At 43.8% G+C, this 144179-nt stretch overlaps 1 protein-coding gene across 2 annotated transcripts; it reads left to right on the forward strand.

Annotated features, from left to right (window-relative positions):
• Nucleotides 1-2782: 2782 nt before the first annotated feature.
• Nucleotides 2783-70597, forward strand: SV2B (synaptic vesicle glycoprotein 2B). Of its 2 annotated transcripts, none has more exons than XM_054837495.1 (13): nt 2783-2897; nt 37998-38912; nt 50280-50460; nt 51099-51250; nt 53081-53214; nt 53971-54060; nt 56235-56345; nt 57486-57574; nt 58216-58380; nt 60992-61125; nt 61794-61994; nt 64299-64458; nt 65369-70597. In XM_054837495.1, exons 2-13 carry the CDS (start codon nt 38396-38398, stop codon nt 65550-65552), a joined length of 2118 nt encoding a protein of 705 aa, XP_054693470.1. In that variant the 5' UTR covers nt 2783-2897; nt 37998-38395; the 3' UTR covers nt 65553-70597. The 2 variants fall into 2 exon arrangements, with proteins under 2 accessions (XP_054693470.1, XP_054693469.1); XM_054837494.1 differs by lacking the exon at nt 2783-2897 and adding an exon at nt 8465-8691.
• The last annotated feature ends 73582 nt before the right edge of the window (nt 70598-144179 follow it).

A 144179-nucleotide genomic window follows, 5' to 3' on the forward strand; every position in this document is an offset into this window, starting at 1 on the left:
CCCTTGTATACCCTCCCAACAGCATCTGAGCGCTGCAGAAGAAGGGTACCCCGGTTTGCCCAGCTCTGCACCACAGTGCAAGAGGCCCTGGTGTCTTGTTCATGCGAGGGGTCAGAAGAAAAACCCCTGATGCTGTAGGTGGGATAAAAGAGGAGAATGGTTTGATTATGGCTGCGGGGCTCCGCTCCATTCACACGGCTGGGCCAGATCTCCTATCCCACCCCCCTTCCCAGGAGGTCTGGGGCTGCCCAGTGTGCTATAGGGCTAGATCAAGCCCCCTTTGCCTGTATAACCATATTGATATGTATACCTGCATATGTATACCTCTACACAGACATCTATTTCCCTGTGATAGAAAACCTTATATCATTTTATCCATCTCCACACCAGATCCTTATTCATTGCAGCTCAGCTTTGTTTTCCATTGAATTCTTGCAGCTCTGAAACAGTTGGATTGCTGTGCATTTTATCAATGTGCTCTTTTAAATAAAAAGATGTTAGACCTCCCCATCCTGCTGCCTTCGATGCCAGGCAGCCCGTGAGGCTCAGGTTCCCCGCCGGCACCATATGGTGCTATGGAAAATGGTTCTTCTCTGTCTGAGATACCTGGATACGGCCAGCAGTGATTAACAGAGAGATTCACGGTTGTGCCTAGGGTGCAGAGGTAATTAGAAACACTGATAATCACAATGCAATGGTAAAGAACATCTCCCAGATTTATTGCCTCCCTCCCTGCTGATCCTACAGTGAGATTTAACACAAATTTACCCAAGCTAGATCAATCCTGCCTGGGAAACAGTAAGCAAAGTGGATACAGGGAGTTTTCTGGGAATTGAGAAAGTCCCTGCAGGGACATTGGGGTGCTCGTTTGGCCAGTCTGCCACATCTTCCCTCGTATGCAGTCCCACCTGTAAGTGGAAGGTGACATGGAGCAGAGCAGTCTTCTTCTGAGGGAAGCTGTGATGGAGCTTGGAGAGCATCTCCGGGGCTGCCCCAAAGCCCTCTCCAGGGAAACACAGGTATGAACGGTGCTGCGCTTTCTGAGCCTGACCCACGCAAGGTGCAGTGGATCTGGCGCATGCAAATAGTTACTGCGATTTGAAGAATTTGCAGTTTTAATGAGCTGGAGAACTCAGAGGAAGGGTGACAGGCAAGCAAAGTGGTACTCAGTGGCACTGTGAGAGACTGGCTTGCTTTTTAATTTTGCCAAGGCCTTGATACTTGGCCTGTAGCATACAGGAGTGCTGATAATAATTTGACTTCTGAAGTGCTCCCACATCAAAGCAATCAGTGCACTGTACCAAACACAAAATGTAATTAAACTAATGTATTGCGCTAGGGAGAATAAAGCTGAACTTCAGATTTGAGTTCCAATTTTTAAATGAGTGGGTGTGAAAAAAATCTAAATTAATCACCTACTGCATTTTCCATATGGCAGTGGTGCCACCGGTACAGTCACAGGAACTGTAACGCAAGCAATCAGATAAAGAAGAATTTTCAGGCCCCATTTGTAATGCTATCAACAATTACAAACACATCTGAGCTGGAGATGCAAATCAGGGGAGCTGAGGGGGGAGCGGGCTGTAAAATACAGGTCAGAGAGTGTGGAGTGTGTGTCTGGAGTGGCCCTGGAAAGAGCCGAAGGAGTGATATCTCCTAGTGCTTAAACAGCCTGGAGAGGCCAGTAGCGCCAGCATTGTCTTACAAGTGGGGAAACTGAGGCACAGAGTGGGAAATCAGCTTTCTATATGTCACCTGCTGACAGAGCCAGGCTGAGTGGCTGGAATTTCCATTCCACTTCTTTGTTCTGTCCCTTTGGCAAGTAGAAGGAATTCATGCTGCCCTGCAAATCCATGCCTGTTTTCTTTCTGAGAAGCCTGTGGTCCCATGTTCCTCTTCAGTTTTAGGTTACCAGAAGCAGCAATGGAAATCTGCCAGTGAAAATTTTTATTACTCCCATTATCCAGACTAATTTGGGCATCTCTGCCTGGAGAGATGTTGTAGGGTGTGGACATTTCCCCCTCATGCACTGACAATGCTTTCTTAGTAGTTGGGAGCTGCGTCCTTTGTTCCTCAGTAAGACACCTCCTCATGTTACTTGGTTATCTCTTTTAATAATACAAAATATTTGTGGATGGATTTCCGTGGCAGACTACATTCCTCACTGTTGCGGCCACATGGTCTCTTGTAAGCACAAAATTGCATGGACAGTAGGAATTTTCCTGCTGCTGCTCTTCTGGCAGTGAACTCCCAAATAATAGACACAAAGGGATTTTAAACAGAACAGGCTGATCCCGCAGTAGGATTATCCCTGAAACATGGCACCTTCCCAGCCTCACCCTCTAGCCATCCCAGGGAGAGAGGTCTCAAATGTAGCAATGGTCTAGTATATAAAGCGGAGAGATGAAGGATGCCTGCATAATACCCAGTCATGCTGGGATTCCCTTCTACTTACAGCTAGAAACATTCCTGTATGACAGAAATTTAAAAAAAAAAGAAAAATCCCCCATGTAATGAAGAACTCTGCTAGAGAGCTGCAATGCTTAGGCACTGGGTTGGATTTTATTACCGTGATGAAATTACACAAGCTTCACCTCTCTCTCTCTTTGCCTGCCGTGCAGCTTCTCGCTCTCTCCCCTTGTCTTTGGCTGCCTCCGCACACTCCGTCCCCGCTGGCTTTGCAGCTGGGGTGGGGGAGGCAGGGACACAGGCAGGACAGGCAGCCCTGGGCTCCCTCCCAACCCTCGGCTGGGATCCCCTGGGCTGCATCATTGGGATGCGGCGCTCGGCAGGACTGCATCACTGCTAGAGGAGATGCCAGCGCAGAGCCTCACTGCGCCGCACGCCACGCTGCACCGCGCAGACAGCAGCACCACCAACAACTTGGGGTGCCCAAGGTAAGAGCGAGTCACTCCCTCTGCTTCACTGAAAAGGGGTGAGAGGCAGCTGCCGGAGAGCTGGCAGCTCGTGGGGTCTCGGTGCTGAGCGCTGGGCAGCCGGGGAGGCAGCTCAAAGGGCAGGGAAAAGCTCTCTGCAAAAAACTGAAACAAAAGATGCCACTGAAAATGAGGATGCTCAAGGGTGCGGAGTCGGTATCTGAGTTGGGATGAATCGGTGGGAACTGTCAGGGACTGTGTTAGCTTAATGAGATTGGAGGGGTCAGAGCAGTTGTGAGCGAAGCAGCAATTTAAAGTCACCCCGTTCTGCTGCCTAGCTGCTCCTGCTCTCCGGGGGGAGCGGAGGGGCTGCTGCGCTTTGGACTTTTAACTCGGGCTGAAGCAGTTTTTAAAGGAGTGCTCCCAGTGCGTGTCCGGGTCGCGGGGGGTTGGGGGCAGAAAGAGAAGGTGTTTGCATGGGGGAAGGGGCTGTCGTGTCCGCGTGGGAGCTGTGTGTGACTGCGTGGGTGGTGGCACCCAGCCCAGTGTGGGGGTGTGCCGGTACCCACGCACGCACCAGCCCCATTCACCCCGCTGGTTACCGCACTGCCAGCACCCGTTTTAATTGTCCTCCCCTCGTTAGCCTCCCCAGTCTCCAGGAAAGCTTAAATGCAGCTAAAACTACAAACTGCAGGTAGTCGCCTCTGTAAGTGAAGGCACAGAGAGAAAGCAATGATTGTGGGAGCTGGCGGGGCTGCCTCTCTGAACTGCGACTGTTGTGGGATGCAGGTTCTCTGGTGAGAAGTTCCTGTGGGCGTGTGCATGCCTATAGCACATCCTATAACGCATCCAGACGTACATCTCTGCAGGGGCTATTTTTCTTTTAGAGGACAAGTGTTGTTCAAGGGAGATTTTCGTTGCACCTGTCAAACTGCAGTAATATGGTCCATAATGCCAAGATCTCATTAAAAATCATGGATAGGAACTGGCTCCACAAGGATGTTACTTGCCATAGATGACCTCTTCTCAGGAGAAAAAGAGTAGCAACCTGATGATTATAATGTGTAGGTGAGGAGCAGTGCGGTGCTGTGTGCGTGCTGAGGGGAACCTTTGCTGTGTGTAGGTCGGATGCTTGTAAGCACATACTTATTGGTGTCTTGCCATGGGGAGTCATGGCAGAAATTACAGGTAGGACGAGAGTAACTCGTGTGTCTGACATGGCAGCTTGAAAATTGCTGTTTCATGACTCCTCTGGATCCCTAGTATTATCATCTGGGGAAGAGAGATGAAAAGGGTTAATCCTCTGGCGTACTTAGCCAGTTATTGAATAAATAATAATGCTGCACTGATCATCCCAGGGTGAAAGCACTGAGCCGTATGTCTGCTGCTCTTTGGTAATACACCTTAGTGCCTCTGCTCTAAACAACATGTGGCCCTATCACTTCCTGCAGTGGGATGCCCATGGTCAGACTGGCCTGTCCTACAGGACAACCTGGAGGAAGGAGTGGGAGCAGAGGCAGCATCCAGGGCTTTGTCCAGTTCTTCTTCCTGATGGAAAAGCCCTCTTCCACCCTGCAGCAGAAAACGGAGGGGAACACCTCCCGCCCCTGCAGGAGATCTACCACGGGCAGCAGTCACCTACACGGGGACCATGGGTCTCAAGAACCTCACAAGGTCCTAGTTAGGTCCTGATGTCTCCCCTCTTCAGGACCTTGTTGTGAAAGGCATGCCCACTAGTATTAGATGAACTCAGCTGGAGACCAGATCTGCAATGGCACTTTTGGTTTTCTTGACACAATTTTGCAAACACATAGTGTGAGTGCTGGGGGAACCCTCCCAGAGCATCAAAGCCAGACCCAGAAAGCAGCCGACAGGAGACAGCCTTCCTGTTCAGCTTGCCCACTTGAGAGGGGACTGTCCCATCACTATGCTATTTACACCCATTTATGTTCTGGGACATCCCTGAATGAAAGTCACTGGTACCTGACAACTATTGATTAAGGGAGCTGAGCTGGAGGTGGAAGCCCAGCTTTCGTGCCTCCTTGTGCCAGGCTGTGATGCAGCCCCCCAACCTGCAAGCACACAACTGGGTGCTCCCCAAAAGGCAGCCTTGTGCAGGCAGCTGATCTCTGCAAATCCAGCTGCTTGTCTGCAGGCAGAGTGTGGGCACCAACTTCTGAAAGCGCAGTCAAGGTGAATGTGAAAAATCCCTTGATGAAAGTAAGAGTATGTGACCTGGTATTTGGTAGAGAGGGTATGTGAGTTTAGTTTCAAAACAGGAATTGATCCAGCCTGTACCTGCAGGGAAAAGGCAGGATACTGAAGACACATCCCTTTCTTGCTCCTAATAACCTCTGAGCTAGGAGCATTGCTTTTTGGTGAAATGATGTAGGAGAGATGAAGAAGGCAGGAAAATGCCCCATGATCCGTGGTGGTGCTGTCCCACCTGTACAGCACGCTGCTGGACAAAACTTGGCAAGGCAGGTCTGGTTTTTGAGGCACAGCTTGCACTTGATGCAGCATGAGCCCGGCTCCCTTCCTCGCCTGCGTTGAGTGCCAGTGCTCGAGTCCTCCTCTGCTCAGAGCAGTTCTGGGTGGCCTTTTCCTGGCCTGGCCACAAAGTCCCAGAGTTGCTAACAGTCCTGCTGGGGAAGCCTTGAAAATCCTCTTCCTGCACCGTCAAGTCAGCAAATTGATTTTCCGGATCATAAGCTGAACTTCCGATATTGTTCTCTTCTGAAAAGATTATGGAATTACTCCTGTGCTAATGAATGCTTTAATGTTACAGTGACTAAAAGTCCCATAAGGGCATTAACAGCCAAAAAAAAGATGCTGTAGGAAAAGGCAGCCTGGGTTGGCTGTGTCAGACCTTACTTCATCATCTGGGGCAGAGGGGAGGAGGAAGATGACTGAAGTTGGAAAATGAGAGAAGGATGAGGAGAGACGTGTGGTCTGCTGGTAACCTGCCGAATCCATCAGGGATACCTTCCGCAGTTCCCAACTTTATCCCTCTTTCTGCAAGGGCAAGCAGGGAAGGCAACACGTTACCTATTGCTTTTCCTTTTCAGCAGCTCTCTGGCAAATACGCGTCCTCTCGGCAGCGGGGACGACTCAGCTCCTGGTGACCCGCCGGGAGAGCCCCGAGGGTGGGTGGCAGAGTCAGGTCGCCATCCCCAGCTCCCCGGGTCGGGCTGCTGCAACCTGCCGTGGGATTATCCGAGTTTAGCACTTACCCTTCTACCCTCCCAATGCGTTGCTGTCAGACTCTGTAGTTCTGGACCGTGACACTGATTTCCAAATAAACACGAGGACAGTATATGCTCTGACCCCACCAAAGGAGTTTGGCATTTATTAGGGAGAAAATATGCTTCTGGGGATGAGTCTGCCGTGATCCTGCTGGCTTTCACAGAGCTACAGCCTTGCCTCTGCTTTACTAACCCTGGTTTCATTGCACCGTAACTCCACGGGGTACAACTGGGTTGTGCTGGATTTGAGCGAGAGCAGAGTTACCCCCCTAAGACGGGATGGAGAAGCAGTGCAGGGAAATCATCTCCGTGCCACAGGAGCTGCAACGCACAGGGAAGGCTGGTCTATATTTAGGTAAGGGCTCTGCACAGAATGGGTAATCCTCTTTCTGTGAATTATCCAGCCTGGGGATTAGACTGCTTTAAACTACCCCTGGCCTCCCCTGCTGCAGCCGGGCTGGGAGGGAGCCGGAGGGGGGGTAATGGCTGGAGGGAGGGAGGGAGGGAGGGAGAGAGGTGCGGGCAGGTTGCTGATGACTCATTTGGCTGCTGCCAGCCTTGCCAAGAGCTCCGAGAGGTCGCCGCGGGCCCAGACGCAGAGTGACACACGAGTGACGTGCAAGGCGAAAGGGAACATTATGGCATCCCAATTAGGAAAGAACACGGAGCTTTATAAATAATTGCGGAGATGAGGGAGTGCGGCAGCAGGTAGGAGGAGGGACAAGAGACCCAAAGCAGCAGTTTTCCAAAGTGCAATATCCTCGCTAGACTTTTTCGAGCTGTTTCTCTTACCAGAAAAAGGGATGCTTTTTGAACTGCAGCCGATACCTCTGAGAAGATGCTCCCAACCCACCTGCTTGGGCTGACTCTGCCAATGTGATTCGGGGGATGCACGTCGGGTTCATCTATTTGGAGTGTGACTGGCTCACTGTCAATACTCCATTAAAATGTTGAAGGGAGGCCAATAACACAGCTCAGGGACAGTGAGGGTGTGGGGGCAAATGGGATGTGAGGAGGGAGGCAGGCTGGATTGCACCAAAACCTGAATATTTCACTCACAGTTGTGGGGCGAGTGCCCTGTGTCTAGAGAAGACGGATTTCTGTCCTTTACCTAGTGCACACCTTCTAGAAAAGAGTCGTGTCACTAATCTCACCCTGGGGACTTGTACATGCCATAGAGGAGACGTTCTTGTCACCCTTACATGTGGGGCTTGGGACAAAGCTTTGGTGGGGAGAAGAGCAAGAAAGGTTTGGCTGTGCCGTGCCGGGCTGTGGCTGACACCCAGCTCTGCAGGGATGGCAAGGGGGCTCTTCCTCCTGGTGCCGAAGGCAGCGGAAAAAGGGAGGGATCTGCTTGTGAAGCAGGAACAGAGTCCTTGTCCGGGAGACAGCTGGCACCGCTCATTGTCTGTACCTGGGTTTGTGGTGGGGCCACTCTTTTTCCTCTCCTAATCTCTAGAAGCTGGGATCTATCTCAAAACTAGTATGGTTTGTCTTCCTTCACTCAGCTTTCCAGAGTGAACTAAGAAATCAGTGCAGGGTTTTGATTTCTCCAATTCCCTTTGAATTTTACTGCTGCCTGCAGGTCTTGTCACCTTGTCCCGGAGTTACATCCCTCTGGATGCTAACCCTGGGGACCCCCACAGTACGGCTGCCATCCCCCAGACTCAACCTGGCCACCCTCCTCTGGACTGCTGAAAAGTTGGGCTTATTTGCGCGGAAGTCAAGTGCGCCAAGGCACTTTAATTTTCCTGCATTTAAATCAATTTATTCTACTCTGCTGCTTATCCTTCATAACCTAAATCAGGATTTCGACCCTATTGTATTTTCCCCTGCCCAGAACTGGGACAAATTGAAAGCCTCGTCCTGCTGTCCAGCATTCCCGCTTTTACCCACATTATCTAGAGGATGCCATTTAAATAAATTCAGGGCAGTTTGAGTTGAAGAGGGGTAAAACACTGCTCTCCCAACTCACTGCTAGGATGGGGAATACCTTGGCTGGCCCTGCACCTCCCGCCTTGCCCAGACACACAGGCAGAGTCAGAGCAAACCCTGGCTTATTTCTGCCTGCGAGGTTAGAGCTCGAAATCGCTGGAGAAAGCCTGGATGAAAGAGGGAGAGCAAAGAAAGGAAAGACCGGGGAAAGTCTGCCTTTAACATGAGCTAGTGTCTTTCCTCCCTGTGTCGCACATCCTCAATTTCCTGTTTAACTTAAAATCAACACATCTGTCACGTTAGCATCTCCCACTGCCTGGTTCCCCCAAGCCACCCCCCTCCCATCTGCTCTCTCTCCTGCCTCCAGCCTCCCTCCGCTCCTATCGCTTTCTGGCTGGGGGGGGAGTGCCTGCGCCTGTGTTTTCTGCTGGCCGATGGACTTTTCCATTGCTTGTGCTTCAGTACCTGGATGCGGTCGCAGCAGGATGATTGGCTTGGCTTGCAGAGCATTTGTTTCTAATCTCCGGCTTGTGACACCCTAGCAAAAAGGGGAGACCCTTTCAGGAGCAGCTCCACAGGCTAGAAAGAGGGGAAATGGCTGGTGAACGGCTGTGATGAAATATTTCCTAGTTTTGGTAAGTGATGCTTTTTTCTCTTTGGTCCCTTTCTGGACAATCGGTCTGGATGCAAAAGTAATAAGGCTTAACGGAGTAAAAAAGCATAGGGAGGGGAGCTGAAAAAGAGACAGAAGCAACCAACGAAACCTGTTCAGTTTGTACTAAAGCTTTTCCAGGGGCCAGTGCTCATCAAAGCAATTTAATTACTATTAGCGAGAGGCTGGGAGCTGAGCAGATCAGGCAATGTGTGTGCCTAGGCAGTCGGAGCAGCTTTCACTCGGATGCAGTTTCATCGCCCACTCTGTATCATTTTTCCTATGTGATTTCCGGCTTGATCTGGGGCATATTCAGAACTCACGGCTAAGCACCAGTGATGGTCTCCATGGGGTAGTCCTAGGTGAGCTGCTACCTGAATGCTGCTTTTTCTGCCCTATGCTCTTTACTGCAGGAGTTTTGGAAGGTCATTCATGAATTCTTGCCCCTCAGTGGATACATAAAGCCCCTCAACTTTTTTAGCTGATAAACATCGTGAAGTCTAACTGCATTTTTTTCCCTGAAACCAGTCCCCTAGGTTCTGTGAATAGCAGATATTTAGAGACATGCAGATAAAAACGTTTGGAAGGAAGAGGGTCTTGCTGGACTACATGCTGCTGGGACTGTGAGCTATCTGATGTCCTGGACATTGGCTTAATTTAAATGAGATGTTTGTGAGTCAGTTTATCTCTCAGAACTCTCTAAATGGGTGTCCTGCTTCTAAGTCGAGTGACAGCAGAGCTCTTTCACTAGGGATGAATTTAGGACCCTTCTTTAAAGAGGATCAGGGAATAATAAACCTAAGAGCAGCCTTTGCAATCTGGCTGTATTGAATCTGCAAAGGTCTGTACATAACATACCGCTGTTGACAAAAAACAATGGAAAAATACAGTGGTGAAGCTTTGGCAGTTCTTCTGACAGGTACAAAGCTCTGACCTTCTTGACAGACCTGTGTTCCACCCAAAAACTGGTGCAAAGTTTGGCTTGGAATACCAAAACAAATTCTTTCTGGATTTACTTATGAAAGGCAGACTTAAAAACTACTCCTGAAGAACATTGCAGACATTATTTGTTTATAAAAATATTCATCTCATGATGTATTCATACAGCAACATCCACTTGCTAAAAACTCACACATTTCCTACTCTTTGATGTTAGATACCATGACACTGAGTGGGGCACTCTGGTTATTGTGCTTACTCTAGAGCAGCCTTGGAATTTCAAGCACCAGTTACATTAAATGTAAAGAAAAGCATCCTTCTCTCCTAGGCAGCATGTTTTGGCTTGGATTTTTGTTTCATACATGTTTCAGAGTGATGATCTTTTGTACCAAATCTTTGTCTCGCAAACTGTAGGTGAAGTGAAGACAGGAAAATGGAAGGGGCTTTGCATGACTTTGAATCCCAGCACTGTGCAATAAGGAGAGAGTGCAGGAATTCCCAAATTTGCTGTCTGGGGGGTGGGTAGTTGATGATTGTATCTGTGAGGAAATCTTAGAGAGGACAGTTTTTCTTCCTCTAACTGAAACACTATGGTTTGTTTCAAAAGGTTGAAAATCTTTCATTCCATGTTTCCTGGAAAAAAACCACTTCCAAGCACCAGAAATTTCTAGCAATTGGGGTTTTTTTTTTGGTTGAATTATCTTCTAAAAACTGCAGGAATGCTGATATCAGAGTATCTTTGCTGTCAGTTTTGTGACTGTGTGCACTTGACTTTTCTCCCACGTTCTGTCTGAGATGTTGGCCAGTGGTGACTGTGCTTTCCTGGTCCCTGCTGCAGTGTTGTCTGGAAGGGTTAATTTCCCCTCTGTAATTAATGTCTCTGTAATATTTATAAAGAGAAAATCCTCATATCCATCTGTGGTAATTTTGGTATGTCTGCCAAGACGAAATTCTAGGGCCAAATGAATATTACAATATGCTAGATTTACAGATTTTTATAGCATCCCAAAGATCTTTCCTGAGAGATGCTGATTTGAGGTTGGGGAAGTGAAGGACAGATCCTAAAGTCTTTGTCTCCGGATGGAAAGAGAATTGAATGTACTACAGAATTAATGAATGTTATGACTTCTAATTGAATTTTAGTCTTTTATCATGGATATTTGGGCTAAAAAAGTTGGATTTCCCTTGTGAAAAAATCGATTTGGTAAGGCCAGGGAGTCATATGAGATCCTAAATGAAGAAGACTCCAGATCATTTATGTGAAGACAGTTTCATCAGTGTCATTATCTTCCCAAGACAAGGTAATCAAGGAGATGGAAGATGAAACCTTTCCTTACCAGGGAAACTTCCACATTATTTGATTGAAATTGGAATCCAGTAACCTCCTGCTTGTCTCTCCAGATTTTTCTTACCACATCTGCTAAATTACCACCAGCTATTTGCGTTTTAAATGAGGGCTTCCTCCCGCACAACCCATCTGCTCAGCCTGTTTGTTCTTCCCATGCAGTCACGACTTTGTGATCACATTTGTGTCAGTAGAAACACACTGGTGTTGGGGGGAGAAGGAAGAGGGGAACAAGGTGGCCTTGGAAATTCCCTTGGCTGGGTTGAATTTGAAAGAGGGATTGGGTTAAAACAGGGGGAAGAACCTCTTACGAAAGAGAATTAAGCCAGGGCAAGGGAGCCAGGAAGTTCAGGACACTCTGAAGACAAATCTTCTCTTTTTCTAGTACTATCCTAACAGATTCTTCCAATTAGACATCATAGGATGTCCCATGTCTAAGGTGATGTAGCTCAGCTGGGCATGTTCTGGGTTGCCTTAATACCAGGAAGAAAGAAGAAATCCAGGCTTTTCTTGCTTGTGGGTGGCTGAAATGTGAGAGAACTTCACAGTATTTATAGCTGCGTCATTAAAGTGGAGAGTCTACAGGTTTTCACAGATGTTTTCTACTCACCTTGGTGTGACAAATCTGGCAATATGATTACAGATATAGAGGGATATGACAGAGATCTACAAAGTTGTGAGTGACATGGAGACAGTGAGTAGGGCTGTTGACTATCTCTTCCCATCCATCCAAGACCGAGATAAGATCAGAACGAGCTAATAGAAGCCAGGTACAGTTCCAGGATGCCTCTGCCTGCCCATTCAAATGTGAGGCAATCCTAGTCCATAATCTAAATAGCCATCTCCAAATAATAAGCACTGCTATGGTCAACATGGCTTCCAGACCAGAACTGCCCTATGTCCAACCAGCTTGAATCTATCTGTACCCCTTATATAGATCAGATACAGATACTGCTGTTGTTTTGCAAGATGGTCCAGAAAAAAAGAAAAGCTGGATGTGCTGAGATGTACTCAGCTGTGTTTTCTTCTCCCAACTCTTACAGGAGGTCAGGAGCAGGATAGCTCCCATCCCCCACAGCCACGAGGGTCCTGTAGACTGTGTGCCAGAGATTTGGGGTGTCATGACCTGGCTTAGCTCAGCTTATATGGGAGTCACCCATGCCTGGTGTGCATTTTCTATAATGAGAAGGATCTATAATGAGGGGGATAGCCCATGCATGGCTGAAAGCAGCTGTATCTTAGGTGGAGCAGGGCAGCCAGGAGAGCAGAATATATTCTATTCAACAATGGAGGTGCTGGGAAAGAATGGAGCCCTAAAGCAGTACTTTTGACTGAAGAAATTGCTCATGATGGTCCATGCATGGACAGAGCCATCTGAGAGATGCCCTCTCTCTTCTCCTGCTTCGCGGTTGCCATTGTCCTGCCTAGGAGAGGGACGCAGCGCTTTCACGTGAGGACTGCGGCAGGCCTGATGCTGGCCAGGCTCTTACAGGAGATGCTGCAGGACTGTGTGGCAGCTGGTTCTTGATGATTCAGTGTTTCCAGTTAAAGTTGATGTTTAGCTGTGATTCACAGCAGCTCTTGTGGGAGGTGGGTTTGGAGGAAGCTGGAATTCATCCACTCCCGACTAGGTGATGGATGGATTTGTTCAAGCTCTGGTACCAACTGTGCTGCCAGCACAGCAGCTGCCTCCCTGGCCTCCCATCCTCCCAAACTGACAGCGAGTGAGAAGAGTGGTGTCCCCCGGACAAGGCAGCCCTGGTATTTCTACCCAGCAGGGCCCTGGGCACCATTGCAACCAGAGAGTTTCCCAGTCCTGGCCTGAAGATGATCCTTGTGAGGTGTTTTGTAAAATGTGAGAGGCTGAGTAAAATCCCTGCAGGAGATTTTTACCACGGAGAAAGAGCCAATCTGCTCCTGCACATGGTATGTGTTTTGCACCCCTCCTACTCTCAGGGGCTGAGCTCTGGTACTGCAGTGGTGAGCTGAAGGCAGGTCCTCCGCCAAGACAGGAGTGGTCACAGCCAGGTCTCGGGGACCACATCCTTCCAGGCAGCAGGGAAAAACCTGCCTCCTCCATAGGACATTTCTCTTGCCCTTATGGCAGGTGGTCAGGCTGCTGCAGATTTGCCAGCTTTAACTACTCTAATTTTTGCAGCTTACAGGTTCCTGACCTCCTGAGCTCATATCCATGCCCTTCTTGGGCATGCGCAATGCTCCTGGTGTCTCCCCTCTGCCTTGGCACTCAGAGGAAACCTCTGTAGAGGTGGTGGTGGTGGCGGCTTCTTTGAGGAACCTCATTTATGTAGCAGTCCTACGAGTAATGATGGTCCTCAAACAAGCTCAGTGACATCTAGTTTTGCAGCTACCATCCTCCTCTGAGGCATGTTCCCAGGGGGATTAGCACAGCCAGAATATGAAGTTAGAGTCAAATTGAATTGGATGCCTCCATGATGATGATTGAGGGATTGGTGAGGTTTGGGGGACAAGAATGGAAGTACACAAAAATACTTCTCTGGCTGTGTTTGACATAGGGAATCGATTGCACTGGACACTTATACTGATGGATAAAAGCTCCTTTAGATTTATAAGCTATCCCTGGGTGGGTGGATCCTGGTTTCAGGGCTGTAAATCCAGTAAAATGAGCAAAATTCTTCTGGACTTATACCAGAATAAGAGATACATAGGCTGCTGTGAGGGATATGGCACCTCATAACGTAATAAACACAAAAAGTGATCATTCTGCTCTCTGGCCGAGGGCACTGTCTGCCCTGATAGACGGGAGGGAGTGAAGAAGAGGGGGTGATTTGGGCTCATGGCTGCTTGGGGCCACAAGAGGTGTGGGCTTTTCCCAAAGCCCTGCAACTGGAAACTGGTTCTCAAATGCTTTCACACTGCAAGGGGGGAAATCTGACCCTAATTCCTCTCACCTCCTTCCACTGAAGCTCAGAATGGGCACCAGCAAGATCAGGTGCTTCTTGGGGGGGTACTTTGTCCTTCTGCATCCCCACGCCACATGCACTCACAGCCCAAATTCACAGATATTTTAGCAGGGCTGTCTCATTGCAGGGATCTAGTGTGCATTAATTATCAGCATGTGTAGATGAGGTGTTAAATGATTTATAGACAGACCCAGATTGAGAAAGCCCAGTGGTTTCTTCTGATGTGTAGCTGCTGTTGGCAATTAGTCAAGCTTTCCTGGCATTCAGGAGAAGCTGAGGAGCCTTTTTGCTTGCGATACAGACCCAAAGTTGCTTGGTGGAGGCTGGATGTCCTCGGTGAGCCAAGGCGAGTTGCAACCAGCATGAAAGGAGCGTGGAGCCCATTTCCAGTGGGGTGGGTGCATGCATGACGAACCCTGCCGTCACTGCTGCCATTTATTACCCCTTCTGGGGACTGTGGCGATGCTCTGACATCAAACCACCCTTGGGAACACGAGGAATGCCTTTTGCATTCTCAGAGTCAGAGAATGGCAAATCAAAGCAGAGTAATTTTAATTAATCCTGTATTTATTATTTATCACTAATTGAATGTGCTTTCAGTGCTTTTTTCCCTTCTTTTAGATAAGGGTGTATAGTGTTGGTAATTAGTATCTATTTTTTTGATGCTAGCAAAATAGGATCCTTTGTTTTAGGAGCTCAGATACCGCAAATCATCAGAGATGCTGCCTTTGCTGCGGCCGTGCCTGGCGTGGCGCCCATGGGTGCCAGGCAGCATGGGGACCTCCAGCCCAGGGTGTCCAGCAACAGGGAAGGAGAAGCCAGAGCGTCGCTGAGCTGCCGGGGGAGCTGCAAGGGGCTGGGGAGGGTGCAGGACTCAGGGGCCCGGGTAGGAAACGCTCATAGACCATTTCTGACCAGAGGGCATTTGGCATTTTGACACTTATGTTTTTCAAACGCCAGGCATGACCACTGAGTAAAGCAGGATGCTTCAGGAGCTCCTTCTTACAGCTTTGGTTTAAAGCAACCTTGCTTAAGCATGGGAGTTAAAAACAGAATCTGCACTGAATGCTGCAGAGCCAACCCAATGAAGGATGATGTCCTTTCAGTGCCTCTAATCCCCCTGAAACACACACAACAGGCACTAAGGGAATGGGGAAAGATTAGAAAAAGCCTAAATTTGCTCCCCTACACACTGCAAGTTCTGCAAAGCCTTGTCTGTAGCTGCAATTTATACCTTGCCTGCTTTAAAACCAAAAAGAAGCGGGAGAGAGCTCAAGTCCTGCTGACTTACAATTACAGGGTGCTGAGCACAGCAATTTCCCAGCCGTCAGTGGGAAAGAAAGTAAGATTTACACCTGGACGGCAGCTGAGAAGTTGGAAGAGAGGAATGAAAAATAAGGTGCTTCAAAGCCATGCCATTTGAAAGCTGCTGGGGCTGCAGCAGCAGCCTGGAGCGGGGCTCCCGTTTGGCTTTCTACAGCAACGAGCGTGCAAAGGACACACGAGTGCTCAGGCTGGAGAGAGGCTCGGTGAGGACAGGAGCACCCACTCCCCCTCGCCTGCTCTGCACCAGGCAGCTGATGCCCGTCCCCGCTGTTTGAGGCCACGCAGCTGATTAAATATTGAAAGGGTTTCGTTGCTGTTGCTTGAAAGCTTCTGTCTGGATGAAAATGAAGTTATGTGAGGACAAGTTTGTGCTGGTGCAACCAGTCTCTGTTTAAATACAGCTGACCATAAACAGACCAAAAATAGCTTTGTGGGTTTAAACGTAAAGGCACCATTAGGATGTGGGTTTGGGTTAGTTCTTTTTGTAGCCAAAGTGTGGGAGAGCTCAGGGAGGGAGCTATTGCAGATGGGGGTCAGGTTGATTTATCAGAGAGACCCTGTGGCATTCAGAGGGCGTTACGGGTGCTCAAAGGCTGGTTGTGATGAGAGATAATGCCGGAGGTTTGCGTGTTCACACAGCAGCCTTGCTCCAGGCTCACCTCCCACACACTCCTGGCACCCCAGCAGAGATGGTGATGGATGGAGATGCAGGCAGAGAGCGGGGAGGGAGCAGGGATTTGTGGTGGGTTATAGGATTAGGCAGAGGCAGGAGAGTGGGGATTATGGGTAGGGGCCAAAAGTGGATGGAGGGAGAGATGAAAAGGGTTGATGTTTCTGGGAGGCTGCTTATAAGCAATGAGAGAGCTCCATGGAGAGCTGGGCACCTTGAGGTAACTAAGGAGTGCAAAAAGGAAGCCAAGGGTGGAGGAAGAAGGTCCTTTACTGACTAGTAGCACAGCAAATCTCAAATATAGACAGGAATAGTTGCTTTCAGCTGGAAGTAGAAAAACTGACCATTTCTCTGCTCTCCAGCCAGGTCCACTGTTGCACTCTCATATTCTGAGAGGCTGTGGAGGGCATTTTCCAGCCTGTTACCTGTGTGCAGTTAGGAGCTTCCTTTACGGCTTGGTGCCTTTCTGAAAGAGCAGCAAAGGGACAAGCCTTCATGTTCCCCATCAGTGGGTACTAGAGATCTCCCACCACCCCTCTGTGCTTTTGGATAACCTGGCTGCTGGAGTCACCCACAGAGGTCCCAAAATCACTAGTAACACCCACCTGTACTTCCATGAGTTTGTACAAAATTGCTTCCTTCGTGTGTCCAGCCCCAGCGAGGATGCAGCGATTTCGGTCTGTCAGTGGGACGTGTTCTGCAGGGAACACCACAGCAGGGGCAGCAGCAGGGCTTTGAGCAGTCAGAGAAGACACATTTGAGCTGGAAAAGAAAGTTCCCTTCATTGTCTGAGTGTCCAAAACAGATGTTTGAGTCTTCTGTCCTGTGACCAAGGGAAAACTTGGGGAAAATCTCTCTGATCTGGCTAAGCACCAATATATCCAGAGAATAGTTATTCACCTGATTTTAATGTTGGTGCACTCTGCACAGATGCTGGATAGTCTGACCTCAAAGTGCCAGGCCACCCAGCAGGCAGACAGGCCATCTAGCCTGGGGGGAAAGGACGAGCTGGGTAAAAAGCTGGACAGTGTTTGCTAAACCCAACAAGAATTTAGCAGCTGCATTTTTTCAGTGGTCAGGACAAAGGGATGATATGTATCTCTCTTGTTCAAACTAAGATGGTGTGTCTGCAGCAGTTTGCTGTTCACATTTTCATTATTCTTTAGAGCTAATTGAAACTTGATTTAAAAAATTACGTTAATCAGTTCAGCTTATAGTAGCCATTGATCAGAGTTTTTTAATGGTGTTATGTGAAGATTGTTAATTGTACTTGATTAGAAAAACATAATCACAACAGGGCTGATGGATGGATTCTCAGCTGATCAAATCTGTATTAATCTACAGCCCTGAGGTTCTGATCCATAACATATTTGAAATCAAATTAAAAATCCAGACTGGTGTTATTAGAATGGGATGTGTGTTCATGGGGAAAGTAATTTGATATAAAGCTGGCATCTTTTTTTGTCCTTTCAGAGTCTAGTGTAGCTGTTCAGTTTCAATTATTTTTTCCTAATTGTTATAAAAAAGTTGTTATCGCACTGGGAAGTATTCCATCTGGAACACTTCCAAGACATTTCCTTTGGCATTTAAAAATTTAAATTCTGAAATAGATTTTTATTCCTATGAGTTTTAGATAAGCCATGTGATTAAAAACCATCCAGAATTTCCATTTCCAAACAGTGAACAGTAAAATGCAGGACCTGACAGTAATTATTTAATTAACCATTGTTGGTTGGGGTTTTTTTCCTCATACCTGCTATGAAATAATACTATGATTTTGGCAGGCTTACAACACCTGAAACCATGTGGCTGAGCAGAAGTGTGTGACATGTAAGAAAGAGAATGCAGTCTATTATATCTGTGCTACACAGGTTTTCCCTCAAGTGGGAGATAGCACAGGGTCTGCCAACCCCAAACAGTTGCAAAAAAGCTCCCCAGGTAAACAGTTCAGTTCAGAACAGACGTTCCCCCAGGGGTTTTGATCTCCTGTGCATCTTCCTTTCCCAGCGCTAACTGAATGGGAGGATTTTCCCCTTTTGATGCTTTGTGAAGGCAGAACCCCAGGGGCTGTGGGACGGGGGCTCAGGGCAGAAGCTGAGCCCTGCTCTGCACAACTACTGCTCTCACTGAAAGGAGCTCTTTAACTCCCACGGGGGCTGTGGCACCTGAATTATAAGAGACAACCTTTGTCTTCTTTCAATTAGTAAGTCTCACTGTTATTGAGCTTCTTGCTTGCTTTCATTCCTCCTTTCTTCCAGTGCGTGTGAGGGATCAGCCGTGGAGGGATCTCCCCTGGGTGGGAAAGGCTATCATGGAGGGATGGCTGTGGGAGTGATGGTGCAGGGCTCGGGGCCATCCACCTCCTTGCCGGGGAGCCAGCGGGTGCTTCAACGGCATCAAAACGAGCAGCTCCGTGCCCTGCCTTTACAGCGGGCTGGGCAGTGGCAGCTGGGGAACCCTACCCCGTGGGGTACAGGGAATAATGAGCAGCTTCCCTGATTAACTCTGGTAGCGGCTGCTGAGTTAATTAGTGGTTGAATCTAGGATGCTAGCAAAACGGTATTGCTAATTTGTCCACAAATGCAGCTTGGAGGGTTTGGGGTGAATTTCATCCCCACCGTTAGCAAAAGTAATTTTCAAGATCTGTTTCAAAACGAGTGTTTGAGCAGGAGATGCTATGGCTGTTTCCACTGTGAGATCCCATAATGAGATTTAATCTACGTGAGATTTCAGTGCAGAGTCTTCCTACATGGCTTCATTTTGCATCCATCTGGTCCTGTTTGCTCATGTCTGGACTGCCTTGCCCTTGCCAGGGGTGGTCATTCCGGTTTCATCTTCCCACAGAGGGGGAATCTTGCTTGCTCCAAGCAAGGGAGATCAGGTTAAGCATGAGAGGCTCCTGAGAGGTGTCTAGAAATAATTCATTTACTGTGGTTGCAGAAGCAGAGGCTTGCTCTGACCAGCCATGCATGGTTAAGGCACATAAAGGCAGAGATCTCTCAGGATCCAGCTCATGTGCAAAGGGCAGACGGGATCCACGAAGCCTTTACTAATTTCACAGGGAGCAACCATTCAGGTTTGCACGCACTCACAGCATCCCAGTGAGCATGCCTGTGTCCTTGCAGCTGGATAAAAGCCGTTAACAAATGTTCATTACAATAGTAACCATTTGGCCATTGGCTTGCCTCCATGCTAAGACTGGTGCATCAGCGACTCTGTTTGCTGCCAGTTCCAGGTATACAGATGTTTGCTTCAGGGGTTTTATGGAGACTGTAAACTGTTTGGATCGGGATATTGCATCTGCGCTTTGTCTACTTTCATCAGATGCTCTTTCTAAAGGGCATTGGAGATAACAGTCTTCTGAGCGGGTGATGGAAAAAAGGTGGAGTGAAAAGGGAGAAAGGGTGTAAAATGGAGTTGCTTGTTCAGTTACTGCTCAGTTACTGAGCACGGAGGTGGGTTTTTCTTTCTTTCTTTTTTCCCAGCAATTGCTGATCAAATGTGCATATCAAAGTTTACTGAACAAGCCCTTTCTGCATCCTTATGCAAAACAGTTCTTGCTTGAAGACAGAGCCAATTACCGTGCATGTATTTACCTAGCTCTAGGAGCCTGCCTAGCTCCTATCTATATTTCATGAGTCTCGACGCTCCCCGAGGCTTGCCGCACTCTGCTCTGCCTGCAGTGAAGGGCTCCTCAACTGCAAAAGCAACAACGACTCCAGAAAAAAACGCACGGGCAGATGAAGCTCCCTGGATTACCTCCCCTGGCAGCCTTGGCCTTATCCCCATAATGCTGGGTGGCATTTGGATGCTCTGTCAGAGCCTGCCAGCAGTCAGGCACGTGCGGTAGCCACCGGCTGGTGCTCAGTCTACCTGCCATCAGGCTGATGTGGAAAACAAACTGCTCCTCACACCCTGTGCAAGTTGGTAGCCAGTAACAGTACTAACCCCCTCCTGCCATGCTCTGGTGTCTTTTCCATCTTGAATTCATAGAAGGGTGAAGGCAAGGTCTGTTACATCTTCTGGCTCAGCTGTACAGTCAGCACGGGGCTCACACAGGATACTTCCCCAGCAGTTTATCTTTGATTTTCAGCAACCCTGGTGATGAGGTTTCTGTGTTTCCCCTTGAGATCCTGTCCTTCAGCCCCAGAAATATTGCTGTCGGGAAGCTTTGGCTAAACTTCAGCCTCAGTTTGAATTTCAGGCTTTCACATCTGCTGCAAATGCCCCAGCACCTGGCCAAGCTGATCTCTCGTTTGGTGTGACCGGGAATGGATCAGCAGGAGCGCAGCACTCCAGCTCACTCCCCTGCATACTTCCCGTGCAAACGTAGCTGGCTCTGAGAAGTAGACAGACTAAGGGGTTTTTTGACTCATTCATTGCTTAGAAATATTCTTTCTGTTCCCAACTGAAATGTCTTTCTGGCCAGATCATGCTCTCCTTGTTCTTGCATTCACATTAGATTAGGAGTATTTTTTTCCTTCATTTTCCTTTCCACTGCTCTCAGCACAGCTGGGTCCGGCTGGACAGTAAGGACACTCCATTTCCACTATGCAATGAAGCCAATGGGTCGACGTAAAAGAGAAGCTCCCCACGTCTTTTTGGAGAACATGCTCCTTCCCTCTGGTCAAAGAATGTTCATCCAAACATTTTCTTCTCAAAAGAAAAATGATCTATGCTGGACAAATTAGAAATGTTTTAGAAGCAAATGTTTCCTTTTGTCCTTTTTCACTGAAATGGACTGAACCCACTGCAGAATTCTGAATCCTTGGGGAAAACCTGCCAAATTTTGAATAAAGATCTTGGCTGATATGAAGAAAAAGTTTATCAGCATCTGGTTTTTCATAGAAAACTGGACTATTTTTGATCCTTTCTCCCTGCCTGAATGAAACAGACAAGCAAGGAGCAGAAAACACTTCAGTCTCATTTTTTAATATTCAAGGTTATTCCACTGGTTTCTAGCAGAGTCTACATTTGCTGGGCTCTCTTAGTCAGAATCATGTGGAAGAATCAATGTCTGTTCTTTTCAGCAGAGCTGTATTTTTAGAAGGAATGCAGAAAATAAGGATATGGTTGTATTTCTTTAACTAATATGTGGGCTTTCCAACGGTGCTCTATTTTTATTATTTTGAATTAACTTTAGGATTGAAATACGGTGGGTCTTGGCTGGTATTTGAACCCAACTGTGCCTATGTGATTTCTTTACATTGCTTTTATTGTGGAAAGAACAAATGACACATCAGAGTTAAATCTTCAGTCGTTCATAGTGCCGCTTGCTATTCTTCCAGTTGGGATGAAGCCAAAGGAATAATCATGTTTATCTATGCAATGCATATCTGTGAAATCTGCAGTTCCCATTGCTCTGGGATCCAAACCCAGGTGATTTTATGACAGCTAATAACTGCTGTAATTAGGAACCTAATTAAATATCCTCTGATCTTACCCTTCTCAGAGTCAATCAGCTCAGGGGGCTGGTTTAGATTCTCCCTCTCTCTTCACACAGTCTCGTACAGCAAGTAAAGCATGGATGATTTTTAGCATCTTTTGAAGTATTAGATACTGCTCATCAGCTTCCCAGAACTCAGGGATGAATAGACCAGCAGCATGAGCTGATGTGGCTAGTAAGTTCCTACAAAGTATATTGAATATATAAAATAATAAATCATACAGAATGACTGAGTTAGAAAGGAGCCAGGAAGGGCAGGAAAGCTTTGCCACCTTCCAGCAGAGAAAGTCAGCGTTGCCTCGACCATCTGTAGCAGCGCAGCAGGGGATTTGTCAGGTTAGCGTTAAAACAGCTCTGAGAAGGGTCTAATCTGTGGCTGGGGGCAGGTGCTGAGGGTGCTGTACAGAAGGATCAGCAGTTTTGTCTTCACTTGGCAGCCAAGGTTACTCTACCAGAAGAAATCAGCGCTGTCCATGAGCCAAGGGAGCTCTCTGCATGATGTCATGCTGCAGGGGAACCCCTTGCTCCAGAGACCTTCGGGCAGTGCTTTCCTTCTGCAAAGCACAGGAGATGGGAGAAGCAGAAAGAAAAGCCAGCAAAATTTCCTTGCCTGTGCTGGGGGCTGCATGACCTCGAACTGGCTCTCAGGGAGCTGTGGGTACCTCGAATAAGCTGGGCAGAAGTGGCTGTTGAACTGGAGGAACAGCACTGAGGCACCCTCAGGGTTATAGCAGGCAAATATCAGGGATGAATTTGGGTTCATGAAGCCCTGCAATGTTTTGCAATCCAGTGTACACTTGTGCTAGCCACCCATGTGCTAGCCACCCACAGGGGAGTTCCCCCAGACTTTGTAGCAGTCAGACACATAGCAGCAGGTTGGGGACCCTCAGAGAGAAACATTTTCTCAGTTTCCAACAAGTGAGGAGACTAATTTCTAAGAGGTCGGGTGGAGTATTTCCCAGAGAAAATCCTGCGCATCTCACAGTAAAATTTCAAGGTATGTTGCTTGCAAACAGGAAATATCTGCAATCTTCTCAACCCTGCATCAAACTCTAGAGGGTAGACACTGCTTTTAGCCACCAACTTTTACAAGAGGTATGGCTTTACTAAAACCCAGAAAAGCTATGATGGGCCAAATGCCTCCCCTGGAGGATGTTGTATCTGGCTTGGGTTAGTTTGGAGGTGTAGCATGGGCTGGCCTGTTTTTGCTTTCTAGCCCTGCAGAAAAGTTATTGTATCCGGATCCTACGTGGCGGTGAACAGACTTGCACAGCAGTGCATGGCAATAGAAAGCAGGGAGCCGTGAATATCCATGTGTCGTGTTGGGGCAGCTGTGGCATGTGGCCATAAGTGCTCCTGCTAAGGGCCACGGACCAGCCCCAGAGGAAAGTCTGGGCACCAGCACTGCAAAGCGTGGAGGTCTGGGCAGGACCCAGCCCCACTCGTGGCTTAAAGGTAGCTATGGAAGCCTCCACTATCCAAGGCATGTCTGACCCTCCGCTTCTCCACAGGAAAGCGAGAAATGTGTTTTATTTGGAAATAAAAAATCCTACCACAGACCAGTTTTAAAACACATCCCATCCCAGTCACAGCAGCAAACCCATTTACTGTTGAATAGAGGCAGGCGGCACTTGGCCCTCTTCCAGCACTGAGCTTAAAACACAGCAGACACGTCAATGCCTTTTGCTCACAGCTCTGTGCCCATCACTAGATCCATTTGTGGTTCTCATGCACGCAGGAACTGCAGAGACTCAGCGCTGTCCTCATTCCATATTCATTACCTGGATTCCTCATATCTGCGCTTTGCAGAAGAAATCTAACAAGTGACTTCAGTGTTCAGGCAAAGCACCAACTTTACAGCCCTGAAAACCAGCCTCTTCTACAGCACAAGCATACCATTTTCCCAAGCTGAGATACATTGTCTGCCTCTGTTCCCAAGCATCTCACAGCATATTTGGGAGGTAGAAAGCACTCAATTCCATTTCCAAAATGGGAAATAGAGGCAAAGACAGCAGTCACACAACAAAAAATTCTGTTGCAGAGAAAGAACTTCCTATATAAAATGTCCAAAATAGATATGTTAGTCATAGGTCCACATTCCTCTTCCTACAACCACTTCCCTCCAGGGATCTCAGGCAAGAGGGGAAGCGGTCAGCTCTTGCTCCTTCTGCTTAAGCTTGCAGTGATGGGATCTGTTACTACAGGCTTGGCACTGTGGGCTTCAGTGCTCTGGCTGCTTATTCCTGGGTAACCAGAAAGATTTTGCAACCACCAGCAGATTTTGCCTTCATCACTAAAGCACCGTCAGAAAGCAGCCTTTTTCCCTAGCCAGTCTGGGTTAGATGGAAGGCTTGATATCCACCCACCGTCTGCAGGCCATTCCCTGGCTCCCCGTCAAGTAAGTCTGATGTTACACTTTGATAAATAACTTTTGATCATCATCTCCTTCTTGCCACTTTCTTCACCTGGGATATTGTCTCTGTTTCCCCTGAAGAGGCACTAGCATCATCTGCCTTGAAGTATTTGCTATCCCCTTGAAATTTGCCAGCTAATCCCCCCAGGCTTGTCATCTGGAGGACACCTGCTCTCACACTCCATTTCTTGCCCGCCTCCTCCCGTATATCATCCAGGTTTCCTGCTTCTAGCAAAAGTCTTGAATTTATTTTATCTTAGGTTTACTCAGAGTGTGATAGACTGTACTTCTCTCTCCCCCCTCAGGAGCAGAAGCCACTTGCTGTGATAGCACTATCTTCTGGTGTCATTTCTGTGTCAGTAGTCCCAATGTAGCTGGTCAAGGGAAAGCAATTTTACAGCCTTTCTGTTACTGCTGGCCAGGATTGACCACCCAGGGAACCCTCTAGCCTAGGATCCCCTCTCTGACAGTGGCACCAGCAAATACATCCAAGAAACTCTTTGGTGAACAGTTACAGAATAACCTACAGCAGAGTGAAGTCCTCTTGATGTTCAACTGATGTCTTGAAGAAGGACAACTTATTTCTCCCAGTAGAAAAAAAGGCTATAGATACTCAAATGAAACTTGTGTTCTCCTTTCCCTTAAATACATCCAGTCCCCGCTTTCAATGCTGGCAAGGCCTTGCCTGTTATTCCCAAGAGCACCACAGGTTAGTGTGTAGGTAAGGATTTCCTTGTGCAGGATTTCACTCTCTTGCCTTTCAAATTCCCTGAATGTCCCTTTGTCTCCTGTTATGAGACTCAAGTAAGTTCATCTCTTTTACATTTTTAGGACAAGGAGAGTGATTTTTTTTTTCCCTTTTGTTCCCTATTGCAAGAAATAGTTTTCATGTCCCAGAGCATGCTTGGAAACAGAGTCCACACAAGGGGTGAGTAAGATACTACATGGAGACAAGCCTGCTGCCTTGTCACATTTTCCCTTCCATCTGACATGGGGCTTGGGTGCGTGTTGATCTGGCAGCCACTTGGCCGCCAGTGCCATCTGCCAGCGGGTGACTTCACCCAGTCCCAAGAAGGCGTCTTGCAGAAGTGTTGCCAACTGACTTGGGATTGAAGGGAGGAATGAAAATAGAGCTCTATGCGGTGGTACAGGACGTGATCTCTAAAGCTAGGTGGGGATGGATAGTATCAATAGTAGGAGTAAGTGTGATCAACACATTTCAGGCTGCACTGGGCTGCACACTCTGCCAAATTCAGGAGTTCCCCTGTGAGTACTGGGGAAGGCAGGAGCTAGAGGAAAGCCTGCGCTCTCTGATCCCACTCATCTGCTCATCAGAAGCTGGGTGGAGGGACGCTGCTGCCGGGAGGGTTGGCAATAGGTGCGCCCGAAGCCCACATCCTGGCAAGCAGTCCCTAGCATGCTTTCCATGCTCTTTAAGATCTGTTGTGCCTGGCTCTGCAGCAGTCAGAGCATGGCCAGCTCTCCTACATCCCAAGACTATCAAAATGACAGTCAAAAGGATGGGCAGTCAGAATGGCCCTGAGGATCCTGCTGAGGTTTGATCCAGTGCGTCAGGCTGCAGACTGGAAGCTGGATAATGACATGCTGACAGATGAAATCCTCAGAAGGGGCCAAACACACCTGCCCACCACAATACGCCTGCTGACAAGAAGAACCATGCTCTAGCTGAGGTTTAGAGAGGCGCGAAGGGGAGAAGGTGTCCCGGTGCCAAATAACGTTTTTGCAAGCAGGCTAAGAAGAAGTGGAGGCCAGCCAGCTGTGTGGGAGCAGACAGCCACTGGAGAGGCACAGCCTTGAGTCCTCTCTGTTGGTGACATGCACCAGGGCACATGGTGACAGCAGTGGTGGGATACACTATGTCCCTGACTCCCAGCAGAGAGGAAGATGCTGAGTTCCTCAATGCTTAAATCTTGCTAAAAGCCATATTTCTCCATTAAAGTCACTTCCAGGGAGATTGCAGCTGGAATTCCTGCTGTACAGCCCCTTGATCTGGGGTTTGGGAGGGGTGTAGAGGAATTCCCCCTTCATTTCAGCATCTGCATGAAGGAACACATTCAGACTAGGGACAATGAGGACCAGTCCCCAGGTCACAGGTTCCCTGTCTTTCCCATCTGCCAGAGAGGCTCCTTTGCGTGGAGACTCCAGAATTTCAGGTTCTCTCTCCATTGCCTTTCCATTTTTAAGGAATCTGATGATCACTAGTGTGTTTAGCATGTGCTCTTTGGGTAGAGTTGAAATAAGAAGAACGGAAGAACAGCTACGAAACAGGCTGGAAGTACTATTGATTCTGGTTAGAAACAGCACATTGGAGGTCATTCACAGGAGATACTCTCCTTGCAAGGATAATTTCAAGATCACAGTGGTTTCGGGAAGGACAATCTGAAGTCCAGGAAGTTGAACTTTTGAGCTCTCCATTGGTGGTTACGAGATTCACTTTTCAGTTATGCATGTATTTTCCTACACAATCTCTGACAGGTAGAGAAAGAAAGTTATTATAGCTATTTTCCAGACAAGGAACTAAGCCTAAGAGGAACTAAATGTCTTCTCTAAGGTTAATTGAGCCATTTGTGGCATTACACAAAACTGTACAGAGTTCTTGATGCTGTTCAAGTCATCAAGCCATCTTTCCTCTAACCAAACCTGTCTGAGTCCTGACAAATGGCTGCACAGGCATGTGTTTTTCAAACTGTTTTCTTACCCTTTTCATATTTTGCAGAAGAATTACAGGTAAAACATAAGCAGAAGTAGCCTGAATTCAACTCTCCTGACATAAATTACAGTGACGGCAATTTGACTTTAACTCCCATCTGTACTGGCGCACCCCTACCCACAAGCATGAGTCACACTAAGCAATAAATAATAGCTAAATCCTTCTTCTGCCTCGACAGGTGATTTTGAGGATTTTCTCTCTGCGTACACATGAGCTATGGTGCTATAGCCTGATGATGTATTGTAGCTATTAATTTTGGGAGATGAAGCTTTTTCATCATTAACGTCCAACCCGAACACAGGAATTTATTAGGCTGTTTGGGAGGCAAATGCACAGCCTTATAACCACTATGAAGCGGTATGCCTAATTGCTTTTTTTCTTCCCTTTTACTGGCTCAAGGCAACATTAGTTTCCAAGACTGGGTACTCCAGCTACTGTTATGCTGTCTCCTCTCCCTTCCTTTCTGACCTTCACCCTCCCACTCCCTTTGTCCTACCTCCTTTGCTATAGCTCGTGCTCTGCTGTTGCTTTCCCTCGCTCTTTGGCTCCTGCAGTATCTGCTCCTTGTTTCAGTGGTTTCCTCCTGTCCTCCTCTCCTGCGGGAACAAGAAAAGAATATGGGATGCTTGGGAAAAAACACTGCCAAGCAATCCACCTTTCCATAACGTTTGGGGGCCCACTACGTGTGCTCAAATTAGCTGTACTCCTCTTCTGCTGTATAGCACACAAAAAAGTGCGGGGGGGCTCTTTTGACTTGAAAGCCTCCATATGGGTATAAAATATGATTATAAATGTAGTGTTGCTATATGTGAGGTCTTAAGTCAGTGCCAACATATTCCAGTCCCTATGGCAATTCTAGTTCGTGCATCTAGTCAATGAAAAAAAAAAATCTATTTTTGTAATTTTCTGCAAGATGCTTGTTTCAAAAGCAGGTTCTTCAAAAATCTGGGAATCTATGATATTCAAGATGCAGTCTCCCACCTAAGGCAGGCTTTGCAAATTGCTTTCTTATAAAAAGACAACATCACTTTGTGAGTATGTTTTGTTTGTGCTGCAGTGATATACACGATGCACATCATGAATTTGATAACCAGATAATGAAATCTGTTGAATGATCCTGGATGCTACAAAGTTCAGGTCTCCTCAGTAGTGTTTCATAACCGAGAAATGGTCAAACTAATCAAAATGCTATGAAAATGGATGGAGCAAAAGCAATTGCTCCAGAATTCTCCCTTGAAAGGAGTCTCAGAGTGAACATCTCTTTAAATCTGCTGCTGCTTGCACTTCTATTACTCCACAGGCAAGGTGCATAATGAATAGTGCATTTGCAATTTTGAAAACTCTTGTGGCCACAAAACAATTGTATTGGAGGGCTTACACAAAAAAAAAAGAGGCTGAATTTAGTTTGAGAACCACTGCTCTTATTTGATGTCAATCTTAGCATCTCAATAACTGTGCTCCTCAGACACGATCGTTCAGCAGCCCCAAAGGGAAGCATAAGTATCAAATTTATTAAAGAGCATGATGGAAGCATAAGGTCGGCTGCAACTGTGACAGGCTGCAGCACAGGGGATTTCTTGGAATGAGGGTGAATTCTGGCATGGCCGGTGCCTTGGTACACTTCACTGGAGCTGGCAAGCAACTGCCTCTAGAGACCGATGCCTGAGCATCCTAGGCTGGAAAAGAGCTGTTCCTGATAGCAGGAACGGTTCCCTGCAGGGAGATCTCTCAGCCTGTGGAAATGTCTTTGCTAGAGCCCTTTCTCAACACACTCCAATACCATGGTGGAAAACAGGAGGCAACAACCCTGCAAGGGCTGCTGTGAGATGCATTGAATGATTTGTCCGTCTCCAGTTCGTGGGGAGGTTTGTTGGTCCTCCAGCAATGGGAAGGTGATCACGGACAATAACTGACGATGCTTTTCAGTACCTGAAACGCTGCAGTCATTTCCCATTTGAAATAAGAGATGAGGAGACACTGCATCCTGGCCACAGCAGTGTGGGAACTCTGGGCAAAGAGTGATTTTGTGGCACCACACCTTGAGGACACGTTGACTGCATGGAGCCAAAGCAGAGGGGAGCTTTGGGTTTCAGCCAGGCAGAAGGGAAGGAAGGACAAGAGCAGGGAGTGCTGGGTAGGGGGGCACAGACACAGCAGACCTCAGTGCCGCTCTGTTAGCTAGAAGCAGGAGAAAGAATGAGGTATTTAATCAAAATACTTGCTCAAACAAAATCCCTTCTGAAAGAACGCAGCATTTAGAAGTCACTCAGGGTTGCGTCTGCTTTCATGACTCTGTCACTGGAGCAAATCTATTCATCACAGCCATGTATTAATGAATTAGTTAATTAAGTGGCTCGTTATTTAATAACACAGATTGCAAGTGTGATGAAATAAAAGTACCCTTTGTAGCTAGAGGCACATCTTTGCCAATAAGCTAAGCAGTTCATAGTTAGTCAGGCATGTTTGCTGTCTGACACAGGCAGAATTTGCTGAATTGCAGGCAGTTTATTTCCAAGGTTATTGCTTACACTCATCTCTGGGAGCTTGTCAAGGCTTCCAAGCCCACTAAGGTTAGACCTAATAAGCTGTCCAAGGGCAAACACACATAGAGATGCTCAAACTCATTAAAGGGCACCATTGTTTCTGAATTAACACTGTATTACCTATTGGTTTATGCTGTCAGGTGCAATGCTGATAGAGAAGTTGATTTATTAATAAGCAGTAAAGCCTTGGAGACTCTAGCTCTCTCTGATATTTAACAAGACAACAAGATAACAGAAACATGGGATGGATATTTGGCACTGATATGGCTTCCCCAGCTGGTCTTGCAAAAGCTTTTTGATTTACATCTACATTGGGACATCTGGGAGTATTTTTCGGTACCCAGATCAGGGTTTGTGCCTCAGCTCTATGTTAGGAAAAGGTTTGTGGAGCAGCAATGCTCACCTTTTTCTTGGTCAGCATGCCAAAGAAAGCTGGGTGTGAAGGCTGGAAGGAGGCCTTAGCTTCTGGTCTACGGGGGCCCCGGGAGCACAGGACACAGCGCACAGCATTTCTGTTTCAACGTCCAGATGAAGCTTTACTCTCTCTGCCTCGGGTCATGATGTGCAAAATAAACCTAACAACTTTTCTCTGCCTTGCAGGGGAGCTGTGAGCACTGTAAGCTGCTTAGGTACTACAACAATGGGAGAGAAGAGGTAGTAGATATCTAGGAAAGGTTTAGAAACCATCAATATTTTCTCAGCTAAAAGATTGTTAATCTCAATAAGATGGCCAAATTCCAGTTCAGACATATGCATTTCTAAGTTTTCTCTGGGTAAATTATCATCCCCACAAAACTGTCACTTGCAACCAGACACTCCTCTCCCACTAGTCCTCCTGCTGTGATTCTCCCCCATCCTCCATGGTTTTGTTCTTTTCCCCTTCACCACCTCCCTTCTGACTAAGCTCTTGGCTGTGATTTCTCCCTGCTTTTGCTCCTTGAAGCAAGTGTTCATTATTTATTAGCTACCATACTCTTATACCATCTGTCTCAACTCATTATCCATATTCAGCTTGTCAAATTGACCTTTTATGGCCTTTCTCTGGAATCCTAATGTGTAGTCTGTCCCTCCTTATATAGCTTTGTGCTGCTAAGCCATTGCTTTCCAACTCCTACTGTTAAACATTCCTCTCTATATCTCACGGACACCCAACTTGCTAGTCTGTGTCCTTAACTTCAGAAAAGCTGTTTATTCTACTTGACTGATGCTTGTTCTTTGTTTCATCTGCTACACATTCACTGTGCCAGCTTGCTGCAGCACATGCTGTCTTAGATATGACCTTTAAAGCATCTGCACCAGAATATCAAGCTTTGAGATGTAATCTCCCCTTAACAATCTGGGAGACTTTCTGTCCCTTAGTTCATAACATAACATGGTGGATTACAAGTGAAGTTCAGCCCACAGCCACTTTGCTGTGAAAGTCACCACCACATAAGGCAATGGCATTTTAGTGCCCAATGTGCTGGAAACTAAAGATCTCCCCCAGTGAGATCGGGACGGGTTAGTATGAAACAGTGTAATGGCATTAGAGCAGTACAGCCAGATTCTTACTTAAGATAAATCAGGATAGTTCCATCAAACACAATTGAAACATTTGTGTTCATACCACATGCATCTCTGCCCCCAAATTCATGAGCTATTGTAAATGCCTCGTCTTCAAACATTATAGCTTTTCTTCCCAGAAAATGTGTTGCTGTAGCAAAGTAATGCAGGACTCCAGGACCACGTTACTCAGTAGGTATTTTGTCGTGGTGGAACAAAACATACACTTTTCTGTGTAGGTGCATGCTGTGTAAAAACCACCACAGATCAATACAGATTATCTAGAAACTGTAAGACAACTTAAGTTCAATAGACTCTGTAGCAGAGAATTTTGAACTAAAATGCTTTCTCTGTTAAATAATTAATCTGATCTGCTGGCAGCACACTAAATTGCTTCAGCTCTGTTTTCCCTGCATTTCTCAATCTACCAGGGCTGCATTGGCACCGATCTTCCAATCCACAGCGTGGGCAAAGTGAATAAACGAGTCCTCTCCTAGAGATCCCAGCTACATCTTAGACCAAACCAATGATTTTTACACCGAGCACAGGACTTTTACCCTTTTACCCTACATGTCCTACCTGTGCTGCAGGGGAGCAATCATTGGTGCCATCTGTACTGCTGAAAGCCAGTGCTTTGAACCAGATGATTTCAAGTCAATGACTTTCAAATATCTTGCTCTTCTTTTCACTCACGGCTACTAATACAGAATCTGTGGCACAGACAGCTTGCTTAAGCTCCATGGAGAGTTTTTGAACCTGTGTTACACATCTATCAAATAATTTCTTAATAATAAAAAAAGTCTCAAGAGAAACTTGATTTTATCCTTAGTTTTCACTTAATGCAGCGCTCTTCTCTGAAGCCAGAACAAAAGACACCTCTTCATCCAGAGTTCAAAGCAAATTCTTTTTAAAGGTAGGCCCTGTTACAAACTTTGATTTTTTAAATCTCTTGTTCTCCAGACCTAGTTAGCCTCCTGTAAGTATTTGCAGCCACAGCTGATTGTTGTAGCCATTAACACATAACTTTGCACCTGAAAACCATATTTGGCATGCCCACACACGTTAATTGTGGTGTCTTTGGTGGCAAAGTAGCTCCTTTTTGCTTCCAGCTACCAGGTCACTGATTAAGAAAATTAGAAAACTCACATACCCACCTCGATTTTTCTGAACAAGAACAGAAAAGACATAAGAAGTTACATCTGGAGCTGACATTTTTCCAGATTCAAGGGGTTTCCAACCTGGGGCAGCAATATGGTCCCCTCTCAAGAATGCCTGATAGCCACGATTCCTTTTGCATATTAATTGCAAGGACAAATTTTACTTTCAGTCATGTGAGACTGGAGAGGGAATGGGAGGAAACAGAAGGAATTTTTTTTTCCTAGTGGAGTACATAGTGCTCCCTTACCTGTCTACAATCATAGATAAACTTGCATCCCAAGTGCTGATCTGTATTTCCAGAAAAGAGACCAGGTCATCAGCTGATTAAATCTCGCTGATTCACTTGCCAGTGTTCAGATTTGAGAGCATCCTACTGGAAATTCCCCAGGGACTCATTTCTCATCACCATCATCTGATTAGGGTATTTGATGGAAAGGCAAGGTAAGGAAAGTGACTGCTAAGACCTGCAAGAGATGTGACCTATTTTGATACAATCATCCCCTTAAATAGAAGTCAATAATTTTTATTTTTTCCTGAGTGACATTCCCCACAGCCAACTTCTTCCGCAAGTGTTTCATAGTCCTGTGCTCTGAGACTTTTCTCCATGTCTGTTTATTATTTTGACAGTGACATAGAGCTGCAAAAAGTCAAGCAAGAATTAGTAAGGATTAGGGCTGAGCTTGAACAGAGATGGCCTGAGATGGGTTTATAATCCTTAGCTATGAAGGCGAGAGCTGCTGTTATTACTAAGCAGTAGGTGTCATTTTTTTTCCACAGTTTGTGGATCAATAATGTGTCAGGGCTTCCATCCTCCCCCGGCCATCCCCCCCTTTATTCTGAGCACAGTTTTGACCATTAATCCACATCCTTGCTCCTTGACTTCTGATGTCATTTGGTTTTTACCTCTCTGCATTAGAAGCCACCTCGTTTCCTTTTCCTAACTTCACATATACATTCTCTCCAGATCTTGCCGCTTTTCCCTCTGCAGGATCTTTGCCAAGAACCCAGCCTTGCCATCTGTCCAGGAAAACGATGATACTGCTCAGCTTTCTTCTGGATGTTGAATTGCGTGGCTGCAGCAGCAATGTTAATGTTAGCAAAAAAAAGAATAATCAGAGCCCTGTGGAAGAAAAGCCCTTTTCTGCCTCACAGCACAGAGGTCAGATACTTCTAGTCATACGCATATAACCTGAAGGATTACTTTTCCAATATTATATTTCTTTATATTGCCTTCTTAAAGATACATCTGAGAGAATATTATCATATTATGTCCATGAGAGTAAATTAGAGAGTTTCTGATGTAATTTTTGTTGACAAGAAAATGCCAGTTTTTCAAAACCTGAATTTTTCAGGGGGAAAAAAAAATCAGTTTCAACAACTGTTTCTAATAAAAAGTGGATCAAGCAGCTGACACACTGGTATTTCTTAAATTAAATGTTTGTTTTTCAGTTTGAAAAAACTCTCCATGCACCTGCGTTTTTTGTGCCAATGGAAAGGGCAACCTTTTACAGTATAAGATGAAACATTTTTCATGGAACTGATCTGAAAGTATTATTCTTGTGAATTATGGGGTTGCAGACTAATTTTTTAGGTTTACTTTTTTTGTTTATACTGGTTGGAAAGTTTCAAAATTCTCCTGAGGGAAAACAGCACTTTTTTTGGTTAATAAAAAAGGCTAGACTGCAAGAGTTTAGTGAAAACCTGACAAGGGCTCTGGGCAAAGCATTTACTTTTCCTGGACCTCAGCTGTGAAGCAGGGAGCACAGGGACCTCTTTTCCCCAATTTTAGGCTTTAGGGGGCACAAGTTCCTGTCCAGCCATATAGCCACAGCTGCAAGGGGGTTTGAGCGACCGATCTGCAATTCACAGCAGAGGAGGGCTGTGCTGTTCCCCTGGGCGTTTGAGAGGGACGCAAAAATGCCAAGAAGCCAAGGGACAGACCCAAGGGTGCTCGGTCTGCAGCACAGAGCTTTTCCCGGACACTGCAACACGGTGATCAGACCTTGCTACAGTACTCAGCCTGTCTAATACTATTTCTGTAATCACTGGCTGGCTGCCTGAATTCCAGGATACTGCTCTCCTAGGAGCTGTGAGTTAAGCATCTCAAAAATCTGGTCCTTCGTGTGTACAAATGGATCCATTTATTGCATCCTCATTAAGAGTCTGAGATTGGAATTTCACAAAAACCGATCTGCACTATTTCCTTTCTCCTTTCACCAACAAAAATCTCCTCTGAGGATTTCTTTAGTCAGCTTTCTGACTGCAGCGTGCCCTTATGGTCACTGTAGGATCTGGGCATCTTCCCGTTGCTGCCAGCAGAAAGCAGCTCTGAGGGTGAGGATGTTTTGCTAGTGGAGTTGTCCTTCAGGCAGAATATTAAACTACTCTGCCATCTGTTTTACAGGGATTATTCTGGTGAATGCTAAAGATCCCTTGAAAGCATTTTTATAGTGTCCGTGTACTGCTCCTTATCCTTAGTATTCATATAACCTCACCCTTCAGCTGTTGACTTTGAGAGCTTTTCCTTTCTGAGCATGCAGAGGCAAAGAGAAGGATTTGGATGTCAGCGCCCAGCCTTGGCTCTCTCCCCACCGCATACATACGTGCACCCACAGCTCCCTTCAGCTCCGGCTCCCACAAAGTAACAACTTTACTTTCTTTACTTTTCCAGAAACTCCATCATGTCCCAAGGTTCGATATATCTCATAAGAAATCACCTCTCCATAACTGCCCTGCTCGCTAGTTTGCTATGAAGTCTGTTGTCTGCTAGAGCTCAGCTCTCTATCAAGCCCCAGTCTCTTCATTTAGTGCCAGGTACAAGCAACTCACCCTTCTCTGCATCCCCTCCAAGTTCTGCTGCCCTCCAGCCCACAGTTTATCGCCTGAGCATGCCAAGTGCCTCCTTTATATGCTCTTTCACAGGGGCAAACTCAGGTGTTAAGCTGCTCTTCTTAAAGGTCCCTTTCCCTAGAGTAGATACCATTTCTATTATGAGTATATCCAAGACTTCAGGTTACTATTTTAAGTTGCAGAGCTCAAATGACTGAATTCCTGGCTGATTATGCAGCATCTGAGCTGACTAAAGAGCTAAGGAGTGCAAGAAAACTGCAAGGTGAATAGTGTGTATTAAAGAGTTGCTGTTAAATGAATTAGAGTGTGCAAGATACAAGGCTAAAAGTGAAGGATGCTTGGTAGCATCAGGATAACTGATGGGATAGACTGTTTGGTGAGGAAATAAGTTTAAGGTAAATATGAAGCAGAATACAGAGGAAAAGCTATAGTGCAAAAATTACTTAGAGGGGAAGAAAAAGCAAGAAAGGTAGCTGTCAGTTTAAAAGAGCCCAAGGTTGTAACAGGCTCGATGTGATGCGTGTATTTGTCTCAAACTCTCATACATCACTGTGAAGGGTAATTATAGCAATCCAAGCCTGCAATCTTTATGAGAAGTCATGATTTCCCATCTAAATGCTAAATGGGGCTGCTAATATGAGTAAGTGTAGCTCAGCTTGAGTGAAAGGGTGTTAAAGAATCAGGTCTGGAGTGAATCAGCCTGTGCATATGTGGCAACAAACGGAAACAAGTAGTGTGAACTATCAAAGTAAGGCATTGAAGAGACCTAAGTTACAACCTGCCTCTGGGCACTGCCCCTTCTCCTAGGGTGACCCCAGAAAATATTCATCCCAAGGAATGGGAATCCAGTGACTATTATTGACCACGACCTGTTTTCTGAATTACACATTCTTCCTGATGCAAGCGGCTGTCACTGGTCTATGAGACTCATCAGCTCATGCCGTTATTTCCTATGCTGCCCAAGATGTAAATGATCCCATAAGGTAAATAACAATCTTTGTGTGTCAGTGAAAGAGCATGGATGCTTCATTAGGTCTTCTCTAAGTTTATGATCTTCCTTGCTCCTGTTATTGTGGGAGGAAAAGAGCCCAGCTTCCAGTCTTGACAGTTTTTTAATAGAGAACGAAAAGATTTCCAGTGCTGGGTCTTCCAGAACATACTTTTACCTTTTGAAAAGGTAGGTGTAAGGCTAGGGGTAGGGTCTGTGGAGACCCAGAATCTGATCACTTCTCTTATTGATCATTAGTGTTATTATTCATTTTCAAACCACTTCTGTAGCAACCAGAAAGGGACCAATATGATGAGGTCACAGCACTTACTGCTCTGATGTTTGAGGTCACTTTGAAACATAACCTGCCAACACATGATATTTAAAGACTTCCAAAGCAAGGCCTAATGTTCCTTAGCACTTATTGTTCTTTTTCTTTTTCTTTTTTTTTTTTTTTTAAAGACTCTTTCCCCTGCTGTTCAAAGGAAAATATGTCTCTGAGGAACTACGTTTTTACTGCCTTGGAGAACATGATGTTCAGTCATGATACAAATCTTTGTGTAATCAAGAAAGTTAGTTCAAGACTGGGAGGTTCTGAGACTCAAAAGTACTCTTGGATTTTTTAACCATTAGTGGTGACACTCCAGCATTGAAACAAGAGCTGTAAAACTCACTTAAGTGCCTCTGATGGCTGTCAGATATATTAACTCCCCTGCACATTAACACCTCCATTGCGGAGGCAAATACTTCTCTTTACTGCTATCTGCACTGTAGTCTCCTGATCATTCTAACCGGATCAGAATGCCTCTGGGATTTTATTTTTTTTTTTTTTTTTTACTTTATTGATTGCTCTTTTTCAGCCCTGGAAGAATGCCCTGCTGCCTTTTTAACTTCATGCAAAATATATTGTGTGATTCAGCATAAAGAGAGGGAAGAGGAAAGACATTGAATGCAGTGACAAATGGCAGAGGAGTCAGGGGAAAGGAAGATGCTCTGGCAGGACTTGCAGAGGCTGTGTCATGATTATATGCCATAAATATATAGGTAGATAAACAGAAATGCAGAGGAAGCTTTTATGAAGCTTCTTGGAGCAGCTCCCATGAACAGCATCAGCAAAGCATGGCCATGACTCCATGCAGAGGAGAAGCCAAGCCTCTGCTCTTCCTTTTATCCTGAACATTTGGGCTGCCAAAAATTGACGGCATTTGCAGAAGGAGCGATGCCCTTCTGAGGATTTTGTGAGAGTGCTTCTACTGAATTTCTCTTCTGAAGTCATTTTAGCTGCGTGTCGTTTAAACCCATACCGTCTGCCAAATAAGATCCGGAAGTGCAGAGGTAGCACTGTTGTTTACAGTGTGTGCATCTGAGTACACTTCTATAGGTCAGCTGACTGGGTAGGCAACAACACCCACATATATACAGACATGTGCCTGCCCGTGTCATTTCATAGCTCATTTACACTTTATTTACCTCAAAGCTCAAAGTGAAGCCCACACTTTGCGCATGCCTACGCTGCGCTGGTTCCTCTAGCGTGACTCTACTCAGTTTCCCACGTGAGTCTCCTTTCAAACTCCTTGTCTACAGCTGTGTGCGGCAACAAATGCAGGAGAACACTGGAGAGCCAGCTGGCTGAAAACCATTGAAAAATAATGGAAATCAGGTGTCCAAAATGAGAATGTGTTTAGATGTGACTTGGCTTCCCTTGGTTTTCCCTGCAGAGAGCAGTGATTCTATATTAGCTTTGTTTTTCGCTCTATGTGAAAAACATTCTCCGTTGATGGTTAGATATAGGAAGAACAGAGCCTGGTGTGACTTTTGGTGACTTTATCTTGGCAGACACTGCATTTTAGTTGCACATCTGTCATACAGACGGAGAGACACTAGGGAAAAAAAGAAGCCGTTAAATAAAATTAAGTTTGGGATCTGGATGAAAAAGAAAACCAAGCTCATATTTTGTGTCATTATGATGTTAGCCAGTTGTAGGTACCAGGGATGAGCGTGCTCTGGGTAGATGGATAGAAACATATTTAGCAACCTGAGAGCTCTGTTCCAGCAACCCAGCCCAGTACTGGTCTGTAGAAACTGGTTTCTGTAGAAACCAGGGCCACATGTGGGAGGCAGGACTTCTGGGAACAACAGAAATTGGGACCACACATTACTTTACATTCTGCTTTAGGTTCCCACTTAATTTGGTAATTTTTAATGCTCTCTTTTGTTCTGAGGCTTTGGGTTTTGACGATGCAAAAACATTCCTCAAACACTCTGTTGCCTTTTTTTTTTTTTTTTTTTTTTTGCAATGGAAAAGCATGTGTATTCAAAATGTTGGGCATTAAACTCAATGCATATGTGCTTGCAAGTTTACTGCTGTCTCATAGCTATTGTTTCCTCTTTCTCAGGACATGACCTTCACCACCACAATGAATCAGGAAAAACCTGTCAAATCCTCCTAGCTCCCTGGCTGTGCAATTTGCTGTTCCCTTGCTGCTCACCAGACAGCAGATCTTCCCACCCAAAACACAGAAGAAGGCAGCAAGTCACAAATGACAGCTGAAAAGTGAAGCATTATCAAAACTTGTGTGAGACTCTGTCAAAGAGAAAAATTATTAGAAAACATTATAGAAACATTAAATTATATAGTAATTCTCCTGAGCCTGGGAAGCTGTGTATCCCATCGGTTCCAAAGAACAGAGAGAAGATATGTTCAAGTAACCAATACCAGAAATTGAACAAATCAATACATATAGTAGAGTATCTACACACAGTGATCTACAGCATTTAGAAATCTCCATTCAGAATGGATGATGGGTATAGAAACACAAACCTCTACCAAGGAGGCAGAGAGGCAAACCAAGTCTCAGATGACTACAGGTACCAGGATGGTAACTATGAAGGGTACGCACCCAATGACGGCTACTATCACGGTGGGGATGAGCCCGCTCATGAAGAAGATGCCCAGAGTGATGTTACAGAAGGCCATGATGAAGATGATGAGGTCTATGAGGGGGAGTACCAAGGGATCCCGCATCCAGATGACATTAAAGAAAAGCAGAAGAAGCGAGCTCCTGCTGTGGCTGATGAGTACAGAGACCGTGCTGACCTTATGGCAGAGAGGATGGAGGACGAGGAGCAACTTGCACACCAGTATGAGAACATCATTGAGGAGTGTGGCCATGGACGCTTCCAGTGGACCCTCTTCTTTGTTTTAGGATTAGCACTGATGGCAGATGGGGTGGAGGTGTTTGTGGTTGGATTTGTTCTTCCCAGTGCTGAGAAGGATATGTGCTTATCCAGTTCGAACAAAGGGATGCTAGGTAAGTGCCACTTGCAAATGGCTCTTCTAATGCAGTAGGCAGTAGATAGAACATCTTTTTCTACTGACCAGCCGATTTCAGTATTTTTTGATGAATCTCCTCTTGTCTTGTATGTCATACACAGTCATGGCTGAGTGGATGTGACTCAAAAGGGGTTTGCATGGTGCTGAGAAGGCAGCTGTTCAACAGCAGCGGAATTGTGCCACATCTAAGCCCACGTTATGAATGTGCTGTGGCCCCAGTATTGGTCACTGCAGGCTGGATCTGAACAAGGCAACTCCCAGTCAGCAGATCTGCAGGGCAAAATTCATAGGGGTGTTCGGGGACAAATAAATTAAAGGTTAAAGGTGGCTTTTCCTATGTGAGGACCTAGTGACTCAGATTTCAATGCTTTTAGAAACTAAATTGTAATGAGAAGCCCACAAAGCAGTACCATCCAAATATGATAGATATAAAAGACAGGGATCTGTTTGCTCTGGATCACTTTGCTGTTACCGTGTGGCTCCTGATGCTGCCTTGGTCTCCAAAGTTTTCCATTTTGCCCATGTTCCCCTTTTCTTTAGCACCAAGCCCCAACTGACAGATAGCTGTGCAGGCAGTTCCTTCTGCACACCAACTTCCTGGTCAGAACAGTTTGCTAATACGTACTGGGTCAGAAGTAGCTGATGGAGGTTTCTTCGTAGGTCTGTGGAATGCCGTTAATGTGCTGCCTGGGGATTAAAGGCTGAGGCTACTGGCAACATCCCTTTTGCATCACCATTGACACCTCCCTGTGGTCAAAATACAGAGGCTTAGTTATTGTGAGTGAGACTGAGTGGACAGGTTTGGATGAACAACTTTTTCCTTTGCACATTATAAGCCAAGGACGGCAAAGTGTCCCAGATCTCCAAGAACCAGGAAAGCATCCAGCATGGCCCATAGTGAGAGCCAGCCGTGCAATAGTACAGCGCATCTGGAAGGAAAATAAAGTAATTCTTGGAAGAACTCCTTTAGGAGGGGGATAGAGTGTCTGGATGGACATGTACCGAGGTTATAGGGGAATCATCAGGGCCTGTAGTTCATACATTCTGGCCCAGAAGACTTGCCTGATGGAAGGTAAATGCAAATTTTGGATTAGATCCCAGCAATTGACTCCATCTATTTGTATTATTTTCATGTGACAAAGGCGATAGATAATTATCCTTACATAGACCTCTTATCTTGCTGTACCGAGGTCCTAGACACCTTTCTCTTCTGTTTCTTCTTTTTTCTTTGAACTTGAGGATCAGGTTTATTTCTATAATTAGCTAGGTTTATACTTAGGTTTGTGCCTTAAAGAGTTTGCTAACTCTTTTTGCTTCACATACCACTTAAAAATTCTAGCTCGAAATATCTCAGGTCAAATATCTAAAAGCAAATCACTCACAATTGAATCTTGATTTCAAAGGGACTTCCGAATTCACCAGCTCCTTATGGGACACCAGGCTGGGTGCCTTTTCAGTGATGAGACCTTTTTTTTGAAAAGCAGGTACTTTATTTTGGTGACTGTATGAAAGCTGAGATCTTCTGAAACTCTGACCCCATAAATATCTATCTCCATAGAGCTCAAGCTCTGGAAGGCACCCAAGTCAGAAAACTTCAAATGTCACAAGAAAATCTGTCTTTGAAGTATTTCTGGCCCAACCACAGGTAAAAATGAAAAAGAAATCTCCCCAGAGAGCTCGTTCTGCTTTTTCCAGCTCAATATTTGCAAGGCTGAAAGTTCAGGGTGTTCTGATAAGCTCTGAATAAGCAAGGAGACATTTGGGTCCATATCCAATCCCAGCTCCAGCCTCCCGCGCATTAACCAAGCTAATCTGGAACTGCTAATTAGGGGAAGAGCACTCTTTTTGCTGCCTTTTCTGCCCACTTTTAAAGACAACTTTTGAGAACTTGGTTTTGCAAAACAATTTCTTCTGTCCTTAGCTTGTTTGTGTGGGGGATCTGCTGTCAAAGCTTGTATTCACACTATTTTGTGGCTTAAAGATGAGAGAAAAATAAGAATTTTCCTAAAACCAAGAAAAGTTCATTCATCTTAGTCTGAAGCAGAGAGGAAAGTGGGTATTTATGGTAGCACTCAGTTGTTACTGATTGGTGTTGTACATGAGGCAGGTCTCCAATTCGGCCCGTCTTGTTTGTTAAACATACTTTCTTGTCTGCCAGATATTTCTCTGCTGCAGGTTTCGTCTCGGATCTGAGGTTTGTGAGATGATCCTTTGTGAAAACGAATTAAGCGTGGCTTAGAAAGCCTTAGATTGCAGAGCGGTGCACTGATACGAGTAAAGAATACCCCAGGGCTTCTAGAAGTGAGGGTGTGAGGAGGCTGGAGCGGGTACGGGGCTGCTGGAAGGCGTAAGAGGGGAAGAGTGCAGTCTCTGGGTCTGGAGAGGAGGAGGAGGAGAGCTTTCTGCCAACCTAAGAGCAGCAGCAGGAAGCGGAGTGTGTTGGAGGTTCGGCAGGCAGCAGAGCAGTGCAGGGACATGAGGTTTGGGTGCAGACCCGCCTCCAGCGCAGCCTGGTGTCCCAAGTACTGCCCCTGCAAGAGGGCTTCATCCCTTTTCTGAGCACCTGTGCGTACACGGCATGATAAGGACAGACAGATACCAGCTCCTGAAGGGAAAGACTGGGGAAGTGCTACTGATGGAGACAAGAACATAATCTTCCTCAAAACCTTTCCTGAATTAGCTTCAGCACCCATCCACCTGCAACTAGAAAAAAAGATCCCTCCTAACAAAGCTCAGAGTCTCCAACACATACTAATTTCCCTCAGTATTTCCATTCCCTCAACGGTCTATGGGTTGTGCTATTACAAATTGATCCTGCTAATACTCAGGGTTCAATGACACTTATAGGTTGACTTGGTGGCAATCGAAGAGCTCTTCCCCTCAATTTCTGCCTAATGTGCAGTGACAATCTGGCAAGTGTGTGTCTGCACAGAATGAACGGAGGGCTGATTAAAGAAGGTACAGCTTTCCCTCAAATTATCATGAGGTTTTAGGGAAGCAGGGTTATTATCCACACATGAGTTACTGCCCCTTACCTTATCCCCATGTACCAATAGATCTCTACGGATAGGCTCGTGTTTATTCCCAAGCGACCGTTCATCTCAACACATCTTTGTTAAGGAAACATAATCAAGTTATCCCAGGTGGAGTTAAGGTTGCTTCCAGGCAGCTGCTAATATTTAAACACACAAGAAGGTCTCAGCCATAACAAGAGAGGCCAGAAGGGAAAAAATGGGAAATAAATCAGTTAAGTAATCAAACTCTCACAGAAATAGGAAGGGACAAATACAAGAGCTAAAGTAGATGCCCCCTAAAGACCAATTTAGTGAAGTTCAGCTTCTGCTAAAAGGACATTAAATACTGTGTATATTGCGTATTTTTCCTCCCTCGGAAAGCAAGCGTGGAAAAATATCAAGCAAATTATGGCCAAATTATGCAAAAATTACAAATAAACACATGCCCACAGTGTTTCATGAAATGTGCGAAATGAATATGACACATCTTAGAAAACGTTTACATTTTGTGCTGAAAATAAACATCTCACCATCAGATGCAAATTAACAGCTATTTTAGCCCTAAATATCCCTAGTGGGACAAAAAACATATTTGGAGTTTTTCTGTTATGCGAAATGCTATTTTGAAGATGATTGCGGGGGTATTACAAAAAAAAAAAGCATAAAAAGAAAGAAACAACAACTATATATATTCTAGCAGTTTGACTTCAATTTTTAACACTAGTTGTTAAGAACAAGTTTGGTAACTTGTAACAACATATTTTTTATGTATTCATTTGATAAATCTGCTTTGCTGAGCTTTCACCACCAGCAGTTATAATAATAATTAATTTTTTAATTTACTGAAACAGAATATTCCTTTTCAGTGTAACACATCCTGTCAGAAACAGCAATTTTTTTACTTGCTAAGGATAATCATATGAAGAGTCATAAAATTTGTATTTACTTATTTGCTGAAAGGCACACAATATCCTTATTTGGAGAAATATCATGTAAATTTATATCTTCAAGTGCTTTTAGTGACCTCTCCTAGGACTAAATATTATATTTGCAAGTGTAGAGCAGTAAATGCACAGCAAATATAAAAGATAGTGTCATAGTAATGTTTTAAAATTTTTCACATCCTGCACATTAAAACCACAAGGCACAGTTAAAGCATCAGACTCCCCAGATCCCCAGAGCTGCAGTTGCGTTATCATCATCATTTCACAGTTTAGTAAACCGAGACGAGAAAATTTTGAAGGGCTTTGCCCGTAACTGCAGAACAGCCACACCAATGCTGAGAATAAAATCAGTCTTTCAGGCACACAGCTCCCTTTTTCTTTTCATGATTTAATAATAATAATATTTGAAGGAGGATAACATCTTATAAACTCTCAGCCTCACAGTGTCAGAGTCGCAAAAGAAAAAAAGATCCTATTAGTAATTATGCAGTTATGTAGCAGTTCAAGCTTGGCTGTGTGAGTCAGGTTAAATAGGATGTGTAACAATATCCCTGCTTTTAATTGTGTGAAGAGGATGTTTTATTATCAACTGAGATAAAATCTGGCCTCAGCTTCTCATTGACCTGAATTCACCTGATATGACAGTAAATCCTAATCCCCTCGGCAGAGCTCAGTGGCTTTTCTCTACTTTTTTTTTTCCTGGATAAGTGCAGATGAGCCCAGTCGTGTCTCCTTTGCTCTGCCGTGGCTCGTGGCTGCCTCTTTTTGCACCTCCACGGCCATGAACCCCCAGCACGGCAGCCAGCTAAACCCTGGTGAGACCTGTCCATGTCCATGTCCACGTCCACATCCACGTCCACGTCCATGTCCCAAGCATTGGGCACAAATTCCTGGCTGCAAATTTGCTCTTGGGTGAAAACACTCCTTGCAGCCCAAGGAGCATCATCACTGTGAGCAGTAGGTATATGCTAGGGGAAAAAAAGGTTCTTTTGTGATTTGGGAACACCCTGAATCTTGTGCAGGTTCAATATGGGGATGGCTGCGTCCCCTTTTATAAACACTGCAGGAATTTCATCTGATGAGAGCCAGCACGAACAGGTTTTCGTTTAACAGCAAAGGATTTGTTTGGCTTCCTCTGTTGAAAACTTTGCTTTAGCAGAGGGGTTGGGTGGGGGGAACCAGATGGTCTCATGAATATTGTAGCGATGGACAAGTCCCGTGGGGGGACTGTGAAGCCGTCTGAGTGTAAACAGCCACCCACACCGTGCTGGCAGCGCTTGCTGAAGTGTTCTGTGTGCATCGCCTCGCGGGTGCTGCGTCAAAGTGCTCGTGGATTCACGCATCCACCTTTGGCTTTAATGTGCAGAATCCCCTCGATCTCAGCAGCCAGATTCACCCGATATCCACCCCCAGGTCTTTGAAAACAAAAAGCCGCTTTTCACACGGGCGATCCGTTTCTCGGTGGCAGAGCCATTAGCTGTAGATGAAGTCTCTCTGCTTGTACTTAATCAACAAGGCAAGTGCAACGAGACTACCCTTTCATTTGATTTCCATTTACAAGGTCAAGAAGATTCATGGGGAAAGCACTAAAAAGCCTACAAGGAAAAGCAGATTAGAAATTTCAGGAAGAAAGGGAAAAAAGGCCACTCAGCTCTCAGCTCATCCTCTGCCGAGACTGTCTCCTGCTCTGGGACGCGCTGGCCATCACCAGAGCGTAAGACAGTCAGGACTATCATTGGTTTGTTCGTCTTTTTAAATTACTTACGGTCGGATCTGTGCCTTGCCTCATCCATCTCTTAAATTGTCCAGACCCGACTCACAAAATTTTGTTTGTGTCCATAAAGTGCACCCATGTATAACAGATGCTACACTGCTAAGAGTGTTTGTGTTTCATTTTTGTTACAGTTTGAATTGCTATCTTGCAATTACATAGAAGGTCCTAATCCTTTTCTGTTGTCCAAATGCTTTCCCTCTTCAAAAGCTTTCTTTTTTTACTGTAGGGCTGTACCAGTAGTGGCCTGGGCTTTGAAGGCAGGTAGGAGCTTCCACGTTCCTGTGGTTACTGGCTCCCTGCAGACCTGTTAGCAGAGGTGAGACAACCCTGCACCTGGACCCAGGCAGCCTCCTCACCTTCCTGACAGCCCCAAGGACTCTGGGACTAATTCTTCCCACTGAGCTGGGGTTTTTCTGCTCAAATTTTCCATTTATTCCGTGAGTCCTTGTCCTGACTTGAAAGGGATTATTTTCAGATGAGTCTCATTTTTAAGAACTTTAATCCCATTAACTGTCAATGAAAGGAATTCATGCCTGTGATGGAGATTTAGGTAAACCTTGAATTTTTTGTTTTCTTTCTAAAACCTTTATGAGTCTACTTTTAATTATATTGAAACAGTAAAAGTACAGTTTAGTGCATACATAGCTGTATACTGTATCCACTTTTCCTTGTTCTTAGAACTTCAGCTTTTACATCCACAATTCCTGTCTAACATGGAGCACACAACTTCAATAAAGGCTAATAAATTTCTTAGTGTGAGAATGCCCTATATGTTACTGCTTTTCTAGTGGGAATAAATCCAGTCAGTGGTCGCATATTTTCCTTATAACTTCAGCATTGGATGAGTCATAACCTAAAATTTATTCTTAGAATTTCTGCTCTTTGGTTTTCCACTGATTTTATGGGAGGCTATTGCAGACTTTCCCACAGGCATTCATTATACTCCATTACTCGTGGAATAGTCTGCAAATAATGGCTTATTCAGAGTTGCCCTTAACATTTCACCTAACCACTGCACGTGTTAATTTGGAAGCTGACACCTCCTAACACAGTCTAGGTCTGCGTGGTTTGAAGCCGAGGTTTGAAGTCAAGTTTCTGGTACAGACCATTATAATGTTCCGTAGAAAATTTGGAGGACAGAAGTAGCACAGCAAAAGAGATACCATTTAATGATAACTTTTATTGGTCTAATTCTCCTTAAAAATTGAGTTTCCTTGATATGACCTGGATCCCTTTCAGAGGTAGCACCATCACTGTGTTCTCCAGAAGACTGTCTCTCCTGCACGGAGACTGTATGAGCAACTTTTCCACTCCTCCCTGGGTCCCCGCCACCTTCATGTTAATCCAGCACACAGCAATCTGCAAAGCCTGACGTTGTTCCGCACCTTGGGTCCCAAGATCCATCAGCTGACATAGTGTTTTATAGCAGCTGCCCCAAAAGTTTTAATTATATTAGCCAGAACACGCAGTCTTCCCAAAAAGAGACCTCTCCATCATAATAAAGTGTCCTGCTGATTTTTTCTCAGCCCTAAGACACACATTTCTATAACCAGGATCAGAAACTGGCCAAGTGGACAGTCTCTGATCATCCCTGAGGTTTCCTTTACTACAGATTTTATTTTTTTTAAATTTCTAGGGGACAATGCATCCATTGGTTTATCACATACAATAACCAATTGAAGCCACATCCTCTAAGTGACTTGGTGACATTAACAGCTCTGCTGTGTTTTATATTGCTCACTGATGGGTGCTGTGTTGCAGAGATACAATCTTCCTTTCCATCACAAGTTTGGGCTCCTCAGTCAGAATCTGCAGGGATCTGCCCACAAAAGCAGCTCCACTCCACTTCTTGATGCCCGGTTTCGAACACTGCCACATCCCATGCTAAACCCACTCTTCCACTGGCCAGAGCTGGATGCCCTGCCACCAGCCAGGGTACTCAGCTGCAGTAAATCACAGCCAGAAGACAGTAACAACCTCCTCCACCTCCTCCTGACCTGGGGCTTTCCTGTTACTAAGAGGATTTGGATGAACATCTGCCATCCAGGGATTTTCTCCAGAAAAAACCAAAAACCAAAAACCAAACCAAAACAAAAAAACCACCAAAAAAATCCCCCAAAGAACTCTGGCAGATCATTTTTTCTTCCTCATCCAGGTGTGGCAGTGTGGGCTGAGCTGTGCTGCGAGTCACTCGCACGGTGCTGTCAGGGCTCACTCTCAGATGGGTGGCTGCAGTGCACCACTGAGTAGATACAGGGCGCATCATCACTTCCGTCTGCTAGCTGCGATCAGAGCTGCTCCATTAAATGTAGCTCAGAAGCCAGGGTAAAAGCATTAAGCCTCACAGTACTGCATTAAGATTCTTCCTTCAAAAAGATTTTGGACTGAAACAGTTTTTTGCCTCGGCTCTTCCTTGTAATTTCCACTTCAGCAAAGAAACTGGAGGCCAAAGTTAGTAGAGAATGAGATCCCAGATTCCCAGCTGTGTCCATATCTTCTCTGACTGCTGCGGATCAGTATCGGAAACCTTTATGCACCTTCAGATCACCTCACCAGGAGAGCTCAGGTCAGGAGAGCAGAGCAGGGAGTGTGGGTATTGATTGTACAGAGCCACATGCTTATGGTGGAGGTACAATTGTGCTGGCAAAATCCTGTGCCACAGTTCTGGTACGGAGGCTGTTAAGAGGCAAGAACAGAGGTTTTGCCTTTGACGCACAACCCCCTGATTGCCCATTAGGCATTGTGTGGATACAAAAGAAAGCAGAACTGTTCACAGAGAGGTGACCCCACTGCCCTGCACAGAGCAGGGAGATCTCAGAGGTCTGAACTTTTCCACTTCTGATTAACGTGAGACAAATATCCTTCAAATGCTGCAGTGGGTCTCTGCTGCATAGCTTTTAATTTAGTAATGCATTTCAAATCAAGTGCAGGCATTCGCAATTGAAAGAAAGACAGAAGCAGCTGCCAAACAACTCTCTGCATTAGTCCTTAGCCAGCTTTGCTGGATGGCACAGAACAGCCTTCAGCCATCAGACTGATCATCTTGTTTCAACATTAACAAATTGCAAAAACATTCATCGTCACCTTGTTTCCCAAGTGATGTGTTTGACAGAACAGGTCCTGGGGAAGATGTTGACTCTCAAGAGAAGTCAACACTTGGTTCAAGGTGAGGATCGACCCTCCAAAGGGACGTTCTTCAACCATGCCTGAAAAATGTTTGTTTTAGCTGCATTTCTTCATTCAGCAAAGAGGAATATTTCCCTTTAAGGAGGAGTATTTACTTGCTCAGCATCATTTACCTTCGCTGGGGGCCAGGGGTTCAGGGAACACTGCTGCTTTTCTTGAGTTATGGTGTTTCCTTCAAACTCCTGCTCAGCTGGGTCTTGAACCTGACATGCCCCCCCTGTCTCCAAGCACCTCCAAGCACCCCCAAGCAGCATTTTCTTCCATCAAGAACCCCCTGCACTGCAAGTGCTGCTTTTTGCCAGCAGATATTCCTCTATTCTGACCTAGTTCAGCTCCTGTGGATCTTATCTATCCATGATCAGGCCTCCTCAGGATCTCCACAGCAGGACTGTGCAGCCTATAGGCATAGACTATAATCCTGCCTATGGTGTCTGAGATGATATAGGAGGTGTTCTGGGAACAGCCTCTTGCACCTCTGTGCTTCCCAGGAAACACAGCGGTTGCCACCACTTTCTTCTGAAATGTGGTGATGGTGACACTGGTCCTACTCTGTGGACCACTAGCTTGCAGTAGACAGCTCCGAGACGTATGTGGCTTAGAAGCCAAGGAGCTGCCAATGCAGTAACAGTGTGCTTGGATGTGCTGCCCCAAACCCTTCCATTTCAGCAGCTGGCAGAGCCATGCGGTAAAGTCACCTGGTCACCAAGTGTTTTGGTCCTGCAGTGCTAAGGCAGAGGCAGCTGCAGCCTCACACGGCAAGAGGACAAAGCATGAAGGGCTTTGTCTCTTGCGCTGTGAAACTCAGAATAACTTCAATAGCATAGATCCACCTGCTGATAATCTGTCTCCTTGTGGTCTTGCCTCATCTGGGCTTTTTCAGAGGACCCTTGGAGACATATGCTGCTGCCTCATCCCTTCCATCCTTACATCTTTCCTGACTCAAAGGAACGAACAGAGATTTGTTCACAGACAAGCCTAAAACAAAAATCTGAAGGCCAAAGGCCAATATAGCCTTTAAAGACCTGATCCATGTGCTGCCAGCTGATGGACTGGTCAACTCCCAGATGGTATTCCTTAACAGCAGTGCAAATCATTTCACTCTAGTTGACCAATTTTTCCAACCCTCCAGCACTGATTGCTCTTAGATTTTAAATGCTTGATATCTGAGCCTGCCGTCCTCTCATATCAGAACTCCTGCAGACTTCAACAGGAATTTTGCCAGCAAAAGGACCATAGCTTGTGGTTCTTCCTGGGAATATTCTTGCTCAATGAAGTCTCTACATCTGGAAAGTAGATTAAATAAATGTAAAAAAAAAATCATGGACCTGTGAGCATTATTAATCAGTGCTATTTACTGCTCTCAGATAAAGGAAAAGGCAATATAATAGGTGGCCCTTCTGGTGTCAGTGTCAATAGAAGAGTCAAGGACAACTGCCATGTTTTCTAGGCCTGAATGGCAAGCACATAGTGAACTGGGTACAGGGAGCCTATTTGGAGAAGAAAATCATTCTCTCCTATTCAGCCTGGCACTAAACATAGTCAATGTAACTGTCTGTTGAGGAGCCCAGGGTAGAAGATCTAATGAAGTCAAGTTAAAAAGAAGATCCCATTCTTCTTAACAATGTCAGAGTGATAACTCCATAGACGAAACCATGAAGACAAGCAGTAGGTTCTCTCTTCTCCTGAAATTGTCAGATCAAGACTGTACTCTTTTCTGTAAGTTGTTCTTTAGTTAGATACAAGATCTTGGCTCTGTAATGAAGGAAGTAGCTGTGCTACACACAGGGAGTCTCTGACAGAGATACAGACTGATCCTTTCAGATAAAACTAGGAAAAGCAGCGAGTGAAAGCGATGATATACTGCAAAGGAAGCATGGGTAGGATAGTTAACCTGCAAAGAGATTTAGCCGTGCTTTACCAGTCTCTCTGCTCTCACAGCTTTCTGCGTATAAACAGCAGCAGAGAGACCTTCCTCCCTACACATCCTCAGTCGCATTGCGCTCAGGGGGGTTAGCGGAGTTAAGACATCAGACTTCTGTTGTATCATTGGTGGCACATAGCTGGGACACGTGTATCATAAGCTGCTTATGTCTGGCCATTGCTTACGTGCAGGGGATATGTGAGCAGCGAGGTTGGGAAAGAACGATGTGGGTCTGGTCAAATGAGGGTATGTCTACATTGCATGATGCAGTGCAGTAGGGAGCAATGAAGCTCGTGGGCAGAAGATGGGGAAATTAGGTTTCACCAATGGATAGAGTTTCTGAGATAGCTAATCTGGGGGCGGGGGGAATGGGGGTATCTCCACTTTATTGCGTAGTATACCCAGTCAACATCAGCTGCCATACGGGCACTTTAAAATCTGCTTCTACATTGCATACTATTTCTACCCAGTTACCAAACTCATTGGATCTCTGTCTCTTTTCCAGGCTTGATAGTCTACTTAGGAATGATGGTGGGGGCTGTCATGCTGGGCGGCCTCGCTGATAAACTGGGAAGAAAGAAATGCCTCATCATATCACTCACAATCAATGCTGCCTTCGCATTCCTCTCCTCCTTCGTCCAGGGATATGGATTCTTCCTCTTCTGCCGCCTTATCTCAGGCCTCGGGTGGGTAACTGGTGAATCTGTCCCATGTCCTGGAGGAATCCCATCACAGCTCAGCAGTTTGGGTGTGCGGGGTGGGAGAAGGAAGGCTGCTCCAGAGATGCATCTCTGGTACCGAGCCGGGACAGCACTGCTGGTTGGCACATGTGGTTGTTACCTCGCTCTTGACCCTGAAAGTGTTAGCAGTAACAATGTTTAGTCATTGACGTTCTCCTGGTACTACCCAAATTGTGCAGAAAGGTGAGTGAGACTGGCAAATGCCAACCTCGGTTTACAATCCTGACTTCCGGGGCCTCCAATGAGACCCTCAGCAGTTCCCATCGCCTGCCTGTATTTTGCCTCCCTAAAATGAGCGATCACAAAATAACAACAGAGAGGATGTCTAGGTGAAGAGCAGGGCATTACACTGGATTTATATAAACTGTACAGGAAATTCAGCTTTCAGAGCGTGAGAAGGATCTTGTTTACCTTTGATGCCTAAAACCAGTCCAGCCAAAGAGAGATTTGCATTTTTCCTACAAGTCTCACTTTTATGCAGCACGTCTGTGAGTGTGACCTTCCCTCTTCATATATGCAATCCTAACTACAAAGACATTTAAGACAACTGTTAATCTTCCCTTGTGCTGTTTTTTTCTCCTCAGTATTGGGGGATCCCTCCCCATTGTGTTTGCCTATTTCTCCGAATTCCTATCTCGTGAGAAGAGGGGGGAACACCTGAGCTGGCTTTGCATGTTCTGGATGATTGGTGGCATTTTTGCTTCAGCAATGGCATGGAGCATCATCCCACATTACGGTAACTGTTTTGTGCTATTGACTTTCAACAACACCACATTCCTGCATCACTGCACTACCCCAAAAGCCTGCACAGGTAACATAAGCCAGTCCTTACACATCCCAGCATAAACACTGAAAATAATAGATAACTGAAGTGCACACAAAAGGTCTGATAAATTGACTACATGATTGATTAACTGATACTAAGGCTGTAAATAGGACTGATGAGGGCTGCTTTGCATCAAAAGCTTCAAATACACCCCTTGAATTATACTGCCAGAGCCTAAATGTCAGTGCGTTCAGGGAAAACTGGACTGAGATTATATTGCAAAAATAAGTAACTTTAATCAGGGAATTACTGGGCGCTATGAATGATAGGAATGAGGACAGCACAAGCTCTTTTCCTTAGCCAAGTCAACACTCCTGGGGCTGTGTATCTGATGATACGTCTCTCCAGCATGCGATGGGCTGGAGTCACATCTGACTTCACCTAACTGGGTTGAGGAGTGGAATGGGTTCCCTGCCCAGAGCTGGAAGTGAGAGAGGAAAAGTAGGGTGGACTCTGAGACATATTCGTGCTCTGAGGAGCAAAACTCTGCACGTCACATGGTATTCCTCGTAACTCGTGTGTATATCCTAGGAAAACATCAGAAGCAAATATCTACTGGGAAAGATTAATTCCCCCAGTATTCAGTGACACCAGCTGTTTGCAAAATCCTGTTTGAGGAAAGTAGGACAGGCCACAAAGACCATGAAGAAAAACACTAACGTTTACCTATCTATCAATCCATTTTGACCATGTTTAGAGTACACTCAGTATAAAGACATGTTCATGCCTTTGATTGCTATGATAGAGACTATTGGAACAAATAGGCAAACTTACTGCATAGTGGTATCAGGTTGAAATAATTCTATTATCTGCAGCTACATTTGCTTTTAAAAGCCCTTATGTATTTACATTACATTTATTTTTCAGATGACTTTTTGATGTTGTGTTTTTATAGCTTCTCTTTTTTGATTTCCCATGTTCTACCTGCTATTTTGGAACTTTGTGAAATGAGTAGAACACCATGACTGACTCAGATGAAACCTCTGCAAAAGCCATTGCTTGATGATTTCCTTATTATGTGAATAAATATGTTTATAGAAAAAAATGGAATTAAACATTCCTTCTGAGATTTGAGCCTAGGGAAAGTTAATGGAGCAGTGTAAGAATGACGCTGTATTTTCTAGTCCTTGGCAGGGGAATACTGGACCTGGTCAGACATCAGGAAAAAAGCAGGAGACGGGGGATCCCAAATGCAGGCTTAGGATCTTGATTCTTCTAAATTTTAATCCCAGCTCAGATTTTTATGTCTGGAAAAGAAATAAACTTGCTTTCTTAGCTCACTTCCATAAAAGTGAAATACATGCACGAGGGATGAGATGAAAAGCAGCCATCTCTAACATGCCTCTCAGGTCAGAGAAGATTTAACTCTTGTAAACTTTTTGTAACATCACTGAGCAACAATGAATTATGGCCCTGATTCCTCTGCCGTTTCCCAACCTTACTTGCCTACAGCCGCATGGAGCTATTCTTATCACTAGACAATTTCTAAACGCAAATATAAAAGAAGGTTTTTAAAAGGCAGAGCCTGAGCAAGTATGTTCCATTTTCTGTAACGAACATGAACTCACTGTTATCTACTGAGCATGCTATCGAGCCTCTAAGAGCAGTCATTACTAAGAATAGCAAACTTTCAACCTGTCCCCATGTCACACAGAGCTGTAAAGTTCAGAGCTGCTTTAGGAAAGAAAAACTCAGAATGCCTGGTCAGTATTTTTACTTTTTGGCTCTTGCTGTTTCCAGGCTGGGGGTTCAGTATGGGAACCAAGTACCACTTCCACAGCTGGAGAGTCTTTGTACTCGTCTGCTCTCTGCCCTGTATCGCCTCCCTGGTGGCACTGAAATTCATGCCTGAAAGCCCGCGTTTTTTGCTGGAGGTAAGGTGATTCATCTGAACGTTGCAATCTGATATTAGCAGAGGATAGCTTGTCCCTCATGTGTCACCGTCTGTCTTTCTTTGTCCCATCAAACACACGTAGCACAAGCTCAGAGGCAAAACCACTCCTACACGTCTACACTAGCCCCACAGATTGCTTAACCCCAAAGACTACAGACTGCAGGGTCAATCAATGACGGTTAGTATTTCACTGCCAAACGTGGTACAGAAAGAAGGTGGTGAGTGCTGGGAATTTTTTAAGTCCAACAAAGGCATTTTGAAAACATCTCACAGAGTTTGGGCATGTAACTACTGAACGCTGGTGGAAGAGCAAAGGACAGAGTACATTTTACTGAGTAAAATACATAAACCTCAGAACTCTTAAGTAAGTATTCTTTATTCCCATTTCAGATGTGAAATATGGCAATACCTAGCTCAAGTTAACCCTGCAAGTCTTTAGCAGAGGTGGGATTAGAGCCCAGGTCTCCTCATCCATCTCCTCTTTTTCATCTGGTTTTAAAGCTCTGGTCCTGACTCCTGCCTCAGACAGTTTTAGGGTAACTCCTTTCTTCAGCACAGAGATGCTGCACTCTGTGAACACAAACCATGCTTTCAGCTATGTGCGTTTAATGCGGCCAGTGTTGTATGTGTGCTTCTCCACTATATTGGACTTCCCAAACTGGTTTCTCACTATGCTTTAGTAAATTGCAGAGATGGTGACTGCAGCATTTATTTTCCTTTTCTTTGGTGTTTTCAGATAGGTAAACATGATGAAGCCTGGATGATCCTCAAGCATGTTCATGACACCAACATGCGGGCCAAGGGCGAGCCAGAGAGGGTGTTTACGGTGAGTTTAATAAATCCATCAGCATTTAAAAAGCTAGACATACCTTCCTTGGTGCAGCACAGTGCCAGTTTATTCCTCCTTTAGTCTCTTTCAACATGACCTCCACCAGCAATCAGAAAAAGGACTCTGAGATACATTTTGTGCTATTAAAGTTAGATGCCAGTCTGTTTTTTTCAAGATTTAGTTAATCCTGTGAATTGCATTGAGTACTCCTCATTCTTGGTATTACTCTACAGCATATAGATGAGTGATTTTCTAATTACACACATGCCTAATTGGTCTACTCTAAGAGACTAAAACCAAATAAGAGAGGTATTAGTCATATGGGAGATCTGAGTCACTCCTTTCTCCATCCTGGCTTCTAATCAAACTCTGATTAAACTTCCGTACCTTCTAATGAGCTTCCCAAACTCCACCTGCCTCATGCCCAATCTTTAATGTCTCCAAGGGAAAGGGGGATGAGTGGCTATTACTCATTAATCTGCTGCTTGTTGTGAAAAAGGTCATACCAGTGGACTTCGTTAATAGTAAAATCAGGTAAAAGGTGTGTGCTGGGGTTAGTGGCAAATTACTATAATTCAGTTATAAGCTTCTAGTGAGCCAGCCAGGGAATAGCTTTTGATTTATGCTTTTAAAGATGAGACGACATGCACTTTTAAAGGATGGAGAAAAGGAGATGGTGGTTGTGTGTGAAACATATCCTTTTGAAGAAAAAGGAGAGCAAGGTTCCATGTTCAGAGGGGTTGTCACAAAACAGGGCCCCTTGGGAGTGATCCCTCAAGAAAATTGGAGGTTAATATCAGTGCATGAAAATTGTGTGCAGGTTCAGGTAGGAACTTAATGAGTGTGTGTTATTTTTAGGTTACCGACCATTTGATTAACGTGAACCTTGATAGCAAAGGTGAGAGGGGCTGTCTCTCTAAATCCCTTCCTGCTTTGCTGAAATGTCAAGCTGGGCTGGCCAGTCCTGCTGTGTGGCGGGAGGAAAAGAGGACTGGAACTCAATAATATATACATATATATAAGTAGGGCACTATGAGAGTGAGTAGGAGAATGAAGGAGCAGCTGTGCAGCATTAGTGCTCATTACTCTATCCAACAGTGTCATGTCTGCTACGGCACGAGCTGGTCTCAGTATCGCACCTCGAGGTATGGCGTGCCAGCTAAATCAAGATTTACTGACATCCATTGGCATGGGTGGATGATCAGTGTGGCTGGTGTAGCACAAACTGTCAGATTTTGTGTTTTTCTGATAGGCCAGAAGTTGCCGGTTTGTGGTGAGTCAGCTGTAACCAGGACAGTTCCCAGATCTGACATTTAAACGGTGCCAGCAAGAGGAACACGGAGACTCCACAGCTGAGCCAAGGCGCTCATTCATACTCAGATATTTATTCAGTAAATTTTCACCTCCTTCTCATGTTTACAAACAGATCTAGATTCCTTGAATATGTCCTTTATTTAAAGTTACTGAGCGAATATTTTCTGGTACTCATTTTTAAGGTTTCTTGAGCAGTCCGGTTCAGGTGTTCAGTGTTGAAAATTCAGACTGTTTTGGTGGAGCGAATTGATTGCATGGTGTGGGCTCACTTGATGACAGGATTGATTTTTGGATGCAAAGATTCCCATCCACACATTTGTTTGTCACAGAAGCTCTGCCAGTGGTACTGAAAAGGTGCTGAATGAGAAATGTTCCTGCCAGTTGTCTTTGAAGAAAGAGATCCTGAGGGCACAGTTGGATGTGGATACAAGTGGCTGATCATGGAGATACTTTTTACTATAATTGCCTAGTCCTAATTTCTAGTAGGAATCTAAGGGATAAAGAAATAAGGTAGTACACAGGTATGTTAGCCAATAAATTAAAGATTGAAGTGGATGTGATGCACTTAAAATATTTCATGGAAGGAGAGAGAGAAAGGATGGAGGATAGGAAGGAGGACAGGCTTCTTTCTGTAATAAAATCTCTTGCTGTAATTAAATCAATTAGCTCAGTTTTTAGTGATAACATTAAAGGAAGAGATAGTAAGGGATATCAGGTGGAAACATTGCCCAGAAGACAGTGGAATTTAAAATCCACCCAATCAATTCTGGAAATGTCAGTCCATTTTTTTTTCTCTCTTTTTTATTTTGGGTTTTTGGTCTGGTTTTGGGTTTTTGATTTTGTTTTGGTTTTTTTAGGTTTCCTATATCAAGACTCCGAAGCAAGTAGATGAATTTATTGAAATCCAGAGCTCAACAGGTACCTGGTACCAGCGGTGGCTGGTCAGAATTACGACCACTTTCAAACAGGTAAGGAGAAGAAAACCCATCCCTCAGGGGCTTTGAAGCTTTGGGCTCCAGTGCCTCATTGCTTCAAGTCATTGCATCCTGAAACCCTGATTCTCACTCAAAAAAAATCTGCTGGTGTTTGCAAAGGGTTGTAATCTGGTCGTACTTTCTGTGCAGATTTGTGCATCAGCAAACTGCCACACTGCCAGCCAGGCCCCGAAATGCCCCTGTGAGCATTACGGTAGTCCAGCTGGGCTAATGGCAGAGCTCCTGGGACGAGCCACAGCCCCAAGTGCTTGACTCTTCTGAGCAGATAAATATTGATTCCCTCTCCCCCAAGCCTAAGTGAGTTTACCACCCGCAGTGGATTCAGAAGAGTGTTTGCTCCTTGTTCCTGCTGAGACTGAGTTTCTAACAATGTTTTATTGTCTCTTCAGCTAATTTAACCTTTCACACATGCTATGCTGCTTACCTATGTCCATGCAGAACTCTGTGGAAAGTCTTGATACATCTTCTAGTCTAGGAGGGTGAGCTTAGAGTCTTTCTTAATTAATAGCAGTGCAGGTGCTATATTATTGCTACATTTACGTGGCAAGTTAAGAGTGTGAGGAGTTACATGCCCTCATGTTCCTGGCAATATTTTCTGCAACAGGTCAAGAGGAGCAGATCTTGGTCTGCCTCCTGCTGTGCTTGGCTTCATCCCTATCTGAGTTCATCTTCCCTCTCCTGAAGTGCCAGCTGTGTTTGGGGTTTTGCTCTTCAGTAAGCTTTGGAGCTCGGTTTGAAAGCACCCCTGAGACTATACATATATTTGAAAAGTCAGAATTGTCAGAGGGTCTGAGAAGAGGCTCATATCCACTTTTACAGATACAGCCTGAGAGAGACACTGCATCATCCCAGCCCAGTCCTAGTCATGCACTTCAGCTCATTACAGAAGGTTCAGATCAAGTACCCTGGCACATAGCTGAATAAGTGATTTTTTTGTAAACCATTTATCTTGATAAATATAATTTTGAACAAATACTGAATATAAGCCACACATCTGACCTTCCACCAATGAGCCCTTTTTTCTGACGTTAGATTTATGATGCACTCAGAAATTAATCTGTCAAGTATCTGCAAGGGTGTCCTTGCAGCTAATTCCTTCTTGTGGATTTGTAGGTCTGGGACAACGTGCTATATTGTTTAACAGCCCAGTACAGGATGAACACACTGATGCTGGCTGTGGTTTGGTTTACAATGGCCTTAAGGTAAGGTGGTACTTTGACTTTTTCATGAAACTAGAGGGACCTCAGCATATGAATAATTATTTACACATTTAAATAAACTGTTATGAAATGACTCCTGGTCTTATTTTAAAGAGTCTTTGTGTACTAAGTCTTGCTCTTCTATGAACTATTGATCAATCTGATTGCTTATATGAGAGTATGAGGTGCTTTGAACAAATCAGGACTTGAGAAGTGGTCAGCAGGGCAGTAATATATTCACTTTCTCACCTCTAGATCTTTCCTTTGATCTTGTCCACACAAAAAACCCCACAACCCTACCTGATTCTCAGCTGTTCCTTAGTCTAGATAAAAACTATTCAGGTGAGCCTAAATCTAAACTACAGGTAAATTTTATCTAACTCTCACTTAAACCCCACATTTGTAGAAATCTGCCTTCTGGGGGAGCTTCCAAATTTCTTACTGCTCTGCTGGTCTCTTGGGCAGCAAGGATAGCACAGTGCTGTATTTCCTAGCCAAGGAGTCAATGTCACTAAATTTTAAATGAGTTGTCCTGCTTTAGGTGAACAAGTTTACAAATTATGAAGTAGATCACTGGAAAAACACTGCCATATTTGACTGCCAGTACCTTATACCCCTAATGTGTTTCTCCCACCCTGCTATAGTTATTATGGCCTTATTGTCTGGTTCCCTGACATGATCCGGTATCTCCAAGAAGAGGCATATGAATCCCGAGTGAAGATCTTTGATGAGGAAGAAGTGTCACACTTCACATTTAATTTCACCTTGGAAAACCAAATCCATAGAAATGGGGAATACAGAAATGACAAGTAAGTGAACAGACTTTGGTTCGATGCATGTGAACTGAAATACATTTCTAGAAAGCTCTCTTCCCCCCCGCCACTCCCCCCAACTTGAAAATCTCTGCTCTTTTGGACACACAGCCTGTATCTCTCAAATCCCAAAGGCAGTTTTCCACAGACCAAATATCCCTTTTATCCTGCTTTTCGCACACTCTGCCTCAGCCGCTCGTATCTCCAGACCCAAGGGGATGCATGCGAGGAATCCTGCTTTCAACAGCCCCTTGCTGGGAGCAGGGCAGTGGGCGCCCACCCCGCTGTTGTGGGCAACTCTGAACGCAGAGGTGACTTCTCTTTCCTTAGCACACACTGACATCTACTGGTCTTGGGCAGCAGAGACCATCACTTGTAATTTAAACCACTCTGCTGCTGTATTTCCAAAATGAAAAGCTATTTTTCCCTTGAAGTCCTCGATATGACTTACCCCAGCCTCCATCCTGCAGCCCATTAGTGCAAGCTGTGTCATGGCCAGTTGGACTGGTGTGCTTCTCCCACACTGCCCAGCATCTCCCCACAAAATGAGTGTGTCACCTTCTCTTTCAGGGCTTTGAAGTCAGTGAAATTACTTTAGCAGAACATCATTGTTTTTGTCCCTTTCTTCTCCTATTTGGACTAGACCTGGTGGTTTTTCTTCTGCATCCAGCCTGGACCCCAATCACTCTATGTTTCACAGCAACATAAATCCTAGTGATATGTAGCAGGCCATTATTAAGTTTCTAAATCCCAATAAAATGGGTGGAAAAATACCCCTATGTAAATTCTGTGGACATCCCATTGCACCAGATAATGCAAGGCAGCTGGAGCAACACCCTGTCTAGTCTATGTGGGGAGGTCCCACTGGATGTTCACTGTTACACAAAACACTCATGTTTTAATCTTGACGGGTGAAACCATACCTCACTGCCCAGCCAGGTTGTTCCTCTCTCCTCAGAAACTGTTTGTCTCCATTTCCTTGGCATATATCTGATAGACATTCGTAAACGACCCCAGCATGTGTCCCCATGTCCTTCTGGAAACCTTCCCTGCAGCAAGGAGCTGTGGTCGATGGTGCAAACCTCACCCTATAATTCCTATTCCCCTGACTATCGAGCAGCCAAACAAAGTCTGGTGAGAAGAGGATGGTGGTCAAATTTAGGGATTGGGGACCTTTATCTTATGGCCAGAGGAGATGCTCAGTTTTCACTAACTTCATTGAGAACTGAGGATGCTCAGCACCTTGCAGGATGAAGACATAAAACTGTGATGCACATCACCATTCTCTTGCCTTGGCCCTCTCCTCTTCAAAACTTCAAGACCTGATCAAGCTACAGTCCAGGAACGCCCTGAGCTTATCTCAATATAATTTATAGCTGTGTTTTCCCTCTAGCCCTTGGCTGTGAGTTAAAACTCCATTGAACACCAGTCCATTGCTCTATGACTCTTTTAAAGATGGATGTTAAGTAAGCAAACTGCAGGAAAAGGGCTTCTAACAGCCTTCGGGAGTAAATACATCACAGGCGATTACTGAGCAAATGCAGAACAGCTTAAGTTTTCCTGTAACCTATGAGACCTTCTACATGGAGCAAAAGACTTGAATTGTCTTCTTGTGGTATTTTGTGCATTAATAATATCTGTTAGTAGCTTCAGTTAAGAAGCCCTGCAGTGCTCATTTAACAGTGTAAACAGCCATCACGCACGGCTGTGTTGTAAGTGCCCAATTCAATTAGGTTTCTGGGTATATTTTAGAAGGCTTTTTATTTGGCGACAGTTGTGGCCTCCTTAACTAGAGCAATAATGCTTGCTCTTAATAGCTCCTTACATCTTCCAAACATGCCTGTGCATTAACTAACACATCTTCCCGGTGTCCCTGCAAAATTTCACAGGTAAATCAATATTGAGTCATCCTTCAGGCAGGCAGGTCAGACATGTCAAGCTTCCCATCAGAGGAGAAATCAATCACCTGACACAGTTGATTATTTTTAGTGTAATCTGTTTTCATTACATGATAAGCAATAGTCCTTGAACAGAGTTGGCTACAAGCAGAACTCAGATAATCTCCCCACTCTCTCTAGGAACTCTACTGCATTTTTGCTTTAAAAAAAAAAATCACTTTGTGTTTAAATAACTGCCAGAAGCCTTTCACTAAATGGCTCACTGGGCTCCTGATAATGTCCATTTTTATTTATGCTGGAGGAAGGGGCAGAATAAGGGAGGCAGCCAGGTCAGTTCACAAAGAAAATGCCACGCGCTGAGTGAAATTATGTCTTCTTCAGATGGACTAGTACTGAGCGTGAGAGGATTTGTGTCCACTCAGCCTTAGAAGCACATTTTCTTAGGTGTGACTATTTTGAGGAATAGCAAAACTGCCAGAAATCCTAAAAGGCCATCTCTCTCTTTAAAAAAAAAACAAACCCTCTTCAAGCCCTTCTCTTCAACTAAAATATGTAAGCACGGAGTTGGAAGGGCAGTTATGCAACACCTTTTCTGTAAGTGACCCTAGAAATCGCCATTAGTGCTCTGTCTCCTGCAACAGCCATTACACACTATACAGTGTAGAAGATACCTTAAAGCACAGAGTGAAGTTCTGTTTCCTGCCCCACAGATTTATTGGCATGAAATTCAAGGAAGTGAGATTTGAGGATTCACTCTTTGAGGAATGCTACTTTGAAGATGTGACATCCAGCGAGACCTTCTTCGAAAACTGCACCATCATCTCTACTGTCTTTTATAACACTGGTAATGGGATTCCTGCTATGGCCTCCTCTCTGTAATTAGGAACTGTTTTATCAGATTCTGGGAGAAAGGATGATAGGGATCTGTATGTTTATGTGTGTGCTGGGTAATGAGAGTGATGATGGCAAATGCATTCCAAAGGAGGCTTCAGGTTGCTCCATCAGTGTTTCTAACCCCGTGGCTTCTGGTGCCATTGGCTGCTGCATGGGAAATACAAAAGTCTGCTCAGACTTTGGCGGGTTAAAGTAATGGCAAAATGCCTAGCAGTTTAACAGCTCAAATCAGCAAATTTGGCTTAAAATATTATTTTAACCAAGCTGTGGTTGATGATCATAAGCAGTAAAATATTCATTAATTTATCCTGAAAAAGCTTTCATTTCTACTCTAATAGAGCACAAATCATAATGCCATGGAAGCAAGAGCCTGCATTGCCCCGTCCTTGTGGCATGGGGATACTGGTCCAGGTGACTCCATAAATATAGAGAGTGCATGAGCTTACACCGACCAGCATGCAGCTAGATTTTGCCGCTAAAATAAAACTCCCTGGCCATTTCCATTTGATGTGGAGCTCCTCTCACATCTTTGATTTGGCTTTGATCTTGACTCCTGTTGCTGCTGTATGAAGGGAGATCAGTCAAGCAGGATCAAGACTTTGCCGCTTTTCCTCGCAGATCTCTACGAACACAAATTCATCAACTGCAGGCTGATAAACAGCACATTTCTGAAGGAGAAGGAAGGCTGTCACCTGGACTTTGAGGAGGACAATGATTTCCTGATCTACCTGGTCAGCTTCCTGGGCAGCCTGTCTGTGCTGCCAGGGAACATCATCTCTGCATTACTCATGGACAAAATAGGGAGGATAAAGATGATCGGTGAGTGGGGATGATGGGTGCATGGAACAGGTCATGGGTGGGAGCACAACTCTGCAAGAGCCAAGGTCAGTGTGAAGGTTTTGCTGCACTCGCACGCATCAATGCAAGTTGAGATGGCTCAGGTGGGAATGAGTCATTCCCATATCAAATGCAGCAGAAGGGTGAAAGGGCTCGAGGGTGAGGCAAGTGATATACTCTGTGGCAGTGGGCAAGTTACCTGCTCCCCGCCTACCCACCCTGCTGTTCCGTTTATCTGTGACATCCTCCTTTTTTATTTTGACTTTTATGTCAAAGCCTGTATGTTTATCCAGCTCTCAGCACAACAGGGTCAGAGCTGAAGCAGGACCTCTTGGTGCTGTTGAGTTGATGCTGATGTCCACAGCACTCTGTATAAATAAACAAACACTTTGCTTGTAGCAATGAATATTCACTAAGATTATTTGATGTGGCTGCTTGACAGCCCAGAGTTCCCTCTTTCGGTTTTCTGATTTTCAAATGATTTTACAAACAGCTTCAGAGAGCATATGGTAGATTAACTGACTATGTCACAGCCAAGCAAGATGCCACCCTTTAGCGTTGTGGGAATAAGTTATCACCTTATCAGCTTCATGATTACTTTGGGAATTTCTAGTGTTGCTTCCTCCAGGATTCAGACCTTGCTCTCCAAGTACTATGAGAATCATGCCTTGAGGGACAGCCAAGTGAGTTTAATAGAATCAGGGATGTGGCTCAGGGGTAAGGGATGATTCACTCTCTTGAGCTTAGCTACCTCTATTCTGAGAACAGAGAGAAGTTTAGTTAGTTTAGCCTCACCATCAGACAGGTTAAGGTAAGAAAGATGACCCCACCAGTGTGTCAAGAATGTATGCTGGGGTGGGGGGGGAATAAGTGTTCATGCAGTGAATTTGGAAAAGACCCAAAAAAACCAGAGGGTCTGTGGGAAATAAATAAAGCTGAATAAGAATCAGATTCTCCACCCTGCAAACATGTCAGTGTTTCAACATTTTCATCTGGAATTGAGATGACAGCTGGAATCCTAAATGCTTATTTCTTCTGCAGAATGAAAGGTACGGGACAAAAATTAGTAACGACACACTGAAATGTTTCACTATGGAATTTTCAATTGAAACAGCCTTCTGGCATCCCACCCGTATCACTCCGTTGAACATATTATTTCTGGTCAGCTTAACATGAAAAATGAAATTTGCTTTTGTGTTATATGCCTCACGGGACTTCAGTTGCATCATGTTCTGCTAAACCCTCTCCTGTGTCAAATGTCAGATCTCTTGGTGCACACACAGCGACCCTGATGCTGCACTGTACCTCTTCAGAAGAGGGAATGTCCACACTGCACAGTGGGGGGTGTGGTTTGTCCAGGTACCATGGAAAAGACGTGGATATGGAGTCCTGCACCGCAGCTTTTCATAGGCAGGGCACCACAGTGGCAAAATGCAGCAAAATGTCCAACATGAAGCATTTTAGTTCCGGTTCAGCATCCAAATTATTTTGAATGGTGTCAAATTGATTCAAAAAACCCCAAGCAAACAAAAAAACCCAACATTGTTTGGTTTCTGGTAGTAAATGGAGACATTTCAGCAGCAACAGAACTTTCTAGTGAAAGATACTTCGATTTTGCAAAAATTGCATCTTTCAGGTGAAAATTCCCAATGGGGTAGAAGGCAGTGATGTAGCCATTAGTATTTCTGAATCTGAACTGTGCCTAACTGAGCATGAATGCTCTCACTTTCTCCCTCGGTGGTGTTCATAAAATTATGGCTCCTGTGCAAATGTGCCATGAAATCTAATGATGTTCTTATAATTAAAAGAGACCTCAAGTGCTTCATACAATTGACTGTAAATTATCCTAATTGAAACTATAAATGTGTCAAGTGATTTCAATACGATATGAAATGCACCAGCTCTTCGCTCAAAACTCAAGTTGGAAAACCTTCACAACGATTCTTCCTCCTCATTGACTTTCATGTTTACTTGCCTCTGCTGTTTCTGGGTCCATCTGGATGTCTGAGATGCTGGAAACCTGCCTGGAAAAGCCTGTCTTCAGAGTCTCCGCAGAGCAGGACTATCAGCAAGATCAGATGGTCATTGCGAACAGTTTCAGGATGGTTTCCAGCATCAGAGAATGACAGATAGGCAGCATAAAGGTATTTTTGGATTCTTGCAGATTTAAATTGTTTTGGGGTGAAACACCATCACTTGAAAACCATCTTTATGAACAAATGTGTTTGCTCAACTGTGGAGAGGGGGAACCGGTGCCAACATTTTTCTCTTGGTTTCCCCCTGTAGGTGGCTCAATGTTGATCTCGGCAGTGTGCTGCTTCTTTCTCTTCTTTGGCAACAGCGAGTCGGCAATGATCGGCTGGCAGTGCCTCTTCTGCGGGGCCAGCATTGCTGCCTGGAATGCCCTAGACGTGATCACTGTGGAGCTCTACCCCACTGACAAAAGGTGCTCAGACTATTTCTCCTTTTAATCTCCACCATCTGACTTTGTCCTCTCGGTTCCTGATGGAAAAAGTTACTCTAGATACATGTAGATGGGGGAGGTGTATTTTTTTTTTTTTTCCACCAGTCCTGCAGCTATACGGGATCAGCACAGACATATGCAAGCATAATTCTGCATGCATGGTGGCTTGTATGCAAGGAGTTGCGTGGGTGTATGGAAACTATAGGCAGATAATATCATTTCCATGGATGTGCCTGGAGGCCTGGCCTTTCAGACTGTATCCCTCAGCCTCTTGTCATAGCTCATCACTGTGACAGCCTTTCCCTCCACAATCTGGAGACACCCATGTGCACAGAATGGTTTGGGAGATGAGGCAGCACAGGAAACTTCGGGAGAATATGCTGCAGATGAAATCTTTCCTCGTGACATCATCATAAGCCTTTTTTACCTTTTTCAGGCTGTTGGGGGAAACCAGAAGGGAAGGAGAAGAACTGTGCTTTGAAGGCAGTGTGCTTTTAGCTGCTGGGTGCAGCAGGTTTTGAAGGAGAGCCCTGGTTGTTTCTCTGGTGACAACCCACTCCAGCCAGTGCTTGGAAGGGCTTTGACAAGTTCTAGAGCAAGTCATGTCCTGCTGTCTTTGGGGAGGGCAAAGGCTGCCATAGCGGGCCACTCTAGGGCTAGGGAGAAGCTGAGATGAAAAGGAGAAACAAGTACACACAGACATTCTCCTCATTCACACAGACATGCAAAACACTGACATCTATTTATCTATGTATTTAGTGTGCCTGGCTTTACTTGCTGGAAGCGTAGCCTAGGCAACATAAAAGCATTCACAAAATTACCATCCTGACCTTCTGTAGTTATGCCAAGAACCTGGCTCCTAACCACTGCTTTCTGCTTTTCTTTCCCACAGGGCAACGGCCTTTGGCATCCTCAATGGGCTTTGCAAGTTTGGGGCCATCCTGGGGAATTCAATCTTTGCCTCCTTCGTAGGGATAACCAAGGTGGTTCCCATCCTTCTGGCTTCCTCTGCTCTGGTTGGAGGTGGCTTGCTCGCTTTGCGCCTGCCAGAGACTCGAGAACAGGTCCTGATGTGAGCACCTGAGGCCGGGGGGTTGGGAGGCGGATGTAGAAGAACAACAAAAAAGAGCCATGTTCGGAAAAATCAAAATATCCATTTCTATACTGTTCTGTCGATACCTCAAAGAGAGAGGGCAGAGGGAAAGAAAAGCCCAAAGGGATAAAAATGAAACCCCTAGTTTCTGACCCTTTTACAACCACAACTGGTGCATGCAGCTACTATACACCCCTTGCAGAGCTCGGGTTTAACCTTGCCAACGCTGGGAGTCTACCCTTTCCCTCTCCATCCCAGTGTAACGACACAGCACGCGAACGGTGGCTTTGTGCATGTGTGCGCCTGCGTGGGTGTGAGCATGTCTGACGGGAGAACAGATCCTGACCCCCTCATGCCTTTGCCGAGCTGCCAGATACTGCCTGCCTTGCCCAGCACTCCTTGGCAATTCATATCAGCTGTGCTCAGACTCAAGGGGCATCCGAAGGGGAGGCAGGTGACAAACCCACTGTAGGTGAGCTCCAGCAGTAGGGACAACAGCTACAAATGTGACTAGTGACCCTAGCTGTCTTGGTTTCGGGGCTACCACCTGAACTACCTGAAAAAGTGAGAGAGTCCTGATTTCTGGAGGATATGAGGGCGAGTGCTCGGCTCCCTCAGAAGAAACAGGGTTTCAAAACCCTTTACTGTCTTCACATGGGCATAGAGAATCACTAGGCACCTTCTTGGTCTGGGAAAGAAATATATACAGAATTTTATATATATATATATATATGTATGTATGTATTTACACATACTTGCAAACGTACATACACACATTGAAGTGATCAGCTATTGAAAGTTACAATTTTTTAATTTCTGCACCCTTAAGAAGATCTTAAGAGAAACACTAAAAACTAACCCCACTACTTCAAGATTATCTGCAGTCATGACCAACTTAGTGACACTTCATTCTTTATATCCAGACACCAAATATTTAAATGCATTGATGGCTGGGAATATATATTTCTATGATGATTAAGAGGTTTTTTCCTACAACTTTCACAGAGGACAAATTGATATGATGTTGGAGCATTCCACAAACCAAATGTGTACATATTATCCAGTGTAAATAGAGGATTTTTTGTCTAATACCTAGAGTATGGTAACTGTGAATTTACCAGCATTTTAGCCATATTATTTAAAGAATATGATGCTTGATTTTCTTATATACTTGGGTCTCATTGAAGCACTGTAAGCACAGTTACTTAAAGCCATTTAACTTGTTACACAGGGAATGCACACAGCGAGCTTTCACTGTACAGAACATTAAATTCTCCATTAAGTGGCACAGTTAAGTTTGATATCCTGTAAAGACCATTTTTGAAATTCATGCGCCCTTTTTATCATATGAGTTAAATTCTGTTGCATCTAGAAGCAAAGCAAGTTGTGTATTTTTGGATGTACTTTCTTGGGAAGCACGAATGAAATGCGTACTGTTAAATAACACACCAATGCTCACAATTGACTAGATAGCACTAATTATACCCTTGCAACAAGCTCAGCAATAGACCAGAATTGATTGAAAACTTGTCACATAGTGCAGGGAATTTGTCTCACCAGGATATTTTCTGACATAAAAATTTCTTTTGTACTTTTGCTAATGATCTTCCTACTTACCTTTCTTTGGATCCGCCCCCCCTTTTTTTTCCTTCCTTTTTTTTCTTTCTTTTTTTTTTCCTTCTTTTTTCCTTCTTTTTTTTTTTTTTTTTTTTTTTTTTTTTTAAGAAAAACACGCAGGGCTAGGCTGAAATCCAGCAGGATTGAAGTCTAACACCTCTACCTTCAGCTGCACAGAGACAGTCAGATACACTAAGAGCTGACACCAGGGCCAGCCCCACACAACTGTGGGAGTCAGTGTCGGTGCTGCTGCAGAGGACAGCTGAAGGACACAGAGCGTGGTTAGATTACAAGAAGCAAATCCTTGCCAATGAGGCAAAACCCCATAATGAGCATCACTTTTTTCATTGTGTCAATCAGGGATAAATGCTTATGGAGCAGCTAGGCTACAATGGGCTACTTGGGATTTTTGAGATTTATTCTGAGGTTTATGAAATTGATAAAATCACAAGCTGCTGTAATAACCAAGCTTATTATGCCTCATTTCTTCATTTTATGGGTAGCTTAGGGCCTTTTTTTGATTTGTCTTCAAAACAGCAAGGTTCCTTCTCTAAGGTAGGAGTGAATGTAATTATGTCCTTTGGCAGTGGTTCACAGCTTCTGTTGAGAATTACAGCCCAGAATGTGGCAGGTTTTTTTCCTTGTAGAATGTCTGGTCCTTTTGCATGGTGAGAAGCAGTTAAATATGTATTTCAACACAAAAGATCACCATAGTCTTTACGCTTCATCCATTTTGTTGGGCCGTGCATGCCAGTTATATTGCATTTGGGGAAAAAAAGTTTGTTTCATTTTCTGGACTATTCTGTTGTGTTGCTCTGTGGAGCGAGGATTTATTTTATGAAGCACTCTTAGTTCCATATCTATCCAGTACTCTGACAGCAAACCTGACTATTCGTGTTCACTGACGTTGTACAGTGACACTAATGACAGCATTTATTTTTCAAAATTTCTTTGTTAATTTTCGGAGAAGGAAGAAATCGAGGTCTTGAGGAGATAGAAATGATAAGGTAATATCAGGAAGTGTTATCCAATCTTAGAAACCTTTCTTCATTACAGAATGGCTCTTTCACAGGCTGCTAAACCTCACCTTTGAGAGATTAGCTGGGACCAGGTAAAGAGCAATAGGATCTTGTTTTCAATGTCACCCAGGCTACCCACATGGCTGTAGAAACTCTGCACCCCTAAAATGCATGAGTGAGTCACCGGTGGGCTAGCGGACAATGCACATGTGTCATGACCAGGCTCCTATTCCTGACACCTCACCAGGGAGTTCATGACCTAACACAAAAGTGCAAACACACGCTGCAGCTGGTACCCAAGGGCCTGGGAAAGGACAAAAATGAACAGAGAAGGAAGAAAGGAAATGCAAAGGGGAAACCGTATCGCCTAGCCTTAGACACCTACGAGTTAGATGTCTGGATAGGAACTCATCACCCCGGGTTCCCGTTATTCTCAGTTGAAAGGCATAGGCAATATACGTGACCACTCTTAGGCACCATGCTGAGAAGAAGATGGATTGTCCTGGATGGCCCTGCTCCTCTCCTTCCGTAACAGAGAAATCCAGGGCAACGGCTCCAGCTCAGGCATTTGCCTTTGTGACACCTGGGCTGATGGCTCCCATCCAAATTCGGTGTGCACAAGGCTTAGTCAATACTCCTGATGTGTTTGTTTTTTGTCCTTGTCACGGTCTATGTCAGTGTAGGCTTCACACTGCTGTTCTCCAGAGCAAAATGGTTGATGGGTGCAGTCCCCTCAGCACTGGCTCTGTTTTGGTTTGGGTCTCGGCTTCAAGCCGTGGGCTACCTGCTAGGCTGAGCCTGAGCCACAGAGCCCTGGAGCACAGTGCAGGGGGAGATTTCTCATCAGGCACCTCCTCTGATGGCTCAGCTTTATTTCTACTGTAAAATCAGCATTACACCTGCAGTGCAAGGGACAGCATGCCTCCTCCATTGGTTCCCACTGCCTGTGTTTGCCACAGTGAACAGTCTCCTTGCCTTGGATATGCTGGACCATCTACAGAGAAAACTGCTGACCGCGTGTCCACTGATGATCTCTGCAGAGCACTATTTCCTCGGATTCATGAACTTCATTGCAATGGGGCACAGAGGACCAAGACAGGGGACTTGCCTTAAATCCCAAAGACCTCGTCTAGAGGACAGCTGGACTGCTTCATGCATATGTGGCACACCAGTACAGCCACTTAGCCAGGGACTTTATGGCGTGGGAAAGGTGGGTCTGGGGAACCCAAACTGGCCTGCTGTGACTTAATGTCTTTCACTGTACAGCAGTGTAATGGGGGTCACAGGGGGAATGCATTACTGAGTTTCTGAGCATGCAGAAACAGACATTCAGAGGAGCACAAAGCACTGTTGATATTATTATGAAAGACTAGTGGTATTACGGTAAGAGTTCTGCCTCCTTATATTCCCTGTCGATTTTACTCGTTGTTGTATACCTACTCCTTTACTTCAGATGTGCAGGACAGCTCCTGCCACTGCCTTTGGCTCTGCTGCATCCTACTGGTGGTGGCTGCAGCTTGGGCTGGGTGGGGTGATCCCCTCCTTGCCCATATGATCCTCATCCCCGTGAAATGCTATGTGACTTATAAACAGTGGTGTGCAGATCTTTTGGACTAAGAAAAGGGTCACTCTTGGAAAACCCATATCCAGAGCCAGATGTTCTGCACACTGGGGAGTGGTCAGGCAGCCCGATGTCCTTAGGTGATACTGGAGAGGTGCACGGAGGGATATTCTCTGAGCCTGGGAGCGGTCCAGCCCCAAGGCTGGGTTCACACAGGGGCACAGAGCAAGGCTGCACAGAGCTGAGCTTTCTGCAGATGCGCAGGTCTCTTCGAGGTCCTGCTTTGAGACCTCCAACAACAGACTATACTCTGATACTGTTAAGGAGGCCCTAGGTGCATTTATGTTCCCTGCTTATGTCCTTCGACTTTCCAAAGGACACACAAAACCTGAGAGTATATTTTTAGGTTTATGTCGATTGGAGCCCTATACATTATATTTCCATCAAGTTTCTCCCTCAGTTTCTCACCCTCGTATTAGCAAATGCTGCTTTTAGGAAGAATCAAGCCTGGGAACTGCAAAAGAAATAAAATGAAAGAAATTTCTTTGTTGTATGTGATTCTAGTGCTGTATAAACTTACACCCACTGCAAGTTCCACTGTAAATAACACTCAGTGTTGTGCATTTAATGAAACGGTTCATTTAGATGTTCTGTTGGTTTTGTGTGTAAAATAGCCAATTCCAGTCCCTCGGTTCCTTTTTTCATTTGAAACCTTTCTTCTTTTATTTTTTTTTTTTATTTGATCTGTGTCTGGTTGTCACTTGAAATTGCAGCTGTTCCAATGGACTTTGTTTTTGTTCTCTCCATCACATTAAAAATCTGGAAGAAAAAGAATGACTCTTGTAGTGTTTGTGTCTAATGTGCACTTTGAGTCCTTTTACAAGGGCTGTCGCAGGTGACTTTGTACTCCAACAATGTGGGGAACTTCCTCTGATGTTTGCAACGTGTACGTCCTTGTTCTCTCAAACAATTCCACCTCAGTTAAATCTCCCTTCTATCACCATTTTTCACACTGTGTAATTCCTAACACACTACATGAAAAATCTTTATCCTGAAAAGTTTTCTGGTGGAAGACGCATTAAATATTTTTAAGTGCCATGTAAAACTGGAAAGCTAAATTCTGCTTTGTCACACGAATATGTCCAAAAAAAAAGCGCTGCTTCTTGTAGCTTGGCACACCATTTGACCATAGCATAGACTCTTCTGGATGTATTTCTAAGGATGTGTGCTCTTTTTTTTTTTTTTTTATTTGCAGCTCTTTGTATAAATCTAACTGTCCACTCCATGCTTTCAGAGCAGGATGGTAGAGACCTGCACATCAGCTGAGTGGGAAAAGAGCTCATGGTATAAGCAGTGAAGGCTGGTTGGCTGACTATGGGGCTTATGCATGTGTTTCAGCTTTATGTATTCCATAAAACGCAGCGATGCCTCTTCCCCCAGACCCACTCAATCATAGAATGGTTTGAGTTGGAAAGGACTTTAAAGACCATCTAGTTCCCACCCCCCAGCCATGGGCAGGGACACCTTCCACTAGACCAGGTTGCCCAAAGCCCCATCCACGGGAAAGGTCAGCAGGGTTTTATTCGGGGTGATTTTGGCTTGTTGATAAGACATTCAGGTGCTGAAAGGTTGTCAGGTCAATCGGTGTTTAGTCCTGCCTTCATGTACATTGCATAAGCAACAAACTAAAGCTAATATTCAAGTGAGAGATAAAGAGCTGGAAGATATTGAAAACGTAATAAAAGAATCATGAAGGTACCACTACCATCAGGAGACTAAATCTGGCACTTTTCCTCAGCTTGGGTTTAGCTGGGTCCCATAGGACCCATCTGAGCTGGGGTCCCACTGGGTGGACCAAAGCTAGCAGCAGTCTGGGGGAGCTGGTGAGGACTGGTCTCAGGTGGGAGCTGCCAGCCATGAATTCTGCAGTGCTCTTGTCCAGCTGTGGAGTACAGAGCTATGGAGTTAACGGTCCACAGCTCCTTGTGTGTGTTCTGTCTTTATGTAGAAAACCGTGCATTAGCAAACACTGTCGAAAAGCATTTTCTAAGAAGAAGTGGGCTTTAAAATAAAGGTCAGAGATTTGCACTGAAAGCCTTAGGGGTGTTTTCAAGTGGTCCTTACTCCAGGCTAGTTGATATTCTGTGTAAGGCTGAAATCTCAGTAAGCAGGAAAAATCCTATATTTGAATGTGCAGACAAGGTTGCTGATAAAACCTGTGCATAAAAAACCCCCTGACTAATTTTAAAGTAGGGCACAGGGAATTTAAGAGCAGGATTATGTGACACGGCTGCCTAAGATAGCATAGGATGGACTGGATGATAAGAAAACATTTGCAAATCTCTGTTCCTTTTTTTTCATACTGATGATTCTACCTTGACCATCTCATATTTCTCACTATGTGGAGTTTCTGGCACAGATTCTTGTAGCTACCAATAAATGACCCAGATTCCCTGGATGTGTAGGTTCACCCAAGCTGTCACAGGAGGTTACCCAATGGAGGAAGAAGGCTGGAAATGACAGCAATTCCAGCAGCCACTAAATCCAGCAATTGGTCTGAGTTATGCTTCTGAATTGTGAAGTGACTTGATATTGGGAATATGATTTGAGTTAGATTATGGTAAGATGACCCATCATTTTATCAGTGCTCCTATATCTCAGATCCTAGTTTTGGGACTCTTAAAGTAGAGATCAGACTTGGCAATTTGAGTTCATATTCATTCAAAAGTCAAGGGAAGAGCAACAGTTTAGAGAGGCACTTGGTGCTGGGAGATGGAGCTCTGTTTCTCCAGTTTGTGACAGAAAATGCTGGAGACTGACCACCGTGCCAATGCACAAACACTGATACAACTTTGTGGCTTATATTAAGCGAGGCTGTGTTTCTCAGGCCAGTTTCTTGTAAGCAGATGTGTATAACACAAAAAGAACTAGCCAAAGAGGTTGCCACAGATATTTTTTACCATTCTCAGTGGGCAAGAAGAATTAACTGAAGGACTTGGGGCCACCTTGGCCCATGATAATGAAAACAGGGCTGGTATATAATTTTTGACATTTAAAATGTAATACAGTTATTACTGCACTAACCCTCAAAGGTACTATTTGAAAAAATTACAAGTGAGATATAAATTCATTTTTCAGTACTTTTTTCACCTATAAAAATATATGTATCTCTACACATATAAATGCACGCATATGCATTTATATATAAAATCAAATTATCACGAGTGACCTTACTGGTTCTGCCTGGTGCTCGGGACCCCCCCCAGTTAGTCTCAGTAAGACCAGGAGATGGCAGCAGTTGCCCACAGCAGAGACTGCCAGTGCCCGCTCACCAGGACCTGCAGCGCTGTCTGCAGGAGGCTGCACCCAGGACCAGGAGTCCTGGCCAGGACCCACATCGTGCACGCACAGGGTGCTGTGGCAGTGCCATCGGGTGCAGGTCACAGGGGTCTGACCCCCAGGGAAGTCAGGCAAAAGGAGATAAAACCAGCAATGATTAGAAAGTTTAGAGAAGAGCGAGCCCTGTCTAGCACCAAAGCTTTTGAGAAAGGGGGGCTGTGCAAACCTGAAGCAAAGTGAATGTAAATATAGGGCAGAAAATATGAGAGTTTCAGCTTCAGTAGACTAGTGCAATGGTTTTCAAGCTTTTGGCCTGCAGCTCCTAAGTGGTTTTTGGTGGAGATGCAAATACCTTGTCAAAATGTGGTGAGTTGGAGAAGAGCTCTGGGCTGTCCGGTGCCTTACCCCCTGACCTAGGAACAGGTCAGCACCAGCAGTGACCCCTGGGGCACCTGCTGAGATGCTGCAGTGAATGGGTTTTGTAGACAAGGTCTCCAGCCCAGCTAACCATGGCCAGATGTCACCAGCATTGCCTCACTGGTTCCTCCTTCTCCAACCTCAAGCACAGACAGAACTCTCTGCAGTTAAAATCTGAGCTCTTAAAATGAGAAGTCTCTTCCCAGAGTGATCTCATGAACCCCTCCTGCTTCCCTGTTTCATGAATGTAAGAGAAGGGACATCACACATATTTCTAAGTGCTTTGTTTATCATCTCAAAAGAACCTGTGGCCACAAATCCTCAATGCTTTCCCTATATGGGTGGTGATTCAGATCAGAGGACTGAGCCTGCTGAAAAGTAACCAAACACCACCAACAAACATTGCAGTTGCCCTTCTTACAGCTTGTAGAAACCATGGAACCCATCTTGAGACTTGTGATCTAGTTAAGCAAGGCTTTAGGCTTTACCCTAGCCTTGTAAGCTTGCTCCCACCACAGCTGGATGCAGCTGCTGTCTACCATGGGTTTTACATTGATAATTTCCCTCTGAGAACCAAGAGGTTGGGTTTCCCTGAGGAGTTTTTGATTCAGCATAGAAAACAAAACAAAGAGCTATCCAGTAAATATAAACAGACCTAATTGCAAGGAGACCAAAGCCAGATCTCAAGTGGCTTAATTCCTTTCTTTTGTAACCCTACCAAAGTAAAGACACTGACCCCAGGGATGACATATCTTCCCATCTCGGTGGTTGAGTGCCTCAGGTAGGACAGCAGCTGGAGCAGGATCCGTGCCAGCTGTGGGGTTTCAGAAGGAGCTGGTAATATTTCTCCAGAGGGAGCCCTTTCTTTGCCTTGAAATCTTCTGCTTCAGACTGAGAAGAGAATATTGTACTCACTCTCTCGAAACACATCTTTGAATGATAAATTCAGCACTTTTATCCTTTCTTATTCAGGATAAGGATAAGACCTTTGAAAACTTCCCAGCAGCCCTGTTCTTTCCCTTAGACCCCTGAACAACAAACTGCCCTGCAGAAACCAGCCACGTACTGAGCCCTTAGGCCTATATATATATTTCAGAACTATTTTGCAGCTCTTGTTTGACCTTATCCAAAGAGATCATAAAGAGTTCGCAGCCTTGGCTCGGCCCAGCTGTAGGACCCTGCTAAGTCACTTTGTCCCCTTTCACATCCCACCTGGAAGAGGACAGGAACAGTGTCACCTTTGTGTTGGTTCCTGGGGCAGATCTCTTGCTCTCTGTGTGATCACCCCTGAGTCAGGGGCCCAAGAGACCTTCTCTGGCAGATTTTCAGAGCTTTTTGGTTTGGGGATGGCAATTACTATTCAATGTCCTGAAGCTCTGTTACTTTGCTGGCATTTATCTCTGGTATTGCAGCATGTCCCTCCTCCAGGTTGATTAAAACAGCTTTTTAAGTGGTGTAAATTTAACCCCAAGAAATCAGTTTCCCTATCTCCTTAGGTCAAGGTTCAGTATAAAACTTGGGGTGAGCCACACTCACCACAGAGGAGTTCAAGGCTGAAGTATCTCCAAATCATGACCATGGTTATTGCAACCTTCCGATGTCCGCTGGGGATGAAAAATTGCCTTAGATGGTCTTTAGAGGTAGGATTTCACAAAGAAGAGGAAATCCAAATGGGAAAATGTTGCAGGGAAATGTTAAAAACCAACCAACCAAAAACCCCAAATTCAAACCCAAAGCCTTTTCTGATCATTATCTGGTCTTAAAAACAGAGTTTTAGTAATTGCAGCTTTTTCTGATCACTCCACTTTTAGTCCTGGGAGAAACTCTTGTCTGGAGATTTTGACATCCCAGTCAGCTCCTTGGCAATGCACAGCCTAAACAGCCTAATGGTCCTTGTCTCGGACTGCTCAATCAACAGCAGTGAGAAGATAAACCTCTTACACCCTCTGAGAGAGATGGGCCCAAAGTTTATATCCACTGTCACAGGAGTAAATGGTGTCACAGACAAGTTAAAAGACTTTCCCAGATCACACCCTGCGCTTGTAGGGGAGAATATGTGGCCATTTGCTGGAAATCTTGTTCACTTGGGGATGGTGTTTTGAGGAAATTCATTGAGAAGAGGAGTAGCTTTTAGATTGGCTCCACTCAAGCCCAAGTGGAAGGGAAACTCAGAGTGTAAGCTACTCGTGATGTGTCAGCAACCTTCAGTTTATTACCTATTCTATCAGATGAACAGAACATTTTATTCACCAGGGTTGCTTTCTCATAGCATTTTTCTGGTAGCATTTGCCAGCACAGAATGCTAAGCCCTTGCAAAGAAACAGAATAATCTCAATTTCCAAGAACCACAAGCAACACAGGCAAAAAGCTTGTATGCATTAGATAGTCGCTTCTGATTAAGTGGCAATTCGATCTTAAACAGGGTAGCTATTTTTGAAAAGTCTTCACCCAAATGGTCTTATGCTGGAAGAAGGATGCACTAAACCAGGAGCAGTTACCAAGCTAATCAGAAGACAATAACCCTCTTTGGACCATTGGCGTGAGGCATTGTAATGGGCATTTCCAGTGGCTTCTCCCGGTACAACACTGGTCAAAGTGCAAAGCAAGGGCCTTAGGCGGAATCTCTGTGGTGCATGCCAGCCCCAAACTAGCCATGGTGTGGGTGGCAGGTTCTCTGAATGAAAATTAGGGTGGTTGTGTGGCTCGCTGGAAAGCTGACAGTTCTTTCTCACTTCAGAAGAAAGACTTTCTGAACTAGACCTCTGAGGTGATTCATGGCACAGCAAAATCTGGGAAAATCACCTTCTGTCTTCTTTTCTTTCTCTCTGTTTTATCTCTTGATCTTCAGGTAAGACTTCCCCAAGTATCCGCCCTCATTTGATGCAGTTGGAAACTTGTGACATGATGCAAATGCAATGTTGATTTTTGAGCAAGATTATGTAAATCCAACATGTTCAGTCACTGTAGTCCTGGGAATTCCCTTATCAGTAACATAATCATTGAGAATGAATTCCTCCAGTATGTGAGAGAGTAGCAGGGAAGGAATAGGAGCTGAGCTAATCACCAGGCATATCTCAGTCAGGATTTCCTCATTCATGACAAGAAACCACCAGCACAAGGTGAAATGTTTGTGCAACAGAGATTTCCACTGCAATGGCCGTGCTTTTCAAAGGGCACAGCAGGCATTCTGTAGAACTGCACAAAGCATTAAAGCCAATGCAGAGGAAATTCTAGATCTTTCTGTTTGCCATATAGGGATCCTAATCTAGTTTGGTGTCTGCCCTTGAGCTGATTTAGGGATAAAGTACTACAATGTTCTGTCCCAAGCTGTTCTGAGGTTGTAATCCTGAACTATTCGTTCTTTGCTCCCCTTTCCCTCTGTAACAAGAACCTGTTGCCTGACATTACATCTATGAGTAAAGTCCTTGGATGGGGGTCTGATTAATTGTGTTTCAAAACGAGACATGGGGGATGATGCTGTCAGTACCTGTATTATGTCCTTGCATCTTTCTTACTACCTATCTTTGCGATCATAACTCACAAGTGACTACTTTGTTTTCCTTTGGACATAATTTAGCTTTATTTATTGTCATTGTTGTTATTACTATTCATAAAAGAAATTATCAAGGTAACCTGGCTGATGGACTTTCAAGCATTTGATAATGACTTCTGCAAATCACAAAGAAAAATGTACCTTCCAAACTGAGGCATAAGCAAAAGCAGGGCAAGTTGATGATAAGCTTTAAAGAACAGGTGTCCTTTCAAGTCAAAGATTCATTCCAGGCTGAGATTATCACACAGTAAATAATGCACCTGAGTCTTTGACAACAGGAAACAAATTTACCCTGTTGCAAATGTACTAATCACTAGACTAGTGATGTGCATTATTAGCTGAGAATAATTATTTTCTCCAAAGAAAGCATAGACCGTCAAAGCAGATAACATCTTAAATCACAGCAAATTTTAATTTAAATTCAAAGTGTAGGAATGCACGTAATATCCCATCTCTCTGTTATCTGGCTTGGGTAGTGTCATTATAGTGTTTTAAAGACAGCCCCAATCATTGAACTAAATACCTGCAGCCTAACACTTTGCAATTTCATTTTCTCCTTGTCAAACTGTGTAATTGATATTTGTAATGGAGGTAACAAAACAGAAAATGTGAAGGTGTGGATAACTTTGCCATTGCTGTCTCTTAAACTGCCTGAGAGATGGTGAGGACTGAATGGCAGTGAGGAACCGATACTTTTATAATAGGATATAAAACAATTCACATGGCCTAAGCCTGTAGTCATTGCCTGCTTGGATTGGGATATGTATATGATCTGATATCAGTTTGTCACAACATCCCGTGTGATCACTTCTGCTGCCAGAAAGCCCAGTCCTGCAAAGAGCCGAGTCCATTGACCTTGGCAAGATCTCAGCTTGCTGCAGAATATGACTGGGGATTTGGAGATTCAGCCAGCGGCAGGTGGCATGAAATTGGGTTCTCCCTGCAAACATCCCCGTTTAAGATGCATCTGGCAGGGACAGAGGGAGGAAGCTGAAAAGTTTGGAGTTGACTTTGCTGTCTGTCTTCTGTGATTCACAGTGTCTCAAGGACTGACAGCTCCCAGTCACGTCTGGGGAAGTGACCAATGCTGTTCCTCTTGTCCTCAACTCGGGGACAGGGTAATGGGATCTGTTTCATGGGCTTTTTGCTGAAAGTGCATTCACCAGGTGAATTAGAGTGATTTTTCTGCCTCTGTGGGAGTTTGTTTCCTCCACTGAATGCCCTGGGTTCAGTAAGAGCACTTCTTCTAGGGAAAATTGCTTAAAATTGTCAAACTACAGTGAGGGTCAGGTAATTGCAAAACTTTTCTCTGAAGAAGACTCCAAGAGGCAGCTCCAGAAGATTTTCACAAACACACATCTGAAATTACACAAGATACACACTGCACTCAAGATGCTCAATTAAACTCACATTTTATTCCCCAAACTAAGCACAAATATAAATAATCTAGATGAGCACATTCAAATGATTCCTGAATCTTCACTCGTCGCTCCAAGTGCCCTAAAATCCAAAGTTTATTGCCTATTAATGGCATGTGTGCTATTGGAAGAGAAAACATGTGCCCTGAAGTCAGCACTCCATGACTAGCCAGACCCCAGGAATTTCCTGTCTAGTGTTTGCATGTCCTGAGGAACACAGAAAGCTACCAGAAAGGCAGGGGAGGAAAGGCATGGGTTTGGAAGTGGTTCCCAACAGATGTGCAAGAGGTACTGGGTTCATTGAAGACCTGGCTGCAGTGGGCTGGAGGCAGAAGGACAAGACAGTGGCTGTAAAAGGTAGATGACAGGTGGTCAGGATTAAAAAGGTGACATTCTGGCACTACAGAGTTAAACTCCCTCAAATTTTCATATGGTGGAGCTGAAGCTAATTTTCTTGAGCTCATCTGTGTTTCTGCAGCTTGTAGCAGAAATTTTTGGGGGTCAAGTCTCTACTTGAGAACTTCTACAACTCCAGAAAACTGGAGTTAATTCAGTGGAGCACACTGCAAGATCTGTATTGACTATATTTATACCGATATTCCTCTTTTACCATCCCAGTGCTGTCTATGCCCAGGCCTGGAGAGAGCTGAATGGATGCCTGAGCAGGTTTTTATGAGGTCACCTGTAACATGGGCCATTCTCCCACTCCAGAGCTAACGTTAAACCAAAAGCCAGTACTGATTTGCGGGCTGCTGCCTTTCCAGGTGCCACAGCAAGCTTTTCCTCAGCCACCATAGCTCTGAAACTATATAAATACCCAAAGACTTAACCTTCTCCATTGCCTTCTGATCCTTTTCAGGTTTTACTTTTCAGGTTTTACTTTTCAGGTTTTACTTTCAAGTTTGAGCAACACAAAGCAAAGCGCAATAGGGCTGATGGGTTGAGGAGATGCAAATGGCCTGCAGAGGTGACTCTAAGTCTGAAGCCTTTGAAAACCTGGACTTTCGTGTTGAAATTGCTTGTCAGGAAAACAAAACAAAACAAAACAAAACAAAACAAAACAAAACAAAACAAAACATCACACCATCCCCCCCTCAAATGTGAATCATTTGTTGAGAGCATCTTCCAGGGTGATAGATAATTGCTATCCGTTCCGCCTCCAAAGCAGCTCAAATCAGCCTGGTGACATTTGTCACAAATGGAGGCAGTTATTTATAGGCTGCATACTTATAAGACTTCTTTACAATGCAAATTGCTTCTTACTTGGTCTGCCTTTATCCCAGCTTTTGGGCCATTTTATCCGTATATTCCTAGCATCTCACTCATCAATAGTGTTTGAATATCCTTAGAGGAAACAGAAGTGAAAGCCCAGTGGACTCCATAGCTTGGGCCAGCACCAGGAGCTCTGGAGATGTTCCAGCAGGGATGAAGGACACTACTCCAGCAGGGATGGAGGACACCACTCCAGCAAGGATTTTAAGGCCCTGGTGCCTCCCTTATTGGTAAAAAAATTACTAGAATAAGTCCCAGAATATGGCCAATATACTTGTCATCATGCTCACTACTGGCAGAGAACAAGACGCTTCTACCCATCCACTTGGCAATGCTGAGTGAATAATAAATTTAATTTACTTGGATTTCAGAGACGGTCTGGCAAATGTAGAGTGGGGATCACTTTGTCTTCTTTTCAGCATTATATGAAATGTATATTTTCAGCACTTGACTTCAGAACTAATGTTTCAGGAATTTCCTGGCTTTAAGCCTCTCAGTTTGAAAAATAATCAGTAAAACATTAAGAAAGGCTGAGGGAACGTAACAGGGATTGGAACAGCTGTGAGCTGTTGCTGATGTCCCATGTTGATCACCGTTTTCATCCTCAGTGTCAGAAAGAAATTCAGATAGGAGAAAGCAATGCAGCCTCCAAACAAAATATATAAATGCAAATCAGCATATAATAGTAGCAGTGACCCAGGGGCAAACACTTGCTAGAGACTAGAGGCTTTCAGAATCTCAGATGAGATTTAAAATCAAAGTCCTGAGCTCTTCTTGTCAATAATGGATTAATGAAACGAATAGACACACTATGTATATTATGGGAAGATGTCAGAAAACTAAGTACTGAAATCCTGTATTTTTGTGTGCAGCACAGTATACTGAGTTGCTCTAATAACTGAGCTTTTGTTTCTTTGAAAACATGCCCCACACAGAAAAATGCCCCTATATTTATGCACAGATGAAATTAGACTTACTGCAATATGTATATTATATAAACAGACTCTGGTAGCTCTTGCAGTCAGATGTGATTTAGAAATGCAGATTACTCTTATTATTAATAACTATGATCATGACCAGCTGGGTTTTATAACCCAGGACACACTAGTCCTGGCAGTCTATTACTAATGTATGTGTCCTGATCATTATCTTATAAAACAGCCAACCAAAGTGCTATACTGCGTGTAGGAAATCATCCCCTCTCCACTGCTAAGTGAACTAAACGCATAGGTACCATTAGTCCTCCATTATGCACTCTTCCAAGTACAATTAAGCGCAGACAGGGTCTAAAACTGGGGCCTGTTGTTTTTCCCAAGTGCGTGATGTAGGTGGAGTTGGCTTATTATGCCCATTTCAGTTCTCGTTGCTTTTTTTTTAAAAGAACGCTAAATGGTCTCATTAAAACCTCATAGAGGAAATTTATTCATCCTACTGAAATATTTTTGGGCCCTTCCAAAGCCAGTAATCAGAGTCTGAAGACAGTCATCTGCCTTGCTAATGGACCACAGTTACATGTGTAATTGATTAATTAAGGAAAGAAAATCACTGCTGAGACCAAGGGAGGAATCCACAACTTCAGCAGGCATCGAAGTGAAATAGCAGCTCCTTCTAGGCAAAGCAGCAGAGTTTGCTTCAGGTATTTTTGTCCTCTTTGTACTGCTCCACCTTTTATATACAGGTCTTTATTTGGTATCCCAGTGTTTGCTGTGTGGGTAAAAAAATAGGGAAAACAAGAAGCACTCTAACCTTCCTTTTCCAGCTGGCAGAAGGAGTGCAGTTTGATGGAGTTTTAGCATGTGTGTGTTTATTTGCATGTAGTTGGAAATTCATCGGCTTTGTGTGCGTGAGCAATTGCGTACATGTAAAGAGGTGATAGAGGGAACTTAAACGAGCTCTTTGGCAAGCCTTGGGTGAGCATGGTGATGTCTGCTATTCTTTGCAAGCTGTGTTGTCATGATTTACCTCCTGTGGAGGTTGTGCCTCCTGCCTCACCGCTTGTTTTACCAGTTTGGAGCTTCACCGGTGCCTCAGAGCAAAGCTGCTTTACAGGGCCCTGGCTGAGGAGAGATTTCACACATAAGAAGAGCCAAACATAAATATCTCAGCAGATAGTTTGCACAGGGAAACTGGTGGAAAGTAGAGTCATCTCTAGCAAGCCCGTGGTGAGTGTATTGCTAGGCGGATGAATTGTGCTCTACGGGAGCTTTTTCAAGGCATAAGATTTCTTGAAGAGCAGAAGGAAGTGGGGCACTGGGGATGCTGCCTGTGCATGGCATGGTGAGCACTGGGGTCTTGCTGCCTCCACGTAATACCTGACCTGAGAGACTCCTTGCACTTTGAAAGGACTTTCTGGTGTTTTCAGTGATGTGGATACTAGTGGCTGCATCTAAGAGAAAAGAAAATATAAGCTTAAATGTTTTCCATCGCTAAATCTATTGCTTTTCTACAGCTCTCACGCACTTTCTGTTCCGGGTGCATTAGCTTGATCTTGCAGAAAGCTCCAGGCAGATCAAAAGATCAGGCAGAGTTTATAGTAGGTTAGAAAGAGCCACAGAGTGCTGAAAATTGATGAAGAACCCTAAACCTATCTGCAGATAAACATCTTGAGCCTTCCAATGGCCGTGCCATTGGCAGTTCAGCCAAGCAGCCCAACCAAAGCCAGTTCTTAATAGTTAGAGATTGAGCTGTTCAGCTTGCTCTATTCATCTGCCCATTAGACACCTCCCATTAGGCATTGCCACTCCATTTGTGCAATGGCCAATGAACTTCTGGAGAGCAGATGGCTCTTACAAATACCACAGGCAAACTTTCTTCAGACCAGAAACAGGCAGTTTTAGTTATTTTATGTTCTTGAGGATACATAGGCTGCAGGTACAGTTTTGGAGTCCCTGCTCCCTGTGTTCATAGCTAGCCTACTATACATCCTCCAGGTTACTTCTGCTGTAGTTGATGTGCAAATGAACTGTTTGTGTTAGTGATGAGTTACCTCAGCTGGTCATGATGACCCAGGAGAGTAACTGAGATACTGAATGGTTTCCACTCAAATTGTCTCATTAAATGATGATTTTCAAGTGTTGGAAATCGTAGGCAAGCAGCTACAAAACAGCATCCCTACTTTGCCTTCAGATTTTATAATGTGTAAATTTAACTTTTAGGCAGATAAAATGAAATATATGGAAGTCATCTGGGTTTTATGGCAGCTGTGAGCTATCCTGAAAACTTTAAAAGTAACATTTTTGTGCATTTGATCCTCAGAGCTTTTGTGACTTCTTGAGAGCCAATTGAACCTTCTTCTCTCAGCTTCCTTGAACTTTTACTTGTAAGTGGCAAAAATACAAAGTCGGGTATATTTCCTTAACTGCACCTTAAGGTATTTGCCCCTAACTGCTCTGAACATCTGTAATAAGCAGCTTTTTGGAGGTCATTTAGGTCTGCATTGCTATCCAGTGCCATATAAAGATTTGACAAAGCACTACTCATCTGGGCTGAATTTTAAGCATGACATTAACTGTGTTTAACTCCGCTTGGTATCAGTGGGGCTTACAATGAGTTTTAAATGTTTCACTGAATAAGGATGGATTCAGGCAGGTGCTTATTGTTAAGCATGCACATAAGCACCTGACTGATTCAGGGTCTAAGAGAGATAAATGGAGAGAGTTACAGAGCAGCTGGTATCTCTGCCTTCCTATCAATGCAATTTCCATTCATTGAGCAGGTGAAAAAGGAAAGGAATCAGAAAAGAGAAAAACTAGATTAAATTAAAGAAGGAAGGGAGACAAATAGGTGCTGGTTGGGTCATGGGCGTGTTTAGAGTGACATATTGAGTCCTTTTGACAGATCCCCTTGTATGGATGTGTCCTTTCTTTGTGAGGGGCAGTCTATCTTATGGTTAAAAATGATGGCCTAATAGAAGGATCATCAGGATAAGTGCAATATTATTATGGTCCATAAACCAGCAGAGGAGAAGCTCCTGGTCTTCCAATTTATGTCAGCTTTGAGACCAAGCCAGAAAACCTGTTATTATGGAGCAACTTTGTATGCATGTGCACACACTTGTGTGTTTGTATATGCAAAGCCTGTCATTGTCAGACACAATAATGGCATTTTATTGCAAAGAAATTAAACTTCCTTTGTCTGTTTTGGGTTTTGATTCATCTTGGAAAGGCAAAACTGAGGGACTTGCTGCTTACCTCGGCTTCGCTGACATATAATTGAAGCTTATTTTACTGTAGATTTTGTTTTCTTACACATTCAGATAACAACATGGTTGAGAAGGGAGAATGCAAGAGTGACACCCAGAATTCCTGGATTTTCTTAAGGATTATGTAGTTTGTCTGCTGCTTGATCTCTCTCAAACAATTTGACTTCCATCCTGGATTTCCATTTTACCTATAAAATGAGAATAGTGATACTTGTCTACCTACCTAAGAGGCCCCACAGAACGGTTTGGGTTGGAAAGGACATTTAAAGATCATCTAGTTCAAACCCCCTGCCAGGGGCAGGGACATTTTTCACTAGATCACATTGCTCAAGGCTATGTTCAACCTGACTTTGAACACTTCCAATGATGGGGCATCCACAGCTTCTCCGAGCAACCTGTTCCCATGTTGCACATACATCCAACTTTTGTTTTCCTGTCACTCCAGGATTGTAACGGTACCTCTGTATTGAACTGTCACTTCCCCCTTCTCTGGATGGGAATTTATTTTGCACACACACAAACCACTCAGCTCATGCTCTCATCTTCTTGAGAATATTTAGTCTTCTCATGATACCCAACCCAATTCAAAGAAATCAATTCATGCAAACTCGTGAAGACAATGATACTGCAGAAAGAAAATAAATGAGTAGCGGATGTTTAGTTTAATGGATGATGAAAAGCTAAAGTGTTTTAAATGCTAATTTATTACCACTGAGACTAGCAGCGATTTAGAGGCAGGAAGGACTGAAGCTCCGGAGTTCATTTTCTCGCCGACACCTCCATTTTCCCAGTTGAAGGTCTGTCGTGGTTTTACCCCAGCCGGCAGCTAAGCACCACGCAGCCGCTCACTCGCTCCCCCCGCCCATCGGGATGGGGGAGAGAATTGGAAAAGTTAAAGTGAGAAAACTCGTGGGTTGAGATAAAGACATTTTAATAGGTAAAGCAAAAGCCGCGCGCACAAGCAAAGCAAAGCAAGGAATTCATTCACCACTCCCCATGGGCAGGCAGGTGTTCAGCCATCTCCAGGGAAGCAGGGCCCTGTCACGCGTAACGGTTACTTGGGAAGACAAACGCCATCACTCCGAACTCCGCCGCCCCCCCCCTCTCTTCCCCCCAAGCTCCTTATAAACTGAGCATGACGTCATATGGTATGGAATATCCCTTTGGTCAGTTTGGGTCACCTGTCCTGTCTGTCTCCTCCCAACTTCTTGTGCACTCCCAGCCATCCCGCTGGCAGGGCAGTGCAAGAAGCAGAAAAGGCCTTGGCCCTGTGTAAACACTGCTCAACAATAAGTCCATAGAACAAAAACATCTCTATATTATCAACACTGTCTCCAGCACAAATCCAAAACATATCCTCACACTAGCTACTATGAAGAAAATCAACTCTCTCAGCTAAAACCAGGACAAGGCCCAAAGTTTGTTTTGGTTGGTTAAAGTGGACAGTGTCTGTAAGGCACAGCAGATAACCTGTAGGATGGCTACTTAAAAGCAGCAGCCTGTAAAGACCCACATTCTGCCACTATCCAAATACGGAATAAAGGTGGCGTGAAAGTGCTTAGGACCAAAGACTAAATTGAGAGAAAACAGAAGGGAGGATAAGAAAACAATGAAGTGATAGCAGTGAACATGACAGGCAGGGACATCTGCAGAGCAGCCTCTGCAGTCCTGATTTGCAGAGGGTAATCATGGCAAACTTGTAGTTCACCCTCACGCAATTAAGATCTGCTACAACAGACGTAGTCTATGGTTTCCTTGGAGCTGTTCCAGCCTTCAGAGACCAGCCTGGTAGCATCTCACATGCATTTGATAGAGCGTGGGAATGTCTGAGTCTCAGGGAAAAGAGAGCATGAATCCTAGGCTAAATTTGAAAGAGGAGCACTTTGCTAGCACAGATATAGCTGCTGTAGCTTCCCCTGATAAAATGTACTTTTTGGAGCACATCTCATTTCAGTCCTCTGCAGAGGTAAATGCAGGGGCTTTCTGGCATTACTGTCTCCTGTACAAGGTTTTAAAAGTGCAGATGAGCACTGAATCATTTTACAGCCCTGACTGTCCCAGCTACCTTGAGAAAGATTAACGATGCTTTTCTGGCCTTTGTTTAGCTCCTAAAAGAACAGGGAACAGCCTCCTTTGTGGCCCTGATGCTGTTCAGTGGACCTAGGGGAGAGATCTACCCAAACTCTAGCTCCACACAGGGATTTGGCAAAAGAAGCAGGGACACAGATGCCTGAAAGCTGAAGACTCTCATTGTTGGCTGATTCTTTATCTGCTGCCTAAGAAATGATGCAGTTACAAAGTATTTGTATGTTGATGGTAACCATCAAAAACAGAGAGTGTACAAAATACTCAACTTTGTAATTACTTACTGCAGTACAATGCAGCTAAGCGCCCAATTCCCCTCTAACCACCTCGTCCCTTCATTGTGCCTTCCTCACCATCCTGTGAAGCACAGCAAATTAACAGCAAAAATGGTTAGCTTGTAATAACGTCCCAGTGGAGAAAATCCTAAAGCAGTTGGTCACATTAATGTAGCTACCTGGGCTCAAGCATGGGCTGTTGCCTGCTGCAAATACAATTTTCTTATACTTGACACATGCAAAATGCAGTGCTAGTTGACATGCTTAGCTTCACTAAATAGATTTCATTGAATAATATCAACTTTTCCTCCCTTTCCTTTCATTACGTCCCTCCCAAAGTCCCCATACAGGGATGGATTATTATTTCATTATTATTTTGCAAGTAAGAACTGTAGAAAAAGATTTTCAAAGATGTTGCCTTTTTCCAAATTTATTTAACTGAGCTTTGCTTTTGTATAGTGGGCTTTGGGCTAGGAACTATCAGCGAGCATGCACAGAGGAACATTTTTGTTTGTTCCTCTCTCCTACGAAATGTGCAGGAGTCATTGCTGAGAGGTGTGTGGGGAGAGCTGGTCCCACTGTACTGCTGGCAGTGGGGCTGCTTCCCTCTGGGCTCACTGCTGCTGGTGTTACTGCCTTAAAACGCGCTCCTTCTTCGTGCCATTGCTTTAATTGTTTTACAGTCAACTGATCTGAAAAAGCAGTCAGGCCATCAGGGACTATAATCACTGCTGCTACACCAAAATGAATGAAACTTTGCTGGTTTGCCCCACTTGGAGGTTTGGGTCATCTCTTCTGTTTGTCCTACACCAGCCAAGTCTCTGGATTTCTATATCCATCCTGAACCAGCAGCGTGTTGGGAACGTCTCGTGGCTGAAGCGTAGCGCATCCAGTACCTTGCAAACCAAGCCTCGGAAGAGGCACATTCATCTGACAAACATAATATTTGGTATCTGCTAACACAGAGACTCACTAGAACAGACTGGCCACTTAGGCAGAGAAAATATAAGAGATTGTGTTCAATGTACTGTATACAGGAGTCCCTTTTTCAGCATATATCCTATTAAATTAACTGGAAATGAGTGCTCATCAGCCTCTAAGGGAAAGAGCCTGAAGCCTCTTCTTTTCTCTTCACATCAGACATTCATCAGGCCTTTGATCTTACTGCTCATGACTACATTGGCTTACAGAAAAGGTCAGAAAACAGCTCTGCAAATACAAGTTGGATTTCCAAGGGCCAAATCCTTTATTCCTTAGCTGGGAATTTTTCAATAAAATAATGGTCAAATTCAGCAGGTCAATCCTATTCTTTTTATTCAGTCAGTGCTGTTGGGGTTACGTGGAGACTTCAAATTCCCATTGCTTTCCTCTAAAAGCAGGATGAATTCAGAATCAGGGTAAAGTTATCTTATTTTTGCATGCTTAAAGCCTTCAGCTCTTTCTTCTTACTCCAGGCACCCTCTTCAAGAAAATTCACACTGATGACTGTCAGATATTATTCCAGTTTTTTGGCAAAGAGCTAAAGATTTCCTTTAGGAAAAATGGCTGGCCTCAGAAATCCTTTTGAATGCTTCTTGTTACTTCTGGTGGAGAATGAATATCTCCTCTGTTTTGGTGACAAGATTGAAGATACATCTAAAGCTGTTTGCTGCGACTCCATTTGCTTGTAGACATGAAGATAAATTCCAGGTTTGGCTTTGTTCAAGTGTCTCATTTTAGTGCCTCTTGCTATATGATACTATATACAACAGTACCTGGAATAAAAACCAGATGGTTTTTGTGATAAAATTCTGCTCTGAGACAGGTGAATGAGAGGTGAATCTCACTTATGCTCTTTGTTGTTGAATTGGGTGGCAGAGTCCTTCTAAAGAAAGCAGCCCAGCCCTCCTACTTTCCTTCTCCAATTTGTATTTCTAAAATAGATTAAAAGTAAACTCCTGAACCCAAGCTCTGGAGAGAAGTTTAATGCCTCATTTGCAATCTGCATGCCCCCAGTTTGGGGAGGGACAGCCATCACGCAGGGTCTCTGGCAGATGACACCTCCTGCAGTAATGCCACCATAAAGGGGCCCTTCTTGTGCCTTGTAAAGCTTTTCCAAGTGATAAATATTGCTTTCCTGTCTCTCCATATCCATCAAAACCTCTTAATGAATTTGATTGCACTCTGAAAGTGCACCCTTGCCACAGGAGTGAATTAATACCAAGGGGAAAAGTCAGTTTTCCACTAATTCACGTCATTTTTGCATTTGTCACATTATCTCCTCAGCTTTAAAATCCCTAATGCTCTGGGTATAAACTACTGATTAATGAAGTAAACTTTCACCATTCCTCTATGCACTTATATAAAGCGTGAAAAATGCAAGGCAAAATCAGACCATCTACAAAGCTTCTCTACCCTGCCCTCAAGTCTCTGTGGTGACCTGCACAAGCAAACATGCTTTGTGGGATGTCACAGGTAAGTTAACAAGTCTGAGAGATTTCAAGTGAAAGTTTGTCACAAAGCTGAAGGAAGCACGCTGTACTGTCAACTCCTTTGCTCAATGTGAGGACAATCTAGCCCCGTTTCCTTTAGCAAATGCAATCCTGGTGATACAGCACGAGGAAGGTTGGCTGAAGATTTGCTCTGAAGACCCATGGAGCCTTCAGGGCAACCTTGAAATACTTGCAGAGCAAATCCTCTGGCAAATGCATATTTGCATTAGGTTTAGCAATGGCTTTCTCTTCACGCTAACTTCTTGCGTGCAGAAACCTGTCTGAATATTTGCAGAAATCAAATCTATGGGAATGCGAGCACTGAAACAAACACTTCTTCTTCCAAGGGAAGTGAGCAGTGTTTCCCAAACTCCAGCCAGGAGCAATGTGTAAAAGCGGAAAGTCTAGGTTTTTGCCTGCCTCCTCCATAGTTTATACTCAGAACAACACCCAGACTTTAAGCCACCGCAGGCCACCCTATTGCTGGGCTATACTGGTTTTATGGGAAAAGAAAACTGAAAGGCAGTGATACTTGGTCCCCTTATCTGATGTCTCACTGTTAAAGAGCCCTGTCTTGCTTAACTGCTCTAAATTATACTTCTGTCATACTGACTAATGGGCACTGCAGCCATTATTTTCATTTTAAACTAGATCCAAACTCAAGTCTCCATGGATGAATAAATGAATTAATTTATTTTATTGCACTACTCAGTCCTCAATAAAATGTCAGAGGTAAAAGGGGATTTTTTTTGTAATGTTCTTGGGTAGGGATATTCTGGGCACGTACTGTACACATGCTTCCTGGGGAAATTAATTATTGTTATTTTATTATTATTACCATTAACACTTGTATGGTGGTTTACATCTTCAAAGCACTTTGCAAACATTTAGCTAACTAATTAAAGTGCATTTCATGCAAACTGTTCCATTTCCATCTGGATTTACAATCAGCCCTCCTTTATGGGGAAATTATGTCACATATAAACTAAAATAAAAAGCTGGTCGTAGCTAGGAGCAGTAGCTTGCATGGAGCAGTGGGAGGTAGGAAGTAATGATGCCTCTGCAGCTGTCACCCTCAGCTGGGGTCCTGGCGGCTGCTGTACCGCTCGCTGCTCCGGACAGCCCTTAACACTAAGAGACCCACAGCTCAGAGAGATGCACACCCAGTGCAAGATTTCGAGACAACCCAGTGGCCTTATTTCAGAGGAGAGTTTTGGAAGTGTTGACAGCCGCCTGTTGTTAACAGCATTCCTCCATCCTGGTTTCATCATGGGCTTGACAGCAGTTATTCCAGCCTTACCCCCAGTCAGAGTGAGGGCAATGACGTCCTCTAAACATCTCCATCCTGGAGATGAAGGTAACATTTGTCGCAAAGACTTTTTTACCCCTGTTGCAGTTCAATGAGGCTTGAAAGACACTGAATGCAAGTGACTAAATGGGAACATTGCTTTTGACAATGTGGCACTGGGGAACCTGTGGCTTGTTGGTCAGCCTTCTCCAGCACCATGTGAGAGGTCTGGCTCTGCTTGCCAGCCCATCTCTCTCCCACATCAAGCCATTAAGGGCAGAAATGTGCTCAGCCATTTGGATGAGGGGAGGAAAGACAGCCCTCGCTGCACTCAAAAATGCCTTTACTGGCTCACAAAGGATCACTTACCTGGTTACCTCCAGATAAGGCCTCACCAATGACTTTGAAATTCTCTATAGCATTTACTAAACAACCAGCATCATCCCCCGAAGTACCAGGTACAAGTCAGTAGATGCAATTAGGGTCCTAAAATCGAAAACTCCTACTGTCTCAAATAGATGGGGCCAGAGCCACCACTCAACAGCCTAGGCTAACGACATCTTTGTTTAACTGGCATCCTGCATCTAGAAACTAAACATATAATACATATAAGTGTATTTTATATATATACACAATGTATTATACATGGAAAATAAGAGGTCTGGACAACCATCACATCAAGAACTGGGGATGTGAGAATGAAAAGACAGCAGGGAAAAATCCAGACTGGATGCTCTATCAGAAGTCATGCATTAGCCAAACAGCAGTTTGCCCACTCAGTTCAGCTTCACTGGATGAAGTTTAGAGATGTCTATGTTTCTGTGTCTGACATCAGAAGTTGGAAAAGAATATCTAATGATTTCTTTTGTCCTTGAACTCCACAAATAGCATAGGACACCTTTCACATAGAAACTGATATAAAAACTGCCTTATAAAGCATTCAGCACTGGTGGGAGCTGACAGAGCACTGCTCCAGATCAGCATTGTCCAGGGCGTTGTCAGGCTTGTGTCACATCGAGGGACTCCAGTTCCTGTGCGCAGGAGTTAAACTTGCAGTGGTGAGCAATTCCAGGGAAACGGCAGCATTGGGAAGGGATGCTCCGAGGCAGTCAAGGAAGTGGAGAAAAGGAGCAGAGCTAGTACCAGTGACCAGGTAAAGATAACCCAAAGGAAGAGGAAAGAATTTCACTAAAGAAGAAAACAAAACATTTTTCTCTTTTTTTTGGTCAGAAAGATTTTTTTTTAATAGTGAGATGCTGATTTTCTTGCAAAGACATTTTAACTGCTTTTTTCTATTCTGTATTAAACTGAAACTTTGGCAGTCAATGGCCAGTATTTTCCAGCTGAAAATTAAAATATTCTCTTTTAGGAGTCAAATTATTTTTTAGGAACATGCTCAGATTTTGAAGAAAAACATACATAGGTCTTTAACACTGACCAGTGAAAATGAATGTTCTTTTAAAAAACAGGTTTTAATGAAAAACCTGGATTGCTGTTAGACTCTGTACAGTCACGGTAACATAAGCAGCATGGTAAATTGTGTCTATAATACTTTAAAGCTATCCTGCTTCTCTCCTTGTGTCAATGCCATTGGGCTATGTGGTTATACCCAGTAAAACTGCGGCTGGTAGTAATTTAACTATTGCCCTGAGTCCATGAAAATCTTGGTCTTTCACTTAAATGCCAGCAGAAACCATTTTTGACCCCTGGTGCAGTCAAGATAGCTGTGTTTTCTTTTATAACACGTGAAACACGTATAAGATAAGAGGAGTGAACTACAGCAAACGAGATCTCAAAACAACCAGAAGCTCATGGCTGTGTTTGCTTTTTGAATTCTAACACAGAAATTGCAATGTTAAGTTTTAATGCACATTTTCCTCGAAGGGAAGAGGGATCAGGTGAAAGATAGCTATGAATAGGCATTTTCTGCATCATGGCTGCATTCCAAAGGGAAGCCCCCCCTCCTTCTAATGATGCCCTTTGGCTCTCTAGTTTTTATCTATGTTGGTTTTCCGCTTTGATGATCATTTCTAAATTGTTGCTTATTATTGTAATATTGGTTCTTTACAGACTGCTTCAAGCAAGATGATTTAAAATATAATGCATAAATACTGTTGTAACTATTAGTGATAATTCCTACCATGCCTGCAAGAACTTTCCCAGGCTGGAAAGTGAAGTAATCCCAAAGCTCATGCAAAAAGAGGAATTCAGAGTTTCTCTTGTCTGAATATTTTTGAGTGCAGAAAAGTCTAAAACCAAACTTTTACGTCTTCATAGGACAAAGCACAATTCCTCACACTGAGACCTGAACTGGCTCCAAGGACCACACAGAGCCATGGCCTTGGCTCCTGGAGAACTACAGCAGCTCCAAGGTAGGTGGCAGCCCTGGAAGTTAAAGGCACTCTAGTGAGCTCTCCAATTTGGCTGGGCTTTCCACGGAGCAACACATGGGGTGGGAGAGCTATTTATTTTCTATCCATTCCCTCTTCAACCCTACTGACAATTGAGCAACCACTCCTGGTAGGTGAACATCTCAGTGGCACCAAACCACCACACACTGGCTATTGCCCTCAAGATCATTTGTGTGCACAAATCATGGTCCAGACTGAGTTTCCTTTCCCTCAAGGAGGGAAGGGCTCTCCCTCCTACCAGAACAGCCAGCAGGATTAGTCATGAAAGAAATTGCTCAGCAATATAGTTCATACTTGGCTGCTGGGTGCTGGCGTTTCAAAATCTGGCCCCCAGTGGATTACTTTCCTAAGCACAGGAGGGAAAGCTATGCATGGATTATCTCTTGGCAAACACTGGCTTTCACTAGAGAAATCAAAGGGGAAGATATTTAAGAAATTATTTTCTTTTCCCTCTGTGCCTTGCTGCTTTCTTGCCTTCCTGAGACTCAATTTCTATAGCTGAGCTTCAATTTTCAGCTCTGTCTCACCTCTCTGAACTAAAGATTGAATTTAGTGAGATAGAATCACTGAAGAGAGATTGACCCATCAAGTTCAGATCTTGCCCTACTTTGTTCATCCTACTCATGAGTTTTAGGGTAGCTTGATAGTCAAATTCCCAGTGAATTTTCAGGTTGTCAAAGCACAGCCCAGGTAACTTCTTGCTCCTTCCCCCTTCTTCTCAAGTCAAAGTCCAGCTAAGGTGTTTCTTGTGTATGTTATTCCATTGGGCAAATGATCCTAACAAAGAGGCCTTTTTTCCCCAACAACATCATATCTTCCCAAACTTTTGGCATCAGCCTGCCTACCTGAGAGGGGCAATTCTGCAGGCTTGAGGCTGCAGCAGATTTGGAGGAGCAGCTCTAGGTAGACATGGAAGCACCAACATGATCTTCTACTTTGTCCCCATCCCTTTGCTTCCCCTGCTTTTTGGTTTATTTGTTTGTTTCCTTGAGTGCCAGACTGAGCAGTGCACTTCTCTTGTTCACATTTGACCACTCCCTAAACTGATGGGGAGACAGTAAAGGCAGATTTCAGGGGCCCACACTCTACTTTTATGTCATATGGGAACAGTCTTCAGTGACTGATGCTGTGGCTAGTTGGGATCAGCTTTACAGACGCACCCATCAAGGCATCCTTTGAAAAAGGGACTTTGTAAATAACTCAGTCATCACCATCTTGATGACACTCACACATCCTGACCATAGGGCAGGAGCACAGCAGCTCAGGCTATGCCAAAGGTCTTTATTCAGAGGGTTATTTTCATTTCTTTAGGCTGCCAATATCCTGTAACATTTCAACAGCCAAAGAACTATTTGTTCTTGGGCACCATTTTCTGAACAGGGAATCTGTCAAGTACATTTGCATGGTTTAATTTCAGTGACTCTTTGTTTGTTTGTTTAAGCCCTGATCCCCTCCAGGTTTTGAAAAGTCATTTTCCCCTGCATTCGGTAAAGGCTGATTTCTTCCATCCGTCAGAAAATCCTGATGAAGCTTAAAATTAACCTTCCTTTTGAATCCAAAGCAAACAAACAAAGTTTGTGTCCTTCCGTACTCAGCTGCCTACCACATTCTTGGAAGCAGGTCTGTTGGTTAGCTCGCACTCTAGGACTGGCTGCCCTTCCTCCTCCAGCACACCGTGAGCACAGGCACAGTATTTTCAGGACTGGCACAAACAGGCTTCCTGGCAGGACTTCTTGGTGATAGATGAGGAAAAAAGCCCACATGAATTTATGAAACCTCTTTCCTGCTGTTTTGTGTCTGGTGTTTGGATTATCCTGGGTTTAAGAGTCTGGATTCCAGCTTTTCTCGTTGCTGGGATGCTAATAATAGCTCTGTCTTACATTGATTCTCTGGTGTCTAATAAGGAATGTGGTTTCAGCCCTAGTCTCAGCCCAAGTATTAATACAGATGCTTTTCTACTTGCTGGCTTATTTCCTTCTGGGAACTTAATATCGTTCAATGTATTCACATGTCTGGTTCAAGTCAGCCAGCAGACATCATGATTTTTAGGGAGCCACAGGCAAAGACACAGGCATACGTAGCGTGGATCACATAAGCCTCATTTTCTCAGGTACACTGGCTAGAAGCCACCTTCCTTTGTCTGGCTACAAATTCATCCAGGCCTGCAAAAGCTCTGTTAATGGACACTTTGTCATCCTTGTTACATTCGGTGACATCTTCTACTCTTACCTGTAAATGACAAAACCCCATCAGTTGCTGCCCTTTTCCACTGCAGCTGTGGTGACAGGCAGTTGTGGTTAAACCACCTCGCTTCTGTCCATCTGAATCCAGATCATCCAACCCATTGTCTTCTTAAAAACAAAAAAGTTAGAATCCCTGCCTCCCTTTTCCTTTGGTCTGTGTTTCTAATTCATTCTTAAACCAGCAGTAAATCCCACCCTCCTCAGCCCCTCATGCCCCAGAGGAGCAGAACGCTGTTAATTAATTCTAATGAACATCAGACAGCCAGCTCCTCTCTCTCTGCATTGGGACAGGGGTTACTTTTATCTCCATCATTTTCCTTCCTTGATCTGATTTCCCCCTAGCTAAATTAAATCTCTGTCCTCCATTTAAATTGATTTTTCCTTTCTTGCTCTCTTTTTAACTGAAATAAGTTTACATAATGTAAAAGTAACAAGACAAGGTCTCGGAACAGACACATCAGCTGCCTAACGTAGCCCAGGCTGTTGTAAATCAATAGTAGTGTAGTTTAATTTATATTTTCATAACTCATTTGGTTCCCCCTCCCCCCTAACCCTGAAAGCTAAGTTTTATTTAAATGTCAGCAGGTCCTGGGAGGCTTGGATGGAGCTGCTTGGCCCATTGGACCATTCATTTGATGCAAGAGCCATGACAGACTCAGATTTATGTCAGAGAAGCAATATTTCTTGCATTAGCTATTTATGGATTTACACATCTTTGCATTTCTCAACAGTAAATAAAATAAATAACAGGCACCAAAAGCCTGGCAGCATGACAGGGACCTTTATAGGATGCAGAACAAGGACAAAATTAAAAGTGGAGAGAGTAAGTAAATCTGTGGACAGAGCTTCTGCCACTTCCATGGGTAATTGCTGCACTCTGTGCTTTACAGTTGTTGTTACATCTGCGTGGGGTCAGAGGGAGTAGGCGTTCTCCAGAGAGAATGATGATCTTGCAGTAATGCAAGACCAGCCTCACGCAGGAATCCAGCATGGGCAAAAACCTAGGGATAAGATGGGAAATAGATGGAGAACTAATGGCACCTTTGGTTACAAAAGCTATTTCTTATCTTCACCTAATAAACTCAAGAAGACTTGGCCTTGTGCAGGCAAATGTGACAGCTACCAACAGCAAACTGGCTTAATTATTCAAAAAAAGCTTTGGGGGTTATGGATAAAGGGCAATATTTGTACGTATTTGGGTGAAAACATATTTTGACAAGCTTTATAGACTGTGGGCAAAATTCAAGAGTATTTACACTGTCTGTTGCATATAACTCAGAGATGGCCAAGAAAAACCTCACTGACTTGTAAGACTCCTTGAAGAAGGACGCAGCAAAAGTACCCAGCTCTAACAGTGCAGGATTTGGCCCTGTTTGCCTACAGCACCAGCAGTGTGTGGGAAGCTGTGATGGAGGGTGACAATTTGCACCAGTTTGCCCTAGATGATCTGACTGTCCTTGAGGTCCCAGATTTACTGGGATAATAAGGTTCCCACCAAAAAGCGAGTTCAAGCATGTGTTTAATTTCCACCACATTCAGCTGAACTCCGTGGTCTTAAGTTACTGCAACTTAAGTACGCGTGCAACTGCCTCATTGAATTTAGGCCTAAAGCCAGAACAGATGTGTACACACAAATAAATATGTATGTGTGGATATATACCTACATGTAAAAAGCATATAACATTTGTTGTAACCATAACAACAGAATGTCTGTGTTGCTGATGCCTTGGTAACAGCGTCTGTGTGTGTCTGCACATATGTGTGTACTGAGTTGCCATGGGATTGGGTGTGGCACAGACTTGAATAGAGTAAGTTTAAAAACAGCATAGGAACAAGAAAACCTAACAATACATCTATCTGCCAAATCATTATCCCTTTTACACATCTCCTTACAGCCTCTGCAGGCAGATCTGCTCTTTGTTATAACTAAGAATGAAAGTCTTCAGAGCATCCTTTTTTTCCTGTGCTTGTCCCCAAAGCCTCATGTGAGCTAGACAAATGATGGATAAAATTTAGAGAAAAACAGCAGTATTAAAACACAATGACATGTGGACAGGAATGAAAACTGTTTTGTTTGGCGAATCCTTTTCCCCTGAAGAATGAGTGCAATGCAGAGCACCAGTAATGTATCAGGGAGAAGGAAAGTAGCATGAAGTCAAATATATCTACCTTGGTAAAATCATAGTCTAGTCCAAATGGTAAGAAATACCTGTTACTCCACAGCAACCATCAACAACTAGACATAGTCCTCTATCCTTGATTTTCTAACACAATAGTTAGCAACACAAGACAGTGAATACAAGCACAGATACCTGAACTATTGCAGTAAGATTAATAAATTTGTTGGGTGCCTTCTGAACAGAAATGAGTCAGGCTGCTCACGTTCATAGCCATAGTTCAAGGGAGTCATTGCTACCTTGGCCCTTTTCTAAAGAAAAAAACCCATCTTCAATCATTAGATTTAGACATAGCTATAAGCTATCATGAAATCAAGTAGTTTTCCAGATTTCAGGATAAAATCCCAAATCCTAGACAATAGTCATCAAACATCTGATTACTCCAACAAATTTTAGTTGTCTGTCAGAAGAATCTCCTAGAGGCCAAAACAAGAGCAGGGAGGAGATAGGTTAAAGACTCACTGTGTCTTTTTTTTCCAGCCCTATGATTCTGAATTTATATCTTGTCTGGGATCATTTTAAGTTGTACTGTACACAATTGCCCATTGACCTGAATATCTATAAAAGCCTTCTTTGAATCAACCCCAAGTTTTAGAAGAAAAATCCTTGAACAAAGAAAACGGGTAGTGAAATGTAGTGGGCGGAGAGCAGTGAAGTAAGAACATTTCTCATATGAGGTCATCCTAATGGGAGTAAGAGGCACTGATGTTAAAAAGGACATTATGAAGAAGCACTATAGGACAACTGTCACTGTGTGAGGATCATGAAAACACTGTTCATATCAGAAGAAATCAAAGCTATTACTTCCATCCTATGCAATCATGCCCAGGAACTCAGAGATCCTTGAAATTCCCCTCCTGCATTTTTCTTGCATTGATTTCACAAATCATTCTCATTGGTTTTATTAAACTGGAAGTGTAAATCCTGGCCTGACTGCCATTGCGTATCAGTCAGTAGGAAATTATATTTAGCAGTGATGAAATTAATGCCTGAAAGGACACAATAAACAACAAAGGAAGAGTGAGAAAAAGAAAATATGTGGGGAGAAGAAAGAAAATAAAAAACAAACCCAAGGAGCAGAGTTGCACTAGGCTGTGTTTGATTGCAGATTGCAAATACAACTCCGATGGCAGTGCTCCACATATTGTTCTTCTAAGTATTCATGCAATCAAAATGTGGGAAGTCTCCTTTGGAAGAGGGATGAACTCCTCCACAGGGCTGTCTTCAGCCCTTGCTGCATATGAAGTGGATTTTTTTCATGTTTCAGAAAATTTGATTAATAATAGCTGTCTCTGCATCCCTGCTTGTACCAGTGACAGTGTTTTACAGCCAGACTCATTTGCTGGCAAACTTGGCTGAGAAGTGCTGCAGACTCACTCCACGTGGGCCAGTGAATACCCAGTCCCCAATGCACCAATTTCATTTACTATTCCAGCTCTTGTTAAATGCCAACTTTTCATGAAGAGTCATGTGCGATACCAGCTCCTTCAAGCCTTTTCTAGAAGCTTATACCAGTAACACACAGCTGGAGTTTAACCAAAGCCTGGTAATGAAGGGCTCTAACGTAATCCATTGAGCTTCACGAGACCTCATCTCTAACATGATTGTATCTTTAAAAGGAATCTAATTTTAAAAACAATGAATTCTTACATGAGCATGAGGAAATTCTTATAATAAGAATGGCTGATTTCTGCAAAGAATAAGTATCTCTGAAGAAGTTTGGGGTGAGGAGGTTAATAGAAAAAAATCATCTCTCTAGAGTGGAATTTTTTTTTTAGTGCACCTCAGTATAGGGTTCTGTAAGACAGCTAGAAGGGATAAAAAAAAATCTATCAGAAAGTAACATTTTCTAATCTAGTTGGCTAGAGTTCTGGCCTGCAAAGAAATAAAGACTCTCTCATCCTATGAATCTAGCAACTGTGAAAAGCAGATAGGAAATAATTTGTCAATAGATTTGCAGATATCAAATGGATGCAAGAGGTTAGGGCAGGCACAAACCTCTGCACAGAGCCACAGCATCTCTAACATTTTCTTTAGCAGCTCAGGGAAAGCAAATAGTTTTCCATGAACCTTTTCAGTGGAGAGCAATAAAGAAACAGGTCTTCAGCAGCTGCTGCCTTTAAATTGCTTTTCAGGTGTTCTCAACACTGGTTCCTCTTGCCTGCTGCACGGACCAAAAGCCAAAGAAAGATTTCAAGCAAGAATTCAAGGAAAAAACAATTCCACTAGTTCAGAAGACTTTTCAATAGGTTTCACATGGAAAACAGGGTGTACTTTTTCAAAGTTTGCCCAATGGCCAAAATAAGTCAGCGTGGACACCTAATTCCTTTGGCCTCTTGCAAATCCACTCTTGGCTCATTGATCCAACAACCAAAGGAGTGCTGAGAATTGGTTCAAGCAAAGCTCTGATTTAAGCTACTATACACCAAATTACAGCAAACACTCCAGCAATTTCATCTGCCATGAAAAGAAAGTCCTAAACACCACTAAACACAACGGCATTAGCTTTCCCTGGCAGTAAGATTTTGTGGGTTTATTTATAGCCTATTAGTGCTTATAGAAGGTAAGGAAAAATAATCTAAAACAGACTCAGCAACTGTGCTGCCAGTTAGAAAATCTGCTATTTTAACAATCCAGCTTGCTCCTGGACCAAAACCCCTTTGCCTTGTCCTGCTCTCCTGCCTGTCCATCCTCACATATCCAGCTGGGCCAAGGGCTCCAGTATCAGGAAATTTGCATTACTGCTGAGCACTTTTAACCAAAGCACAAAGAGTACGGCACTATTGAGAAGGTCCAGAAAGTGATTGTTCTCTCATAGAAATATTTTGGTAGAAGCAACATTTTTTCCTCCCTTTTAAATCCAACTTTGTCTTACAAAAACCTCAACATTTTAGGTAAAAATTAATGTTTCTATAAAAAGCTGTAGTCTATCAAAAAGGCCTGTTGAGGTAAAACAGCCTCTAGAGATAGTCTCAGAAATGCTATGGGTAGTGACACAGTATTATCACAACCCCACACACCAACTCCTGCTTACATAACTACCTTTCTCCATGCAGCAGCCCCCAACTCCATCTTTCTGCTCCTCTGCTTGCCTGTGAGAGAGAGCAGGGGGAGTAGGGAAGCTATAAATAGAGCTGCAACAGGCAGCACCAGTCGTCTTTATGATAGGATGAAAGAAGGGTGCAGTTGTTCTTGATTACTAATTGAATAACTGAATTACAGGCTTACCAGAAACCCGGGTGAAATGATGCCCAGGTGATGCTGTTTGTTGTGGAGGAGGTCTCCTTCTCTCTGTCCTCACCTGCAGGAGAACTGAAAGGACCCCAATTCCCAGCAGCTGCTGTCCATGAGCATTAGGCAATGAGGAGTCAAAAGAGGGAGAAGTTCATTTTTGCAGTTGATGCTCTGGAAGAGATGCTGCTGTGTATTTAGAGAGTTGGCTTCTCTGAGTAGCTGTTTCCTCTCCTGTAGTAGAGGCTGGGTGCAGTTTGTGAACCATGATAGGCTTGGCCATGGACTCTTGTCAGTGCACCAAGTGATTTTCTTAGGGGTGGGAGTGAAGATGACTCCAGACCCAGATGAAACCTGCTGGAGAGCTTCAAGAAGATAGGAGCAGCAGGGAAGAGCTGGGCAGCTTATACACCTGCTCAATTAAGGTTCAGACAAATGTTATGCCTATCTTTACCCCTAATTTTCTAGGGATACTTCAAGCTTTAAATAATACTAATGATAGTAGTACTCAGGACTTTCCTATTTCTAATATCCACCTCTCTTATCTTGTATGGGATCTGCACTGCCACCCTTGGCTGGCCCAGACCTGCGTTAAGCCAGGTTAGTTAAAGCAGTGGTAGAAAAAAGAGCAAGGAGATATGTTCCCCTTCTTCATGGACTGGAGTAAAGCTAAATACCTATAGTCTGTGTGCTTTTAGCTTAGAAAGAGGACAGAGCAGCTGTACAAAGCAGATTGTGGAGGGATCCCTGTTGCTGTTTGGAGAAGCTGTTGGATGAGAGGAGTAAGTAAAGAGAGGTGTCCACTGGTGGAAGAAGAGCTTTAAGATCTCATCCATGAGTGGCACGGCCAGAAAGGGATTGACAGGAAAGGGCTGACGTGTAAGGTCACTTCAGCTTAAACAAGAGTAGCTAATGTGGAGTGATTCTTTCCAAAGACCACCCTTTAGCAAACTGTAAGTGGAAAAACTCTCCCAAGCCTCGGCTTTCCAGAAAGGAGGAATTTTAAAAAATAAATTCCTGCAATGCAAACCTGCTTTGAGCATGTGAAGTTCCAGGTTCCTGAGACAAGGACTTGCACGCATTACCTGCTATGTAGTAAAGAAAGTTGCTGTAGTTGTCCTGTGTTGCCAGAAGTATTGCTGAACTATATCCTCAGGAAAGAGTGGAGAAATAGGTAGGGACTGTGCATGTGTAGACCCATCACAGCATGTGGGTTCATGGAATGGGACAGAGATGAGTGCATGTTGGGAGAAGGAAAGAGACCTGCAGGAGAGCATACTTGGCTGATTATTAAAGAAGGGATTGCGGGCCATGAGGTACAAAGCACTATTGACTTCAATATCTAGAAGATCCATGCCATGCCTACCTGGGGTCCAGTGCAATCCCTGTTAAGTAATGTCTCACTCCATGCATTACAGTAGAGGCAGGAGGAGACATCACATCCTACTTATACTGAGCTATAGCTAAGAGGCTCAGCTACGTGCCAGAAGATATCTATACCACGTGCCAAGGCCTCTGGAGTCTTGTTCTTAACTTCAAACTAACATCTTCCCTCTCCTGCTAGTGAGAATTACCCTGGCTAGTTTCTCTTCTGTACACCTGATGTTTCTTTGCTAGAAATCTTAAATTTGAATTGTCCTGGAGCTCAGAGTTATCCGGCAGGTTTAATCATGAGCTATGCCACATATGAGATGTTAAGCTTGTGGAGGAATAATTCTGAAAAGAGCAGCTGGGACTTAGATTCTGGTGATCGGTGTATTATCTGTGTAGCCCACAGAAGAAAATGATTTGGCTGCTCCCATTTAAGCAGCAGTGAGCAGCAGAGCATAAGGAAAGGAAGTACAAGGCCTTAAATGAATCCAATTACTCATGCCATTAATTTAGATTTACTTGAGTAGTTAGAGCGTGCTAAATAAACAACAATTGATTAGTTAGATCATGTTCATTTGAAATTTAACCACGAGTGGATGGATATTTATCTTACAATCTAATTGTAAAGGTTTGACAATATGTTTCTGTGGTGTTTAAAAGGAGGTCACTCAGACCTTTTCATCTTGGATTTGCAATTATTCCCAGGATAATTTTCATCCGCAAGCCTTTTTCCCTGGGTAAGAGATAGTGCTGTAGTGATGACAGGTGTAGGCGACACTTTTTTGCATGTTGCAATTAAACTAGACACGCATACAAAAGAATATGTGTGGAATGAACCCTAGAGTTTGCCTTGTGAGGATCAGCTACTGCTCACGGAAGGAGCCAACTCTGATTTTGACTCTCGAGGGAAAACAGCAAAGTATTACTTGAAACCTGCATTGGTTACAGCAGCTGTAGCAGGGAGAGAGAATAGAGTCTTCATGGGCTTTGCAATGAAATCAAGCTAAGGAAGAGCTGGTGGAGCAGGGACGAGCAAGCTGAACTCATTTCACATTGACTACATCACATTTATTAGGTGGTGAGGAAAAAATTCCCCTTCCTCCCATTTTCTCTTGATAAAATCACTGTCTTCCCTGTAACTCAAACACATCTGGAGGTGGGGTCCTTCCTCTCTCCCCACATACGCAAAAAAATAGATGCAACTTTATCCAGCCTTTCCCTGTGACATGTTCTACCTCAGCCTTTTCCCTATGTAAAATACAGCAAGGGTTATCCCCCCTCTCTGAATTGTTCTAAATAGTCAATCTCTGACAAAGAGTGAGAAATCATTTCTCCCAAGACTTAAAATCTTAATCTGAACCCAGGTAAAATGATTATAGAGTAATGTGATTCTTAACCACATTACTATCAGCCCACATTTCCTGCCCATTAATAAGTTTCTGAGATTGCTGCATGGATGAAAATGGAATTTTAAAAATAATTTATTATTTCCTCCAGTGGAAACAGAGTTAGGAAGTAGGTAGATGTAAAACCAGAATATTGTCTTATGTTCAGGGAGACTACATAATCTCCTCTCTGGAAGGTGCATCTTGATTTTTATCAGACATTTGTGGATCTTTGTGGAGGGTTCGTTTTATTTTCTCCATGAATTCTGTATTCAGTTCCAGTCAGTCTATTTTTTGTATGCTATTTTTATGATGGAAACACTTTGACAATATTGAGATAAAGCCCGGTTCTCCCAGCTGTGGAATATATGTGTAGAGAGAGCAGAATATTAAAATAAGCTCTGTATTGTGAATCACAGTAGCATTCTGCCCATGGCTTATAGAAAAGTAACAAAGGTTTAGATGGCACAACTGGGCTGTTTCTTTGCAGATTTTATTTGCTTCTTTCATTTGATGGTCTTCACTGTTTATCAACTCGGTTGTTTTTATCCTTGTCACTTTCCATCTCTGAATGCCTGAGTCAGTCTTCTTCAAAGAATGCCCTTGTAAATGAAATATTATCTTCTCCAATGCATTTTTAAAGAAATTAAAGTACTCTCAAGTTCCTATTTGGAAAAAAAAATCAGATCTGTCAATTTTGGAATATTTCAGTTGTGTTGAGTTGTATTTCAAGTAGACAGCTCTATGTGCAGTCTTCTAATTAAAATGAACAGATATTATCAACTTATTAAATTAGCTTCCCATCTGGTAATTTCATTTTTTAAAATAAAGTCTTTTCTGCTTAGAAAAAATCCGAAACCACCATAACAAGTGCTAAACTGATCTTGATACTGCCAATGTAACAAAGTCTTACAAAAGATGAGGGTGTCATTGGTGTAGGGAAGAGAGAAGTTGATAATCCTCATACAAAGTCTAGTAGTAGAAGATGAGGAGAACTTGGTGGGGTAGGGAGTGACAATGATCCTGAACATTTTACTGACTCCAGACCAGTTTGAATTGCAAGTTTTCCCCAAAACTCCCAGCACTCCCCTTCCATCAGTCTGCGAGTCCCACGTGAATGACTCCTGCCCCTATTCTAAATAGCATGAGTAGATTTAGAAACAGATGCGTCTTATTAATGTATATTACATAGGAAAATTAGATATTCCAAAAAGGAAGCAAAATTCGGCTAAATAGTCTATTTATTTTATGCGAAGCCATTCTCGCATCCCTTAGTTCGCTCTTGGTATCTTCTAGCACTGGCAGCAGTAGCTGTTTGATAGATGAGGTGTGGGTTCCGGTTTTCAGGCCTGGTCTCAGCTTCATCACCACGTGGTCCCCACCAGACAGGGATGTCAGGAACGTAGCCTCCTTGCAAGATGTGACACTATGAGCTGCTAGTGCTCAGCCTGTGCTCATGCTGGCTCCTGCCAGGGACAGCAGCAATAGCACATGTTCCAGACCAATCCATGCAATTCTCCTCTGTCTCATCCCGCGATGTGCCTGCTGAGAGCCATTTTGCTGCTGTCTTCAGCTGCCCAGGGACAGGCACCCATCCTGGAATGCTGCTCCCCAGGGAGGACAGCAAGAAGAATTTCTTCTCAGCTCTTATTCGAGAGTGTTCTGACCTTTTTAACTGAAGGATTGTCTAATTTTGAAAAAAAGAAATACAAAGGAACAAATTCCATGCAGTGTAGCTACATGAGTTTTCACTTATAAAAGCCTAAAATAAGGCTGAACTTTGAATGCTCTTTAATTGAATTCACTCTTCTCCATTTTGTTTGTTTGCATCCATGGGAATTTGTGTGTATAGCTTAAACCCTCTTTTTTCTTATTTCTTTCTTCCTCTCGTGTGGAAAATCACTTCCTGATGCCTTGAAGACTCCCCAGGACTGGAGGCTCATGGATTAGCAAATACTGCTCTGGACAAATAAGATATTAGAGAAGACGACTGGCTCTATAGTCATTCATACACATTTCCACTGCCAAAACCTACACAGCAGGGGAGGAGGATTGGCCAAAATAGGGGTCTACAGTCCTGAATGTTTTATGAATCAGAGGAATTTCTGGGAAACTAAAATCTAATAGCTAGCATCTGCTATACCTGGCAGTGGTAGCCTAGAATAGATTCAAGTTCTTACAAGCTTATTGCACATGATTGAAAGCCACCCTCCTGAAGATGAAGAGGCTGTAGAGTCTGTGGGAGGATGGGCTGGAACCCAGGGCACCAGTTCTGGGCAAGCAGGGTGACAGAATGCAGGCCAGGTGACGAGGACAGATCCATCATGTCAACGGTCTCAATTTTCTTGGTTTCCCACTGCCTGGAGTCATTAAAAAAGGAGCAAAAAGGAACAGCTACAGACAACCATCTGCTGGAAGAGAAAGGAATATAACTGGAAGAATTACTCAGCTGGCTGCGAGAATAGCTTTTGGCCAAAGGTCCTCCCAAATGGCCCTCTCTGCTTCTGAGAATGGAGATGCCTCAACTGAGACCAAGCAGAGGGACGTAGCATGATGGGTGAGAGCAATCCCACCCTGGCAGCACAGCCAGGACCACTGCATTGCTCACTGCAATTATTCTCCTGTGCTAAACTCTCATCAAGGGGCAACAGCACAAGCTGCACCTTGACTTGTCAACAGATTTGAGATTTCTGGCTATGCTGATCCTTGAGATAACAGCTAAAACCAATGTAGTTTACACCAGTGATAATTTGGACCCATTTTTCCCATGAGGACAACTCACTGAGATTTCTATAGCAGCTTAACTCTGAGTGGCCCTTAACAAAGCCTTCCACTATGTCAGAGCTATTGTGCTGTGTTAAGGGAAGGATGATTTTACTTCAGCTTTCTATTACACTTACAATACACACAGTGTAAGAAATAATTAAACCTTCTCTCTTTTTTCCCTGTCAGTGAGTGCCTCCATCCAGTCACAAAGTGGGTGCAGATTCAGAAGAACGTGTCTCTTTCCAGTAATGGATGTGGGATAAAGACCTCATCAGTCTGATATCCAGTTGGGATCCTGGCTCAGTAGTGATGAGGCAGTAGCATTACTGTTGGATACTAAAGCAAGAAAGAGAATTTTAGCCCTTAAATTATTGTGTTTGACTCCCTCCCCAACAACCCTTCCTCCACAGAAATGGGGAAAAAAAAAAATCAGAGAGGAGCATTTTGTTAGCAGATGAGGCAAGAAATTCAATACAGATGACATTTGCTTTGCAAAGCAATAAAATAAGCTCAATCTGTTTAAACGTTAGGTACTTTAAGATAGGATTTAGCATAGAACATTTTCAAAACCCCATAGCAATGTTAAAAAATCAACCCTTAGGACAAATGTGGGGTGGAGATGAGGAAATGGAGGCAGAGAAGTTGAGAGAGACACCTCAAAGATGAGCTGTGGCAGAATTGCAATTAGGACTCTTTGGCTTTGGTGTTTTAGCGCAGGAGCAGAACATGTCTAATCCTGCTTTGCTGCATGAGTTAACCAGCATGGTAAAGGTTAATCTGCATTTCAGCAGTGAGCTGGGCATCTTTAATTTGTGTTCTCCAACACAAGAGGGGTGGCAACTCAGGGTGGTGGTCCTACATGAGCCGTGATGGCTCACACCTACCCAGTTGTTGTGATTTCTTGGGTCCCAGAGCTATGGACCATCTTGTGCTCCTGTCTCAGCAGTACTCTGTTAATGAGTGCCGATTTTTGCAGCCCTGAGGAAGACACTCCTGCACATGACACTGATATTCCTGACTCTGCTGCTCATTCTTCCAAGACACGAACACCAGAAATCTGTTTTGAAAAGGCAACTCTTTCCTTACTTCAAGGGAGTGTGCCAATGTTTAACATCCCAACAAAGGCACACATCTGCGTTCTGCTGACATAACATGAGATCTCCAACTAAGGAAATAATTCAATTGTTTGTAATTAGATTCAAACGGCAATGACTCCCACTCCTCTGCGAAGGTCAGTGAGTCCAATGAGGGGCTACCAAGGAACCACCCAGAGCAATTAGCATATGAGCACCCAATCAGTTACTGCAAAATGGCCTGAAATACAAAGCAGAATAAAGCCTTGGCACATGCTACTTCCAACACAAACAAAAGCTTCCAATTAATATTGGAGCAGTATGCAAAATACCTGTCGCAGTTTCACGGATATTCAGAAACAACAGCTGGTCTTTTCATGAATGCTTGTGGTTGAGACCTAGCACAGGTTAAAAGTTCATTGTTTCCATTATACTATAGGTATACGTGTATATATACATAGTGATACATGGAAGTATGGTGAGGGTGGGTGCATCTATTGGCATTCACTTCCTAGGAGGGATGCCTGCCTGTATGTATCTGTGTGATGGAAAGGTCTTGTTCATTAGCTCAGGATGCTCATATTATGTAAATTCTATTAAGCACATATTTAATATGCATCTCATTTTCATTTCAATTAGGATCTGAGGGCTGATTTCATTCATGACTATTGATTCCTTCCAGGCCATTTGCATTTTATTCTGTTCATTATTATTTATATGCTCTGTGTCCTCTGAGTAATTTAAATATCCCTCTCATGATTGCCCCCAAGTGATGAATTATACACCCTCCTTCAAAAACCAACACAACAAGCCCTGCGTTAATCCTCTGATTTTTCTCTGTGTATTTATGGAGCGCTCTGTACTTGGGCTTTAGTGCCTTCTGTTGGGTTAAGAGCAGGTGATGTATCGCACTGTGAAGACGATTTACTGCATGACAAGCTATCGTACCGCCTGTAGTTTTCCAGTAGAAAGACATATTTCGCCCCCAGCTATGGTGGACAGTATTTCCCTGCCCTGTCAGGGTGCTGGGTCCCCAGGAAGAGTTGACAACATGACGGCTGAATCGCAGATATCTCCTCTCTACAGAAAATCACTCCAGAGTTTTGTCCCTGACTTGTGAACCAGGACAAATAACACTTCACTTCCAAATCCTCTCCCTCCCCAAGCACACCCTATTGCCCAACATTTCATAGTGTCATGGGATTAATTAAATATTCTCCTCCTGGTTTTATAGGAAGGCTGTGTCCTTTTAGGTGAGATACTGTGGTTTAAGATTTTGAGAGGTTTTAGTTCAGTGGTTTGCATATACAGATATGTGTGAATGAATTTGCCTGGTCCCTGAACTCCACGGTGGTGAGTGAAGAACTTGAAATTCTTCCTGACACATGGAGGGTCCCCAATGCCTTTTGATGATTTGACAGGTACTGCCTGAGATCAAATTTGCACAATCCTTAACTTGGAAATGAACAGACAGGAAACTTCAAAAGAGCTGGAACTGCAGTTTAAATTGCAAACAAATTGTGTTTTCATTGGAAGAGCTATGCAATAATTAATTGCTTACTTAAATGTAGGTCTACATCTGAAAAGGCTTTGGGGAGATTTAAGAAAGTCTGCACATTAAATCTGACAGGAACATATGCTCCTATATTGTTTTGATCTACCTTAACAGAGCTGGAAGGACACAAAAGTGCAATAAAAATAACATACAAACAGAATGTTTCTAGGTGTAGAAAAAAGTTGTTTGCTTGATTAGGTTTTGATGCAAATGGATAAAAAGAGGAGAGAAAAAGGCAAAGGAAATTCTTTTTTCGTTTAACAAATTAATCCCTCTGTCCACAGCTCAAGCTTTCATCCACCCATCAGGTAAAGCAACAGCATCATGCCATATGTACAATCTCTGTTCAGAACGGAAAGAATGAAACCCTGCCTGTCAGGTCTGCTGTTGCTTTTCTCCACTCCCTTGGGAAAGCCTGTGCTGTGATATCAAGGTGTAACAGAAGACAGAAGGTCCCAAGACACTTCTCCAACACACATGTATTAAGGACGGGTTTAATTTGGATGGTCGTTATCCAGAGATTATGTTTTTGGCTCTCCAGTCACCAACTTAACTGATTAATAATTAGCATCCTGGCTACTCCTAGGTGGGATCAACATGGAAGGAAAGACCTCACAGCACAAGTGCAATTTAAGTGCTGAAGATTCCCGTATAGACAGCAGCAGTGGGGGCAATAGCAGCTCCTCAGCCCATCAGGAAGGTAGGTTAGATGGATAGGAGAGAGAGGTGTAGGACAGATAACAGAGAATAGCAAAGCTTTCAAAACTGTACTAGGCATCCTTAAACAGAACAGGGAGGATGACATGTTGGCCAAACTTTTAATTTCTTACAGCAAAAGGTGCATAAAAGTATATATACTCACATTTTCCCCAGTAAAATTATTTTGAGGAAGCACAGTAATACATTTAGTAACATATGTTAGGGTTGATGATCAAAGCAAACCATTTCACAATTTTCTGTGTGTAACTAGGTGGAGTTTCAGCTATTTATTTTTATCTGTAAAGCCTCACCTGCCTTGTGATTTGGACATATGACTGATGGATGCCCTTTCTTGCCAGGCTGCTGAAATCAACAGAGCCCTCTTAGCTGCGCTTTGTTTAGCTCTTTTCCTTAGAAAGTTTAAAATCTATCCTATATCATATTGAAATGTGGCACAATCTGCACCAACTGGCCCTGCCCTGGAGTTATTTGCAGTTATTAACTCTACTTCATCTGTTCTTCAAAAGAGTCATTTGAATACAAGGAAAATCTCAAGTGTCCTGGCTGTAAACACAGGCAGAAAAGTGAAGATTTTTGTCTTTAACCAGCAGATGACAACATGGACTCCACTGCCAGAGAGGGACAGACCTGTAAAACTTTTGTCTTTTAAGGGAAAATATGTCAGAAGCCAAAGGACACTCTTTGGGAAAGGCTGTTTTCAGGAGCAAAGGTCTGACCCCATGAGTGGTTGTGGACTGGCAGGTCTTGCCCTGATGGAGACTCCTGGTGTAAATCAGAATTGGATCCCAACATCTGTCTGTATTGTGAGAAAGAGCTCCATCCCAAACACCTTGCTATAGGGTTGTCTATAAATTACCAATGACATTGTCAGAGCTACTGAACTGACTCCCCTACCACAACAGAAGCAGAGTGTATGTGATGTACCACATGCAATGGAATAAATCTCACCCTTTTATATCATTACCTGCTACCTGCTTATCTCACATTAAGACACTTTCATGTCATAGAATCATAGAATGGTTTGGGTTGGAAGGGACCTTAAAGATCGTCTGGTTCCAACCCCCCTGCCATGGGCAGAGACACCCTCCACTAGACCAGGTTGCTCAAAGCCCCATCCAACCTGGCCTGGAACACTTTCAGGAACATGTCAGTGTACCAAGATGTGCCAAACCTGTCATGAGCTCAGAGAACTTCTAATAGGGGAAAAGGAGGGAGCAAGGGCTTGATAAGGTGCTCCTGGAGTTTTCTCTTACTGCATCAAGGCAAGGAGTGTTTGTTTCTAGAGTTCTTGTTGCCAGTTGTTAGACACAACCCCCTCTGAAACCCAAGCTAGTTTCCAGGTCACATTCATGAAGAAATCCACCATTTTATGTGGCTTTTCAGGATCTTGTAAACTGGGGCAGCCAGCCTTAATTACAAACTCCTGTTATAAAAGTTGCTTATTCCCAAAACCATGGGAAGGGAGGATTTATTTCCAAATAAATCATAAACTTTGCATGTACAGAACTGCAGCTGAGAAGCTCATCTCTTTTCCACTAGGTTGTGGGATGTGCCCTGGGAAGATACATTTCCCTATTTCATTCTTGTAAAAATAAAAGCCCATTTAGCTCAATGTACAAAAGGCCCTATTGACACCGGAGACTATGCTTGATAGAAGTCAATTATGTTGTACATACCCTTTAAAAAAAAAAAGGGTTCATGTTTCTTTCATATGTAAACTGGGTTTTCCCTAATTTATCTTGGAATAAATGCTATTAAGCAGCCTGTAATGCAGCAGAGCAGATCAAAGGGCTCTGGTCCTCACCTCTCTGCAGCAGCTACTGAAGATGCCAGAGTGGTGCATGCTCCCCAAAACCCATGCTTCCCGGTTATTTCACTCCTTGAGCCTAAGTTACCACCACCATCTACAAAGGCGAGGCTGTGGGCTGCATGATGGAGATAAGACCCAGAACTAAGCACTCGCAGATGGCAGTCGCTATAGACCAGCACAAAGAATTCTTTAATTAAGTCTTCCCTTTCCCTTATTAAAATTCAGGAAAGATTACCAAGGAATTTGTACTGTATCTGGAAAACAAATCATAACAATTACAGCAGGCTGCCCCAGGCTGGCTAGATTGTAGCTTATTATTCCACAAAGGCTTGATAAATGTGTAAATTTATATAGAAGGCTTCTGCATGTCATCATCGCTGTGCAAAGACTCCCTGCTTTCCATATCCAGTTTTAGAAGGAAGACCAGCTGGCTAGAGTCCCTTGAATTATTTGCTGTTGTTGTTGAATTTTTAAAATACATATAAATTATGTCTCCCATCTACAGTTTATCTACAAGCTGTCAAACTGGGACTCATTCATGCTCTTTTTGATGCCTACAGAAAAGCCATCTAACAGCTCAGTTAACCCTCTGGCCCCACATCCATTAAACAACACAAAAAACAATGGCTTTCAGATTGTAAACATGCATTTTTAAATGCCACAGGCTTCTCTTTAGGGAAAGAAGCAAACTTTAAAGCATAATTGTTTTATACCTATGAGCTTAATTGCCTTATAGGCATAAACCAGGTCGATTTGCATACGTGCACAACTGTAATGTCAGCTTGTGTTTCCCCCCTAATTGATTAAATGGCGGATCAAGGAGGCAGGGGCTGGGTGAATCAACCATTATATGCATTTCCACTTAAAAGGGGAGCTTTTAACAAAGATCAGGGCTAGATTTGTTCCCCTTCATCACATCCTTTGCGTACGTGATTCCATTGTGAAATCTGGAGCAATGGCGTGAATTATTGACGAGGCTTATGGATTATAGTGCCAGAAGGGACTGCCGAGATCATCTCAGCCAACTCCCCTGCATAAAACAGACCAGAAAACGTCTCTGAATTAACATCTGGATGAAGATCAGAGGTTTGGAAAACATGTCCACTCTTAATTAAAACATATCCATCACTGGATAATCCACTAAGAACCCTGGGGAATGGTTGCTAGTGGCCACGTTTAACAACCATGCCTTAGTCAGAGGGCAGACAGATCCAGCTTCAGCTCTCAGCTGTTGGATTTTGTTCTCCTCTAGCCTGCAACTCTGAAGAGCCCTTGCTTCTGAGTTTTTCTTCCGTCTGCAGCTATTAGAGATGATGATGATGTATTGTCCTTTAGGCTCATTATCGATACACTAAACAGATGAGATGCCTTTTGTTTTTAAACAATTATCAGGTTGCTCAATCTTCACAACTTTTCTGCCTCTTTTCAGCATCCTTCTTGAAGCGGGGACATCATACTAGGAGATGGCACCTACTTGAGCCAAGGTCCATGCCTGATACAGTCTCTCTACTTTTACTATTCTCCTGATTTTATATCCGAGACCTCAGGCTACAGAAGGGAGCTTCTTCACTATGCTCTCACACATTTTACTATTTTTTGCAAGTTTGGAGTCATTTATATGAAGCTGGTTCAGTGTGAAGATGCCTTATGTTTGTTCTAGAAAAAAGGAAAATGTAGATTTTTGAAAGATAGTCCTTACGTGTTCTGTTTCCCAAATACAGTAAAATAAATGTGAAGTCAGTTTTCTAATAGATATGTTACCAGGCACCTTTGGCTATTGCTCAGAAGTTTCACTGGAGATGTCTTCATGGAAATAGGGTATCTTAACTTTACGCTTCAGTAATCCTTTCTATTCTACACAAAACTGTACCTGCTAATTCTCTTTTCTTTCTCCCAGGGCTGTGGTTTCTCCAGGACCTCAGCACATTTTACCATTGCCAGTTAGACCATCAACAACTTTTTCTGGAGCCATCAGGTACATTTAGGTGCTGTGATAGTGATGTCAAACTACAGAGTTTAGAATTAGATGCCAAAAATTCTTGCTCTAGTGTTTCCTAGGAAAGTGGGGAATTTACTTAGGTGGAAGACACGTCACAACAGTAGTAGACAGCTATTTTTTAGCTCTGATATGCAGATACTGTGTAAAAAAGGGGTTTTCAAATCCCAATAAGACTAAGGATATTTTTGTGAAAATTGTTAAGGTAATGTAAGAGACATTTGGTTTTGGCACAGCAGCCAGTTGCTAGGGTGTCCCTGTAACTGGTTGTGGTGACTTCTTTTCTTGCAAGGTCATTTTTCTTTCTGGTCATTTCACTTCAATGACACCTTGAAGCCAGTAGACCAGCTTAGCTAAATCAAACAAATCTGATGTATAGCACTCCAAAATCTGCAGGTTGAGGTATGGGCTGCAATGTGATGTGACCAAGGCCATAACAAGAGAGTTGGCAGAGAAATACGGAGAGCCCTTCAAACTTCCCACAGGAGGGAAAAGGACACATGATCTTCTGGTTTTGTAGTGTAATTTTTCCTTTTTGATTTTAAACTACATTTGTCATTGCATCTCTGTATAAATAATCAAAAGGAGATACTCAGCAACCTTCTCCAGAGCTAGTCCTTATTCTTGCTTTTATTCAAAAGCACTCTGGGTTTGTCCAATGAATCAAAGTCTTCAGCTGATCATGAAATTAATAAATAAGGTGACACATTTGCTCTCTGCTGCAGATGAGATTTCCCATTTCATGCTTCAGTTGCCTGAACTAAGAATGCGAGAGAGAGATATTTTTTCTTGTGGTGGTAAGGAAAGCTGATGAAAGATTACCTTAAAATCCCTCATAAAGGATGAATAAGCATGAGATATTTTTTTTTTCTTCCCTTAAAAAAGATAAAAGCAAAGAAATAAATAAAATAGAAGGGGGCATACTTTATATTAATTGGTCTGCCTGCATTAAGGCATCATTCTCCCAGGGACTGCAGGGAGAGACAAGCTCAAATGAAGAGATGAACAGATGCCACCGGCGTGTGGGCTGGCTACCAACACGAAGTGCGGATGCAGTGACGTTCGCCTTGCTGCCCACCTACGCCTTTCAGGGCTTCTGCTTGCAAGTCTTGCCCAGTCAAGTTTCTTCAGTGAACACTCACAGCCCTGTCCCTAAAGATGTGCTAATTTAAAAAAAAAAAAAAAGAAAAAAAAAAGGGGAGTAAAAAGGGAGGCCTCCTGTATTGAAAGAAGAAAAAAAAATTGTTGCCAGTTTGGAGGGGTTTTGCATACTTTTGCAAAATGTGGAGGTCAGAAGCACATTTTGAATTTCATTTGGATAAAGTGGCCTCCAGTTCCTGGGCTAAAATTGCTCTGCAAAGCTGTAGAATGCTATTAAGAGACTGATACACTTCAACGATCAGAGAAAGAAAGTCTAGACCAGACATACGTTCATGAGTACACATGCACATGACCCAGCCATGCAATCTTTATTGAAATTATCTCATTGATAAATAGAAAGTTAAATGAAAAGAAAAATAAATAAATAAATAAATAATGAATATATTATATCATCAAAGTAGCTATGGGAGGTTTTATTTCTTTTAAGAAAAGGAGACAGGAGGAGGTTTGTGAGTTCTGAAATATAGTCTTTGCAGGCATGAAAGCATCTGGGAAAATAAAAGAGATCATTACTATTACTTAGTAGATGGCTTAATTATCTTTTTGACTGAATGTTTGAAGTTGGATGGCATGGTGCATTCTTCAGCAGCTCATAAAAGACCGGAGCTTCTCCTTCAACATCATGGATTTGGAATGTCTGTCCTATTAGTGCAAGGAGGGAAATACTCTATTATTCTGTAAAGTGGTTTTAGGGCAATGCAGAACTTCAAAAAAGAAAAGATCTCTTTCACCTACAGGGTAAAAAAAAATGAATATGGTCAGTGTTTCCTTGTTCAGAGTATCAAATTGTTCATTGACATACAATTCTGCATCTCTCTGATATAATAAAAAAAATCTTTTTTATTAACAAATAGTGTTTTCCTATCAAGACCAAACAGAAGTGGGAGAAGATCATGGAGACCAGTAAAACCATCTTTAAAATAACATCTTTTCATTTTCTTTGGAAAATGAGAAGGAAGAGAGAGGTGTGACTGCATGAAGGATGTTGGTAACTAGTGGTCATAACAGCAAGAAACGGTGCTGCTGAGAGACTGCCCCCCTGGGGACTTTATTTCTACTCCACCCTATACAAAACAGCATTTGCTTTTGACACAGAAAAAAGCATTTTTATTTGTTATTTGTTAAAAGACCTTGAATGCTTGTTAAATCACAGAATCATAGAATGGCCTGGGTTGGAAGAGACTTTAAAGATCATCCAGTTCCAACCCCCCCTGCCATGAGGGGATTGTTGATTAGAATTTGTTCTAACCTGTTGATTAGAATTCTAATTTGTAGATTAGATTGTGTACTGAGTGCAAAAGTTTTGTACGTAATTTCTAAGACAGAGACCTTGACACTGAGGATATGGATAAGTATTAGTAAAGTCACTGAAAACCAAACTGATTTTGAGAAAACATTTGTAAGATCACTGTGACCTGAATCATGATAAAAATAAAAAATTATGTTACAACAAATAAATTAGCTAGCTATTAGTATCCCAAAAGCATTGTGAAATAATTGTAAAGGAATATGTAAATTCAATAATTTGTTTTCTAGAAGAAATTGTTTGGGAAGATTTTCACAAGATTTTGTCGCTCTGTTCTGCCAGACCAAGGAGACTGTGAGTATAAAAGATTTAACAAATTGTTGGGAAAGTTTTGCTTGGTACTAGTTCTTCTTTGATTAATAGTAATAAAGTACATCAGCTCCATATTTTGGTTTTTGCTTAAAATGCTTTTACCTTTCTAATTTTAGTATGGTTCATTGTAGGCATACTTAGCAGAAATGACAAAGGGTAACTTAGTTTTCACATTCTCAGTTAACCTTAGTAACAAGAAAAGTATGGATTTCTAGTTTCTCCTTCACCAGGAGTTGCATCCTACAGCAAAAAGCTCATTATCACTCACTGTGGTGATGAATTCATGAGCTGAACAGAAATTTCTCAGCTGTTGAAGAACATATTAAATGTTCCCAATATACATTCTAGCAAGTTAATGAGTATATATATGCATGTATGTGTATAAAAATGTTAACTTATAAATAAATCTTTCTCCTCTCTATGAGTCTTGGTGCCATAGCAAGTTAACCCTATAAGCCCTGGTTTATATTACTATATAGAGTATGGAGAGTTTTTCCCTTTTTATCCCAAAGGAATTACAGGCTGGCTGATGATACCCTCAAGTCCTGGGCTGGGTGAAGTCAGGGATAATCAAGTCTACAGTTCATGGGAGTTTCTCAGAAGCTGAATGTAAAAGACAAAACTGAAGTTAACAACAAGCTGCAGGTCAAACAGAGACGGGAGTCTCTAGCCATGGAAAATCCCTGAGCTAGATTTGGTCTCCTCTATTTGTAGACTGCTACTCATATTAGTTCAGCTCCTCTGCATGAAAACACCTGTCTGCCAATGTGGCACTCCTTGTTCCCTTGGATGACCGAGTTGTACCAATAACTAAAGCAGAATTCTTCTATCTGCAGCGAGGCAGGAGATCAAGAGCTCTCAGCTTTAGATAGATCCTGATACCACGCTTTCCACTCTTTCTATCCATATCTGGCATTTTGATATTACTGACAGTATCATCCTTTTAGTCCACTTACAGAGGAAGAAATCTACAACACATTTAGGCTATGCCCAAATTATGAATCCCAGGGGTGGTACCCATGTGCTCGTCTTCCTCCTGGCTCCACCTGAACCCTTGCTTCAGGACAAGACCATGTCTATAGAGCTGATGCACTTTTAATTCAGATTTCAACCACCCAGCTTGGGGTGAGATCCTACCACAAAGAAGACAGTCTGTACTTTAGAAGTAAAGCTCTTTCTTCAAACTGAACTCTGTCTTGGAGCTTCATGACAGACAGCTGAAGTCAGCTCTCTCCTCTATAATAACAGATCAAGTAGAACAGATTTCTTAGTTTATTTTCTTTTTCCTTTCCTTGGGTCTATCGAAACCTCAGTTTTTCAGAAGGAGGAGTGTAAATCAATGAGCCTTTTCCCTATAATTATGACCAATAGCTGTACACTGCAATTCATAGAGCAGAAAGCAGACTCTATCTTTCCTGTAGTTTGATCCCCACTCCCCTATGTGCTGCTGCCTGCAGGAGATTCAGGGGGCAGCAAGGCTATGAAAACTGTGTGGGATGAAACCCTAAACAGGAAAGAATCTGTTGTGCAAAAAAGCCTTTTGTCAGCTGAAAATTGCACTTGTAGAAAATCCAGAAACCCCAAAGCTTGTGGTTAAATAGTAACATCTTTAGCTCTAATTTATACTGACAGCACAATAGAGCTATTGCTCAGGCTCTGCATCCTCTCGCCCCATCACAGCAAGGGTGTTATTAAGTGATAAATCAATTTCTACAAGGCAAACTGGAGATTAAGTCCTTATACAACATTCATTTTCAATTGAAAGCAAATAGAAATACCCTGGGATGGGGCTTGGTAACCCTTTTCAAGAGCCAAGCTTGAATCAAAGCCCCATGGGCCAGCACAAGGCTGTAATCAGTATTACGAGTCCAGACTGAATGCTGTTTCTCAGAATGTGGTCCACTAAAGATTTCTTCTTTAAATTAATAAAATTCCTGAATAAATAATTTGGGTTTAAATAGTCACTGTTGGCAGAAAATTCATTCTTTGTATCTGACGTCCAGTCTCAGGTGTTGGAAACCAGTGCCCAAATAGCCAGACTGGCTTAGACCAGGACCTGTCTCATCTCAGATCCTGTGCCAGGCAAGGGGCAGAGCTTGATAACTCAGAAGAAGATGCAGGGAATCCTGGCAAGGAGCAGATCCATAAATGACCTATTCACGGATCCTGCTCCAGGTATGGCACAAGCTCTCCGCCATGTAAGATAAGAGCATCTCCCTTTGTCCGGTCATTTCATCCTCTCCTGCATCCAGGGAAAGCTGGAGTGGAAAGCTCACTACAGCTATTTATAGTGCCATTAACAAAAACCAAATGGAAACAGCCCCCTGTCCTGGCTGCTGCTCATCAATTTAGCTAGTGGCACTGAACACTGAATGCAGATGGGGAGAATAAATGGGAAAACCAAGACTTTTTTGTGCTTGGCCTGGTGACAGGTCTTTGAGAGGGCCTCCGCAACCACCCACTTTGAGGTGGTATTGAGTGCTCAGACAGCAAACACAGACGGGAACACCTGTGAGCCGGGGGACGGCAGAAAGCAATGCTTAATGGAAATGCAATTACTCAGAAGATCAAGGTGAGCTTTTGAGGTGTCTGCTTTCTTCTCCCTGCCAATACCCCTTCAGCAGTGCTGGAGGAAGCGGTGACAGCCTAACATCTCTTTTTCACTTGGCGTGAAACCAGCCACTCAAAAGATGTGATTACCCTTCTCCTTTGGCTCCTCTTTGCTTTGAGGAAAAATTTTGGTAGCATTTGTCACCTTACCAGTTGTGCTTTCCTCTGGTTCAATGACCTCTGTAGCATCTAACCCAGCTTAGAAATGAATGATGCACATCTTCAACCATTGCAGGAGGTTAGAGATGACCTTTGGGTCAGCTTTAGCTCCAGGTTTAATCTTAGCATCTTCCACTGAGCCAGGTGAGTTTTTCTTTTTGTTTTATGGGGGTTTTTTTTGCGAGGAAGTTTATAACTTATCTGTCTTTGGCTTTGGTAGCTGTATGACAGTGAGAAAGCAGAAGGAAAAACTGTCACAGTATAGGAGAATGAAACTGTTTAGTTGCAGAGGGATTAGTGGCTTGCAGGCAAAGTCATTTCCGAAGCCGTCAGAGGAGAGAGGAGATCCTGCCTTTCCACCTCTCCCTCGGTATGCCCCTTGCAGAAGTACCAGGCTTTTTGTAATCCCAGCCTTTGCATGCTGGAATGGGCTAGGGAGGGCTCCCATGAGCTCTTCAGCTGGGAGATGTGAGGGGGTGGCAATTCCTGCGTGTCGGAGGCTGAGTGGAAACTTCTACAGCTGGCACAGAGGATGTGAGTCGAGGGCCTCTGAAAACCGTGGGTGCTCAGCTCCCTGCAGGCTTTTCCCCCGTCATTAATAGACTCCGTGTGTTTCAGTGGTCTCATTAACAATGCGGCAGCGATATGCAGTGAGTAACACAATGCCATTGCTGCAAATGGCACTACTTCGGATCATTACTATAGATTGACGTAGCATTATTCTTCTCCCAGCAACAGTTTCATTTGAGTTCAACCAGATTCCATCAAATATTCAAATGTAAGCAGATATTCAGCTGCAGTGGAAGATTGTTTGCTGGTGGTGAGTCTAGGTTTTCAAGGGTTTTCATGGTTTTTCAATCATTCCCTCCATCCCCGAGGTGTTAGTTTATTACTAACTACCAGGAGGGAAGACACAACTTAGCAATGGATGGGGGAAGGAAAAGGGAGTAAACCTCTAAACCACAGCTGAGCAATATGCAATGCACTTTGTCCCCAGGACACTGTTTTCAGTGTTTCTGCTTTCTTTAAAAAATATTGTGATTTGAAATAAAAAACCTGCCATACACTCAAGCCCTGTGGCTGGTGCATTTGATCTCTTTTCATCTCACGTCATACAGATAAACTACAGTTTAAAGTTTTTACTGGTCTTCAGCACTTCATGAAAGCACACAAACCTCGAGAAAAATCTCTTGCCTTCCTCCAAATCTTTGCTGTTTGCATATTTTTCCACTTATCTGGGAGCTGCCTTTGGTGGACATATCACCAGCACAAACAGGACTTATTCTCAGGGACAAAAAAGAGTAACAAACTCTCTCTAAAAGAGACCAAAATGACACTGAATCCGTATGAAATCCAAGGCACTTTCTTACATATATTCAGAGCTCACCGTCAGTACAAATGCCAGGTTACCGCAAACCATCTGATAAACCTCCTGGATAGATTAGCACAAAGGAGACGGTGAGAGACTGGGAGGTGGCAGCAGGGAGGACGTGTGCTGGGAGCCAGCTGAGGTCAGGTCCCCCATGAGGAGCATGCAGAGGGGGCTGCTGCTGCCCCAGAAGCCCTCGACCCTGAGGGCTGGCACAAGAAGCAGCAGCATCCTGCTGCTTGCCCAGGAAGAGCAGCACAGCAAAACTGAGGGTCAGATTCAGGCCAACTCCTGCAATGGTAAGACAGCACACAAGATGTGTCCAACTTAGACACCACAGCTTCTTCATGAAGAGAACAGGGGTGGGCGGCCTCAGAAAGTAGGTGACCTGAAACCATCGAGCTCCTGCTCCTGGATTCAGGGCATGGTTATTCACACCTCCAATTCAGCAGCAAAACCAGGTTGAGAAGTTGTACCATGGCTGTCAGTTCCCGATCTCACACCACCATCCACCACCCCCTCCGCTGTGCCACCAGGGCACAGTGGTGACATGCCTCTGAAACTGCCTTCACCTTCAAACCACATGTAGCCACCAACCCAGGCATCATGCAACAGCAAGATGTAAGACTCAGAAAGGCCGTCCTCCTGAGGCTGTACCTGCTGTGGCACAAATTGCCTAGGAAGTACCTTGTAGAACAAACCACCAGCATCATTTCTGTTCATCTTTACCAGAGATCCAGTCTTCCCCATTCATGTAATGCAATAATTTGGTAACCAACAGGCAGAAGACCATAAATAAAGAGCACATGAAGAGGGGAAGGGAGATATGGAGAACAAAGGCATTTGATCACAGACCGCTGTTTCTGGAAATAGTAACGTGATAGCACTCTAACATGCGGGAGTTTTAAGTTTTACATCTCTCTGTTGGAGAATTTGTTGCACAAAAGGCAACAAAGAGAATTCAAAGCAGTTTTTTCCCCATTCTCTTCATGATAGGAATCTGTTTCTTTTGCAAATAAACCATGTTTTTCCCAGCTCATCCCTTTCTGAATGGGGGAGCAGGCAGAAACAAATTAATCATGCTTACGCTGCCTATTTGGTGTTTGCTCATTGCTTTAAGCTCCTTTGTGATCTCTCAAAATATTTTCACCTGCTTGTTTGGGGATAAACTTTCCTCCAGGCAGTAATGTATAATAAAGTACTATAGGACATTGCAGCAAATTTTGTCTTGTCAAAAAAAAAAAAAAAAAAAAAGATCCAAGGTGGATTTGGTCTCCCATTTCAATTCCAATTTGCTTACCTAAACAATGATGCTGTTATCCCCACTGTGAAAGGAAAGTCAATACGTGGCACATAATGATGTTTTTCTGTGGTCTGTCTATTCTCTGCGTTCTAATTTTCAGTGTTAACTTCCAGACACATCTAATGTTTCATAAAAGGCAATGATCCATCTCAAATTCCTTGGGACATGTCTCATTTTCTGAAAGATGTGTGTTGTTTACTGCTGGTCGAGGAAAAAAAAAACAAACCTTCTTTCTTGCTGTTGGCCTTTATATCCCAGACTTCATGTCTTTTAAAATCCTGATGGAGAAAATAGAAAAGGTGTTGACCTCCATTTTATGGAATTTCTACCCAATCAGTTTTTTTCTCACTGATTTCTTAGGGTTGATCCTACATCCTGCAAGTGACATTTTCAAATTGTTAAGGGCAATATTTTCGTAATTGTAGCATTCAAATTGATGCTTGGGGTCTTGGCTGTGCTGAGTGGCTGTGTTTATCTAGTATGCCATCTCTGTGTCAGCCCTGCAGAAGGGCTCGTGTGCCAGAGAGCCAGCTGTCTTTCGTCTGTTCCTCTGTCGTATTGCAACTGGTCTGCTCGGCTAATTTAACGAAAGGTATCATTTCTCTCTCTGCATCTTCCCTCACTCCTTTTCTGGGCAACATTTCAGATTCCTGATCATTATATGAGGAATGACCTTGGGCTTTCTGGGCTCCTTTTCCCAGTTAAAGTCTTGCACGGATATAAAAGCATCCCTTTTCCCAGGGACAGATCTTGCCCTTCTCCAAAGGAAGTGGAAGTAGAGTTTACAGATAATATCTTGCCTGTGTTTTCGTGGAAACATCTTGACATCACCCCACTTGTCTCAGCTGAGCCTGCTCAGCCTTTCCCACTTATTCCCAACCCCTAGGGAACACATGCTGGATCTGCCCAGTAGTGGAGAAAACAACATTATACAAAAACCTGCTGATGCCAGGAGGGGCTGAGCAATTCTGTTTCATTCAACGCAGCAATTGGAGCAGGACAAAGGGGCAGGAAGGGCTGCCTTTCCCACAGAGGGCACATGATGGGACTTGAACCTCACGTTCTGGCATGGGGCTTTGTGTCTAATTTCTCCCTCGTACAAGGCAATGAAAACAGATAGAGGAAAATTTGTCCCCACTGGGAATTTCTGATGGAAATATTGCAATGGGCTTGTCTGACAGCACTGGGAGACTAAATTCCAGGAGCATTCGGACAGGCAAGGAAGATCTCAGGAGGTCCCCGAGTCATAGATCAAGCACATCCATGTGGGATTCCTGGCACGGTGTGCTGCTCAGCACATCTCCACAGCCCACGACCCTGGTGAAACCATGTGGCTTGCGCTGACACAAGCGTACACCTAGGAACCCAGAAAGCCAATGCAGCACGCCAGCTTTGTTGCTCCCTGCCGTTACACGTTACAGAGAACAACTCTTTACGCCCTCAGTAATGTTCAGGCATCAAAGTCAAATAAGTACCAGCTTTATGGAGGATTTTATGTATTGATTTGTAAATAGACAAACCAATATTGCCTGGCTCCCTTAAGACATTATTGATATTTTCTGCTGTAAAATCTTCCCTTTTTTTGTGTGTATTTATCAAGGACAAGGCAAATAAATGACAGAACTTGTGTTTTGTAACGGTAGCTCTGGAATGAACTGCCAAGGATTTTGTTTCCTATTTCCCTTGATACAGTTAAGTCTTAAACTGATATTGTATAGCAATGAATAGAATTATTTTACCCATTCTTTATGGGTTTGGTTAAATTTGGGATTGATCCAAAGATTTGATAGTTACTCAGCCTTTTATATGAGACTCTTGGATTTACAGATTCTTAATTATTCACACAGAACATGTGACCTCACATAAGAAAATAGAAACAAGATCTAGTTTACATCGTTGGATCTTTAACCATCACAGTTGAATAACAGATGGACAATCCTCTGGTGAGGAGGTAACATTCTGGTGCAGGAAACCTGAGACCTGATGACCCAGTGCTCAGCACCTCTGCACGATTCCTCTACAAGCAGGAACCAAAGTTAACTATGAGAGTACTCATTTGCTAAAAAAAAAATTTAAAAAAAAATTAAAAAATCATGACCTACAATATTTTAACAAATTGTACTGAAATCTGTTGTGCCTTCCACAGGTACTGATTAGCTTGGATTAAAGGAAAGTAAATCCCATAGTGGGCATATGTGCAGAGCTATGGAGGTATCTAAACATGCCAAAGCAATATCTTACCGGACATTGAAATACGGCAGGGTGTGTAATTCCTGTTGCTGTTGTACATGTAGATTAAATCCTAGCCCGGTGTGGTCCTGGCACAGAACATGTTCTAGCCGAGAATGTCCCAAGTGTTTTTACTAATTAACCATTTCCAGAATTTCCAATCCTCAAAGCATGAGTCAGATTCCAAGAAAGCATGATATTTTAACTTATTTTTAATGCACCTTCTGCTTCTTAAGCCCTAACATTGAATTCAACCTTTTCTGTGCAATCCTGCAGCTAAAAATGTACTCATTCTTTTTACCGGTAGCTGAGATTTCTATCTAATCGTGCATCTGCAGGAGTTTCAGTGCTAAGAGAAACATGAAATATCATAAGAGTCAGAGAGTTTCATTCTGTTTGGCAATGAAGAAAAAAAAATATTTCCATCAATTTTGCCAGGACGCAGGTTTTACTATTCCAGGGTATTTCAATTTATAAAAAGATGGGAAAGGCGTTTATTGAAAAAGATTCACACAGGTTGTTCCCAAGTGGTTTGAGATCATACACAATTCAAGTTAATAGAAATCATCCCACTGATTGAGCGGGACAGCACCAAGCCCTGTGCAGGCAGGGTCCCCCGTGCAGAGCTCTGGGTAGGATCCCAGCCTGTTTGACTGGATTCCCCTTACCTGAAACAGCAAAGTGACTTCTTTTCTCTTGCTCTTAACTTTTCTGAGCTAAAAGCAAATGCAGTTACAAGAAAGCTGAGCAGCCAAACTCCTCAAATCAGAGAGAACATCAGAGTTTGCAAGACGCAGGAGCTCCTTGCTGCCAACAGCTCACAGACATAATAAAAGAAGGCATAATTTCTTATCTCCCTTTGGACAATTAACTAAATCAGGACTCTAAGGGGATGGAAAAGTGAAAACCTGAATACAGATGTTCAGCATGGTGTGGGCTGTGATTTCTTGTTTCATTATCAGCTGCTTTCTGGTGGGGACAAAACGTTTCTTCATCTCTTGAAGATCTCCAGCCCTTTGCACACAACCTCTTTAGCTAGCAAGGTTTTAAGGACTAATGCGGGTCCTTTGGCAGTGGCGACAGATTCAGTATTCATCGTGCCAGCTCTCCCGTTTACGGAGCAGCTGATCTGGGCTGCTGGAGGGAGACCACCCATTATACCTCTGTTGGGTGATGGTGAAGTGTCTATGCACAAAATCAGGCAGGTTCCCCCTCCCTGTCCTGGCCTAATTGCCCCAGCCAATTTCTACAGAAATCAGAAGCAAATGCAAAAGCCAGGAAATCAAATTCATTTCTGGAAGAGATCCACATACTGAAAAACTTTAAATGAGACATTTTTCATCCACAAAGGACAGCACTCAGGGTCACCCTGTGCCATCTCTCCACATCAAACATTTTATTGGTTTTATCTTTCCCAAGCTTGAAGGGTCTTTTTGATCATTAAAATTCAGGTGAAAGCCATCTGAACAAGGGGAAGGTGTGGCAGAGCCAAACTTCCTTCTGCAAGGCAGCCTTTTTAAAATGCCTACATAATTGACACTTGCAAGTGATTTCTTCGGAATCCCCAAAGCAGCTTAAAAAATAATGATGACCCTCTGTCTTTCTGCTCCATTACCCTCAACATGCTTTTTCTTTCACATGGATACATGCCATAACACGGACAAATACCAGGCAAAGTTAGTCTGCAGAAGAAGCGCTGTTTAAATCCAGCGCTAAGCCATTTCCACATGAACAGACTAAGAGGTACAGAAGAATCACAGATGAGGAGGAAGTTAGTTATCCTGAAACATTAATCGGCACTGCCAGCACAGCTGTTTGACTAGGAAATGATCCATGGGGCCATCGCCGTCGCTCTTGGCTGCCAGCTTGGAGCTCATCAGGTGGAGACAAAAGTAAAGGCATTGTGTGCAAAACAGCAGATGCACAGCGACTCCCTCAAATACTGCCAGGTCAGGATTAAAGGTATTTTGCTTCACTGCCCTGATCCAATCTCACACGGGAAGGGGACGGCTGTGGGACTGTAATTCTCCCGACAGCTGCCGTAGGTCGGCTCGTGCTGCCCTGGGTCAGGGCTCCGCACCAGGGCGGTCGCGACATTTTTGCCGAGGAGCAAATTGGCTCTTTGTGGTGCCAGTTGCTGGTTTTGCTGTGAATGCATCATCCGGATTTCACTCCCTCGGATGATGTTCACAGAGAGACGGAAGCAGGTTTGGGGTTTATTTAACTTGTTTTTTATTTCCATGAGAGATGCGGGAGTCCTGCTAATTACTGGGATCTGCTTCCAGGGGGAAATGGAGACTAAGATGGATAGCTGCTGTTAGCAATGCCTGCTTCATTTTCAAAGACTGCTTTTTGCTGTTGGTTTTTTTTTTTTGGTTGCCTGTCTAATAAGTCCAGAGCAACTACGAAAGTCATTACACTCAACAGGAAATGGCTTTGGGCCATGGCAAGCTGGGGTTGTTTTTGAGCTGACAACTGAAAATGAAATTTCTGTATGCTAATTACCAGCTCTCTGCACCTCCCATTCCCCCCCTCTCCTTCCTCCCCACCTTGCCCTTCATCACACGGTGGTGTGAGTCTGTTGTTGATGGATGATATCCAAAACCAGGTCCTCTCCCCGCCGTCGGATGTGAATGACAGGCAGATCTTGACTGCTGCGCAGAAAGTGGCCTCAATTTTAAAATGTTTAACAAAAGCAATTTCTCATCCTAGGAAATAATGACTGAAAAGAGAAGAAGAATAATGGTTTGTTACTGCAGTTTTGGCTCCTTCATGCTTTCGTGGTTCCTGATACCGGCTCAGCCACCATCCTGACCTGATGGTCACTGCAGCTTTTGGGTGCCCGGGGCTGACGGTACAACCACCCTCCCCACACACTCCTCCATGAGGCTCTCCATTTTCTTCATACAGCTCATTTCATCAGCCAGCATGAAAGGAAGAAATTCTATCTCATCAAATGTAAAGGGTCTTCTCTGCAGCCAGAGGCTTTCCTGGCCCCAGCCTGGGATGGGGCTGGGTGCTAACGGGGTGCCAGGAGCTCGGTGCAACAGGGTAAACGTCCACATTCCAGGGCTGTAAGGGGAGACTGGATTTCTGATGTTCAAAGTCAGGTGGCGGAGGAGGAGAGGATCCAAAAATTGGTAGCAAGAAGATGGGGAGGGAGCGATGCCTGGAGACAGCAGAAAGCAGCAATGAGGGGATGATGCCTCGAAATAGTAAGGGAGGGAGAACAGTGACACAACGGTGGCAGAGGATGGGGGGACGGTGCCCAGATCCAGGCAGGAAGCAAATGGACTGTTCAGAGTACACTTGCTCCTTTTGGCTCGTAATGCAATTGATAATCTTTTTTTAATTGGTTTTTCTTCTTTTTCCCTCATTTGCCCATACTAATAGCCCTGCTTTAATCCTCAGAAAGGTAACACTTGGGAATAGTTTGCCAGCCAAATACTAGGGGTGAGAAATTTAACAGGTTTTAGGATGGAGCTGGCTAAATTTATCAAAGATATTAAGCAGTGGATGTGCCTATGAGATTTGGTACCCTTGGAGTCCCCTTTGGGCCTGTTTCCTAGGTTCCTATCTCAAAGCACTCTGCAAACATTTAGCCTGTAAGCCTCAACAACTGGCAAGCTGATATTATCACTTCTATTTTTTATCTAGGGAACATTAGACACAGAAAAGAGTTGGTCAAAAATATTGTTGCCAGTGAATTTAGTGGAATTACTAACTGCTTAAAGAGAAGTACGTGCTTCAGTGCTCAGGGTCACAGCCTCCCCTGTGCTCACTTAGACCCATTTGTGCCTTACAAATGACACCCTCTTAAGATACCAGCTGGCCCCTTCGCTTCCTAGTTGCTTAATGTGACCTGTCTTTCCACCACTGCCTTTCACATTCCCAGTCAGATGGCACTGGGCATTTTAATACCTTTGAAAGCTAGAGGGGTATAGGAATGCATCACATGGTATTCTTGATAGTTAATGGAAAACTAATGAGTCAACAGCTGCCAAACGCCACCGCTTCCCACTCCGCGCACACGCGGTCCCTCTCGCTCCCTTCTCTCCGTGTCTGCGACGGCAGTACGGCAGTGGCAAAGTTGGTGATTATGGCAGCGTGTGTTAGGATGCAAAGCGGGCACCTGGCCTTGGGAGCAGAACAGACCTTCACCCAAATGTCTCCGCTCTGCAATCACACCATTTCATACAAATGGATTTTCCAGCTGCCTTGCAGGGCTTGTGCAGCACTTATCAGGGACAGTATGAGCGAAAGTAGGGAGGGAGAGGGAGAAACCTGCAGAGCTCACAGCAAGTTTTACATTAGTCAGGAGCAGGAAGCGATTTGTATAGCCAGAAGAAGAGAACAGTGGTTAGTGAGAGCCTGAAAAATTAATTTATTCTTTTCCTGCTTGGTCCTTGATTTTTTTCTGGTTGCCATTCCTAGCATCCAATTTTGAAAATACAGTCTGCAACTCCATAAACGTTCAAAGGTCTTCAGCTCCTGAGATAGTTACAGCATACTTTTTGGGAACGAGCAGACACAGCCCTTCATTTCCACCTTGTAGAGCAAGAATATCTATTCAATAAATTTTACTGCTGTAGCAGTAACTGTGGTAGTAACTAAACTGGCTCAGGAGCTGACAGGATGGCTGGATCAATATTCTGTCAGGAGGAGAAAGAATTGCCGTACAGGAAACTCTTTAAATGTTCATGAACAATCAACCATAACATATTTTTTAAGGACAATAGATTTGCTGCAAGGAAATATTTGTTTCTCAGAGCACCTGACTCAAATGATATCATGCAGATGTGTTTCAGCTTCTCAACTCTTTTACTTCTTTTTTAAAGGGGCACCATGCAAATCCAGAGTCAGATTTGCAGAGGTAGCTGGGGCCGGACAATCTGCCTGCTCGCCAGGACTGTTTGTTCAGGTCTACTGCTAAAAACAGCGAGTAGATGGTGGAGAATTATTTCTGCCAAATTTAAAAGACAGTTGAAATCAGAAAGCTTGAAGGTAAAGTTCCATGTAATTGTTGCAAATATTGATTCAGTCTCACGGCTGCTACTAGACCTCTCTGGCACTGGAGTGGAGAAGAATTACACTGAAACCAGACCGCTGTCTGCATCACACAAAATTCCATTCTGGGCAAAAACCAGAGACTTTTGGAGGTGAGAAGCCAGGAGGTGAAGTTTCACTGCAGCATAGACTTGTCAGAATCAGATTTTGTCAAGTTCTGATAAAGGAAAAACACTCCTTGCCTGTAGCTATTTATGCAGGTATGTCTCTTGAACCGCCTTCTGCAACCTCGTAATTATTTGTCAACAGTTCTTCAGCTAAAATAATGCATGACCCTTGTGCATCGATCCACTGGCTTGTCCAGGGTAAACCGTAAGCAGCATGTTAAATTTCCATCATTAAAGTCTCAAATACAATTTACTACTTCTTGATTTTATGTAAGCAGCCCTGTAAAGCCTCCCTCAATGAAAATTGGCTACTTGCACTCAGAATAAGCAAAAGGGTAACAACTTATTTAACAGCCCCTCAATCTGTCTGCTCAAAGGCCTTTTCTATTGTATTTGCTGCAGATAAAAGGCTCTGGGATAACCAAACAAACTGTTGGTACTTATCCAAATTGAATGCAATCTTAGAAACTTTCCCCTCTTTTCTTGTGAGCAAATCCTGGCCACACTGAAATGAAAGGCAAAATTCCTGTCACTTAAATGGGGCTTTAGTCATTCAATCCCCATGTTCCCAGCAATTACTCTATGGCCTGACGCCTTCCTTTTTCACATGATGAATTGTTCCTTGTTCAAGACACAGAGGGGCCCCGCACCAAGTGTGTGGAGCGAGCACCAGCAAGGGTGAGGTGGGCTGAAACAAGATGCTCCGCTGAGCCAGTGTTTTTCTGTCCAGCTACCCTGCGTTGTGCCTGAGCAAGCAATCAGGGTTTGGGGTTGGTTTGTTTTGTTTGTTTGCTTGTTTTTTCCAGAAACTACTGGGCCTGAACAGAGTTATTTGCAGGCTGTAAACTCTCAAGGTTGGCAAAATGCTCCCTAAGAGTAGGTCTGCATATCACTACTGGGGACTCGTGTCCTGCCTCTTCTAATGAAGCTCTAGTGCATCGCTACCTGCACAGGGTAGCAGAAACACACAACGGACTGTGGAAAAGCACCTTCCTTTCACATGTAAATTCTAGTGCTTGTCACCGAATTAAATGAAACAACCTAAAATAATGATCTAATAAATAGTGGTGTACCATATCTTCATAGCATTTTACGAGCAGTAATTACTGATTCATTAAAATAACACGTGCAACTCTTGTTTTTTCCGCAAGATGCAATGTGTGAAAGCAGCATCCACCTTGAATATTAATGGATGAATCATTTAAATAGTTTACAGCTTCAGTTCGGATAAACAATTAAGTGCAATCCATGTCTTGTTAGAGTAAGTGGAATACTTGGGGAGGAAAAAAAAGCCAACATTTCCAGTCATGACCAGGATAAAATCAGGCAGTATGGGAATAATATGGGGGAAAAAAATGTTTTGAGAGCTTTCTGAGTCAATCTGTGTGCTCTGCATGCAGATCCATTGAGTGCACAGAAAGATGTGTAAATCATGGAAGATAAGTCTCTTCCTGAGACCGCTGGGTGCTGCCCTTGGCCAAGTAGGCTGAAATCAGCACAGGATTGCCTTTTTGAAACATCATTGCCATAGGTTGTCCTACCTTCACTACTTGCAGAGAGATATGGAGGAAATGCACCCAGTCTGACTTCAGAGAAGACTAAAATTAATCTCCTCACCAGGTCTGGGTTAACTTTGCTGTCACAGATGATGCTGTTATTGCAGCAGAGCCTACAGTGCTCCGGAAGCCATGAGGGTGCCATTGCTCTGGGCACTGGACACACAATGACACACCCTCCCTAATGAAATCTCCAGCTGGGCTTTAAACTATGGGGAAGTGGTTAGAGGTGCCAGAGAAAGACCAAGGAGAAATGAAATTGCACCTAACAGCTGTCCAGTGTTCTCTACAGGGAGAGACAGTCACCAGGCACAAGAACAACCATGGTCCCCATCCCTTGGCTTGTTACCTCTTCCCACCAACCTCCTGGATCCTTCGGTACCTCCCAGTTACAGATCAGAGTCTGACCACCAGCATCCTTGGCATGGTTATTCCAGCTGCACCAGTGCAAGATGGCCAGAGGATAGCTACCCCGAGGTGGCTCCCATGGGTGACAAGCACAGGAGATGTCCAGGAGACATGTGAGTTGGGAAGAATTTGAAAGAATCCTGAGCCAGAGAAGTCCAGGGGAGTGGAACCCAGAAGAGGAAGGTCCATCTCTAAATATCTGAGAGTATATTGCTGTCAGCAGCAGAAAGGCCACCACATAGATCAACCTATGATGGAAAAATCAAGGGCATCCTGCCCTGGAAACTTTATTTGATTTCCTCCCTCGGCGCACAGGTTATGGGCACTTTGGGCATGTGCCAGGAGGAAAAACACTCTGACTGGGGACACAAATCCTGCATTTCCAAGAAGTCCAGCCCCAGTCCTTTATCTGGACAGAGCAGCTTGAAGCATCACTAGTTTCAACGGCTCTACAAAAATTCAGCTTAAAGATAAAATGCTCTGCTATAATATAAAGGCACGTGCAGCAACGAGCTGTGCCAGGAAAGCTTGAGAACAGACTTACAGCTCAGTGGATGGGATTAGCAAGGGCTGGAATTGCTTTTACAGCCTGGCTTCTCGTTAACCCTGTGGTGTACGCGGGTCCACAGCTCCTCAGCAGATCTACACGAGCACCGCAGGACTGGAGACAGCTTTTGAGATGGTGAACAGACCTGTGAAAACTTATTTCTTATTGGCAGCGTGAAGGCAGGAAATGTCAGCTGGTGGTTTTCCCAAGGTGAAGTATTTGCCCTTCTGTCTGGCCACAATCTTCTCTCTTATCCAAACAAGGTTGCGAAGTGTTTTCTACTAAAAATATAGCTGCCTAAAGAGCTAGGTAAAGAATGAACATTTATGCACACAGACAGAGATTTCTCCAACAAGCTCTTTTTCAGAGACAATAAAACTTACAAAATATTTATTTAACATGTTTTCTTTCATCATCCCTAGCATACAGGTCTGTGCAGCGTTTCAGACTTCCTTTGAGTGAAAGCCTCTACTATAGTTATTAAAAATAATTCATTAACTTGATACTGTTATTATGTCTAGATCTTCAGCATTCTGTGCGAATGCTCCCCACCTGTTGGGATGAATACTGGGACGTCCACGTTCTCATCTGCGGGCTGCGATGTGCCACTGCCCAACAACAGTCTCACTGCATCCACGTGAGGAGGTGCGAGCTGATGCAAAGAGCAGTTCTGGTTTATGCACTAACGGGATGTGTGTTCTTCCAACAGCCAGCAGCTTGCAATAGCCATAGATCATGAGTTAGGACTTAGTAAGTATTTTTATAGGCAAGAAACCTTCACAAATGAGAGCAGTTTCATTAAACTCAGAGCAAACACTGAAGGAAGACCATTTCTTTATAACATTTATATTTCACGTGACCATTTCTAAGAGAAGTGTAAGACAAAGCATAGAAATCATCTGATTCAGGTGTTACCGGATCAAAACTTCTCCAGTGGTGTCCAAGATTTCCTGAATACATGTAAGATCTAGCCTGTGCACTTCAGTGAGTCCACAGGATTTGCTGTGGCACAAACACATCTGAGATTTCCACGTGCTCTGGACAGATATTGGACAAACAGAGATTTCAACTCTGTGTCTCTCATTTACTAATTCCATTAAAACAAAATTTTTAATTGAAAAAAAAAAGCCATCCAGAAATTGAATTTTCACTAGCTTTTTTGGGATTACACAAACAAAAACAACCTCTTTTCCCTCTCATCATCAGGGATATCACCCACTACCCCTCTGGAGAATATATGTTCCTAATTGGCTTGATTAAGACCAATGCAACCATCTGCTCTGAGAAGCAATTACAAACTGATCTCAGGTGTTGCCCCCAGCCTTCTTCAATTAAGGAGGGAGGAAACCAGCTCACACCGCAGTGCTTTTAAGGGCCAGCAAGGCCACCTGTAATCACCTGAGAGCTGTGATCCATGAAACATTAGTGGGAGAGGAGAGTACCAGGGCAGAAGCTGAGAGGATTGCTGTATTTCAGCTCTGGTGAGTTGCTCACATTTATTTTAGAAAGCTTTTTCCAACAAGTGGTGCTGACTTGGTACTTCCCCCTGCCCTTGGTATCAGTTGGGGAGCTACTTACCACCTTTCTGGATCTGTGTCTTATAGCTGCACTGAGAAAAGGATAGAAGAGTGGAGGAAGGGTTATTCTTAGTTCAGGGTAGTGCCTGTTATGGGCTTATTTGGGGACAGCAGTGGCCACTGTGCAGCTGAATTTGTATGTTGTTTCTGGTGTGAGCAGTAGTGCTGCTGGAGGGTCCTGCCCTATGACAGGGCATCTCACCAGGATGTGTGTGTGCTCTTGAGTGCTGCAGTTTACAGGCAAACTATTAACAGCAGCTGAAATGAGAAGTGGATTTTCTGTGAATGTGCTGAGGTATAAGCTGCAGCAGCTCCAGCAGAGGCAGTTGGCTGCTGCACCCTTCCCAGCTGTATCTGACTCCAAGCATCCCTCAACTGAAACAGCAGTGAGAACTCTATAGTGCTAGTGGCTATGATTGGGTTAGCATCTCATGCTCAGCCCTAGGCTTCCCTATGGGCTTGGATATGGTATGTTTGGTAGGGTCTTGCTGTGAGGGGTGCTCACACATGGGTGATGTAAACTGGAAGACCTTTGGGTATCACGGGAGGGGGGGGGGGGGGAAGTGCCTGGCTGTGAGACTAGCTTAGTGTAAGTACAGGTGTTGCAGCAACAGCATGGAAAATGGGGTGGCTAGAAACCCCTGCCCTCCCCTGAAGTTGTGAGGTAGGAGTTCAGACAGCTTACTACTTCTGCCCACACCTCAAAGGGGATGAAAAAGCGGGATATGGATGGGACCAATGCCAGAGAGTGCTCCAACAGTGCCATCTTAGGAGCCTTATCCCTATTTTAGTTCTTAAACTCATTTTGCTGTGTTTTGACATTTTCCTTGAAAAGCATCCCTCCTCCTGCAGAGAGCAAAATCAGTGTTTATGTGTGCCATAATGAAATTACTCATTCACTTATTCTGGATATTCCTTCTCTGTAACCTATTGGTCACAGGTAGGGTGAAAACCATGTTTCCCTCTACTTCTGTTGTCACCAGTAATAAACCAGAGAAGCTGTATTAACAGATGAAATACTGACTTGCTGTGAAACTTCAGACCCTTGAAGGGGCGACTGATTTGTGTGCTGCTTGCAAGTGGTAACAAGCATAGGAGAGACAGTGGTGTGCTTGGTCTCATCCTGCTCTACTGAGTGCAGTTTATGCCTTGCAAAACCAGACCAATTCAGCTGTGGAGAATGGATATTTTTGGTCTGGAGATGCAGAGATTGAGAAGGATGTCAGGGCTGTGTTTTTCCTATCTCCCCAAGTACCATGATGCTCTGAAGAACTTCAATCAAATCTCATGTCCACATTGGATGCCTGGGGCTGCAAGGCATGCATAAATGCCTTTTTCCACTCCCTTTTGGTTTTTCCTGCCTTCCCTAGCACCAAAGTCTGCAGGCCTGCTGAACTTCACCTGTTTTCTTCAGTGGGAGAAAGGTCTTCTAGATTGCTTTATGGGAACCCTCATAGCTCTTATAACTTGTCAGGAATAATTAAGAAGAACGAGAATGTGAGTCTTGGCAAAAGGGATAAATCAGTGTAATGGAAAGAACCCAATTTGAGGGAAAAACAAAGACTTTTGCCAAAGTTATTTATATCCTGTAGCTGTTAAGCATCAATATTTCTTTCCTCTTAAGAGATCACACTTCCCTGAGGATGGAGACAGGAAGATGCGATCCTCTTGAGGCTGGTTAGTAACTAATGTACTGGCTGTCTGCTTTCCCAGCAGCTATGGTCACTTGTGATGGAGGAGATAGTACATGTTTCTGTGTCAAATCCAGGCTCGACCAGCTTCTATGCTGAGTGGCTCCTTCCTGTAACCCACTTGGAGACTTGCTGCTCCCCAAGACTGAGTCTTCAGCCCCTGAATAGTAAAGTGCAAAGGAAGAAGGGTGCAACACAGGCTTCTCTCTGGGTGGCCCAGAAAGGGAGAGATTGTCCAGCTTAACCACTGTGTTTGGTTATGGAGGTGCACCTTATGATTGATGTTTTAGGATTTGGACTGGTTTAACCCCAGCCTGATTTTAGACATCTCTAACTAGGTGTTAAGAAGCCTCTCTGTGTTACTACTACACATGGAGCTGGTTGGAGGGGGTGATCAGAGTTAGCCCTATCACCCTGTCAGTCCCTGCCCAGACACTTCTGTCATGTGCCACCAGCTGTTATAAATGTGCTCACTGCAATCAGTGAGCTGAGCATTTCATTACAACCTGCACAGCTCTGCTCAGCAAATTATTTCTAATGACTTCAGAGCAATAATTAACACCTGCTTCTGCTCTGTGTAGCACCCTGTTAGTCTGCTATGTGGTGGCCCTGTTTCCCCTAGACCAGGATAATCCTGAACCTGCTGCTCTGAAGAGATGCTGCCCTCAGCAGTTATCACTTGGGGTGGTTGGTCTCCTGACCACGAGAGCCAAGTTGTTCAGCTCCATGTGTGCAGACTCAACTGGCTTGCATTGCACCAGAGTCTGGAGGCCTCTTGAGAGGGCATCAAAGGAGGTGTAAAACATCAGCTCTTTTCTGTTTGCTTAGCTTTTTTCTCCCTGAGGGAATTGGGTTTTGGTAGTGCAAATTCATGTTTCAGTAGGCTTTTTTTAAAGCACATGTTGTTCTATCCTTTTACCAAGCCTAATACAAAAGGGAAGGATAGGGTAGTGAGGATTTACTTGTGCATGCAAGATGGATCTGACAATAGAAAATATTGACAAAGATTTTATCTGAGCAACTATCTGTGTCTTGTACAAACAGATCTATCTCTGCAGAACCAGGTAGCTAACTTTTTGTGTTGTCTGGGGGAGCTTAAAACAAACACATAGCAAAATAAGAAAAATTGAGACAGTCCTGGGTTACACAACTGAACAGGCCTTTTTTGCTGCTCAGATTCTTAGTCTGAGACTAAGCGTTTGAAAGCAGTGTGCACCTTCAGGACATAAGGATGTGCAGTAAAAGGTGAAAAGAAACTTGGATGGCTGCTTTCTGGGGAAAAAATGATTTTTAAGGCCTTCTGGGAGAGTATCTCAGCTTGGTAGGTAGCTGGAAGTTGAGGAAAAGGCAGAATGACTTTAGATACAAGTTCAGACCTTGCTGCTGGATGGACTGGAATAGGTCCCACTTGCATCTACTACCACATTGCACTTATTACCAACTGGGGCAGCTCTTCTGGAGCCCTGGCCACTTACAGAGCCCTGGTCCAGAGGTCCCCTTAGGTGCAGAGAGGACTAGAGAGCAAAAAGCTGCTGCCTTGAATTTATGCAGCAAAAGGATTTCCTGGCATCAGGAAATCCCCATCACCTTTTTACCATCAAAACAAAGCTAGCTGTCCCCTTCTCTTCCCCCTTGCTTTTGCCAAAGGTTTTAAGATATTTTTTTCAAAGGGAGCTAGGCATCAATTCCTTCTTATTCCAATGGTGCCTAAATGCCTTAACTATAGTCTTTAGTACCTAAAGACAATAGCTCTGTCTATATCCTTTTCCTCGACTAGCCTTGCTGCATATTTTATTCTCCTTTCTTTAACAATTGCCCACCCAGCTGAGCTGTAATGTTTTGTCTCACTGCAAAGGTGCAGAGAGAGATAAAACAAAAGCACTCTAGTGAGACACTGAGAAACCCAACTGTGAGCAAGGGTCTGTTCTGTGTTCGCAGTGTATATATCAGCCGTGCTTGGCAGACCAAGAAAATCAGTCTCTGGCCTGTATAAATATGAATGATGCAAAAGGAGAATTAGATGCAGTAAAATACCCAGGTTGTTTCTTCTGCTGCCTTGTTTACTCCCTTTCATGGGTATTAATAAGTATGCTATGGAAAGGATAGGGGATGTGCTACTATTACTCTGCAAAAGTACATAAACAGGTTTAAATAAAAAGAATAAAGGAAGCTTACTCTAAATTCCAATTTACTGTGGCCTCTGGCTAAAGGCACATATTTATGATGTGATGACAATGTGGGCATGCATTAGTTATGCTATCCAGACAGGAAAACAGAAGTGGGGAGAAGTTAGGGTGTGATTTGATGTTGCATCTAACCAGGCTCCTGATACTGAAAAGCGCAGCCATCACCTTCCTCTACCAGCTCTCAGCTGCACCCTCCCCCTGCTTCACTTTTGCCCACTCAGGGCAAATTATGTCAAGAAACTGATCTCCTGGAAGACTTTATTCTTTTTTCCTCCCCCCTGTCAGATCAGCTCACTGAACTGACTCATCGAGGCTCAGCACCTGAATGCCCTGCAATGCTGAAGAGCCCTGGCAATGCAGAAACAACTCTGACTTTCCCCAGCCTATTGCTGTGCTGCAGGGTGAAAGGTGTGCTGAGAAGGTTGCTCACAACTAAGCACCAGCCAAGGCAAGGGGCAGGTTGGCTTCTCTAGAGTTGATGGGGAGCAGTGTGGTGAGTCTGGGCTCGGGGTGTAGCAATGTGCTTGGAGGGAAGCATGCTCCCCTTGCTCCCAGCCTTTACCACTCAACCTTTCTCCACCTGCAGAATCCGATGTCCCAAGCATGGGTTTATTCATGTATAATGCTTTGCTAGCATTGATACATATCCTCAGAAGCTCATTTTGCATCGGGGGGGACCCACAAAGAACTAAAGAGCATGGGTTCAATAACTCCCCATGCTGGAGGGAGTGGAAGCTGTCCGTGTGGTGGAGAGGGAAAAGCAGGACAAGGTGGCTGCAAAACTATCCCTGGCCACAAGAGGGTGGCCTAAGGTGGTACTTGTTCTGAAAGGTCTCGTATTTAGAGGTTAGAAAAAGCTCTGTTTATGTGCATTTCCTAATTCCAGCCAGAAGCACAAGTGCTGGGATATAAGAAAGACTGGTTTAGCTGTTATTTCCCTGCTGTGGTTTGCAGATCAAAAGGTTTTAGATAGTTTATTTGGACAAGTTTTGCATAAGCTTTCAAACTTTCTGGGTGCTTACCAGCATGATGTTAACTCCAGCAGGAATGAAGGATGCTTGAAATCCTAAACAGTTAGTGAATTGTTCATAATCTCCAGCTGAGCAACAGTGCTGAAGAAGCTCCATTTGTGATCTGTAGAGCTGCAGAAAGTGGGATGCTTTCCTACTTCCACATCTGAAAAAAAGGAAACATAGGACTAGTTTACTTTCTCTCCAGTGAATTAAACTCACACACACACACTTCTGTGTTCTCCTTTGCATTTATTTTTATAAGCTTTGTTACCTTAGTTTTTAGACCCCATGAGATATTTTTCATGTTGCTCATAGCTGGTACAGGCACAACTGCAATTAGAGATGATTCTTTTACATTGAGCCAACAGCTGAAAAAAAATCCCCTACCTTTGATGGGTGTTCTCTCCAAGATAACTGATGTCAATCACATCATTACTATGGGCTTTGTTACTTGTTCCACAGCATTGAGCTGCAAAGCACATTCTATTGTCCCAGGGGTTTTTGTTAAGGATTGGTCGAGTAGAAATGAGAGGAGGTGTTGTATTTTGTATTGAACTAGTATTTTTTATATTTATCCTAAATTCCTTTCTTATGAAGAACAGCTATCATTATAGCTGCTGGAAAAAAGCTGCAGACATCCAGCTTAGCAGCAGGCAGCCTGTAGGTAAATGGAGGTGAGGTGTTTGCAGGGAAGGAGAATCCTGATGTCTGGAAATTTTGGCTTCAGAAGGGCCACAACAGGTGGCCAAGATGTGGTGGGTGAGATCTAAGGATGCTGAGAGGCAATAGTCCTGGGGGAAAACATAGGAGTCAGGTGACCTCTGAATTGAGTCCTAAGTAAAAGATAAATGGGCAGTGTTGGTGGTTATGAAGCAAGATAGGAAGTGAGAGTTACTGTTCTGCACCCAAGGGTAACAGCTCAAATGTGAGCTGTGATCTCAGATCTTCTATGGAGCCCTCAAGTTGAGCAGCTTCACCCCACAATGCTTCTGAGGCTGATTATGTTCATAGTAGCATTTAGCTGTTCCACAAAGCAGCTAAGGCAGATGTTCAGGCCCAGGAACACATATTTTCTGCAGGGGGTTAATTTTCCTTTTTATTGTTTTATTTTCTTTCCTTTGCTAGAAAGGTGTTTTGATTTGCAAAGCAGAGAAACAGTCCCATGCTATTGAAGGGGACAGTCCTGGAGAGTGTGGATTTTGAGAAACTGTTCCCCATAGCTTCACAAACAGCTGCAGCCTGCCCAGGATTTCCATGCCTGTCTGGAGATTGGTGGACTACTGATGAAAAGAAGCTAAAAAGAACTGGGGTAGCCATTGTACCAGGGAATTTGGCAAAGATTAGAAACAGAACCTGTTCTGCTTTAGTTAATTTCCTCCTTCAGTGCTTAATGATTACTAATGGAGAGGTATTCCCCTGGAGCCTGGGCTCTGAGCATCTTCCCTGCAGCTTCCTGGGCCTTTTCTATTTGAGCTGAGCTCTGTTACTTCAGCTGCGACACCAGTCAAACTTTGAATGCTAAACACTGTCATTAGTATGGGTAATGATGATGAGGAAGATGCCTCCAGCTTTCTTTGCTGATGGCTTTCTCCTTTGGGAAACTGAAAGAGGGATGTTACTGAGCTTGCATCCACATCTTGCCAGCGCTATCTCCCACTCTGGGGTGGGATGGCAGCAAGTGAAAGGCTCAGATGTCATGTGGGGGAATGCTGCGTTCTCCCAAAATACAGGAATGGAAAAGTTGCCAGTGCCTTGGCTCTCCTTAGTGAGGAAGGATGCTTGCTTGAACCGAGCATTGCAGCTGGATCCCCTGGCCTGGGGGAAGCAACGGCAGCCATGTGCAAGGAAAGGAGGAGCAGGAATATCAGAAGCTGCTGGAGTGGCAGACAGGCACCAGCAGGACAGTTTGGATTTGTACTGCAGCAACCACATGAAGGGAAGGGGGCTCACCCTCCTTAATGCACGCTGCAGGACCAGACCTCATAGTAGTGCTGTGCAAGCAGAGCAGGGAGGTGGGAGCAGAGGTGAGGCAGTATCTTTTCTCCTGCAAGTAGACAGATAAACCCCCTGTCCCCATTGCAGTGACAATTTTGCACAGGTAAATGGACTCTTGAGACCCTTAGAATGAAGCTTCAGGTCCACTCTTGTGGGCTTGTTGTGGGCTTGTTGTAGCCTCTGTTATAGAGGCAGATTTCATTTTTAGGAGGCAAGTGAGACAATATTATAAGGAAAAAAAAACTTGGCAAAGGGAGTATTATGTCCCCCAGAACTACCAAAATTAAACATCTTGCCTATTTTGCTTTTTTGTCTAGGTGTCATCCATCACTGCTGCTGTTCTCACATTCAAATGTATGTTCATGCCCTTCATTTCTATTTTAAAGAAACAAATTCAAACCAGATGTAAATGTGGTGATTGTTCTGGATTGCATTGATGTCCATGTGCTTGCATGAACTGTGAATTCATGCTGGAAGTGGAGTTATTACTCAGATGGTCATTAAATACCTCTGTGCTGCAAATGCTGGGGGTTTTAGGCATTTTTTTAAAACCAGTATTGCCATTATCTCAAACTTTATTCAAATTTCAGATAATTAACATTTCTTCTTACCCCATTAGTGAATATATAACAGCAAGAAAAATCATGACACAAAAATACGCCAGTGCCCAGCTGTCTTTGCTTCCCCAGCGCAAAAGATCCTGCCTCTTTTAAGTAAAACTTCTGTTTGTCTGTAAGTGAACCTGCTACAGGATTACAATAATGGACTCTTTCAAGGGAAAACAATAAATACGGTATTGGCTGACAGATGCTGTCCTTCCTGGCTGCCGTGTTATATCCATTATTTAATAAGATAGACATGATGTTCAGGAGAGCTGGAGCGATGAGGTGTAACTGTATCTTTCTGCACCACAGAGGAACCTCCAAAGAGATTAACGGAGGAGGAAGGAGGGGAAACTTTTCCTTTGGGCTTCTGGTGTCTTATGACTGCAGCTCTTGGGTTGCAGCCAGGACCTTGGAGGAGCCCTCCTTGCTGGGTGAAGACTGAGATGCGCAAAGCTTCTAGTAGTAAGCTTTCCCACCACTTCTGCAGCAAATGTGTGGTTTTTCAGAAATTGTATACATAAGGTCAAGTCGGGTCCAGCTCAGATACTCTTGATACTATTGATTAGAAGGAGGCACAGGGGAAAATGCCCTGTTACTGTTAGAGTTGTTGAAGAAATAACTGTGGAGCAGCTCTATGCTGGAGGCAGGGACTGAGAAGATAGATTAGCAAGTGTGGCTCACTCAAACATTAGCTGTTCTTCTGAAGCTGCTAGCAGAAGGTACAGTGGGGATTTCTTAGGATTGTCTGGAAAGTCTTGGAGAAAATGAATTTTGGAAAACAGCATGGATATTAAATGAAGATCTGTGTTCTGAAATTAGGTTTAATGGAGTGGTGTAGTGACAATGAGGACAACAGCTAGCTGAAATTGCAGAGGTTTGTAGGTTCTGGGGAAGAGATCAAAGTCTCATCTCTAGGAATTGATCTGATAACAGCAGTTTGTTCTAAGTAATCTTCCAATGTAGTTGCTAATAAATACTATGAACAGGTGTGAGCAAGCTCTTTGATCTGAGAGACAATGATGCTCAGATATGAGATCAAACATAGCAGGTATTCCATATGTCTAGACTGGAACAAAAAGTATATACCAAATCCCTTGGTTCATGCAGGTCAGATCTATTTCAGAAGCAGGCTTTGTGCCTGGCTACTGGGATATAATGGTGACTTGGCTCCCCACCAGCAGAAAACCATCCACAACCACCCTGGCTTTGCTATCACAAGACAACACACTCCAGGCATGCTGACTTCCTCTGATCTGGCCTTGGGTGTTCAACTGCTAGCAATTAGTCTGCCTAAATCTCATTTCTTGGGTATTACAGTTCTAAGGAAAGGGCTGGTGCCTGATTCTTAAGAGGGCAAGGGGTTAACATGTTTAATAAAAATGTTCTGTCACTATAAAAAGATGTATCCTTATCTCTGAAAGCGACATATTCTATTACCCTGGAAATGACTGATTGGCCCTAATGAAGCCCCATGGGGAGAACATACAGCAATATGGCTGGCTCTGGTTACCTTAGCAACTTTCTCCTTGAGAATTTGGAGCCTAAATTTGTATAAAATTGGAGATCTAAAAACATCTGACAATATTCCAACAGAGAAAAATGTTACCCACTGAAATTAACCTTGATTAAGAAGGATGATGTTGCTGTAATTGATTTGGTGTGTGCCCCCAACAGAAGGGGTTTATTGTTGTGAGTCAGGGAAAGCACCAGGCAGCTCTGAAGGGGCCCAAAGGCGTGTCCGGTGCAAATCAGTGGGGAGGCTTTATGGAGTAAAAATCAGCAAGACAAGGAGAAGTAGGGGAGAAACTGCTTCCACATAATTTGGAGCCATCCAGCTGTGCATGTTTTTAGCTCTTGCAACCCTACATCCATATTACTATGTTTTTCCTACTACTTCTAGCATTGTTCTTAAACTTTTCAGCTACCAGGCAAGGTCTATTGCTTTGCTTCTTGAAGTACCTACTTCAATCTTGACCTAGACTAGGAGGACTGAAGATTGTCAGTAATGAATACAAATAATGGACCAGGCACTCTGGTAATACAAGTAGTCATATGTGCATTGACTTAACTGGTATATAATGTACTTCCCTGGATGTCAGCGCAGATAAAATCTTTTACAGTTGCTGAGCATCATCAGCCACTATAATACTGCATAACTTTGAGAGGGGTTTAAGAGAATAATGCTTTTAATTCTTCAATCTTTAGCTTTTGAGCCCTTGCAGTTTGCAGGTCACTTTAAAGGTGGATATGTTGCTGCTGCTTACTGTCTTTAATTTTAAATATTATCTGGGCTAGCTTAGTTTTTGAGGAGTGAAATGGAGACATGTCCGCAGACTGAGCGGGGAAAGGCAAAGTGGCAGGAAAAACTGAGCTCCAATAGATGAAGCTCAAAAAGCTGTGGTCTGGGATATCAGGGACTGAATGGCTGTGGAAAGCAGTGGTTAAGTTTTACTTGTGGAATTTGTTGCTGGGGGAGGTCAACAGGCCAAATACTCCAGTTGGGTTTTAAATAGGGCTGGATAATTTCATGATGTCTAACAATGTTTGCAGCTCTGCAAAGCAAGCTAACGAGGTTAATCAAATCTTATGCTTCAGGAAACTGCCTTGCCATGCAGGCCTGCTTCTGTGTAAACACTGCACAATGGTGCATTATGGGTATTTGACCAAAAATATCGGGAATCTGCATCAGTGAGCCAGTTCTGTTCTTAAGCTAGAATGATCAAGGATTTGATCTGAGATGGAAAAATGGACTGTCCCTCATTACTTCTCAGTTTATTGCTCCCTGAAATGCAGCTGCACTGGCCTCTATTAGAAGAAATCAGGGCAAATGTGCAGCCACAAAGCCTTGAGGAATTAGCGGTCGCACTCCATTGCTCTGTGATGAGTGAGCATCCCAGTGATTGCAGTCCCTGTTGTACTTAATGTTAATACTTAGGGCAGTGCTTTCCCACTGTAGTGGAGCTTGTTAGAAGCTCAATAACAGATTAGGAAATAGTGCTAAAAATGAAAGGTTTGCACAGGTGAGGCAGGGCATGGCTGCACGAAGATTTTTGTTCCTTTCCTCCTCCCCATGAAACCAGTCTAATTTCATTTAGAGTTTTCCTGGCCCTGGCAGGCTGAGCTCAGTGCAGGTAGTGGGGGCTTTGGGGATGTCACAAAGTTTGGAACCACCTGGGCTCACTGCAAAGTAGAGTAGATACTGTGTTAATGTGGAGTATCACTTTGAGCAGTTGACTTGTTTCTGATTTAATGATGTAATGGAGGGAAGATTTCAGCCTTCTGTTCCTATTCTGATTGGTCACAAAGGGATTATACTGGTATAAATCTATTGACTTGTTTTGGATTTATACTTTGAAAATTGATGGCAGGATTTGGCTGGCTGCTGCTGTTTTCCTTGCTGCTTGGCTCCAGGATGTGATGCTTGTAATTGAGAGCTGAAAGCAAATGCAGAGAGCTTGGCCACTGAACAGTTTTGCTTTTGGTCTCCCTGTTTGCACAGGGTTATTGCTGTCTTCAAAGGAATCTGGAAGGAAAATGTTTCTGGCTTGATCATGGCATTAATCCAGGCTGAGCCAGGTGGGCTTAGGCTAAGTTTGGCTCTTCAGCTGTATCTAACAGGTCCAGAGCCATGGGAGATGGGAGAGAGCAGAGCTGGAAGGCAGCACACGCTTCTACATATTCACTTAATGGTGTCTTTCCTTTGCCCTTGCTTCTTAATCTCTCTTCAGCTAGGGCTGGGCATTAGGCTGAAGTGTATGTTAGTGATGGCTAAAAAAGCTCAGGGTTTTCATGGGCTTTTCAAGATTCTGGCTGAAATCTTTAAAGACATAAAAAATCTTAAGCCAAGTCTTCTGGACTTCCCTAAATGGTTATGTCCTTAAAATTCACAATAAGCCAGGGTGTGTTTAAAGTGGGAAACAAGAAGAATTAAAGACACTTCACAGGGTAGAGAAAGTCCAAGTTTTTCTGAATTAAGACAAAAAGGATTGCAATTTTGGGCTGCAGATCTGTTCAATGTATCACAGTGTAATTAGTTCTTCACATATTCAATTACTGTTTAAATGTAAAATAATAGATGTATCTTCCATTCATGGAAATGTAACGTGATTACAGCTTCCTTTTCTACAAATAATTGCATGATGACCATGCAACATA

Source organism: Grus americana, chromosome 10 (genome assembly GCF_028858705.1).
Source record: "Grus americana isolate bGruAme1 chromosome 10, bGruAme1.mat, whole genome shotgun sequence".
In the NCBI taxonomy this organism is placed as follows: Eukaryota; Metazoa; Chordata; class Aves; order Gruiformes; family Gruidae; genus Grus; species Grus americana.

Coding starts and splice junctions, on each gene's coding strand:
- SV2B (XM_054837495.1), top strand. CDS start 38,396: ATGGATGATGGGTATAGAAACACAAACCTCTACCAAGGAGGCAGAGAG. Junction 54,061..56,234: donor AGCCAGAGAGGGTGTTTACG/GTGAGTTTAATA, acceptor TGGTTTTTTTAG/GTTTCCTATATCAAGACTCC. Junction 57,575..58,215: donor TGGTTTACAATGGCCTTAAG/GTAAGGTGGTAC, acceptor ACCCTGCTATAG/TTATTATGGCCTTATTGTCT.